Source organism: Strigops habroptila, chromosome 5 (genome assembly GCF_004027225.2).
Source record: "Strigops habroptila isolate Jane chromosome 5, bStrHab1.2.pri, whole genome shotgun sequence".
NCBI classification, from domain to species: domain Eukaryota; kingdom Metazoa; phylum Chordata; class Aves; order Psittaciformes; family Psittacidae; genus Strigops; species Strigops habroptila.
Window position 1 is genome coordinate 57,755,360 of NC_044281.2, and position 125,209 is coordinate 57,880,568.

The 125,209-nt window shown below is 44.1% G+C and overlaps 1 protein-coding gene across 4 annotated transcripts; it reads right to left on the bottom strand.

Moving 5' to 3' along the window:
• Window positions 1-20,795: 20,795 nt before the first annotated feature.
• BIN1 (bridging integrator 1) lies at window positions 20,796-118,721 on the bottom strand. Of its 4 annotated transcripts, XM_030487644.1 has the most exons (18): window positions 118,558-118,721; window positions 77,765-77,845; window positions 71,668-71,722; window positions 71,106-71,200; window positions 69,082-69,177; window positions 64,538-64,645; window positions 61,817-61,909; window positions 56,697-56,782; window positions 54,774-54,849; window positions 52,591-52,673; window positions 44,949-45,099; window positions 40,808-40,936; window positions 37,809-37,916; window positions 35,959-35,982; window positions 31,658-31,750; window positions 30,767-30,877; window positions 29,943-30,044; window positions 20,796-26,492 (listed from the first exon to the last, which is right to left on the bottom strand). In XM_030487644.1, the coding sequence occupies exons 1-18, from the start codon at window positions 118,639-118,641 to the stop codon at window positions 26,385-26,387; spliced, it is 1,683 nt and encodes a 560-aa protein (XP_030343504.1). In that variant the 5' UTR covers window positions 118,642-118,721; the 3' UTR covers window positions 20,796-26,384. The 4 variants fall into 4 exon arrangements, with proteins under 4 accessions (XP_030343504.1, XP_030343505.1, XP_030343506.1 ...); XM_030487645.1 differs by lacking the exon at window positions 61,817-61,909; XM_030487646.1 differs by lacking the exons at window positions 35,959-35,982; window positions 37,809-37,916.
• Window positions 118,722-125,209: the final 6,488 nt, after the last annotated feature.

Consider the following 125,209-nt stretch of genomic DNA (forward strand, 5'->3'; position numbering starts at 1 on the left):
GGGCAATTACCCAACTGCTAATTTTGGTAAACAGAGCAACATCTGATCTGAAACACACTGGAAAGACAAAAGCCACCAACCACTTTTGGCATGCATCATTGGAGCTGTTGTTCCTTTAACTTCAGAGGAGCCATTTTATCTCAGCACCCCAGCAGCAAGCAGGTGGAGGAGCCATGTCAAATGCAAAATAAAAATGAGCAATGCCTACAAAAGAGAGATATCATGAGAATCTGCCACTTGGGAATAACGAAAGGCTCAAGCAGGTTGCGCTGATTGCGCAACCTACCAGAGGCCTGTCAGCTTTGATAACAATAGCAGCCATCAATTCCTGTAAAAAGGGCAACAGCGTGAATTGGAAATTGTGAAGCACCATTTAGGGTCAAAATGAGATTTTCTTCAGAATGCATTTGCCGACGTGTTCCTACTCACTTGAAAAGCTCTGGTCAGACCAGAAAGAACGTGAAGTAGCCCAGGTTGGGAGGTTTATTTTCATTTATTCCTCCTCCTTACAAAGCAGTTTTAAATGCCAAGAGCTTTCACAAAACAACAGCGGTTTAAAATCTGCCAAAGGGCAATTTGAAAGTGAAAGGTATTCTCTTCAAATTACCTTGGAAAATTATACCTGTTATGAAAGAGGTTTACTTTTTGAAGTGTTAAAGAGATACCAAAAATCCAATTTTATTGTCAGATTATGAAGGTAGGCAGGGCGGGATGGGAGGGGGAGACCTGTGTAATATTGCCAGAACTCCTCTTTAGGCTTCACAGGTGTCTACTTGCCTTTCACAACACCTACAATGAGGTATCAAAGAGGACTGAAAGAGACAAAAAGTTGTGATTGTTTGGAAAATCTGTTTTGTTAGATTATTTTTTTTTAAGTCAAAACTTCCATAAATGGCACATATTAATAACAGGGAAAGCACACAGCTTGAGATAATGCTGGTCAAACTTCCTGGAGAGCTGGTAGTTAGAAGAAATTTTTGTATTGGCTAAAGGAATATTCAGTGAGAACAAGAAAATAAGTATGTGACCACCTTGCCAGCTCTAGATTACAGTATTTAGGATGCAGACTTTTTTATATGGTTTTCTCCCTACACCCTTTGGTGCATGGAAAGTTTTTTCTTAATTTTCATTTTTCTAAATACCATGACATCTATTGCTCCCCAAGGGAAAGAGCAAATGAAGTCAGCCCCTCACATGTATGTTTTCTAACTGTAAGAGTGGATGGACGGAAAATAACAGCGCAGGCCTTAGAAAAAAGAATTAACATTGAGTCTGGAATCTGAATAGGATGAACATAATTGCTGTGTTCAGTGCAGAGGAGAAGGTAAACCTCAGGACTGAACTGTCTCCCAAGATGAACAGTGAAATATAAACCAGTGTATGGGTTCAGACCTGATACACAATAGAGTCCTTTTGCTTATTATTTCCAGTCCTATTTTCCCTCTTTTCTGAGTTCTTGAATTGCCGATGTTCTTGAGTCTCTGCTCCTTCAGAGAAAGAATTGGTAGAAAGAGGCCGCTTTTTGAAGAACCTAACCCATTTAGTGTCCAGCCAGTAGACATTTCTTTCTCTGAAATCACAGACATCTTCCTTCTCTTCCAGGCCAGACTGGCCAGGGACAACTTTGTCTCTGTGGCCAGAGATGAAGCTCATCCACTCAAAACTGAATGTGACAGTAGTGGATGATGCCCTCCTCCAGTTTCTAGGAAACAAATTCTAACTCGAGTAAATCAGACCAATTCAATCCAGCTCTCACTGGAGTCAGGTGCTCCACGCACTGTTTTCAGTCTCTCAATGAGCACCAATTAGTCAGACAAGGAGTTAAGACTGGCAACTGGTGACTCTTGAACCCAGAAGCCTTTTCCAATTCCCCATTTCTTGAAAACAGAAAGCAATAAGTTGCCTCCTTTTCTCAGAGAATTCCTTTTCAGGCAGAACCAAATTTGGTGGCCCCTTCCTGGAGAACTGTCCCACTGTATTCTCTGGATCTGGCGTTTTGCCTGGGTGAAGTCATGAGCCCCACTGGGAACTTTTTAAAGCTGAAATCTGTGACTGCATGTAATTTGTTTTAAGATGCACTGGTATTTGCTTTGCATAAAAGGCAAAGAGCCACAATCTTGGTTAGTGCTCACTGAGAGCCCCATGGAACTGAAAAGCGCACTTACATCTAACTTTCCCCTCCACCTGTGACCCCTAAAACTACATCTGCAAAAAGGGAGCAAAGTTGGCTTTCTGATTTCTTTGAGCTCCAAGGCTCATCTTGGAGATAGACTGCAGTGTGAGCCTGTGTGAAACACTGTATTTGTACCACCCAGTATATTGTACATAATCATTACAAATGAAACAAGCTTCAGACAGCAACTCAGTGTATTAGTTTTAATTTGTGCTTTCCTTGCCAACTAAGCTTCTACAAATTCACTGGGACTGACTGGAGGATTTCTTTATGAATCAGAAAAGCCAAAAGAAAAAAGGGGGAGAGAGGAATTGTTTTACAATTCTGTTGTTGCTTGTTTGCTTTGCTATTTGAGTTTTAAAGTTCCTTCATCAAATAGGCTGAAGATCGGTGTTTTCTGAGGTTGAAGTGCACATAGGCACACACACAAAGTATCAGACCACTGCAGCTGTCAACTGCAGCAGGCTCTTTCCTCCTGCAGTTTTTGGAGAAGGCTGGAGGCCATGTTCCTTAGCCTACATTAGAGAAAACAGTGATGCAACTGAGATAGCAGATTCAAACTAAGAGGGATTGGAAACTTTTTTGTGAATTTGTTGCGTTAGAAAGATTTAAGTTTACAAAGCCAAGCACACCAAAATCAGGCATTAAGTCCTTTTTGAAAACAACCCCTAACTTGTTTATAAGTAATATCTGTGCATATATGTATGCACATTAATATCCTTCCATCACCAGAAGCTCTGATGGTACCTGCTCTTTGAAAGCGAAAGTCTGTTGCTTTATACCTGCAAGGGAAGTTTCTAATGAGAAACACAGCTCACTGCAGGAAAATGGCATTCGTGATTCATATTAGTGGCAAAATTTTTTCAGCTTGAGGGGCTGGGAGCATCTAGGGGCTATTTCCTCAGGTGGGATATTAAAAAGCAAGATATTTGGCCATTTGTGGCAAGCACAGTTTGCTAGGGACATTAGCCTGTGAGGGCCTGAGGGCTGGTATTCCTCTGACTGGCCCTTAGCCTCCCTAATTATATGCTGCTCCCCACTGGCCACTGCAACCAAAGCAATTTTTTTCCCTATGTATTTTATCCTCAGATGCTGGCTTTTCAGTCTTTCCACGTGTAGGCAATAGATGCTTCACTTTACAGTGAAGAATGTATTTGGCAGGTAGAGAGAGCAGCTTAGAGAAAAAAGCAGCTCCTCTTCCAACCAGAGCCTTTGGGGAGCATTTGGGGCAGGCTGGAGGTTGGGGTACCTGCCATATGGGAAAGTCTGGAGAGTCTCAAATGGCAAAACTAGATCTTGGTGACACTCAAAAGTGAATGGCATTGGGCCGTCAGCATAGCAGTCATAGCAAGACATTTGCAGGAGCCAGGAACACATCCTCATGCCTTTCTGGTAGTAGCTGCACATTGCAGTCCTCTCCCAACACATGCCTACATGCCCTGGGTGTCCCGAGCCATAATTTCATTGTAGCTTTCAGATCATGGAATTATACAGATGTAGCTCCCTTCCTCTACTAGGGGATTTGTATTCATTTTCATCAGCTCTATAAACCATATTTTGGTGAATCAGAGGCTTAAGCCTCCCTCCTGCCTTTGCTTCCTCATCCATCATCCTCCAGTGGCATGGTAATAATGAATGCATTAGAGACTGGGATACATTCACAAGCTAGCAGGATACAGGAGGAGGCTGGCACAGGCTTATTTCAGCCAGCTGGGAAAGAAAAGCCTTGAGAACAGCTTGGGGCTCGCTGTGTGCTTCCAGACCAGCAAAGGCATGTGCTACACTATTCACTCATCTTTGATATTCTATTTCCATCATCATCACAAAGAAGTAATCGATTAAAAATTAATACCCCAGCTCTGAGGTAACAGTATTATTTCCTAATAAGTTTCTTGCCAGCCACTGCAAGGTAGTAAATCTGATGCGACACAGTCATAAGAGGAAAACTATTAAATTTCTTTTTTTTTTTTTATGTCTATTCAAAATTCACCTCCATGCTTGCAGAAGTTTCCAGGTGTAGGGAACCTTGTCCTTCCTTTTTAAGAAATGTAAGGAGCAGTATTGAAAAACAGCTAATTGTAATATTCGGCTTGATGAAGCCTTTTGCAGTCTGTGGTGACACCCTCATCATTAGAGACCCCTCTTTCCTCTAGGGTGCCTAAGCCTCTTCATCACATCAACATCTACCCACTATGTGACAATTACTTTTGTGTTAACTTCTGGCAGCTTTAGGCAGCTAAATCTGAAGTGAGAAGGTCTCATATCTCAAGTTCCTAGTAGGACCTCCATTCAACCACTTTTAAATTTTAAAAATTCTTGCCCAGAACATTCATAACATGTAACATAGAATTTCATCCCTTTATTTCTCCTCCCTGAGGTCCCATCCTTCACAGAGCAAAAGGATGCTGGGACCTGATACATTCTTGCCCCAAATCCCATTTTTAACAACTAGAGCAGGATGTTTATCTCCTTCTAACCCTGTACCTCCTCAAATGGAGCCCCTGAAGTGCTCAGACTGAGTTACTTACCTGCTGTGGCTCCAGTGACTCAATGCTCAGCATCAGTAGGCCATTTGCTAGGTGGAAGCAGACTCTGTTCAAAGTAGGGCATTTCTAGGCAGAGAGGGGATTTAACAATTGAAGGAGGAAACAGCAGCAGTCAAAAGAAAAGAACTATTGACTTGTCTATTGTGAACTGAAAAGTCTAACAATAACCAATGAAGTCCCTCTACTCCCCAGCCTAAAAATCTCTGCTTTTCAGATTAACTCATAGCTACTCAGGCTCCTTGCCTTTATCCCTTTAATGTTTAACACAAAATATTAAAGCAGAAAACAATGCCCTCGGCTCTTTTTTGGGAAGCACTATGAAGTAAAGTATATCATAATCTGCCTCTATCTTTTCTCCAAGGGAAGCTTTGCTCTCCTTCCCTCATAAAACTTCCTGGTAAACTGGTACTGTTTATTATCTCCTGCTCTCCGCTGGACTGCCTTTGCCATTTGCTTCCATTTAATTCCTTTTTCACCATAGCCTTTTTGCTCTGAGGTTCAGTCCCCAAACTCCCAACAACCAACAAAACAACCGCAGAGAGCTTTGCTTTTGGACTAGGCACAGTCTGTGCAATCTCTTTCTGAAGAGAAGTGCAAGAGACCTTCATTCAGCTCCAACCTCTGCAGAGAGAGTGAAATGAGAGAGGAAGAACCATACGCAGGGAGAGATCTGACTCTTGCACAAGTGTGCGCACATGTGGTGAAGTCCTTCATCCAACAGCAGGGACTCCTCCAGGTTTTGCTGGCCTCTGACAGTGTGTGACAGCCCCAGAAGAAACTGGTTGTTTTACACTCAGAAGTGGCAAAGCTGAAAGCACAGACAACCAAGGGCAGAGCGAGCATGCAGCCTCCCAAGCGACAGCCAGGCTGTGGTACAGTAGCGTGCAGAGCCCAGACCCCCTGTCTCTAAGCCCTCTGCCTAAACCACAAGGCTATTAAGCTAATAGGCATTAGTGTATGATTTTTCCCACAGGAGCATTTATTTCCTTGTGCGGTTAACAGCTCTGTCTTGTATTTCTCACTGCCATTGCTGTGTTGGCATTCTGCAAACCTCCTTGTTTGCTGTTCTTTGCCCTTCTCTCTTGGGTTTCTGTCTGCACTGGGATTGAGGTAGACTGAAGCGTATTTCATCTTGCCTGCTCTAGTAATGATGTTTGCTGTGAGAGAAAGGGTTTGATCAGGAAGGAGGAAAGGGAGGATTTAGAAGGAGAAAAGTAGTGAAAGAAACATGTAGGAAAAGCAACTCAGGTAGAGAGATAGATTGAAAATGTTTATTTGACATCTGATGCTTCAGAAAAATTCTTGGCCCATGTCTACTAAATAGGAGCCTTTGTGCTCCCTTTCTAGCAGTGGCAGGAGCAGCACGGTAGCAGAGACTTGTGCTGCAGACAGTCAACAGAATCTCTCATCCTCCAAAACAGCAACTGCTGTCCCTGCTCTGAGTGATAAAATGCTCTGCCTGGATTCTGTGGCTTTTGCAAATCCTAGAAAGCTATGTTTTTTACATATTGCTACCTCTCCTATTCTTTGTGCTTTACCTTTATTTAGACAAAATTTGCCTTTCTCTAGTTAAAAAAAAAACACAAAACAAAAACAAAAAACCAAACAACCCAAAACAACAAACTTCTACCTTTTTTTGTTCAAGCCAAAGAGTTTCCAAAGCCTTGGCAAAATAACACTGCTGTTTTACGCTTAGGAGAAGTGAAAACAGGAACAGAAAGTAAATCTCACTGATGAAGCCATTTCCCCTTGGGCAACACCAAGTTTGACTCCATATAGCCATAGCGTTGCAGAAAACAGATCTGGAAACAAGAAGAGATAGTCATCCACCACCACAACCTGCTCTGCCTAAACACTGCTGATATTCTGCTTTATAAGCACAACAATTAACTCCCTTATGGCTCAGGGTTATTACTTTACTGCACAAAGAGCAGATCTAAAGCACAGCAAGGGGAAAGGAGCTGGCAAGAGAAGCCTCTAGCTGCACGAGTAGCTGAAGGCATGATTCAAAAGCCAACCAACTGCCCTAGGTATTGCCAAAGGTCAGGGGAAGCCCTGATGCTGCCTAGAACATATGTAAATGCTTTTCTTCCCAAATCAACAACGCTTCAAGGATATTTCAGGCCTAAAATCTGCAACTGCACCAGGATGGGATGTCACCTCTGAGGCTGGAATAATCCTAAATGATGCATTACAGAGAGGAAGCACACAGCTGTACATATGCAGTCACTTATACACTGTGCCATGCAGCAGAATGCCTGAGGCACAACACCTTCCTACCAGGGCTCCTGAAACTCCCCACCTCAAAACTGACAGCAAGCCACTGTAAAAAGAAAGCTGCTTGGATTTATGATTCATATAAAGATATGTAAATGTATTTCTATATCTCTTTATATATCCTGAGGGCTGCCTTATTTCCATCTGGGAGCCCCTGGACTAATATACCTGTGCACCATGTTCTTAAAAGCATATTCCACACAAAAAGCACGGAGCATCCACACAGCAGATCTGCCGTTCAAGGGAAAGGTAACTGTACAGCACAGGTACCTTGAGTCAGGCTACACTGGAAAGTCAAGAAAACTAAGAGAAATTCTTAAAAATCAAGCTGGACAATGATTTTTGGGTGGTTAAAGTGCACATACCACGGAAATAAAGTGATATCCCATTGCCTTCATCTCTACTGATACAACTGTATCTAATTGGGTAGGTAGGTAGATTATATTAAATAAATAGATTTCATAGATAATAAATTGCACAGGAAAATAAATGAAACCTATTTAGCAGGGCAGATTTTGCATCCATATATCAACTGCTCGAAATTTCTCAAACATATGAAACGCCTTCGATTGTCCCCAGGAGACGGGTCAGTGCTGAGAGCACAAATGAAATCGCAAGCAGTGCACCACAAGGCTGTGTCTGTACAAGATACGTGTGCCACTTCTACCTCCCAGCCAGATGAAGCTAGTCGAGACGAAGTGCTGCCCTTCAAAGGCTACACTTTCCTTTGGGACTAGTCAGTGCTAACGATCAATGGTATTTTACATTGCTCCTTTCTGCTGCTTCCTACAGAGGTTATTTTTTTTTTTTCCTACCAGTTGTAGCAGATATGTGTGTTTGGCATATGTAGTCACTCGAAACACAGAAAATAGAAATAACCTTCTCTTCCTGCAGGGCAGTGACTTAATATTGCCAGATGTGAGCTCAAACTCAGTGTTGCCATAAAGCCACTTGAATTCCAACACAGTCTGACTGCACAGAGGTGTTACCAAATAAGGCCTTATTCAGTGTGCCCTTAATTAAACCCAGCATGGTGGGACACAGATTTCTGCAGTTTGCATCTGTATTTTTTTTATATAAAACCCCTGATGTTCACTCTGGGGATAAAACCCCTGCGTGTCAGCAAGATACCAACCCCGGGAACGGTTCAAACCACAAGGCAGCACTGCCACCCTGAGCTGTTCCTGCGGATATGCAGACCAAGAAGACAGAGCAAGGAGTTTAGCTGCATAAGGCAACAGGATCTTTGTGTTGCCTGCCTGTTTAGGCAGCAGCTCTGCAGCCATGAAGAAAGCTCTCAAGCTTCTGGCTTCAGCAAATTTCTTTCCTCTCTGCATTACCTTTGGGTTACACCACAGAAGCCACAGATGGTGTGGGACCCTGGGAATGATGCTCCAGTCCCTGTGTACTTGCAGCAGTGTGGGTATACTCAATGCTCCCAGCTTAGCTATTCACATTTTGTACACTCTTAGCCATCTGAGCCTGCGGACTGGATTGTTCTTGAGACCCGAACAGGGGTGATGCCCCTCTATGTATATTGCGCTCAAAGTCATCCCAACACCAGACATCCAGCACCATGCGTCTGATCTTCTGCCCTCTGACAGTAGATCAGAGGGCAGAATCTACTGATCTGATCAGTAGATCAGATCACTCTGTGTGGGGACTTATATGAGATTTCAGCTTAGTATCAACAAATGTTGGTCTTATAACAGGTGGCTGAACTGCAGTGTAAACTGGTACTCCAGTTTAAAAGTCACCTTTCTCCCACAGAGCTGACGGAAGAACAGACCTATATTGGTTTAGATCTGGATAGATCTGACATGCCTAATTTCTTCTTCAGTCATGTGTCCATAAAGGTAGTATGACTGCTCTCCTGCTCTGTGTGCGTGCATGTACTTTAAGAGTGGAGGTATCATCTGAACAATGAGAACCTTCAATCCTCCTTTAGGCTCATAGGTAAACTCAAACCATTTCTGTCCATACATGGTGCAATTCAGCTCCCCACACCTAACCCAGCCCACCTTGCTAGTCCTACCTATACCTGAACTAGCTGGCTCAATTCCTCTTCAGTCAACAAGGGCAACTTTGGTATATGTTAGGCATCTATGACAATATAAAATGTATTGTGCTTTTCCTCTCCCCTCCTGGGCTTGGACTGGTAGCTTAGCTGTAAACATCTTTTATAATAAGTTACCAAAGTGAAACGGATGTATCTCATTCCTAAAGGCCAAATAATACGTCAACCAGACATTGCACCCATGTCTGTGCTGTATAGAGAAAAGCCTGTCAGGTGTCAGCTGTAACACCAGTCCATCAATCCAGATTCCCTGGTTGTTCTGATAGAAAATGAAATTTGACAAAGCCATTGCTGAACGTCCCAGCCTTCCTCAAGGGGAGAAATTCTGCAGTTCCAAAAAAAGAAGCAATAAAAAGTGTTTAAGGAAAAGAGACTTCGCTTAGCACCATGACATAAAGGTCCTTACCCATACCTGGGCATTTATCTATAAGCTGCAGCTGTGTATCAGCCTTGACTGTAAGACCTCCTTCTCCCTCCCCTCAGCGAGGCATTCCTCTTCTGCCAAGACCAGCCATCATGCAGCCTTCCCTGCTAACAACCTGCCTCCTACTACTTCCCCATGGCTGAGAAACCACACTGCTTCCAGGGGACCTGACCACCTCACAGGGACTGTTTTACTTCCTCACAGGGCTAAGCCATTTCAAAGAAAGACATATGCCCTTGCATAAGCATGTCAGGTGCGCAAGTTCCCTGAAAGGTTCATGAAGACAGCCTGTCTGCAATGTCCTGTGCAACACTCAGCACACTGGCTCTTTAACATTAGGCTGAATTCAGTAGCAAAAAGAATGATATTTTTTATAAATCACAATTCAATACTATAAATCTGTCCTCTTATAAGTGCCTGGTGTGATCGGCTCTTATGCTACCTTTCAGCATGGCTATAACCAGTCCTGTGGCTTTCACTTCACCATGGGGTGTTGAAAACAGACTTCTTTGGTCCAGCAGCCCAGGCACTTTTACACCAGCAAAATTTGTTTTGTCACAGAATCCATTAAGGGGAAACTGTGCTGTGCTGCAAAGCAACTCTTTTGTACCCCCATAAACTCATATAAATCTACCAGTCTCATTGCCAAGAGCGACTGCAAACAGGCTGAGGGAGTTCTGTGGAAAGCCAGGGCTATTAAGTGCCACCAACTGGACTTTAAAACACAGGGCGCTGCCAGCTCTTTTAAACTCCGTGCTAATAACTGTAACACACACTCCCCAGCTCCTCATCCACCTCCTTTTCTTTGGAAAAGGTGCCTTGTCTTATATTTTTTTGCCGAAAAACCTGCCCAGCAGTCATTTTCCTCTGCCTTTCTCCTTCTGACGGCCAGACCACACTCCTGGGTGCAATCCAGCCTCAGACAACAAAGCTTCTATCCTCCAAGGAGCAGGAACATAATGCCCTTCCCCATTGTAAGCAAGCAGAAAAGAAATTACAAAGCTGGCAGCTGTAGGGCTTCATGCTAATTACAGAGCTCTCTTCCCCAGCTGAGATAAGGCCTGTTAGCTTTCCTCCATCCCATGCCATGGACCAGTGACACCTGCAAGACAATTTCCAGTGACAGCGTGAGACTGGATATGGGGAGTGTGTCTCCTGCTGGGGCTCCACAGCCTCGCTCCTGCTCTAATCTTTTCCTCCCAAATGCAGAGCCAGGCTGAGACACTGCAGAGCAGAGATCTACATGAGATGTTTCTGCTGATGGAAGGCAAAACCGCAACATGGTTGCTGCAGCAGAAGCACAGCAAAAGTCCTGAATGCTATAGCAGCAAGTCCTACAAGGCTGTAAAGGAACTGTTTATAAGTAAGGACTCACCCCTGTCAAAGCCCAATTCCCAAGCCAGTCACAACCCTGGCTGTAGCAAGAGAGAAAGATCTGAATGTCATAAGAAAGAATTAAGTCTGAAAGAAACCAGAAGAGGAGGGCATCACATGTTCTCTATGTCTGACAGCTGAAGATAGCCTCCTGCCCTGTAACTCAGATCTGAAGAAGCAAAGTGATATGGTGCTGTCTCTAGTAACACTGATAGACTTTTATCCCTTCTGCAATGGCATTTAGAAGAGACATGTTTCTTGCAGCCTGTCCCAGAAGGAAGATGAACCCCCAGGTGACACACATCAGCCTAGCATGGTACTGGGCTCTTTGTGACAGATTTCCTGCTGAAAAAACACGAACAATATTATTTCTGTAGATAAGAAGCAGCCCATCTTATCCAACAGGAATCCCCTGGCTACTGCCCAACACCAGCCAGCAGAGAGAGAATAACCATCATCCTCAGCCCGAACAGGCACCCACAGCAGAAGATGCCAGCATAGGGAATACCATGTTCACATTGATGCAAAACCTCTGAATGCACTGGTGAGACATGCCACATATTACCAGTGCTGCTTCTTAAAAATAGAGCTTTCCAGAAGCATCTCAGCAGCTCTGCCACCAAATGCCCACAATTTCAGTCACATACAGGCACAGAGACTTCTTAGGCACTGTCGATCCCCACAGGCATTTATCTGAATCTTCCAACACCTAAACATCTTTGAAAATCCAGCCCAAACAATGCACTGTACCTTCCACTAGGATGTCTGAATCATTTCATAATTGGCACAAAACCCCAGCAGCCTCTGTGCAATTTTCCAGCTGACAGCTGCTTCCACTACATCAGTGCTAACATTTATATGAGTGAGTGTCAAAGTGGGACAGCTTTTATACATCAGCACAGGAATATTTGACCAGAAGATGACTAAGCAGCCTATCAAAGCTGATGCATGTAACAACACAGATAACAGAAGATGGTTTCCAAGAACACCACAATGTATTCATTCACCCTTTTTTCCCTGTTTCTCTGCTATTTTTTTCTTTTCTTTGCTAAAGCAACTGCCTAGTGACTATGTCACACCTGAAACCGGGCAAAGCAGAGGTGCTTTAGGACTGCCATTACTGAGAGATACCCATGGCTGTCAGCAGCAGCGGTGGGTCAGAAAGACTTGACCTGGCTATCTGTCCCGCAGAAAAATAGAATCATAGAATGGTTAGGGTTGGAAAGGACCTTAAGATCATCTAGTTCCAACCCCCCTGCCATGGGCAGAGGCACCACGCACTAAACCATGTCGCCCAAGACTTTGTCCAACCTAGCCTTGAACACTGCCAGGGATGGAGCATTCACAACTTCCTTGGGCAATCCATTCCAGTGCTTCACCACCCTCACAGTAAAGAACTTCTTCCTTATATTTAACCTAGACTTCCCCCCTTTAAGCTTGAACCCATTATCCCTTGTCCTGTCGCTACAGTCCCTAATAAAGGGTCCGTCTCCAGCATCTTTGTAGGCCCCCTCCAGATACTGGAAGGCTGCTATGAGGTCTCCACGCAGCCTTCTCTTCTCCAGGCTGAACAGCCCCAACTTTCTCAGCATGCCTTCATACAGGAGGTGCTCCAGCCCTCTTATCATCCTCGTGGCCCTCCTCTGGACTTGCTCCAACAGCTCCATGTCCTTCTTATGTTGAGGACACCAGAACTATACACAGTACTCCAAGTGGGGTCTCACAACAGCAGAGTAGAGGGGCAGGATCACCTCCTTCGACCTGCTGGTCATGCTTCTTTTGATGCAGCCCAGGATACAGCTGGCTTTCTGGGCTGCGAGCGCACGCTGAAGCCGGCTCACGCTCAGTTTCTCATTGACCAGCACCCCCAAGTCCTTTTCCGCAGGGCTTCTCTGAATCTTTGCTCTCTTTGCTACTGTTGTCCCAATGTGTCTCTTTACCTTTAGCCACGGAGAGCATAAGTTTGTTTTTTCAGATTTTTCTGAGACTTTTCTGAGATTCTGCAGCTCAAGATTTTTTCTGCTCAGCAAGTGGGATGTTTGGCATAAGCCCTGACCATAAAACCAAGTTCTAAAAACTAGGCTAAGTCCAGTTCTTCCTCTAAGGCCAGCAATGGCTTGTTGAAGCATCCGCGTCCCTGGTCATACAGACTGTTTGGATGTAAAATAGACAGTACTATGCACAGACCTAGGGAGGGCAAAAGCAGGAATTACTTTAGTGCGGTATGAGCACATTGTGTATTATGCACACAGAGAGGAAGCTTTGCAGTTGCTACAGGCTCCATACAGAATGATGAAGCCGTGATAGCTAATACCTTAGGAGGTTGTGTCCTCTCCAGGCTCAATCCCTTCAGTGACAGCATCATTTTTATACATCCACACATTAACAAAAAGTGGGCGTTGGAAGAACCATTTATCTCCTTGTGCAAGTGATTTGATAGAACCTAAATGAGGCCCTGCAGGAGTTAAACAGCACCAGAACAGCAGAAAGTTCAAGTGGGAATGAAGAAAAGTCATTACAGATTTAACCAACGTGTAAAACCCCCAAAGCTTAGAATTAAAAGCTTTTAAAAAGCCTTGGCTGGGCTCACTGAGTCATCAAAATTTAAAGGCAGAATTATTCCAAAGGAGATGTTAACCAGACCTTTAACTCAATGATGGAGAAAGAAGTGGGACAGGGGAGGATTTTAAAAAGAAAATAGTCCCTTCAAAGCCACTGATAGACTTGGGCTGGTCAAAGTACTGACAGCAGCACTTCTGAGTGGGTGTAAATCCCACGCTTAATCTGCAGTATGCAGTATGAGGCAAATACACAACTGGAAATTGTAGAGGAAGTTGCTGCAAAAGGTGCTGGATCACTCACACAGTCCCCTTCCAAGCAGCTCGTCTCTCAAGGACTTGCATCCACCACGCCTGAGACAGTGGTCCTTTGAAGTCTTTAATCCAAAGACCAAAGGTAGCAGTGGACATTCAAGGTGTGCCTGGGATTCGTATTTTCTATGTTGTATCCACAGCTGCATCCAGGAGTCACAGCAACCAACAGGAGTGGTTCTGATGGTGACTCTGAACATTGGCTTTCACCAATTCCCAACCCTTTCTCCCCCCCGCCCCCTCCCCTTCATACTCTTCAGCTTAGTAAATGCGAGGACTATTGCGTTTCAGAGCTGGGGACATCCTCCTTGGGATTCAGAAACACAGCTTAGAGAGAAACAGAGGTACAGACAGCTCCAATTTTAACACATGAAAAGTCTCCATAAGAAACTGTCTTTTGGGCATCCTGATTCATATTGAAAAGCTAGGGGTCTAGTCCTTTCTTTTTCTAGCTGTTTTAATATGATCACATATAATTGAGCAGAAAATTGCACTTTCTTCCCCTTAGGTTTCTTAATGCACACTAAGCCCTACAGGTTTCCCTTCTGCTGATGGAGGTGAAAACGGTGCAAGCCTGGGGCTCTTCTCCTGAGGACTTCTCCTTTTATAAGTCAAACAAAGCCGGTCAGCACTCCTCCAGCTGTATCACCTTATGTCAAAAAATGTTGATTTAACAGAATCATAAAGTTTTGTAGAGCTTCACTAACTTTGCTGAGAATATTTGTAGTAAAAATGTTATGGTCTAGTGTTTTGGGTTTGACAGTCCAATTTTCACTCCACAATAGCATATGTAATTAAAATCAGGAAACAGATGTTTATAATAAAGTGGAAAAATTGAAACAGGAAAATACAGAAAATAGGAGTTCTGTGTTTGGCAGAATAATATTTTGCATCAGCTCATTGAGACTGAATTTTAACTTTTCGTCTCAATTTGCTTTTAAAGCAAGTTTGGAAGTCCCAGGCTAGTCCACAAGCAGCAAATCAAACTTTTGTGACAACTTCAATCCACATTCATCCATGTCTCACATTCATCATCCAAAATTTATTGGATCATGACAATAATGGCAGAGGAAGACACAATTTTTTACTTTTGCCCAAACTTCCAGCATTAACAGGCAATTACTGTGGATTGAGAAATCTGCCATGCCTGTGAAGGGACTTGGAAAATACCCACAGAGCTCTTCAAATCTGCTGCTGTGGCCTCTTCATATAGTTCAAGTTCTCTGGATTGCAAGTAACCCAGTTGCAGATCCCATGAAAAGCCCATATGAGATAATATTGCTTATAAAGAGTTTAAACATCAAAATTAATCACTATCAAGTAACAGGCCACAGGAAGGGCCTTGAAGGGAGGAAGTCCACAATACAGTCTAGTTTCAGGCAGAGACCACCTTTCTGGCTGTCTCACACACACATGAGGAAACCATTTGTTTATACATTATTATTATTTATGATAAATGAAGTGTGCTGTAAACCCAAGGCCAGAAGAAGCTGTGCAGCTGGAATAAGATGCTCCTCAGATGGCTGCTCTGGGGAGACTGAAATGTTTTGCAGAGCTAATTGCCTCATAAATTGGTTTTATTCTCCTGGCTGAGGCTAATGTCTTCTTTTAAAGTTAATAAAAAGAACTCAATTTGCTGATTGTTCTGGACTGGTACTAGCAAAAAGAGCTGCTCAGGGACTCTGGAGGGGCCCAGACAATTCCTCAAAGCCTTTGCAGCTTGGATGCTAAGTGGTGACAAGCAAGGTGTTCCCTGCCTGGTATTTAATCTACTTTCCAGTGATGCTGTCACATTAGGTGCTTTGGGTATCCCCATAAATGCCTGAGGGGGAGAGATTACAATTGACAGCTTCCTGTAGCAGACCCCAGGGCTTGGGGATTGAGAGAACACAGTACACGTTTATGCCAAAAGAACACGTTATCAGCAGGCATGATATGAGCTACAGTGTCACAATGGCACTCAAAACCCAGCCTAGCCTCACACAGCTTGGTGCATAGTATCATGGCCTCCTTGCACCCACCTATTTCATGGGTTGGTACCACCAGCTAACTAGCACATCAGTTAAAAGTGAATCCCTCTGAAGAGCAAAGCCTAAGCAACTCTGCAAAGGTTTGCAAAGTGAGGCCCACAGAGTTACATATAAAAATTATGTTCATTGACAAAACTCCATGCACAGGTAAGTGTTATGTTCTATTCCACCAGCCCCAGCTCTCCCACACATCCAGAGTCTGGGAGCAAGAGGAAGAGCACAAGCATGCACTTTTTTGCTCTGGTCAGGTACGATACAAGCTATTCCCAGCTGCTGATCCTTACCACGACCTTTTCACTCCAGAGTGAAGGGTGAGCCTCTTAACACAAACTCCTTGCCTTTCTAGAAAGAAAGAAAATCAACCCCTTACCCAACACATACCTGGATGAAAATCCCAGTGAGATGATAACATGATCCACATTTAAAAATCTGTGAACCTCCTTTTGATTTGTTTTCAGCATTTCTTCTTTTCTGGTGAGAAAATATGTCTTCTCTGAAGGGAAAAAAGTGCCAAAACTGTCCAATGTGCTCCAATTACAGCACCAATGTGCTCTGTCACATTGGTGCTCTAAGCAATAGCATGAACTATTCAGGGTTCAAGGTGAGGTCGTCTTCTGAGGGGACAACAGGTCAATCACCAGCACTGTCATGTATTCGCAAAGATTTCACCCAAATGCCAGTGGGAATAGTAAGGAACAGTGGTTAACTTAACTGTTAAGTTAATCTTAATTGGTTAAGATAGTGCATTAACAGCAGGTTAGATTGGTTCAGTGGTGGGACTGGAGAGCAGTCAATAGGCATTAGTCAGACTCCCAGCCCCGCAAACTCTCAGCGCCTTTACCCAGGGATGCCATGCAGAGTCATTTGTATGACACTAAACGTGCCAGTGACCTGTTAGCAGAACATTCTTTGCGCCAGAAACACTTGGGGAAAAGGCAAGAGCAGCAATCCCACCACATCCTCTTGCTGGAGCGGTGGCTGGATGCTCCATACAATCATTGCAGCACTCTTGCACTAACTGCAGCCATCATGCATAGGGGAGCTCTTATCCGAGATAACTGGGAAATGTGTCAAACCCAGAGCTTCTTACATAGACACAAATTTCTCTAGACATGAGCAGGGACTGACTCAAGGAAGAAAACCTTGGCAGATATCCAAAGAGACTGCTTAAAACTTGGGGCCCTAGGCCCCCCCTTGGCATTGAAAGGATCAAGTGTGCTCTGTGCTCAACATTTCCTAATGTTGAGCACAGAGAATTCAGCTTTGAGGCTAAGCTTAATTAAATAGAAATATGAAGTAAGAAAAAAAGGCTAATTAGATAGAAATGCAGAGTTACAGGATGTGAATGCTGATTAACCTAATAATAGACAATAATGCTCTTAAGGGGAGTTAAATGGTTTGTTTAATGGATGGAATGATCTATAGTATATAATATATAAAGTACTTAACATATACTTTATAATATATAAAGTACTTAACAGTAAACATTTAATTACCAACTTCAGCCACATTTTTCTTCACTGTGCAGAGGAAAAGTGTTTCATAAAAGAGTTACTGGATGGGAGTAATTTACACTCCCGCAAAAACATCTGTATCATATGGGAAAGAGCAACAATGCTTCACAGACACAGCAGAAAGCCTGAGACACAGTAAGCAATGCTGGGAGCTGCCAGATAGGGAAGGGAAAAGCAAAGTAAAATACCTGTCCTCCTGATGTGGTACATCACTACCTCTGTGGGGCAGGATGTACAGCCTTCCCTGACATGCCTGCCCATTGGAAAGAGGGCTTGGGAGGCAGAAGATGAGCATGAGACTTCACAAGACAGCTCCAGGAATAACTTGGTCACCTTCCTCACCACCTCAGCATTTGTCACAGAGGAGCAAAGCCAGCCTCTGCCGAGGGTTATGGGGAAAGCTGAACAAAAGAACTAAATGCATCTGTGGCTAACGTGATCCTTTATGTGATCAGCAAGAGCAAAGCCATGGCCTGGCCACTAAAACACCCTGTCTGCTCCCAGCACATATGTCCTCAGTATGAGCTTTCCTCAAATTTCCTTAGAGGGACCAGAAACCCAGCATATGAAGGTGTTCGTCAGACGTTCAGGATGTTTTGTACTGAGATAAGGTACTTGCAGATTTCACGAGTGCCTCCATGTGGCTGGATTGCTGCTGTGGTTAGGTGTGCATCACCTTCAGCAGCAAATACGGCACATTTTGCAAAATCAATAGTCATGTCTCTCCTAGAAGCCTCTAATAGAAATGTACAGTGGTAATCCTGGGCAGTAGAGAGCGGAAGTCACTCCAGGAGACTCTCACAGGTCTCTGAATAGGAGAAATTACAATCTGCAGCACAGGGGATTCCACACATGCTGGACTTCTGCCATAATAGCAAATACTGTGGCAGTCACAGAATGTGCCCTAACGGGGAACATGATCCCCCTTAGGGCACAGGACAGCGGGCTTGCACTGCTCCTCTTACTGGCTCAGCAGCAACCCTGGTCCCATCACATTCACTTCACACCTTTGACTGTGTTGTGCTGACCAAATGACATGAATGCGTGCAATTTAATTGTAATACCTTGCACTCCTGCTAGAGCTCTTCTTTCTCCTGCTGTTTGCAAATGCAAAGCAGCTGGGATTGAGGCAATGACCTGCTCTCAGTGATGCTCAGCCCCCCTGCCAGGGTCATCTGTGGAGCAGATCATTTCACCCCACTTAGAGTTCAAAAAACAGCCCTGCTTGCAGATCCTCATTACTGCATGGCTCTGTCACCCCCCCTGTGCCTGCTACAGCACAGGTGGTACCTGGATTTCTATATATTAATTCATGAGAAAGTGCTGAGGCAAGCAGAATATATGTGAAGAACACACAGCATCAGTAAAAAGGAGTGCTCCCAAATACATGCAAAACATGGGATAATGCCACTGCTAGGAAAAGAAAAGCTGATATTAGACTGGGCCCCTGCAAGAGAGTTGGGTACCTGGCTCTGATAACAAGGAAGTCCCCTCACAGATCTATCCCCCACAGCATTGGAAAAAACGGTCTCACCAAATACCTGCATCAAAACAGCTTGCAAATTCTGCCCATCGCTCCCGGCAGAGGGCTGTGCCTTGCCCAGTGAGAAGTGATGCCTTCTCCGCTAGTTACACCACAGGGTCAAGGAGAGCAGGCTGGCCATTAACTGTCCATGATGAGCTAATTAATCACGGGCACTTGCTGAACTCCTGTTCCCACACTGTTATTAATGGCTCTGTGGATTGGGCCGTGCAGCAGACAGGCAGGAGAGGCTCCTCCACCTGCTGAAGCAGCAATCCAGCTCTGCAAAGGGCACCGGCTTCACCGAGCCAGCAAATAGGAGAAACTGCTGAGGGCTGCCCAAAACTCCCATCTTCTCCTCCACAGGGTTGCAGAGTGACTCCCAGATCCACTCTAGGGCTCAAACTCCCTGCCACAGGGTCTTCCACTGACGGTCAGCCCTCGGACCAACTTGTCCCTTCACGTGGGGATGTCATGGAGCAACTGACACCAGCCAGTGCCAGGCTCCTGCAGCATGTAAAACACCCTTGCCCACTCCTATGCATCCCAGCCTCACCTGGTGCGACATGTGCTTCCTCCATATACAGAGGCTTCCTTCTCCAGCTGTGCTCCCAGAGCAAAACCCAGCTCTTCCCACAGTGTGGTGAGGGGTCTCAGGGTCAGGCCCAAGGGCGCCTGAGCCCGCTCCAAACACATTGCCAGCACCCACATGGCCACAGCCTGCACATGGCCAATGCACGCAAGTGTTGCTTGTTTGGAGCAAGAGAACATCACCAGGAATGAATTATGCAGCTAAGCACAGGCAGCTGACAATAACTTATGCACACTGCTCTCCCTCGGCTGCCTTCTCCCCTCCTGTTTTCTTTATATTTCTGGGTGATGGGAATGAAACTGCTCAAGGGTGGGCAAAGAGAAGACGCGCACAGAACCTCCACGGCTCAGGGGTTTACTCCTGCCCTGCAAGCTCCCAGCCCAGCAGAGCTGGTCTGGCTCAGCCTCACAGGAACCATCATGTCACGGCAAGGCATAGCCCAAGTCAACAACTGCAGCAACAGTTTCAGGGGCACTTACTTTCCTTCATCCACAAGATTTGATTCAGATCCATCCCAGTGCCACACAGGTGAGAGGCTAAAAGACACCAAACCTTCTGGGTCACCTGGAACAAAGGAAGCATGCAAGCACAGTCTGGCCAGCTCCCCATGCTGGCTCCAAGGCTTGCACGCTCGCATGCTAAAGTGGAGGACACTGGCAGTCTATTCATCAAAGTGCTAATTGGCACCGATTTGCATCTGATCACATTCCAACCTTTGGCCAGCACTTGACTATTTACACACCGTGTCCCATGGGCAGCTGTGCTGAGCCTGTCTGGAACGTGGCATCCAAGGGAGTGGACCCAAAATAGCCAGCTATGAACCATGAATCCTTCTAATCCTGTCCCTCATGGGTCCTAAATCACTCTGGTTGAAGGGCAGAAACACCCTCTTTAGAAAGGTGAAGAAAATGACCCATTAAAAACCAGACTTCAAAGCCAGCCTGGAAACTAAGAGCTCACCTAGGCATGCCAACAGGCCAAATGGAGCTGGGAGATGTTTGGCCAGAGGGGGTAGGATGTCCATGCAGTGTCATGCCCCTATAAACAAATTTACCTTAGAGGATGGAGATCACATCACTTTGGGGTTAACAGCTATTAAAAAGCAAAGGTCTCACATCCGTCCATACATTGCATTTTTTTGGTGTCAAGTCCTCACAACAGACTGGAACAGAGACAGGCTGCTAGTTTATTCTGCTGTTGTATTTGTTCAGGGAAGGACCAACATCAGCCTCTCCACCCCACGTGTTTGTAAGAACTCCCAGTCTTAATGGTGCCTGGACAAACCAAGCCTCTTTGAAGCTACTCACCTCTTTGAGGAGAAATAAATCCTGTATTGTTCCAGCTTAATATAAAGGCAGGAAAAAATGAGAGAGAGAGAAAACAACTGACGCAGGACTTAAGATGACACAAATTATATTTCTGAACATCACCAAGAAACAAAATGGGACAAATCGATCTACTACTTGTCACTGGAACTGGGCATCACAGCTCTGAATACAGTGGGAATTGTTCAGCTTCGTTTAAACAAAACAAAATTAAAATAATTAAAAAAACACTCAAAACCCAAATATTTTCAGGTCATTGTGGTTAAACTCAAGAGACTGATTTAACAGAAGGAAAAGAGATTGCCAATACATTGCCAAAGTCGCTGCCATTTGATTCAGTTAAAGAGAAGCAGTAAGCCCAGGACTGCATGGGGCAAGTTTCAAGTAGGGACCATCTACATAAAATGCAGACTAGGGACAGGATTAGCAGAATACACTGTAAAAACAGGTGAAGGAATTATAGCCACAAGATACACCGAAGTACAAGTTCATATAGACCAGTCTTTGCAGCAGTAGCTTCTCCATTCAGTTTCATAAACAAAATTTCCGAAATTACTAATTCCCATGTGCCAGCTACAGACCCCAGGCTCCATAAGGGCTGGTGGCACAATCCAGCTCTAGGCACCACACAGAACACCTTTCAGTCAGGAGAATTTCTGACTCAGAAATGTCTAAAACAGAGCATGCAAGCAGAGATGTGTCCGCACCAGTGCTAGGTGTGATGGTACCTGTGTGACAAGGAGTAGCTTCCCTTTGGCAGCCTAGAGAGGAAAAGCTGTTGCTTGTTTTCCCTATATCAGCATTATCAAGCTGCACTGTGCAGGATTTACCAATGGGCATATTTGTGCTTCTTCTACCGTTGCGCTTTAGGCTGCTTGGAAGCGCCCTATGCCTCCTTCATCCCTAAAGGGCATGGGAAAGGCTGGGAAGCAGGAGGAGCTGAAGAGTGGGTCCAGATGCTGTAAGTCACTGAGGCTACTGAAATCAGAGGCTACTATGTTAGAAGCGCACAGTCTTTGTCTGTGGAAGACAGGAAGCTCTTCTTTGGAAGGGCTGAGAGAGGCACCTCTGTATCCTCCAGCGAAGGACATTCACTGTTTTGGGGTATGGACTGCACAGCATCTAAACATCTACAATGGTGTCAGAGTGCATACAATCTGGCACAGAGCAGGAAAGAGGAAACTGAATTTGGTGTCCTTTGCAGGAGAGACACTTGTTATTGTATTGACCATGCACACTTTGACTGCTCACATTTTGTTCTCGGCACTAAATAAAGAGGTTCCGGAGCTCTCTGGAACCAATAAGTGAGGCAGTCAGCCCATCAACCCAAAATGAAAGAGATAATGTATCATCCCTCCATCCTCCCCCAGCATCTCCTTGGGCCTTTTCCTTTCAAAAGTCTGTTGCTGAGCTGTCATTCCAATTCCAGGCAGAATATGGAGCCCTCACACCAGGTCATTAAAGAGAGACCCCTTTGACTTGAGGGTGTTTGCCTTGGCCACAGTCTTTGGATAGTGAGACAGGAAAGTTTTCTGCAACTCTGAACAAAGCTTCAAGGACTAGCTCTGAGCAGCTGGAATGAAGCCTGCACAATCCCTTTTACTGCATCACCACAGCCAAGAAACATAAAGATGGTAAAAGCAGACAGCTGAGGAATGCCCATGGAAAGTAGAAGAGAGTATGTAGGAGTCTCGCCTGGAACAACGCATTCATCTTTACCCTGGGACCTTTCTCTAATGCTAATAAAGATATATTACTGACATTGCCAAGATAGAAAAAGGGGGACAAAGCAATGCCTTATTTCTTTCTTATCAGTTGGCTAAAGGATAACTGCCACTGCGCAATGGGATTAGGCTCAATTTGGAGTAGCATCATAAACCTATAGTCATAAATCTATGACCAAACGGAGACCGATAGAGCAAGAATGTCTTTCTAAACCAGGCTACAAAACCAGTCAATGGCACGGGGTAAGAGATGCCATTATTGTTCACCCAGTAAAACAATCAAATGGAAGATTATTAGGCAGGGAAACAGCAGCTTTGCTGGGCCAGATACTGGGTAAAATCCCTGAAATGTGTCCAGTGTACCTGTCAGTAGAGACAAACTGGGCAACAGGCTTCTTTGGATTCTCTTCAGTGGGTAATGTATTTACAAAAAAATGCCATTTAGGGTTAACTGAAACCAGTCATCAGATTAAATAAAAAAGGCAAAAGCACTATTAAAACATTTTCTTTCAGCATTTTCAAAAGAGAGGGTTTCACATTTTTGCTTCAAAGCAACTTGTTATAGCCTAAGTCATAATGTTTTTTAAAAAGTAAAAAAGCAACCCTACAAATGAATGCTTCGGTTTGGTTGAAAAGATTTTTTTAATGTTTTGGTTCTTCTCTTTTTTATTCTACCAAGGGAAAAAAAAAAATTGTCTCAGGTCACCCTTACAACTTTTTTCCCTAGATTTTTCAGTTCAGCCTGCAAACTGAAAAAACACCGTGGGCACAGCCTACTTGGGAGTTTACTGTCCCTCTTTCTATTTGAATCAGTCCTAAGACAAAGAAAATGGGAAGTTCATTTCGCCAGGTAATACCAACCACAATCAAGCTATTTAGCACACAAAAATACTGACAATAGGAGGAGTTGTGGCTGTTTGCAATGGGCTGAACATGACCCAGGAGATAGACAAGAGTTCTCCTGGTTTCAAAAAACATTGCCATCTGCAAGCTTCCTGCTATACCACCCTGCTCTCATATAAGGCAATTTATAAACTATGGGTCCCATCCTGTATTTTCAGAATCTGACTGCGATGTCCTGACACCACTTATTTGCAAGCAATGCAAGATCCAGGGAACCCACCCTACCTGCTCTGCAAAGGGTTCGGGGGTTGGGATTTTTGGGCTAGGGGGAAGCAAATGGAGAGACATGCAGCATCCTCCCCACTAGCAATATCTGAGCATCACTCATGTGACCTGAAAACAACATCCCTTTTTTTGCAGAGCGTTACCACTTCTGCAGGGACAATACAGTACTGGATAGGTGCTTTGCAAGCTCAATAAAATGAAAAGGCCTTATAAGGATCTTTGTTGGGACAGTCATGTGGTTCAAACACAGCAGAAGACAACAAAAACAGGAAAAAAAATACCCACAATAAATTAGGTATCAGCACAGCTTTGTAAATGGTCTACAACAATTACTTGCAAGACAAAAAAAAAAAAATAAAAATCACAGCTCTAGTACTTAGAATCTTGTCTTTGTTTTTTAAAAAACAATAATCCACAGGTTTTGCATAAAAATAAACATTTTTAACTGACAGCATTATGTTAATTGGATCAACCTGCTTTTTAATATATATTTTTCTATGTATATTTAAATGTATATTTTTTCTATGAATATTCTTTAAAGGAGTAATGGGAGTCAAATGCATAAAAATAGATATTTTGGGAAAAAAAAAAAAGAGTAATAATAAAGACAATCCCAGTCAAAAAAAAAAAAAAAAATAAAAATCAAACAAGGCAGTATTCTAAAGCAACAACTCACCACACTACTATAACTTGTGGAGTCCAGTCCTTCTGTACTGTGAGCAGCTGCTCCTAAATACTACTGGGTTTTGTAACAGTGATGTAAAATATAAATTCCTGCATGTTGGGCTTTTTTTTAATCAAAAAATAAAAAATAAAAAAAAGGTGGGGAGGATTGGGTATATAGGACAGATCTTGATGCCTGTCACATTGCTGTAAATAACTAACACAGATCATCTCCCCAGGCTGAAAGCAGGAGGAACTCCAACAATTCTTGCATTTATATGAATTTATTTTCTAATCAAAACCTAATCTGTCCCTCTGAACTAAAATTATTAAAAAAATAAAAATAAAATAAAATAAAATAAAATAAAATAAAATAAAACCACACACCAAAACAAAGCCCTCCACTTCTGCCCTACAATGTTTTTCTGTTGTCTTACAAATAATCAAAACAGGTTGGAAAGGTGGGATTTTCAGTAGTATGTGTCAGCATTTCGTGCATCTCTGACAAAAGCCAGTTCCTAACAGTTAGGAAGATTATTTCAGAGAGTGATCCTGTCCCTTTACAGCAGGAAGTAACCTCACTGTTAAAAATCCATTCAAGGCAAAAAGATCGGGGGGGAGAGGGGCACATAAGAAATGGTAATAGCCTGACCTGCTTGCCAGCTGCATCAGTATTCAAGTAAAGTTTAAAGTACCTTTGTGGGACTTTAGAGTCATGGAGGGTCAGACCAGCTTATTTTAACAAGTGTAATATGCACTTTGAAACAGCCTTGTCATCTGTTTGCTTAAACTAAAAAAACGAGACTCAAAAACAAATAGAAGCAAAGGAAAAGTATAGGAAAGGTCTCAGCATCAGTATTAGACTGCAGAGTGTCTTCTCGACACTGACACTCTGATATTCTTGCCTTCCTTTCTAATGCATTAAAATATTATGAAGTCATGCAACCATTTTAAATGAGTACTTCAAGAGTCCAGTTTTCATAGAAGTTAACTTGATCACCAGCACAGCACTGGAGAAAGCCGATCTAACAATATTTCACTTACAGAATTCTTCAAAGGAAAATAAGAAATACAATTCCACAAATAACAATGCCAATTAAAAACACGGAAAGCAAATTGGTTTTGACTCAGTGTTTTTTCTTAGGCATTCTTGCGGGGGGGGGGGGGGGAAGGGAGGGAGGAGGAATCAAGTCTTCCCTTATCTCTTTCTTTAAAAGCAAATTTACTAACCAGTCAGATTTTAGAGCTATCTTTCATCTACGTGAATCTAAGCTTTTCTGAAACTGCCTGCAGGGTTTGGGGGGCAGAGAATCCCTTCTCCTAAATTTCAGAGCCATCTAAATGGCATCTGCTTGTTTTGTCTTGTTTCTTCTCTTGACTTTGCCCGCTTCTCTCAGCATTTCACAGGCCAACACTACTATGAGAATTCAGGTGTCTGCATTTGAAAGACCTAACTGGACTGAGCACAGCTTCACACGTTTCATCTTCTCCACGCACTTTCCATGTAGTTTCTTCTGTCTCTACATGTACAAAATCACAGTTTGTGTAACATTGTTTTTAAAGGAAGAAAATAAAATACACACACGCACACACACACATACATTGTATTGGTGAACACTATACACTAAATATTTTTTTTCAACAGCATAACAGAAATTTTGGCCTACTGTAGGTTGAACACATAGGAAAGGCTGAATTTTTATGGTTGCCATGCAAGCCACCTTCAAGACAAAACAGATGAACCAACCCAAGAGCAAATGCAGCTTCTACTCTCAAGCCATCATACAAATACTGCCTTTCCAGGGATCAGACTGACATCTCACCAATCCAGTCAATGCAGTATTCAGAGAACCACTGAGTTGCTTCTGCATCAGTCCTCAATCCAAATACTCTTAAAACCAAAGGGGGAAGAGGGTATTTGACTTGCCTTATTATTGTTAATACGTATATATTTTGGTAACACTTTGAATTTCAATTTACTTCTGAAACCTTGCCGTTTGAGCAGAACACACCCTTTAAGTTGACTTTTTCCCAGGCTTCTGTTCCTTTAAAATTCTTTCTTCTTTTCATTTCACTGTTCTTTTCAATTATCTACCAGAAAACTTGCTTTCTTCCAGCAAAAATGTGGCTGGTGGGCTTGGGCTTTCACTGCACCCGCTCTGTGAAATTCTCAGGGAAAACCCCTCGGCATTGGTCAAGTTCCTTGCGCTGGATCCAGTCAGACTCCTTCACGCCCATCAGCCATCCTTCGTCCTGGAGGGGAAGATAGATATCAGGTGCTGAGGAATAGATGTGAGCGGGGATTTTTCTTACAGAGTGCAGGCCAAGGTGGTGTCAAGGCATTATGAAAGCCATGCTTGTATTTGGCTTGGAGACAATCCAGGAAGAGAATAGGGGAAAAGGAAAAAATGCTTTCATTCCTTTTAAACAGGGAAAAAGCTACATCCCACCAGAGTTGGTAATAAAACTTCTATCTGTCCCAGACTGTCTAGAGACAGTGAAATTGTAAACAATTAGCAATGTCATAATTTATACCCACTGAAGGAAGAAAGATTCTGCCAAAGAAAGACACTACAGCTACAGGATGGGAATCACCTATCTTACCTTTCACAATCTACACAAGGGGTGTGACATTCTCCATACTCATAAAAGAGATGGGCATCTCCACAGTGCAATCCACCCCTTTCACCTTGGGCACAGGTCTTTGAAAAGGATGAATCATTCCCTGTAGGTGCTCATCCCCTGCTCCAGTCAGGGCTCCTGGGTGGTTAGTGTTTCTGAAGCGGTACAGGCAAAATGAGTCTTATTTGCTATGCTGAAATTCTGGTCTATGAGAATTTGGAGCTGAGGAGCGAAATCTATCTTTCCAAAACCCAGCAGTCTGTTGGGCTTGATGCAAGGTGAGGTTGGCAAAACTCCCAAACTTGAGCTACACATGATGTAAGACCCAAAGTCTCTCACAAGGGTCATCCAAAACAAACCAAACATCTATAAACAGGGCTGAAGAATTTTCAGTGAGGCACATGGAGACCTGCTCGGTAGAACCTGCTCAGGGGAGAACCAGCCTTCCCACCCTCTGCCTGCAGGGTGTCTAGCATTGAGATTTCTGTTCCGTTCAAAGCACGTGAGGGAGACAAGATACTCAAGGTGAGAAGGCTGCACTTCTTCCAGCTCATGTGTGCAACCACCTTACTCCTTGCATGCCTTGGAGCTGCCACCACAAAAGCTTCCCTTCAGCACCCAAATAGACCAACTTGTGAGTCATTTGCAATGGGGTAGCCTATGGGTTAAGACTGCAGCATGAGGCGAGAGCACTGCATGGGGGACTACTGCCTTCAAACTCAGCCAGCTGCTGTGCATCCACTCCCATGGGAAAAGCATGTACCAGGCTCATTTAAAGGTACGTTATCACATTCAACTACATAACTTGCCAGGGCAGAAGAGCTCAGGCAACCAGATGGTCTAAGCTGTGGGGAAATGGGGCATGTATGTGTGTGGCTTACACAGTTTTTCTGGCACTTCTGCTCTCCTGTAACTGATTACTGTAACTGAGTTACCTGGGCATTTACCCTTTGACAAGCAACACCTCCCTTAAAACATGTTTTTAAAAACATACCTGCAAGTGCAGGAGCAATGCAGCCCTCACCAAGGGTGATTCATGGGGCACATATTGCTTTCCGCTGCCATTTTACAGCTTCTGCTCTCTTGTCCTGTTTTCTGCACATTTCATGTGGCAGCAGCTCAGACCAGCCACTGGATCCGAGTTCCCTGCTCCTTGCAGGCTGTACTACATGTCTGCAGGGTCAGTTAGCCCTTGCTCCTACCTTAGATTTGAGCATTCAGGGGATGCCATGGGAATGGCATGAGATGGGAGCCCATCTGCAGCAGCCAGCTGCAGGGGCTGCAGAAGAACTGACACGCCATAAATCAGGAAGACAAACAACTAAGCGGAATACACTGGGCCCAAGTGTCTGGAAGGCAGCTTCCAGCTCACAGCACAGCAAGCACAAAAGCTCATCCATTTACACAAAGCATCTGTGCCATACAGCATGCATCATTCCTACTGCATCCTGCCAGAAGGGTCTCTTCAGCTGTAGGGATTAGACACAAGGACCCAGACTGATCCTTGCCAATTCTAAAACATGTCACATGAAGCGCCAACTTAGAAGCAGTGCTGCCATCAACCCTTTCTTCAGTCAAGAGAGATGAATCCAGGCCTGGCTGATGTACCCACAAACTGACACCTAAGCTGCAAGATGGGGACATGGCTCACAATCTATTATCCTAAGCTTCCTCCACTCACGTGCACAGTTCATGCACAGCCATCATTTTCTGGCTGGGTATGGTTGAGGTTAGGGAAATGAGCTGTAGCACAGGATACACTGTAGGAGGGTTAGAGGGCTTCAGTACAGCTACAGTATCATGTTAGCAACACTCAGAGCTCACCCTCTGCAGCTTGGAGAGTCTCGAGTTCAGGGCTGTTGCACCCGCATCCAGCTAGAGTGCAAACATAGGGCGTTGAAAAACTCTGCTCCACAAATGCCACCTCCTACCACAGAAACTAGGGAGCTGCCACTCATTTCCCATCCAGAAAGCTTTCTGAGAAAGGAATGCTCACGAATGCTTGTGCCGGCAGACCTACTCAGTGAAGAGTTTTGTCTCCAGAAGAAATCACTGCCTCTCCCCCAGAAAACCCTTCCCCCCAGAGCACCTAGCTCTGCAGGAACTGCTGGCACATTATAGCTCCCACTTCACAAGCAGCAGCAAGATCTGCCTTCAAAATTCAAAGCCAATAGCTGAACCACAAGGAGGATCTCGTGGCCAGTAAACTACGTCACTTTACCCTTCGTACGATCTAGATCTTGTCAGGGCTTGGCCAAACAAAGAGCTGGTGACTACTGAATTAATTTGGAGAATTCCCTTCCTTTTCTGAACAAAAACCTAGAGACATGCGCATGAATGTTATAAAAATCACTGCCTCCCTCAGCCAAAGTAGCAAAACTGCTGCAGACTTTATCAGCTGGAAGCCCTCAAACACAGCAAGTGAGAAGGATTTACTCAAAGCGTCTAGAAATAGCTTAAAGAAAAACTTCACCAATTAAATTCAGGCTTGAGATGAACCGTGAGACTGTTCTACGGGGCTAAGCAACCTGCTCCAGCCTTTGATTCTGCTGCCATCTCCTGACCAAACACTCTCTTTCTGAAATAGCCATTGCTATGCTGAAGTATGAGACATCATCCACAGCAAGCTGCTTTCTCAGAGCCCCAGCATTTTTCAGAAGGGAAGAAAATATCATCATAAGCTGTGGGCCACTCCTGCCAATACCACGGTCTGCACTGCAGTAGTCACAGGGAATGCATCAAGTTTAGGAGCAGTGAGGAGGCAAAACATGAGCTCTGTTGGGCTCCCTGATCAAGAAAGCCATTCTATTGGCTCAAATGCCTGACAGGGACAGGAAGCCATGGCTATTTCACATGCTTTATGCAGGATAACGTCTCCACTTTCTAATAACAAGCAGAGTCCTCCCTTCTGTAGCAGGAAGCCAATCTCAAGCTCAAGGACAATCGTCCCTCACGCCAGCTCCCAGCCACAAACCGATGGCTCTGCATCCAGCCAGACGACTGTTAGTGGAGGAAGAAGCAGCTCTGGAAATCCCCTTGGCTCCTTCCGGCCCAGGCTCACAGCCTGTCTTCCCCACTCACCTGTTCCTCAGGGTTCTCAAAAGGAATCACAAGCACCACATCCCCAGCCTTCAGCTGCAGCTCGTCACTGTCGGTGGCCGCGTAATCATGCATGGCCTGGACCTATGAAGAGAGGAGAGAAAACCTTGGGTGAGGGCCAGTCTTCTCTCACCCAGCTCTGTAATGGGAGACAAGGCTTTTCACTTCATTGATTCACAGGATGATTCAGGTTGGAAGGCACCTTTGAAGGCTATCTGATCCAACATGCTGCTCAAGACAGCTCAAGCCTGGATCACAAATGCCACAGCTAGTGGGAATAACCACTTCCTTAACCTCATGGCTACATGCTTATTCATACAGCCTGGCATGCAGCTCACCTTTGCCACAAGGACACCCTGGTGAGTCTCATTCAGCACTTCCCCATCCTTCCTTAGGAGGGTTTAATTCCCATGGTATGGGCCTAAAAACCTCACAGAATAGAAAGCCTGCATTCAGTTGAGCGGTGCCCTGTTTTATTTTTACCAGCTGCACTGCAAGAGTATTATTATAGCCTCCCACGTGTCACAGCAAGCAGGGAGAGGAAACATAGGGAAGAGTATCAGTCTGGATCTTCACCACCAGAGACAGAAGTAACTATGGCAGAGAGAAGGAGAGATTTTGTTATACAGCACAGCTAGATGTTTAGACACCAATGCACTTACTACAGTCCTTTGAAGCATCTCTCCTTCAACTTCCCTTTTCCCTTTTAATGTGGCATAGTCCCTGGCCATGCTGAGTGAAAGCGGTTGATTCATTACAGGAAAAAAAATCGCCAGGAACTCTGTGCCTCACCACCACGCACTCACCTTGAATAGAAATCCTGGGGGCATGTCAGCCCTTTCAGATGAAGTGCCTCCTTCCACAGCGCCATTGACGGTAGCAGGGAAAGTTTCCACAACAACAGCAGGCAGAGAGCTCTGGCAGGCAGCAACACCCAAGGAAGGGGGGAAAAAGCCATTGAGAAAAGAGAATCCATCCAAAACTGCAGCACCAAGTCCACCCTGGCAGATCCACACCCCAAACCCACCCATGGCTTCAGGGGGCTTCCCCAGCACATCAGTCAGTGACAAAACACCCCAAAAGACAGCAGAGGCAGCAGTGAGAAAACAGATGTGAGCATCGTCTTCCTTTGCCTAAGGCTGCAGAAGGGCAGAGCAGATTTAAGTTTTTTCTGGGACCATAGTGCCCAGCAATTCCCATTTGCTGCAGTCACGACACAGTTCTTGTAAAGTCCTCATGGAACAGACAACTCAAATGGGACAGCCAGTAGGAACCAAGTGGCCACGCGATGGGACCTACTTCAGTCCCCTAAAAAAGTGGAAGTCTCAGGGAAAAAAAAGGAACCCTGGATATTCAGGAGACATGGGCAGAGCCCAGAGGACAGGATAGGTAAAGTTAATGGCAAACAAGGAGGAATCCAGCAGACAATGCATGCATAGGACAGCATGGGCTGTGGGCTGGCTTCACAACATGGGTGAAGGGACAGTTCTTTTTGTGGATCTTCCAGCAGAGCATTATACAGATAAAATGCAATGGTTAAGTCAGGTTCTGAATAAGAGCACTGTAACTACTGGGGTGGGAGGGATGTGTTTTTCCAAGAAGCCACACATGTCTCTTCCCAGCCCAGCCTCACGCATCTGCTGTATGACAAAGGGATGTGATGGAGTAAAAGAATTGCTGTCCCTTGAGATGCTTACCGGTCCTGAATCAGCTTCAGTTTTAGATGGTTCAGCTCCAGCGGCTGCTTCTGATCCAGCTGCTTCAGCTCCGGCATGGGCTGCTTCTGCGGGCTGCAATACAAAAGTCACCCAGGTGGAAAGTTACACTCACTACAGCTACGAGTGTGTACAGAAAAGTGTAGCTCTGTCTGTCCAAGTGCTCTATGCTGTTGACTGCTGCCATCTGCTGACAAAAAGGTGAGAAACCTCAGGGTCTTGCTAGGCTTCTGTCTCTCTGTTTCTCTGCCACACAGTGAAATGACAGTAAAGCCTGCATTCCCTCACTTCAGCCATGTAGCAGGCAATACTCAGAAGAAATCAATGAAACACTAAAAATCCTGTGCACATCTTTGTTCTCACGGTCTAAATTGCAGACCTACCTTACACATTAACAGTATCTAGTATTGCCCATTTGTGTGTGAATACAAGTCCACTTGCACACCAAGGGACGAGGCTCTCTCAGTAGCCCACTTCCAAGGATCAACAATCAAGGAATTTTTAAACCTTTGCATACTCTTAGAAACAAAAGAACATGGAAATTTCCAGATACGGAAATGAGTCTGGACCCAGCATGGACATTAGCACTGAATCAAACTGAACTGAAAACTGGTTTTGCCCAATTTTATTTTGGATAAACTCAAAGAGTCATGAATTTGGATTCTGTTGTGAATATTCTGTTACTAAGAATTTGCTGTGAATATTCCACATGGCGTGTGCATGCATTTGTGTTGGTGGGGAGAGGAGTTTCTAATGCACAAAAGCTGCCACCACCAGGGAGAAATATTCAGCATCACCTACAAATCACAGCCTGGCAGAAACTGTTCTAGGAAGCCCAGGGCAGAAGATTCTGTGTACAAAAATCCAGCCAAACACCTCTGATACACTTCCAGTGGTTCAAGTCTTTATTCTCCCTTGCTTGAAGTCAGGCTAACTCTGTTTTAATACAAAGCTAAAGATACTCATTTGCCCCTCCCAGAAACTGCAACAACACAGAAAATAACTTGGATCTGGTAGCATCAATGCTGCAAATCAGCCCCTTGGGAGACTGGGCCAAGAAGCACCTGGGAAGACTCCTGACAAGAATCTCAGGGATCTGATTTGCAGCCCATCATGGCCAGTCTGTATCCATTTGTTCTCTATACCTGATAGCACCCATGCCTCTCTGCAGAATCTAACCAGATACCTACTTTATACTTGCACAATAGATCACTATAGAGAGATTTACCATTTTTAACACATGTGAATAAACCAGCTTTAACATACCATACATTTGGTAAACACATTTACCAAATTGGTTTCAGCTGGGATAAGAGTTAATTTTCTTCGTAGTAGCTGGTATAGTGCTGTGTTTTGGATTTAGGATGAGAGTAATGTTGATGACACACTGGTGTTGCTAAGCAGTGTTTGCACTAGGTCGAGGCGTTTTCTGCCTCTCACGCCACCCTGCCAGCGAACAGGCTGGGGTTGCACAAGAAACTGGGAGGAGACACAGCCGGGACAGCTGATCCCAACTGACCCAAGGGATATTCCATACCATTATATTCCATATAACATATAAATCTCGGGGAAAGCTGGCTGGCAGTCCTACTCAGGAAAAGGCTGGACATCAGTCAGTTGGTGGTAAGCAATAGTTTTTCATTTGCATCACTTGTTTTTCTTGGGTTTTATTTCTCTTTTTGTTATTTTGCTTTTCATTACAATTTTTAAATTATTACTATTATTATCATTATCATTTTAATTATTAAACTGTTCTCTTCTCAACCCAGGAATTTTCTTACTTTTAGCCTTCTAGTTCTCTCCCCCATGCCACCAGGGCAGGGTAAAGGAGCGAGAGAGCAGCTATGTGGCGCTCAGTGGCCGCGGTTAAACCAGAACACACATACCCTTGAATACAACCACGTGCAAAACAAAGCATTGTCCAGATTTCTTAATACTGCAATTCTCATCATTCTAACCCTACAAAAAGCCCAGTGAAAAGCAACAACCATGGTAACCCTTAACTCTTCATCTATCTGACTACTAGCTATGCACTGGCTCAATGCTCGAAGTATTTTCCTAATAACAGCAGTAATAGAGACAAAATAAACTCTTGATTTAACAAAAAGCCATTATTTTACCTTCAGCTGCTCCATTGGTGCCATTTAACACACGCTTTCCTCTCCTATCACATCCTTCCTCATGTCTCCCCATCACTATGCCCACAGGCCTATCTTGCCAGAGAATATTATGAACAGCAGAGCTGTTCCCATCCTGCAGAGGATTCCCACAGCAGCTTTGGTACTGCTAAGGTAAACGTATGCATATGAAATGCTACAAAGGCTTATCCTGTTTAATTAAATTCATTCCCAAGTTGCTTTTTATTTGGATTCAGGAGAACTAGAACTGGGACAGATGCCAGCCCAACTCTATCTGGCCCAACATGGCTTTTGTGTGGACAAGTAAAAAGGCGATCAACATGAGCTTCCTTTTTAAGATCAGCTAATTTGCAAAAACAATACTTAATAACCAGAGGAACTGAACCTAAATTAATCCCCTGGATTGCAATAAAGGGTGTTTTCATGTCAGTTACTTATTTTTCTATTTTGTGCACCTGTGGGCATTCCGAGGCCTACAAAAGCATTCAGTCTTGGAAAGATGCTGCGGGGAGAAGAGGAAGAATTGTTCACTGCTGTTGCCAATTTTGAAAGCTTTGCTTATTCCAACAGCAGCATCATACACACCAAATAAAACTTTCCCAGTCTGCAGAACTAAGCAAGTTCTGCTGCACCCAAGATTCTATGCAGTTATTAACCTCATGGCATATGGGACTATGTAACCATGCAACAAGTCTCCTCTCATCAACAGCTAAGAATAACATCAGAGCAAAACCACTTCAGTAGACTTGAAGAGCAAGAGGATTCCCCAGCTATAGGGAGCTCTGCTCTTTAGCCAGGTATAGTATGCCAAGGTGAGAATTGGCACGGTGAGAATACGTTGTCTAGTACGTTGTCTAGTAACATTCCCCAGTTGATTAAATTGTCGTTTGGGTGAAATCAGTTCCCAGGGTGGGAAAAAAAAATTGCCCAGAACACTTATTATGCCCCAGACTGTAAGCACAGTTTAACCAGCTACAGTCATACCTCACCCCTGCCCATCCACTTGAAAGGCATAAGATCTTTACTTGCAAAAACATAGACTTCTTTTCATTCTTACTAAGACAGACTGACAATGCACACACAGGGGAATGACAGATGTTAAACACTGATGGCTGATAAAACAGACAAAGGAAACCTCTTTCTTGACATGACCTGAGCTCACGTGAAAGAGAGCACACTGGCCACAGAGAGTCTTCAGGCCAGGCCCTCAGCAAGGGTTAACTCATGTCCTCCCAGGTACAGACTCTAGGTGGTGATCTGGCCCTTAAGAATGAAAAAGTTGGCAGGACTTGCTGATTGGCAAGATTCCCCAGCACAAGCCAAGGACAAGTGCCTACATCTACACCATGCTGTTGCCAGCTCAAGTGGCAGGTCTGAATACCCAGATCAAGAGTTTTCTGTCCACACAGCTGGCTGTTTGTCCAGCGGGGCTCAGAAGTTCTGCTTGAAATATCTCCCAATGGGCTAATCTACAGCAATCTGAGACCTTCCCAGGCCCGATATATCTAGAGGGTATAAATGAGGGTTTAGCTTTGGTCTAGATGAAAAGCATACGTAGGGTCTCTCTTGTCAGCAAGCTCCAAAGCTGAGGTTGAGGCAGATGCCAGCTAAGTCTTGGGCCTGCATTTAACTTTCAGTGTAGACATCGGTTGAGCTGATTCACATCAGCCTTTATGGCAATGATGGTCAATAAACAGCAAACACCACAGACAATTCCAAATGTGTATGGATACCCAATGGTACAGGCAGTAAGGATGAGGGGCAGCTGAGGCATTTATGCATTGCACATGAGACCAACGGGTAACACTGGGGAGTGGAGGGTGAAGACGATGCCACGGTGGGATTAAGTTTGAGAACATAACAGCATCATGCGCTAAAGGAAAGATGAGTGAGTTAGCAGGGAAAAGCAATGGGGTTGTGCGCTGGTGAAGATGTAAGTTTCAGAGTGTCAGACCTGACTTGCAAATATGTGGCTGCCCTTGAGGCCTCACGGCACATGCAAAAGTGGGTTCAGCAGCACACAGAGCAACTTCAGTTTGGGGTGTGCAGAAAGGAAAAACAGCAAGGGAAAGGAGACAGGTATAATGTCTGGCACACGGCACATGCACAGTAAATGATGAGGTGAAAGCCATTTGAAGTTCTTACCTCCCATAAATCCCAAGGTAAAGACTAAGCATGTCAAAGAGCAACAAAAATAAGACATGTTTATACATGATTATTTCAGTGAGTACAAACATTACAGATGCTGATCAGACTGAAGCAGACATACACATTCAACAGCACTTATCCCCGAATGTTTTAAAAATATTCGTTTAGTACCTGAATTTATACACCCCTCCCCACTGCATATTCAAATGTAAGTACCAAGGCATTTGAGTAAGGGTGTTTTTCTCCCTCTGGTATGAAATGAGACAGTGAAGCCACATTCAGTTACCAGTGGCATACCACATAGCCAGAAAAGAAACAAACCCAAGCACCTCATGAGTTTGTGGTCCATTAGGGTTAAATATGCTCCCATATACCCACACTCAATAATGTCAGTATGATTTCAGAACCAAGACTTCAACTAGTGTCTTTGGACAATAATGAAATATCTTAACCTCTTTTGCCACAGTACCCACCCTATAGAAAATAAATTTGCTTTCAAGATGAGGTGGCTTTTGCTAGGTTTTGTACTGTGGTTAGCACTAGAAAGTATTGATTTCAGACTCTTTCTTTTAATGGCTTCTGAAGCTAATAATACATACACAAAAACACCAAATACGGTATTGCTGAACAGTTTTGAAGAACCTACTCAATGCCTAATACTTGTTGCTTCCAGGAAGGGTAAGAAATAATTCTATTTTAAGTCAAATTTATACTCATATCCTGCACCATTTTACCCAATTACCAAAAAACCAACAAAAACCAAACAGCCCAATAAATATTAAAAAAAAAAAAAAAAAAAAAAAAAAGCTTATCCTGGCATGCAGCTTGTTCTGTCAGATAAGCAGGCACAAAATACCAATCTGCCCACTTAAAGTTCCAGAAAGTGGTAGCTTGCCATATTGGTGTATATCAAACTATGATACTAACTTGCAGATGCACTATTTCAATTTAGAAGAATCAAATGCCTAATGTTTGATCTCTCTAATAAAAGAGGTCTTATTGCTACAAAAATCTGTGTCATACAGGCCTATCTGACATGATACTGGAGAAATACTGTAAACATCCCAATTATGTTTATTACAAATTTTAATGGCAACCACAGGCAAAAAATTACCATGCAATACATATGAAATGGAAAATCTCGGGGAGGACAACAGCCAAATTCAGGATGCACTTCAAAGCCTCCAGCTGTTTAGACATAAAATGAAGCACAGTCTACCTGCCTCTGCGACTGGACAGGACCAGGTACAGGCAAGACCAGAATTAGGCATCCTCCTTTTTGATACTGCACTGCACAGCACTATGCTCAGGGAAGAAGCTGCTTCTGAACTATGAACAGAGGCTATGTTATATCCAGAAAAAGAAGGGCTTCACATCACTTGAATATCCATCTACAGCTTTATTCACCTTAAGTAACTGCAGATTATCAGTGTCTGCTTATTAAAAATCCCTTTGAGAGCAATTCATAGCAGCAGCACAGAACAGAGGTTGAATTCCCATCCACAGAGTAACAGTTTAAACCCATATAGCATACAGAGAATGTTAATTCAGGGAGGGACATACATTGGTTTGAATGAGTTGTCAATCAGTAGATCATCAGAGCAAAGGACAAGCATCCCACAAACACTTAGTGCCAGACTGTGGCCAGGATGATAGCCACTTGATTCTCACTGGACTTACACATCCAGCAGAGAAGACCAAGGTGCCCATCTACAAGGCACAGGTCTGGGCATCCAGCCCAGCCACCCACAGCTCAGGTCCACATTATCGTTCACAGAGGTGCAGGTCACGCCACCCTTGGCAACAAGTCGGTTATGAAGAGAGAAGGAATGGTGATATGAACCAACCTGGGAGGCGGGTGTGGGGGTCTTCCCCACAGTGGCATCTGGTTTAATGGGATCAAAATCCAGATCCAACAGGCTGGCTCCCTCCTGGAAGGGCCCAGGGGCATCAAACTTGGCAGCAGTGAGGAAGAAAAGCAGTATGAGCATTAGACACACACACACACAGAATAGAGGGAGGGTATGTGATATCCAGGAGCTAAGGCTGCAAGCGCAGAAGACATGGTGGCGATGCAAACACCTGATGTGACTCCTGACTGCTTGGTGCCTATAATCATAGGCAGTTCGCATGGGTGCCACTGTAAACCAAACCTGAGCCTTTTCCACAGGACTCATTCACCTTCTATCTGGCCAAATGAGCTGACATGGTGTAAGCACCTGACCTGCTGTCATCAAAAGGATCACTGCCACTGATGACTCAGAAGGGCTTCTCTTCTATTTTATATCTATTCCCCATAGCTCATCCAGCTGCCTTTGTACTGAAGGCCCAGGACAGACTTCCTCAGCCACATACAGAAGAGCTGCCATCCATATAACTTATCTCAGGAACATGGATCCAGGCAGAAAACCACTCAAACTGCTGGAAAACAAGTCTGAGAGACCTCAGAGATAACTCCCAAAGCTCCTAATTCCCTACAGCCTTCCAAGAGAGAGAGACAGAATATGGCAACTCCTTCAAGCTAAGGGATTTGAATCACTCCCCAATCCAAAAATGTTTTCAATGGTTCCCATTTCTGGACATCCCAGAAACATGCACACAAGTCTTCTAGCAAAGCATAATTTGAGAAGCTTTGCTCATCTCTTCGAAGTCAGCAGAATAACTCTGATTAACACTCTAGCTAAAGATAGCACATTCACTGATTACCATTAATAAAAGAGTCACTAAAAAGACATGAGTCATTAGTATTCAAAACCAAACTATCACTTATGGGTTTTAGATTTAACCTAACCACTACAAGACACTCATTTCTACTCAATGTCAGAGGAAGCTACTCTGTCCAGGAAGTCCAGGAAGATTTGCCCCTGTTTCCACTGACCTCCCAGCTCACTGGCCCTACTGTTTCAGCTACCTTTCCAATAACACACAGAGTGCGGCAGGTTGGTCTCCACAGTTATATCACAGCCCCGCAATGGAAAAAATTCCTAGAAAGCAGCAAGAGACACCACTTAAGAGAAATTCCTGTGAATACAACCCACACCACAATCATTTTCACCTCCTTTGGTTTCTTCTTACTCTCATTCTCTTCTGTATTTTCCCCTCCCTTATGAACACCTCTTTTTGAGATCCACAGGGATGAGGACAGGGAACCAAGCTCTCCCGTCTTGCAATAATAAACCCTAACCAGTATGCAAAAACCAACTGGCATTCTAGTACACTCCTCCAGCACATCCAGGCCACCCATCAGAGAGGCTCCAACCCCAATCTTTAGTTTTGTTTAGTACTGAGACATCAAAGGCTCCAATCATGGAACATTCCTACCTGCCAATCAAGACTTACATGCAAGGGCTAGCACACTTTACCCAGATTTCCAGAGCTCATTGGAGCTAAAACATCCGACAGGAATGACCCTGGGCCACACACTGAACACTAGTGCCTGTTGGGTGCTTCAGTGAATATTGTTCTGGCAACCAGAGTCTTCCCTCAGACCCGCATCTGATTGAAAGTCACAGCAGATCCCATCCTGGGTCATAGCACTGATCAGGTGCAGAACAGTACGTCTGAGAAAAGGCTGGCATTCACATGGAAATACATGATACAAACCATGGGGCAGACAGAGCTGTCTGTTATGATACAGGGTATAAGGAAGCACAGAAAAGATAAAGAGTTGCTCAACTGCCTGTGGTCCCCAACTTCCAACACTGCTGTCAAATCATCTTTCTGCTCTGCAAGCTTTATTTATTGCAATGCAAAATCTGACACAGACTTCCTTCCCTCTCCACTCTACCCTATGCCTGCTCCTCAGCAGCTGGGTGGAAGGTGGCAAACCAAAGGCAATGGAGCAGCATGATGCAAGAAAAAGTTAGAGAACGAGTCACAGATGAGCATTTATACAGACATTACTTGTGCTTTAACAAGCATTTAGGCAAAAAAATTATATATGTGTATTATATATATTAAAAAAAAAAAAAAAAAAAAACAAAAAAAAAAAACCAAAGTAGGTGCAGGTATCTCACGATACAGCCAGAAATCTGGTCAGGCTCCTACATATGCAAGGACTGCCATTTTCATAGATCCAACATAGAATTCCCCACCTGGGCATCCTCTCTTGCAATGATGTAAACCAGAAGGAAGACAAAGAGGAAAATACATCATTTGAAAATGGTTTTCCTTTTTCTGGGCTTCAAAAGGTGCCACAAGACAAGAAAAAAATATTCTGATGGGAACCACTGGCTGGTGAAGAGTGACAGACAGTGTCAGCAGTCTTAAATTCACAGCAGGCAGAGTCCTGCCCATCTAAACTGGAAGCACCTATCGTCTGCAATGAATTTCATGCAATTCATGTTGGCCTTCCCTGTGCAGGTGAAGGCTTTAAACCACAAAGCCCATGTATGAAGGCATAGAGAGCACAAAACTGCCTTCTCTCAGAACTGGCACAGATGCCAGGGTCAGCACTTGGGGATGTAAAAGAGAAGAAAACACATGCTTCATCCACACCCAGGATCAGTGGGTCTGGAGAGAGCATAATGTGGGATATGAGGAGAGCCATTATCCATGTGCATTGCTTCTGAATAAATGCAGCAATTACTTTCTGGCATCTTCATCAGTTTCATTTCTCCTGTTTCTTCAGTGAACAAAAGCTCTCAAAGGGCAACGTGTTAGTCAAAGCTGCCTTCCAGCCACTCTCCCCTCTAAGTTAGCCTCCCTTTGCCTTTGGGGCCCAATGTTGATCATGCCTTCCTCCTTCACCTGACCAGGTTTCATGGCTTGACACCTCCAAAGAGAAGAAAGGTAGAAAGGAAAAGTTCAGAGTCAGAGAAATATAAGGCAGGGCACAGCAGCTAACCTGCGAAGGGGTTGTCACACTTATCTCGGGGACAAAATTGTCATCAAACAGACTGATGATGTTCTCCTGCTTGATCTCCTTGGAGGGGGTGACTTTTGGAGGCGGAGGCACCGGAGGCCCTTTCCTCAACTGCATGCAAGTGAGCACACGGCCACAGCACAGACGGCGACACCCAAAAAAACCAGAGACAGGAACCAAGTTAGCCACAAAAACTGAAGGTGGGGGAAATCACAACCACAGGCACAGAGCAAGGTCCAATCAACTCCATTTGAAGAGAGAGGGAGGGAGGGCGAGGAGCTTAACTGAAACAAAACAAAAAAAAACAAACAACCACACACCTCCAGAGAAGGTTTGGCATCATTAGTTACACTTCAGCCATGGGCTGAAGTTTCCCTCTGCAGAGGAGAAGCGTAACACAATTAATATGCATTGACAGTACATGCATACATAATTAAAGCATGTGCAACCTTCAAAAGAATCACTGGGAAGGGAGCAGATCAATTACTGAGAACACAATTCCATAGACCAGGCCAGCACTGCCTCCCTTTACCATACTTACCATATCTAAGGGAATGAAAGATCAAACTCAATTTGTCCTATTATGTGTAGGTAACCATGAGGACAGACTCTGATCTGCCCAGTACTGGTTCTCTGGTGCACTTGTTATCAGTGTACCATAAGGTCTGAAGGAGCTCTTGATAGCGTCTTACAACTTTTCAGCTTTAGGCAATAACAATTCAGACTCCCGAGAAGCTGTGACTGCTGGAGGCCCAACTCTGCTCTCAGTTTCACCAATGAGCATTGACACTAACGAAGTCAGGTTTCCCAAATGGAGATCCCAGAGAAAGCATAACAAAGTCTGACCCTGCAACTCTAACACATCCTAATACCCACTGAGACTCAACCTGACACTGCATCCACAACCCTATGGGAGGCCATGGTAGACCCTCCCTAGACGAACCCACCCCCATCCTTTTCACATTTTCTTGTGCACAAGCCTGCAGTGATCATTTCTAGATCAAACCAAACTTTGAGAGGCTGCTGCTGTGTTGGAACAAATCAGCCATACAAGTTCCCAGCACCACAGCAATGCTCAGCAATGACAGTGCTTTCCATTTACAGTGATATTTTACAGTTATTTGATCTTCTCATCGTACCTAGGATCCCAAGGCAGCAAGATTCTGCCAGTAGGCACCCAGTACATCAGTGTGAGGCCCAGATCTGAAACACAAGAATCCTCAACTCCTAGTCCTGTGTTCACACCCTTCCAGAATATAACTGAGTTCTACAAGGCATTTATTCAGATTGCTAAGGATATGCCCAGTTTTCTACCGGGTTAATCTACTTTAGAGAGTGTGAGTGAGTATGCAAACACACATTCTCCACTAAATAGATGGCATGGGGAAATAATGAAATTAGCGTTTTCACTACCAACTTCTCACTGTTTACAGAAGGTGGTGTGTCCATATTTCCCAAGAACAACCCCTTCCTGAAAATCTCCTGCTTGGCACTTGCAAGAAGGGACCAGAAATCTCAGGGAAAAGCTATTCTCAGAACAGAGCCACCACCTGCAGAAATGGGAAGCTCCTATTACAAACTCAGCGAAAAGGTCTTGACACTTCAGCTATTTATTTCTCCAAAATAGTCATTCTCCTTCCTTCCAATCTAGCATCTTGAAGACCACCACTTCCACAGCGTCCAGAATTACCTCCAACAGCAGTCTGAAACCACATTTCAAAGACAACAGGATTGCACATTGATGTCGGGTTACACCTGGAAATTCATTAAGCACAAACAAACTTGCCACATAAATTCTTTCTGCTGACTTGGATCCCAGAGAGCTTTACCTTTCTAAACTCAACTTAGTTGCACTGGTTTCAAAGTGTCATTGCAGTGTTTCAGTGATGTAACCGAGAGCAGAAGTCTGGCCTTTGAAATTTCACGGACCCCTGAAGTCTGTGTCATCATCAAATTACTCACTGTGGAGACCTGATAGCAGTCACTTCTTCCAAAAGACAGAAAAAGCTGGTTTTGAGAATTAAAGAACAGCAACAGTAAGAGCGATATGGTTTTGGCATAGGAAACAATTCAAGATATAGTTAGTATTTATTTGATTTCTCTTGTTTTGCTGTCTTTCTCTCCACAGCCTTTGCATTAGTATTTCAGACTGGAGAGGCCAGAGAACTGTATTTGCTTGTTGCTTTTTGCACCATCCTCCCCCAGAGGATGAGGCCCCTAGTCTCTCTAGGAAGATCCTTGAACAAATCACTTACCCATAGGCCAAAAGTAATAACACCTGTGAAGATCTGAGTACTAGTCTGAAGATTTCAGTCACAACTGTTGAGAGAGTAGACACTCGTGTTTTCCAGCTGGCTGGCAAGCTGACACACACTTGGTTTCTAGACTTTATCCAGACAGGTACCAAGCTTAGGTCTGGGTATGAAACCCTTGTCCTTGTCTTCCCTCCCTATAGAGCCAGCTCCATCTCTTAGCACCTAGTACAAATATGGAGTGGAGTTCTTCCTCTTCACTGTAGTGAGGCTCAGAAGAATGAATTAAACACAGGTTGGGAAACAGCTGCCAGGCGGTGGCAGCATTAGCTGCAAATATCGTTTCAGACTTGCCTGTAGCCCATCTATGGTTCCAGCCAAGGCTGCACTGGAATATTCTGCTTGCTCAACATGGGGTGCCTCCAGCCCCATTCCTGTGGGCAGTAAAGCAGCAAGTGAATGAGAAAGCGCTTGTCGGCTGGCAAAAACAAGGCTTATGTTTACTATTTATAGCAAAGGGAAGAAGCCAAACTCGGCAAGACAAGTCCACAGGCAGGGCAAGCGAAGTCTGCAGTGAACAGCGCAATAAAACTGTAGGATTTCTTATTCCAAAGTTCAATCAAGTTATGCCAATCTCTGAAAAAAACAGGAAGGCAATTCTGGAAGCAACATCCTCTCTCCCTCATACACATACCCTACTCCCAGGTCCTAGCCAGAGTGGTGGCAAAGCTGCTTTAGGCTGTGCAATGCTGAGCAGTACAGAGACCCTGGATGCCAGACATCCACACATCTCACAGGGCTGGAAAAGACCTTTGCCAATGTAGAAACATCCCCTTTTTATCTCTAGATAATCCTGAAATTCAAAAATGCAGTGGGGAGAAAAATGTCGTGAGGGGCTATCCAGAAATGTGAGACAGCCTGCATCACAGGCCTGGATTTGGAATCAACTGCTACATATGACAACAGCAAGGAAGTTCTGGGTTGCACCCGCCTCTTTCCAGAAGCAATGGGTTTTCTCTTACCAGTTTGGCCAGAACCCCTCTCGGCTTTAATTCTTCCTGGAAGACTGTTCCCCTGTGTCCCACTTACTGAAATGCAAGGATTGGCACCAGACATAAATTTGGCACAGTTACTACTTTTCCCTGCTAAGCTTTTCCCCCACTCAACAATGGAGGGATGTAGAGGGGTGAGAAGAGGAAGTAAATGTTTTTATATGCTGAGTAGCAGGAGCTACATCTGCTATTTTAAACACACTGCTGGGTATCTCCCATGTAAGGGAAGGACTAACAAAGGCCACATGAAAGGTATCGCTCCATATAATGGACAGTTTTCTTCCTGGTACCCACCTAATCTGTTTGTAGCATAGTATAATTCCTTTATTTTTAGCATAATATTTTATCTTGGGATTAAAGTGAAACATGCAAAGCACAGATGTTCTCCTTATCAATATTAATTTTTTTCTTTGAACGTTCCTCAGTTACGGAAGTTCTTGAGAAGAAACTGGACCATTGAATTCCGCAGGTCAAATCAAATGCAAAGAACAAACTACCTTGCCTAGCTACAACTCTATCCTCCTTGGATCTTCTTGGCCATTCTACCAGACAGCAAAATGTGTTACTAGCCTTTCCCCTGCAGAGGTATTCAAAGACAGATTAGTTCTTCCCTGTATGAATTAGAGATGACCAATAAGCAACTTGTATTCTCAGGAACCTCTCAGGAACCAGTGAAGGAGAACAGCAGTCATTCATATTCTCTGTGCTCAGTAGCAGGAAGAGGTCCAAAAAGGCAACTGATGGATGACTTTGACTCACGGAGCTTGTGCCACCAGCGGTCATACTGCAGAGACATGGTCAATGTCATGGAGACACTACCTGAGATGGAGACTTGGGGATGCTTGCCCCAGGCGCTTCCAAAGTGGACGGTTCCAGATCATGGTTGACAGTCTTGGTCTCAGGGCTGGTGATGGGAGATCCATCTGGTGGAGGCGAGGGGCTTTTATTTGCTTTCGCTGGGGTGCTGTCACTGAAGGAATTGAAGGGAGAAAGGGAGAGAGAGGGAGAGAGAGAGAGAGAGAAGTCTGAGCCAAGCCTAGGAGGAGTTGTGCACAGATCAGCGGCCTCCATTATCTCTTTGCTTCACTGCCCAGACATGTGATGAAGACGTTTGAAGCCTCTACAAGCATCTCTGCTGAGTCACTTGCAGTCCAACACACTGCAGCAGCATTACTAGTAGCAGCAGGCTACTCCCTAAATTCCTACTGCACGGATATACTTTGCCTCAGACACAGAAAACCAAACAAAATAAAAACTAAACAGGCATCCTTAATTCTGCTAGGTTCTAATGTAAGTGCTTGACATTAAGTTATGGTCTTTTAATACTGGGGAAGCAGATGGTGGAAGGAATTCTGTGCAGCTCTTTTAGTTTTAAATTCTACACATAAGATTCTTTCTGCATGGTGGTGTACCCACAGGTGATACCTGCGTGGGTTATGACTAATAGATTTGCAATACCTGAACTAAGGCTGTAATCATAGAATATCACAGTCCTCTACATGGTACAAACTAGCTAAGCTGGAAGATGGGCAGAGTAGCCAGAAGTTTCACAGTTCACTCCAGACTGCAAAGGAAAAGCTACTAATAAAGATTTCTTTATTATGGAAAGTCTCCCCAGCCTTGTTTTCAGTTATGAACCCCTTCTGCCCTCATTTTTCCAATTGGTCCTTATTCCAGGACTGGACTGTGTGTTTCTGACACACAGTCAAGAAGGATTTTTCAGGGAATTAAGATGCAAGGAGCATATGCCAACAGCATTTGTTGGTTCATAACTTAGCCAGATTTGGGCAGAGTTTTCAAAGGAATGGGAAGAGGCACACACCTTTCCCTACGGGCTTGCCCTGGCCAAGTGTCAAGTCTTCGAAGTATGGAATCATGAGAGATTTATAAAAAGCTGGTTACCAGAGAATTTCAACAGGGACAAAGGTAAAGCCATTTCCCAGCCTAATTCTCAGGAGCAGCTGAATCATCATGGCTGAAATTCAGCTCCCCAAAAAGCAACTGATCAATTTGTATCAAGTCATGCAGAAGCACAGACACTGGCACAGGATATTTAGCAGAAGTGGTTACAGTTTGGCAAAGCTATACATAGCTGAAAACAGAATATAACAGAATATTGCAAAAGGGTTGTGCAACCTCATCTATAGTGGGTGATATTGTCTGCCTCCACTTATAAAACTGAAGTTCTTGTGAAGTTAAAGGCCTTGGGAGGAGGCTGAAAGGAACAGATCCTTTCCTACAACTTGAGACAAAGGCTGGCATAGAGCCATGCCTAGAGCAATGTAGGCCTGACTCTGTGGGGACATCAAGTTGATTACTACTTTGCTCTGCCCCAAGCGAGCCCAGAGCTCAAGACATGTACTTCCACTCACACTTGGATGCCCAAGGTGTGGTGGTCATTGGCTAACATGCATGATAGCCTCATTGCTAAACACTCATGAGTAGGGGAACAACAAGAGGAGGAAGGGACAGCAAGGCACTTCAACAAACCTACCCTTCCAAGCAAGCATCCGAAGCAGGGGGAGCTCAGCATTCCAGCTTTCAAGCTCCCCATCCCATTGCCTCTTCATTCGCTTCATCCTCACCCATTTCCCACCTCCCACTTTCTCCCCATATCCACACCCCACACACACATTTCTCCACAAAGCGCCTGTTCTCAGGTCCACATGCAGGTCAGATGTTTCTGGCAACACTGATGCCAGCAGCACACCAACATGATGCAACAAACCCAAACATATTCTCTGCCAGCAGTTCTCAGGGGCACACACACCAAGGGAAAAAGAGGGAAAGGAAGAGGAAAAGGGACTAAAGAACATGTACGCCAACCCCTGCAGCTCTTCAGTTCTACTGGATATGCCTACAGTGTCCTTCCTCAGAAGTCCCCAGAGATCACTTCAAAACAGTGGGTTGTGTGAAGGATTCTGCAAAATTGACAAGGTTGTGTGGCAGATTAAAATAAGTAATGGTTGGAAAGTGAAGGTAAGGAAGTCCTGCTCTAAGTGGGAGTCACCAGAGGACAGCAGAAAATGACTGGAAATGTCCTCTGATGCTAGAGTTGGGGAAAGAAAAGTACATATTACTTTCCCTACAGTTGAAAGCACTTTGGAAAAGATGAAGGACACAGTGATTTACTGCTAGGCTGCCAAGACTCCTCAAATGAGCAGACTACACTGGGAATATTGGGACTACTGGCTATCAGATGGCCTATCAACATAAGGGTAGGTTTTTTGTTCAAGGGACCTGAAGAGACCACTTCTCCCAGTGAGAAAGGAGTTCAGGCTTATTTTCTAAAGGCCATGAAACAGCTTTTCAGTGCCTTATTTCTGGTGCCTGGCAGTAACTTAATTTGGAGATATATTGGTAAAAGGCTCCCACATGAGAGTCCAGTTTCTTCTCATCACCCTACAAGGGCTGAGCAGGCCCCCCAGTAAATCTGTCATTAAGTCACTACTATTTACAGCTTGTTTGATGTGTTGGCTGATCCTCCAAGGAAAATGCCAGTGCTAATTTTGGCTGAGCCTTTCCAGCCCCCCCCCCCCCGAGTGACACCTTCATTCCTGAACTTGTTGCTTTGCACGCATTTAGTTAGAGCAACCAGCATCAAGAGAGCTTGTCACCAGGATCCTCTGTCCTTCACAGGTCCCCAGGGAGCACACACTGCCCAAAGTCCTGGCTCCAAACTGACTGCTTGCTACAGGAAACACAGGAAAAAGCAAAAGTGTAGGGACTGTCCCCACTGACCAAACCTGAGCACCACAGTAAAAGCAAGTCAGAACAGAAAGGTCATTACTCTCTCTTTTTCCTTCCCATGAGCAATTGGGAAGTGATGCCAAATCCAGGAATATCAGGCAGGGAAGGGAAGAGGGTGTCAACTTTCTTCTCCAAATAGAGAGCTGGGAACAGGGTCTAATGCAGTTGATGCAGCTGAAGAGAAAGCCAAAATCCTCTAGCCCCTTTAGAGCTTTTGAGCTCCCAGACTCCTCATGGGGCTGCCTCATCTGTTCTGGAAGAGCAGAGTAACATCTGCTGATGGGGTTCCCATGTGCTTGTAACAATCCTATGTTACAGTATGAATACTTTCCAATACGGTAAAAACAGACCAGTCACCTCCTGCCAAGTTCTGAAGTTAAAAAGTAAAAAACATTGGCATCTCAGCTAAGGCTTAAATAGGGCTTTTTAGCCAAAAGTAGTTTTTTCAGTACCAAAGGAGGCTGGAGAATTATTTAAAAAAGTGGGAGTGCGATAAGGAGAAAAAAGCACCTACATGCCCAAACAGTGCCACAAATGTACATTCTTGGTACAGATCAAAGACTGACTGAGTCCCAGACCCTCCCTCCCTGCACCAGGGGTTGCACATTCCTCTGTGACCAAAGCAGCTGCTCTGACAGCAGAAACCTTTAGCACAGCCACAGTCAGGCACCTTAACTGCTGGGCCATCTGAACATCAGGAGGGCAGAACAGGAGGACATTGTGTCTAGAACTCATCAAGATGAGATTTACTAGCTCTCTCTCTGTTGTAGCATCTGTCCATTTGCAGTGACTGGAAATACTAGACCTCCTACCTGGTGCAGGTATAACTCTGGTCCAACCAAAGACCAGAGACAGACACCCAGAGAAATACTCCTGCAAATCATCATTTTCCTACAGTAGAAAATGTCAGAAAAGTAACATAAGACATTCCTTCACTCATTTGAGGATATTAAAATCAATATTTGCCCATCAGCTTTCCCTGTGAAATTGCAATTCTTCACCCACTTTACAAAGGATGCACAGCAGAGACAAAGAGAAGGGCTGTATGACTTGCCCTAGTCAGTGGGAAGCCAGGATCAGAAAAGGTAAGATTCCAACCCACCAGCACTTGATTTTATTGGTGGCACAACATTATCTTGAGAATCATAACCTTTTTTCTTCTTATAAGGATCCCATGGAGGAAATACCAACACAAAGACTAACAGAAATAAGAATTAGAGGACATTTCCATGCCATTATGTGGCAATTCCCACTTTGCTCCAGAGCATGTTCTTGGTTATAGTAACTCTAGGCATCATAGCAATCCAGTTATTCAATGCCATCACTGCCTTGAAAGGAAAGATGCTGACATTAGTCTTTATACCAGACAACAGGCTTCCTTTTCCTTCAGCCCTGCACAAAATTTTCAATGGATGAAGCAAGACAGTGAGGATCCTCAAGAACAGAGCAAGTAAGGAGCAAAGCCAGAAGTGTCCTTCTCCCACCTCATCATCCTCCCAACGGGTAGATAGGACTGGACTTCTGAAAGACCTGCTTTGTTGTCCTCCCTGGCCAGACATGGAATGAGAATGCAGCATTTCAGATCTGTTCAAAAGGGCAAGCCCCACTAGGCAAAACTAGAAGTTGTTAATCACCAAAATTGCCCATATTTCCCATGAAAAACCCAGCACCACGCTTTTAGTCACACAAGAGCAACTGAACAGACAATGCCTGAGCTTTCACACTGCCGCCTTAGACAGGAAAAGAAGCAAGGGTTCAAACCAGGCACACAAGCAGTTAATGGGATTATCCAGACACAGATTGATCTCACAGGACCCAGCAGGCCACCAACATACCATATCATGCAAAGGACCCCACTCCCATCACAGGGTTAACACGTGCCAGGCTGTTAAGAGTCCAGCAACAGCCTTTCCAGTTTTAGGAACTAAATCAAACACATATCGAAATGCTGCTCTCCATACCAGTACCTGCTCATCTTTTTCCTCAGCCTGGCGAACAGTTTAGTTTTCTTTCTGTTGAGGATGGCACGCAAATCATTTCCGTTACAGAGTGGCACAGTCAAACCAGGGAGGAAAAGTTAAGCTTTCAAGCACACATTCACTTGGTGCCACAAATCCCACTGCAATCAAGATGACAAGATCTCCTCCCTTTCTCTCACACACAGGAACACACACACACACAGAAACATGTACACACTTCCTTTGGTTCATAGAAAGTTATGGAGAGGGCTTTCTGTGCCTTTCAAAGATCTACATATATGTGAGCAAACTAGTGTTTTCCCTGCTCTTTGGAATATGGGGCCAGAGTGCACATGGAGAAGAAGAAAAATGAAAGTGTATAGACCAGTAGACAAATGTAAATGTCCTTTTTTCACAGGTAATCACAGCTCCACAATCTCCCCTGTAAACATTGTTACACAAGAAACAAGCTCCCCATTCTCCTTTACTTATGCGATCTGTGCCCAGCCTTATATGTGGAACCTAATCAGCAGCTTTTCTTATGTCTTTTTTTTCAGTCTGTACAATCATACTAGGATAATACTAGAGATCTCCTAGGTCTTCCAGGCATCTGAGCCCTGAATGTTCAAACTCCTTCAGAAACAAATCCCAAACATATGTCTGAGGTTTCCGCTAATTCATCAGCTGCTCTGTGCTACTGTGCTACACAGCCAGCATAAGATTCATCAGCCACAGTAATGTTTCTGTAGGGTTTTGCATGAATGCCATAATGATGTGCATAGATAATTGCCTCTTCTCTTACACCTCCTCATTCATTTCCTGCCATTGTATCAATCTTCAATCCCCTTCCCAGTAGAAAAGGGCTAGGGAAGCATCTGCTCTTACCGCAGACCACAATAAGCAATCGAATCAGTGAGGGCTATTTCCTTCTGCGCACTTTTGCTCCAGCCCTGCACCACAATGAGAGGCCAGATGTGCAGGAGAGACAGAAATGCCTCATAGAATTTCCTGGTCACTGCAAAACATATTTACTATGCTGGCAAACCTACATCCTCCTACAACAACCTGCTCTACTGTGCTCATGAGGAAGAGAATTGCTCTGGGGCAGGTCTGGCATGTCAGCCAAGATGCAGGGTGTAAGTTATGAAGCAGCAGCACTCAGATTGCTACCCACACAGGGATCTCTGTGAGTGCACTCATTTTCTGGTTTTAGGGCCATGTGGTCTCATAGACAGCCAAAGAGCATAGAACTGCAGCTGAGATACCTATTACAGCCCCACATGAACTAGCAGTTTGTGGGGGCAGGAATCATTAGGACAGGTAATTTATTCATTGGAAACATTTTCAGGCCAGAAACTTCATGCTACAACAACAATGAAAATGCCTGGGACAGGCTGCCACTACACCCTACAATCACTTCCTGGAGGAAGAGAGGAAAGAGCTGGACAAAACAATGGCTACAGACTTCATCTGTCCTGTTACCTCATCCTCTTCCAAAAGACCCTGGAGGATGCTGCTATCAGAGACAATGTACATGGCAGCAAGAGGATGGGCATCATTGCCTCCTCACAAGGCTTCAGTCTTGTTGGGTTGTCATGATCAGAGACCACAAGCTAACTTGGGAAAAAGATATTATTTTCACAAGAAGCATTTCTACTAGCATCTTGAAAATTTGGATTAGCAATCCAAAATTCAGGGGCCAAATTCAACTCAAATATTCCCTTCCTTTAGAGCTGGCAAACACCACACACACTGCTGGAACAAGACACGTAAGTCATCTATGCACAAATGCAATAGGAAGTTCAACTGGGAGGAGAGACAAGGGACCACAGAGATCTTAACAGCTGATCTAGCCCTTCCAAATCAATGCACTCAGACCACAGCCTACCCTTACTTCATGCTGACTTCACCTCCTCCCTCTGTCAATACACCAATCGAGGACTTGGGCTGTGCTCCTGCTCACCCGGCATGTGGGATTAGCAGCAGCTGGAAGCCAGAGCCCGACACTGTTTCATCACTCACGCATCCTGGATGGAAGCCAGACAGCCTCATCCAGAGACTGACCTCTCCCTCCCCTCTCAGTGCTAGAGAATGTGCAGACTTGCACTTAACCATACAGGAATGGACCCAGCTGAGGAAAGAAAACTTAAGGCCTGGAGCACACTCACTCCTTGCATACCTGCAGATTGGAAGTGCTCTGAGATCAGGAGGCCTCATGTTAGTGAGGCTGCAACTAATTCCACAACACACACGGAGGAAATGCACCTCAGCTGGGTACACGTGAGGGGCTTGGCATAAAGGTAGTTCCAAGTTTGGAGGGCCAAAGAGGAGGCTAGGGAAATAAATGGGCTCTTGGTGCTCAAGCTCACAAGCTGCAGGTACATGGAAGCTTTTGAGGGACAGGTGCTGGGCAACTGGACCCAGAAGGAAGAGCAGCTCAGTATTACATGTCAGTGCACAGAATTCAACTTTAAAAAAGCAGAGCCGAGTGTTATTTGTCTAAATATCAGCACCTAGGGAAAGTTGAGGCCTCCAGATGCTATTCTAGAAAAGCAAGAGGTATTGCATTGTCACTCAGCCCCAATTGCAATCTTGGACATGCTCTAGGGAGTCTTAGGAGGGCACTGGCTGGCTATGTGCAGGTAACCAAATCATTCCACAACTGACAACATGGAGGTTTCAATACCCCTGCAGAGAAATCCCTGTCCCTCCACCCCTGATGAAGGAAAAATACTACTCCCACAGTTACTGACCTGGGCTGTGCTTTAACAGGGAAGGCATTGCCCGAGTACTGCTTGTCTAGACCCAACAGGACATCATGGAGGTTTTGGTTCAACTGCAAAATACAAAAACAAAAGAAAAAAAACAATGAGAAAAGAGCCCAAGTGCCAAAAGAGAGTCCAGGCTGGCCTGCACAGGCTGACCAAACACAGGCTTGTGCCTGTACATGCGCACATACTCAGCTATCCCAAGAGAGGACAGCCCTACATCTGTTTCCACTGCTCCCAATGGGGCACGAAACACTAGAGCACTCAAACTGTTGAGGAGCTGCTGGCAACTTGTGAGAATGCTTTATCTCCCTTATACATCATTCTTTTTGCTTCTCCATCACCTGCTCCCACCAGTGTGCTGCTAGACACCATTGCAGAACCAGGCAGAGTGTTTACCTATGGGTCTACGTGCTAGAACTGAAGTTTCACTCTGGAGTTGTGGCCAAAGCTGTTCCTCAGACCTGCATACCAAAGCTTGGGATATGGTCATTTCAACTTTGGAGCCAAAGGCAGCTGGACTTCCAGTCAACAACAAGCCTTGACTTCACAGGCTGCCTGGGCCATTTAGGTTTGGGCAGGACCTGGGTATCTTTGCAGAAGGTTAAACTCTCTCTGGCACCAAAGGCTGCAATATTCCCTCCAGACACTCCTATTCTGAAACAGCCAATTCACAAACAAGATGAGACGCCAGATTTATCATTGGTAGGAGGGATCCAATGCAATCAATGTCGGACACATCATGCCGACACCACCAGCAGTTAATTGGATGCTATAGGAGTAATAAGAAACAGATGGTTCTTATGGAACAAAGCAAAAGCCTTGCTCTCATGTAAAACTCCTCAGGAAAAAAAATAATAAATCCAAGACATGATACAAGAGGAGAATTCCTGTCTAACAAGTATCTTTCCCATGTTTTGCTGAATGTAAGTCAACAGCAACAAACTGACAATTATAACTATCCTCCCTATTCTTAATCAGTTCATCCCTAAGTGGAGAAGAGCAGGCTATTTATTGGAAAGCTCCCCCTGAAACGTCAGCAGGCCTCAAAACTAATGCATTACACCAAGGCAAAGGGCCCCTGGCTGCTGGAAATTGAGGGACTACAACATTGCTTGTTGCTTAGCGGCTGTCTTGTTGGCAGGATGACACTGGGGAGTGGACGGAATATAAGAGATTTCCAGCTGGGCTCTCAGTCACTCATCAAGATCAGTGCAACATTTACAGAGAGCATGCAACTCTTCGGAGCAGTGTACAGACCTAAGGAATTCAAGACTTCTCTAGCTTTTAAGTGAAGGAGCAAGAACATATTTGTAAATGAAAGTGGCAGTGGGGGGCTTTCCCACAGACTGTTCCTGAGGTCTCAGCTGGGTGCTTGCACACAGCACCAGGACCCAGCCTGCCACCACCAAGGTAGAACACTGCTTACTGCTGTGATTCTCAACTCATGGCCAACTGGTAGCCCATGCAAGGGTCATGCTAAGCACTCAAATGTCTTCTTTTGGGTCAAAGGGCAGGAAAGAAGCCAAAGCACAAAGGCACTGCTGTGAAGTGCCTTCTTGAGGGACCACAGTGAGGCAGGTCTCAGTCTTCAGCCGACTTGCAGATTGGCAGATTTCCTGCTGGTTTCATCCCCAGAGCTAGATGAGGATTCGCAGCAACTTGCTGCCAGGCAGCTGAGGAGGTAGTAAATAGATACCAGGCTGAGAATGCCCAGGTTATATGTTACAAATCCATAATGTAGATGAACTACAAAAAGGGCGCAAGGAATAAGCTAGAAAGTTGCTTCCCTTCCCTCTGTGGATCTGCAAATGAGCCCTGCCAAGTGACACAAACCCCCCCACTGCTGCATGGCCCTGTGGTCTCTTTCCTGTGCTCCATCCCTTTTCATTACTATCTCAGACAGCCTTTCTCCCAAGTGGCTCAGAAAAAAGTAAGGGTTAATATTTTCCTCTGACATAGGGGCAAATACTCTGTTTTTTCCAGAGTATTTGGAGAAATAATACTCTTTTTTTCCCAGGTATGTTTAGGGTATTTCTTTTGGTTGTGAATTTTTTTGTTGTTATTTTTTGGTTTGTTTGTTTGTTTGTTTTGGGGGGTGTTTGGGGGTTTTAAATAATAGTGAAGAGAGGGTGTATTAGTAGGATAAGCTGTTAGTTGTGCCTTACCTTGCTCATTTCTTTATGGAAGTTCTCTTCTAGGCCTGCTATACTCTGGAATGTGTTGACGTAGAAACCAACACGGCTGCCAAATGAAAAATGAGACAAAAGAACTTAATGGACACAATGCTCTCCCCAAAATTTTCAATTCTGCCTCTTCTGTTACCTCCCACCCACCACTCCCATTCAAACTCAACTCTGTTCAGGTCTGGTACCTGCTGGAAGAGAAGGGCAGCAGAGAAGCATGAAGGGGGTGATGGAGCAAAGGCCAGATATGGGGCAAACACGTCCAGGGTGAGGAAGAGGCCAGCTGGGACAGGATTTTGATTTGTGCTCACTGCAGGGGGGGAAACGAGGAGGGAGTGGGAAGAGAGAGGCAGTGGTAAGGTGATGTAAAGGAAAAGGATAGAGGCTGTGACTCAGATGGAGTGTGGGGAGAGCTGGGGGAATTGGCAGGAGGACTGGTATTAATTCACTCTGAAGTCCCTCAGCACCAGAGGAAGAAAAAACCATGAACTGTTTGCTTCAGGGGCAGAAGAGTAAGAAAGCACAGGATATGCACAGAGAGCAACAGGAAAGCAGAAGGATCAGCTGCCTAGCAGGAGCCTGTGTACAGCCTGTGGCACCTTAAAATCTGAGCAGCTGCCTGCCACCCTCCTTCTTCTAGCCATCCCGCCAGCTGTCAACAGTGCCATACCAGCGCACAGCTAGAGAAGCAACAGCACGAGGCAGATGCTTTCTAAGGCCAGAGGTACCACTGTTCTGCACATGGAACAGGTGCCTGTATCCCTCCCAGGTTCCTGTATCCCTCCCAGCTCCCTCCTCAGTCAGGCCTGCACGCTGCTTTGAGCAGAGAGTCCTGACCCAGGCTGGGACGAAGGAGGAGTGAAGGCAGACATCTGCGCTTTGCTTTCCTGTCCTGCTGCCACCCTCTCTCTCCATTCCCCACAGACCAGCACTGCCAACCCGGACATTATCACTGCATTTAAAAATAAGAAACCAGGACAGTCCTAGGAGGATTTTGCCTGCTTTCTAACATGCCCTTCCCATCAGCTTCTGCTGCCCTTCACTTCATCCTCCAGGCTGAATGTTGGTCTGTTTCCTTTTCCTCCCTTTACATCACCATAATCACTGGTATGGCAAATCCATAGTCTCTCAAGTCTTTCTATTCTCTTAGTCCATTTTCCTCTGTCCAAGCTATGTTTTGTTGAAGAGAGCACAACAGGACAGTTATAACCACTATCTCCTCACTGGGTCCTGTGTCACATAGCCAGGAGCACATTTAGCAGCAACAGAAGGTAGCCACACCAGGATCATTCCCTCACCTTTGTTTGCCCAACTGCCCAAACCTGAAAGTGGCGTCCAACACAGAACAACCTGCCCTGCCATCCTCCTTCTTGTGTTAAACCTGCTGCTTCACTGGGTGCTCATAAGCTTGCATGGTGAGACACAGCGACCAATGTATCACCTCTTGGCTCTCTCCAAATCCAGTTATTGTATAAATCCCTCTGAGATCTTATCTTCCCTTAATCAGTCAGCTGACATACATACCCAACTCAGCTGCAGATGTACCTTCCAACCAGCCAGGTTCACCCCAAAAATCTTAGTGACCCAGCCTGCTCTGCCTGCTGTCCACAGCAGAAGCTGAGCCACTGCCCAGGAAAGTCGGACAGAGTTGACGGGGCAAAGGGATGAATCAGACAAAGCAGTGAAACACAGTTTCATCTTGTGGTAAAGTTGAGTTTTTCATGAGGATCATGAGGCACAGAAAGCCCAGCATGAATCTGGCTGCAGGGAATCCTAGGAAAGACTCCCCAAGATGATCAAGAAAACAAGAGCAGACACTCAGCCCAAGCTAAGGAGGACAGTAATACAAGAGCTTGGATCTTCGCTTCATTCCGACCAGCCCTTAGGAAAACTTTCAGCACTCACCTATTCCATAGTGAAGGCAGCTCCTCCTGCAGATCAACATTCATCTCTTCAAATACCTTCTGAGCCTTTACTAACTCTTCTTCAGCCTTGATAACAGAGAAGGGAGATTGTTAGCTCCAGCGCAGACAAGTAGCCTGGAGGGCTGGGACAACTGTGGCTCTCTTGACTTCTTTAGGAGACCAGGCAAAATTCTGGCATGAGGTAATCCCCATCCCAAATTAATCTCCCAGGAGCCAGGGTTGCAGCACAGATGATTTGATGCCCCTTCAGCCTGCATGTGTTAACTCTCAGGCTTTCTCTCAACAGATTTCCCTGTTTGGACACTCAGAAAGTAATTCAAACATCCACTAATGTGTTTTAAGTTCTATAAATTTCCCTGGCTTCAAAAATTGAATGGAGCTGGTCAGGCATTTCAGCTTCCAGCTTGGTTACAGATGAAGATAATAGTGGCCCCTGCCCCTTGCCAGGTCTCTGAAAGAGTTGAAATCCATCCCAAATGGCATTGAAGAAGAAGCCTCCCTCAGGGGAATGCTCTCTGTTCAGGTAAGGTCATGCCAAAGCCCCACCTCTTCTGAGGAAGGGAGGAGGTTGCATCCTTGGCTGATACAGATCTCTCAAAAAGCTGACTGGAGAAGCAAGGAAGGGTATGCAAAGCATGAGTTGTGCCAGCAGGAGGCCAGGCTGGTGTGCTTGAGCAACAGGTCTTGGTTTCAGTGGTCTTGCACAAGAGCCATCCCTGGCTGGCTGTTGGCCACCAGCACCGAAGGAAATATGCCTTATACAGGACCTCTTCCCCCATTTGACAGTTTAAATTTGATCTGTTCATTTCACCTAAATAATGAGAGACCCCAATGTTGATGCCTGAATTCTGTTGGGTTTCAGTGACAAACAAGGATGATCCTGGTTTCTGTTGCTGGCAGCAGAAACCAGCAACAAGCACATTCCCCTTCCCATATTCATCCTAGGTGACCTCTTCCTCTTTTTAGTGCCCTGACTTACAACTCAAAGCTTGCTAATTAAAATGTTTATATTCTGTAATTTGCAACAGCACAGGATTCTCCCATAACCCTGTGCAGTGGGATGCAGGATGGAAAATCCTTGCATGAGCAACTTGATGACATATCTTTACAGGAAGGTCAGCACAAGGGCCTTCTTCTATGTGTGACAACAGCAGGAGTGCCACAGGGCTCTGCAAAGAGCCCACAAGCCTCTGGGGAACTGCATCTCTCTGCAAGACTGCAGTCTGATTCCTACCCCTTCTATGAAATAAAGTCTTACCTTCTTTGTGCCATCTTAATTAAAGAAATCCAGCTTACAGCTCCTTAGTGACAGGCATATGCAAAGGTAGGATTGATAAGAGAAACGACTTAAAACTATTTTGCAGTTCAAAGTCCCGTTTCTCAGTGTTGCATATGATCCTTACACTCCCCATTTATCTCCCGGTTTATGAGCAAGCTGCAGAAGCTCCTACTCTCCAGCTAGCTCCGCTTTTCAGAGGGTTGCTCATTGCTGACAAAGGCAAGGCTAAGATTCTGTACTCAAGATCAGAAGAGAATGTTTCCCACAGAAAGAGACACAACTGGGAAGTATTCGAAAGTTAAGCTGATCCTGGGAGGAACAGGCAGGGAGAGAAGGGGCCATGATGCTTCCACACAGAAAAACCCTGTATTTCAGTGCTACACTCACTGAAAAACCCAACATTTCAAGAGAGTTTGCACAAAACAAAACCCCCATTTAAACTAAGACACCATTTATGCTGGATCAGAGACAATGATCACAAAGACTCGATTCTGTCTTAAAATCCCTCTACGAATGAATGTTTCTAATGTAACCATTTAAAGTGAGAAAAAACATCACAGTCCATCCTTTGGCTTTATCTTATTCTAATTTCCAACCTAGCAGGGAGATGAGGCACCATTAACTACTGTTAGTTTTTCAGATACAGTGAATATTAATAACAGCCTTTCCCTCTCTCGTTTACCTGTTCAGAAGGTCAAAGAACCTAGAAAGGAACATGTGAATATTGTGACATCCTGAGGCAACAGCGAAATCAGCAACAGGCAACGTTCACTCTAGAGTAGTAGTAGGAATCAGGTTTCATCTAGTACTCCCATTCCTAGGTACAGCACTGAATTAATTCTTCACTCCTTTGTCAGCCCAGGGATCTTCTCATCAGTGGAATTTATTTCGCTTGGAAGCAGGGGTCCTGATACTGGATAACCCTGACTGCTTCCAGCTGGAGCTGGAAGACAGACATCAATTCGGCCATAAGCCCTGCTAGAGGAAAAGCCAGCTCACGCAGTAAGGCAGGGAAAGGGGAAAAGATAAAGGTTTCAGGGCAGAGCCCATTGCTACCATATATGCACACTTTCCATTTCAGCTCTCATCTTTGCCAGCCTGAGACAGAAGAACATAATGCCCAGGTCCATGAAACGTGATCTCAGAAAATTCTTCCTCTCCTCTCCCTGTCTGAAAGGGGGAAAGTTTGAGCAGGAGCTGGACAACAAAAATGCTTTCCTGACCTTCCATCTAGCCAAGGCTCAGAGTGCCAAGCACAACCAGTTCAGTTGTGATAGGGGAGGGGGCAATTATTCCACATTGTGTTTCCTACCATCGTGCATTCCAGCACTCATGAGTGTCTGGCAATCTCCAGCCTGGTGCTTTCAGGCAATCTAGTGAATATTTCTCTTCACATACTATGCTGTGAACTGTGGTAATTATGCACTGCTCAGCAAATACTTCAGTATCTATGAGGCAGGGGTAAGGAGGAGAGGTGGGTGCCTCACACCCCAGGCCCAAGCCCCCACCAGTCCCTGCCAAACATGCCTTTCAGAAGGTTGTCACGGCCCAGGACTCAACTTGCTGAGTTTTTCTTACAGAGATATTGTTCTATTATCACTGCAGCACCAAAGATGTTGTTTTTTAGTCTGCATTCAGCATTTCAGGGAAGCTTAGCAAAAAGGCAAGAATTTGATGCTCTAAGCCATTTTCCCCTTTGTTTTGAAAAACATAGTCACTAAAATTTGTAATGGAGAGCATGCAACAGCAACCCCCCCCCCCAGGAGACTTTATAGAAAACTCCCACTGTATTGTTTTTGTTAGTATCTGCTAAAGGCCTAAAAAGCCAGTGGTTTGCACACTGGAGGGAGGGACTTAGCTTTATAGTAGAAAATAATAGGTCTTATTGACCACATTTTTGCTTGGAGGTTGTAAAATTAGCAGGCAAGAAGAGACAGCAACACAGCTGCTCGTAAAAGGAAGGACTGGTTCTTGTAGGCTTAACATTCTGAAACTCCTGGATAAATGTAGTGTCATCAGCTCTCCAGCTTAATGAGATTTAGGGTTGTCATTAACACCTGCAGTCTTGAAGTCATGCAAATATAAAACCTGAAGCCTTTTTTTTTCCTGCCTGCTCACATTTGTGAAGAAAAGCTGGAAAACCTACAGCTTCAGAAATCAAACTAATCTTCTTTAGTGAGATTTTTTTTTTGTTACCAACCAAAATAAAGATAATTAAAAAAAAAAAATACATTAAGAAAAAAGACCCATACAATTAGAAACTAATAATTAACAATGGCAGTAGTACTATTTAGTTCAAGAATGAAGGAGGAAAAGCTTAAAGGAGGACTTAACTTGATTTGAAAATACCTGGGGTGACTGAAGATATTAATGCCATGCAGCAGGAGGTTAGCACCCCGGCAACACAGCGGGTGGAAAGATTACACACCCCCTTGCGCTAGGGGTCGAAGTCAGCCAGTACAGTGAAATTATCAAATAACTTTCTATAGCCTGTCAAAGATCAGAGCACAATGGATGTGGGAGCACTCAGGGGTACTGTTTCTCCAGGCAATCTGAGAGTGCTGGTATTATTCCCAGCCACCCCAACCAGTTTGAGAAGAGGAAAAATGCCCCTATTTACTTATTTGTGGCTTGAGAAACTTCCCATGCCTGGTTTCTAGTCCTCCAGAAATACCACCAGGCAAACAGAGCAGTCAAGAACCACAGCCACGCCGATCGTTCCCAACACCCCGGCTGAGGCATAGGGAAACCCCACGGCAGCCTGCCAAATATCTTTCTCCTTTCAATCAAGAACGAATACATATTTCCTCCCTTTGCTATGCATCTTATGCAGGACTGCTAACAGCTGTTCTTTCCCCAGGCTTTATTGATGTGGTAATCTAGTCTTTTCCCTGATCTGTAGTCATAAACTGACTGTGACAAATCCAGGTGCTTTACCAGGTGAGAGCGATTTAGTGTTTCTAAACCACAATGCATTCACTGACAAGAAACATGTAAACGTAGGAGCATTTGAATAAGAACAGATGAGCACACCAGGAACTTGTGAGCAGGTAACTGGCACTCTCCCAGTCTGGGTAATGATTTACTCTCCCTTGGCCATTGAAAGCATTTTCTTTCTGACTGTCATATGTCAGCTCCCTCTTATCCCTTAAGGAGCTCCAAGGTAAATACAAAGGGAGATTTCATCAGGAAGCTTCTCCTGTGCAAGCAGGCCTGAAATTCTTAGTCCCTGCAGTTTCTCTGAGCTGCTCTCATGTCCCTCAAGATGCTATAATCTAAACATTCAGCCAAGTTCTGCCACTTCTCCTATGCAGATTGAAATTATTCTGTATGTCTAGAAATGGCTCTTTTACACCATGAGAGCCAGGATAGTGCCCATTTTGGAAACTTTGATTTTACAACAGGAGAAAGTTGCAATACAGTCAGCATAATATTCAGCAGCCACAGAAATCGCTTTGAAGCAATGGACTGGTTTTTTTTCCGGCTTTACTCAACAGCACAAATGCAGAAGCAAATTTTTGGAGGAACTACACTATATCACCCTCTGCCTTGGCATTATGCCATAGCCTTTCCTCATCCACATTTTGTTTTAGCAGGAGAAAAAAAACAGTTCAGGATTAACACACCTGATTAGAAATCAATAGGGCAGGCACAAATTCACTCACTGGTCAGCAACTTCCACATGTCCACTGTGGCTCAGGAGTATTAAGGACACACTCAGAGAAGACTAGAGTGAACGTTGCCTAGAGATTAGTTGCATGGTACAGTCTAGAGCCCAAAATAGCGCATGCAGGGTTAGAGCCAGGTAGATCAGCAGTCACCTGATTTCGGAGCAGATTAGTTTGCGCAACGAGGTGAGCTTGTAGCTTCCCTTGACACCACTGAGGCGCAGCTTTCTCAAGCAGCGAAACAGGCTGGGGGAGGGAGCATGTTTGAGTGAAAAGAGAAAAAATAAACAGAGAACAAGAGAGACACAAACATGTATCTTTTAGGATAAAAAAAATTAAAATCACAACAGAGAGTGTATTTAGAGGCTGGGCCAAACCAGTATCACCAAGGCAAGAACAAACATCCCAGGACCGATTGGTTATGAATCCTTTGAAGCATGCCAAGTTTAGCAGTAATTAATGCTCCAGTGTGGGCTGGGATACGGAAGGCCAGCCAGGCAGCTGCAAAGAGCAACAGATACAGTTGTTAGTGTCCTAGCACACAGACAACCCTACTCCAAGTCATGGCTGTGAAGTGGGAGCTCCTTGAAGAGAGGTCAGGATTAATTAACCATTGCAATTATTTGCATGCAACAGCTGAAAGTCCACAGTGCTTTATTTTAATGGCAGGTTGTGAGTTTAGCAATAATTGGCAGGAGTCCTGGGTGGGAAAAGAACATCCATATATTAGAGAAGAAAAAAAAAAGACCATATAGCTCCAAAAGGTATTGGCATTGCTGTTCCTGTTACTATACCATGAAACATTAATCAAGTCAGTTCCCGTTTGTATGCTGTGTCATAAACATGATTTCTCTTTCCCACAAGCCTGTCATCATATTCCAAAGTACCTTACACTAGAACAACTCTACTTCAAAGGTCACGAAAGCAAAATCACAGTCACAGAACAGAGAGATAAGCTTCCCTACAAGTGTGGGGTCACAGGCTGGGCTGTGAAACCTGGGAAGAGCATACATACTTAATTTTCACACACTCACTGCTCCCATCTTTACAGGATCAGGACAGCACAATGTGTCACATAGTATTCCATACATGAGCTTATAGCCTAAAGCACAGAGGGTGGAAAGATCTGATCCAGTGCACATTTTGGCTAACGAGAAGAGTCCAGTCAAGTACTAAGACTGAATGAGGAATGGAGGACCAACTCTCAAATCTCAACATTTCACTCTTCAAACTGCACTGTTCTTCATACTTTGACAAAAGAGCAACAAACAATGCCTTGTTAATAACATCTTATGTGAGCATTTGGGGCAATGTGAGTGAATGCGGCAATTACAAAGGTGGCCAGCCTCTTGCAGTGCAGATCACCAGGTACCAACTTGAGTAGTTTAATTCCTACAAAAAACATTTCCACTGCAGCAAAGATCCCACAGGTACACACCAATAACAATACCACACCCCAGGGAATTCTGCTCTTATCCCCAAACACAGCGAAGTGCTTTGAACAGAAGGCACAACCAGCTGGGCCTCATGCCTTGCATACAGAATCAAGACTTGCTTTGCCACATAAATGATGCAATGACACCTGAGCCATCAATCTCTCTCCCCTTTGTCTGTCAAGATTTATCACAGAGCATGCACTGGGTGAGTGGATGACTGGTAAGTTGCAGCTTAAAAATAAAAGTACTGTGGCCATTACATGTATATCTTTTGCCCAGGGGAGAGATCCACCTTTACTTCTTCCATGCAGGAGAAGCACTAGTGTCTCTTACACAGCACATATTTCTTCCTACCAGAAATAACTCTAAGCAAAAAGTTGGCAGTTTTTCTCAGCCTGTTCAGAAGATACAGATCCAGGCTCTTTCTTTCTTGCATTAGTTCTAGCTTGAACAATCTTGATGTGCCATGGCCCACATCCAAGAGAATTAAAGACGTCTCTCTAACCCTGAACTGTTCCGTTGTGTCAAGACCTGTCCAGTGGAATAGAGCACAGTGGGTTCAAATCCATGCAGGACATATGAATAATCCACAGCTGATTTTCTGGGCAGGTATTCGAAACGTGCACCTCCTCTAGAACAAAGTTAACACTATCACCTTTACTCAGCAACAGTTAAAATAAAAATATAGATTTTTAATGAATTTATTTTAATTAAAAATAGAATACTTCACTTGCATGTTGGGCATGCTCTGTGGTTAACTGTGGATCAAGCTGTTCAAAGACATGAAAGAAATCACACCCTGACAAGAGAAAACTTTCATTTTTTCTGCTTTTAGACATATTTATTATCCAGTAATTGTGACCAATAGACAAAAGAATACAGTCATCAAGCGTGCATAGGGTGCATTTCCACCAATAAACTTGTAACTTGCACTCCTAAGGGTCTCTGCCCTAGTATATCAGAAGACTTCACAAACACAACCAACCTCAAGCAACACTCAAACACTCTCACCACTGCCCTTAGATGAGGAGACAGATCCCCAAGAAGCAGACAAACTGGAAAATTTTTCAGGGGCATTGCAAGGTTTTTCTTCCCCCGGAGGCACACAGGGTTTCCTGACAGAGGCTACTGGTCCTGCAGCATCTCAGGAAATGCATGCCTCGGCCTTGGCCACCTAGAGGTGCAGACTGATGGTGGTGGGTCTGAACCAACACAACAGAGACCGTCCTGCCTTCTAGTAGAACTAAACAGACGAGAAGGAAATACCTAGCAAAATGTCACCAATTCATGACACTTCAGTGATCTTTGAAGTCCTTTCCAACCTAAATGATTCTATGACAACAGCCAAGAGGTACAGGTGCACTTAAAACCTGCTCAGTAGGCAAATTCAGACCTCCCAAGGTGAAAGTATGGTTGCACATCCTTCTGCTTGCTTTACCTTTGCGATTTTGGTTTCATCCTTCTTCTTTGCAGTTTGCAGGGCTTCAAAGTGGTGTCTGGCACTGTCATAATCCACAAGCTTCCGCCCTCGCTTCGCTATACGAGACTAAAAAGGATAGAGAAAAGAGTTGTGACAATCTTCCCCAGCAGCCAAAACTGCAAAGCTTCTCAGGAAAACACCCTTCCCCCTTCATCCAACTTCCAGAGCACCCCATGCTCTTGACCATGAAAGGATACTCGCTGGATGCTGCACACAGGCTGCACAGAGAGGCGGCCCTGGAAGCCACTGTGGCAGCCACCATCCTAGAGGAAGCTCCTCAGGAGGAGAGCAGATCCAGCCACAAAAAGCAAAAGGATCCAACCAACAGCAGGCCCCACTTCGGGGTGACACTGATGTTTTCAGAACTGTAGCTCCGCTGCTTCCTGAGCCTCCCCACGTGCCTGCATCCTTCAGGCACCTGCTTCATCATTTTCAGGGCCTCCTGAGGACTGCAGACAGACTCTAATTAACCAACTCACAGCCCTGGTTCGCATGGGCGCTCAAAATATTAAGTTGAACAAAAGAAAGCATTTCTTCTGCCAGCAGAGCAAAGGCACTCATCCACGTGCTCAGGATACACCCAGGACAACATTTTGGATCCTGCAACAGGAGGTCCAGACATAAGTGACAGCAGCCATGGGCAGTGGTCCATTGTAATTAGCTATTAAGCAAGAGAAGTGCAAGGGGAAATCTGTGGCACTGTATCGCTAATAGGCAAGGCACACTGAAGCCTTAACAAACACAAGGAGGGAGCCAGCTGTGTACCAGACTTGTGCTCAGGAATGGCATTCTGACAAGTCCATGGGTGAGAATCCAGTCAGGCCTGTGGCCAGATCCTCCATTAAGTAAGCTTCTTCATCTGAGGTGCCTCAGGCTCTCTCCCCCAGCAGAGTTTCACCTTGGTGAGGCTCAGGCCCATTGGGCTGCCCTGTTTTAAGATCTACCCATTCCTGTTAGGCCCTTGCCTCCCACACTCCCTACAAACATCCCTGACTATGTGAGTTGGAGCACAAGTCTTCCCAGCCTGAGCCTAGCACCCCCAGTTCAGAGAGCCTGGCCCAGCATCAGTGATCAGCAGTCTAGAGACAGGCTGGAGAACTGGAGTGACAAGGTATGGCAAGGAGCCAGAAGGGGTTTTAATTAACCACAGCACCCAGGGAAATTGAAAGTGCAAGATGAAGAATCAGCATTGGGATTTACTTGTAAAAGCAAAATCCTCTCTCCCTCGACTGCACTTGGCAGGGAGATGTGGTTCCTCTCCCTAGGCTCCTGCAGATAAGCTGCAAAACCACACTCAGGGCTGATCTCTGCCAGACCAGCTGGGACCAGTTCGCACGTCTCCCACACATGCTCCTCTGCACTTACAGCAAGCTCTGGTGCAGCTCTGTGTGAGTCACAGCAGATCTGCAGGATCTCAGCCACATGCACACCCAAACTGACTTCAAAGCACTCAGCTCACTCCGAGAGAGGAATCACGAAGAAGCTGAGCCACCCCGCAATCAAAGTCCCTAGAATACACCTCCCGGACATCATGCTTCCAGCCTGGCACTGAGACAGGATGTTGGAGGGGAACAATCTCCGAGATGCTAGTTAGTGCATCTTACATGCACATTAGATAAAACACATGGCCAGATCTGGGGCTTAAGAGATGGGATTTTCTCCTTAGGTCAGACTGCTAGAGACAGCTGGAGTTTTGCCCACCTCTGACATGGCAAACAGCCAGTTTCAGGTTTTCCTGCCACCCCACCAGGGAGTTTGATTTAATGTCAGCCATCTCTCAAACAAGGTCACTCCTGCCCTTTTTCGCAGCTCCTAGTCTTCTACCCCTCACCTTCATATTCCTACTAGAGTATGTGGAAATGCTGTGTGCAAGTCCTCCTGGAGTAACTAATCACACTGCCTGTGATGGCAGGAATAGGACAGCCCAGTCCGGGGGGGCTGCAGGGTAGTTTCCATGTATGACTCTAGGACAGCTGCAGCTACCTACCACTATCTGACGGTAAAAGCTGAAGAACAGAGTCTACTGCTTTGCAACAAATCCATCTTAACTTGAGCTCCCTTTAAACAAACAAACCAGCCAACCAACCACTCACCCACCACAAAGCACTTCTCCACCCTCCCTCAACTGATATTTAAACCTAGTAGAAACAGGGTGCCAGTTTCATGGCAAAACAGAAAATTGCCCATCCACAGCTATTCAGAACTTAGGTTATGGTTTATCTTCTTTGGGCTCACTATAGAGAGCTGTATTCTTACTGTGTACTCTGCAACCTCAACCAAAAACCTACTCAAAAGTATTACAGATGATGCAACAGTCCTGCTCTGAGAAGTTATAGATAATGACTTGCAAAGAAAGGATAAAATACTATTTGCATTTCCATTTCTCAATAGAAGATAGTCTTTGTTCACCCCTCCTCACCCAACATTTAAAAATTATTTCCTTTAACTTATAAAAATTCCTTACTAAAAGAATGCTATGTTTTCACATTCCTGCTGTGGATCCCATTGCAATTCCAAAAAATTCAAAGAAATTTTTCCAGACACTCAAGTGAAGAAGAATTCAGAATATGTTAGAATTTAACAAAAAATACACACATGATCTAATTCATCACAGATTTGAATTACTCAGCCATTAACGAAAACTAGGCATTCACAGAACTAAATTAAAATCATCTTCTCTCCATAAATCTTCTTTCAGTATCACAGAAATACAGCAAAAGCAGAAAATTTGCTTCTGTGGAGAAAAACAAGCAAATAAACAACAAACTATTACCACAACAACAGAAGAACTCTTCAAATATTCTGTAAATCATATGAGAATGGGGTTTCCAACCTCAAGAACTCTAATTCCTTATGTGATGCCAAACTACACTTTTATACAACTATGGCAACCTTCAACAACACTTGAAAACCAATTGAAGAAAATCTAAGCCACTTCTTGAGTCGAGTACTTCTTACTGCTCTGGGGTAAGGAGGATGATGGATAGAGCTGAATTAGCAATAAAAACATACTGAACTTTTTAAAGTCCTACCACTGAAAGTCCATTTTAAACAAATAGGAAACTCTTGTGAAATATACCCATATCTTATTGTAGGAACCAACAGAAAGACAAATTCTCACTCATTTTAGGAAGTGAAGCAGAGGTGAGTAGTGTTCTCTTTAAAACATTATTTAAATTCTGTATAAAATTGCTTTAACTTCCCATTTTCTAGAGCATCATCTGAAGACTAAGAACATTAGTAATAACACTTTAGTGGCCCATTCAGAAGTCAGAAAAGATCATGGAAGCTCAGTGCCTAACACCTGAAGTTTTGGTGGAATTTGGGTTGTCCCAGCCTTGCACTCCTTTTAAAATCCCACCATAAAACCTCAGTGAGACTCAAGCAGAAATCCTAAAGATACTCAGCATGGAAAAAAGTGACACTCTGAGGTGACCCAGTGCACAGCTGACAAGGCTGGCAAAATGTGATATGGACTGAAGCAGTGCAGAAGTCTGAGTTTACAGCAAGCCTAAAAAGTGCATGAGCCTCTGCACTGCTAATTGAGGAACATGGCATCACACTACAGGGAGTGATCAGCTCTACAGCCTTGAGTAGGTGGAAAGCAACAGCAAGCCTCTTTGCCCTTTCCCACTCCAGACTTCCAGGGGCAGAAGAGGCTGAAAAAGTTGAAGCATGAATAAGGAGCCCCAGGAGGCAAGGACATTGCTGTTCAGGGCTCATTTTACAAGCCTGTGACCTGCCCTGCTTTGACACAGCACAGTCCTCCTGAAGCAACAAATATTGACAAATGTTTTAAGAGACATGTGGTGGGGAAAGGGTTGTTTTCACTGGGATGTAGCCAAGCTGATACTTCCCATATGGTGATATCATTACGAGTGTTTCCATATGGTGAAGACATTTCCTGCATAACCTTCTCAAAATGAATGAAGAGAAGATATTTGTGGGTGAAGGGGAAGCTCACAGGACATCACTCAAACCCAGGTCAAAAAGATGCCTTTCCAGCATTCCCCCTTCCCTGTAAAAAGCTAGTTATATGCACAGCAAGACTTCAGGGAACATAAAGAAATCCGCCTTCCACACCAGCCTCTACTTACAAAGCTCACTTGCCACTAATTGCTTACTCGATGCTTTGTGCTTACAAGGAAACTAAAAAAAACCAAAGGATAGAAAAGAGAGACTGAGAGCTTTTGAGTTATTGCTGAGAGTGCCCTCCTGCACTCTGATACAATAGGGAATTTTACGAATCCTCGTGTTTAGCACTTCTGTTTCCTTTTCAGCACCCTTCCCCTGGATTCTTCACACTCATTTTATGCCCAAAATGAGAACATAACATGTTCATTCACATGACCCAGAGCCATGGAGATCTTGACTGTTCTAAAAGGAGCGCTTGCATCAGCACAGCACAAACATCCACCTAAAGAAGATGGGGACGCAAGAAATTCTTATGAGGTTTCACCTGCTGTGACTCTCTAGATCAAAACATTTAAAGATAAACTTACTTTAATATCTGGAAATTGGCCAAGGTACGTATCCATGGTCAGGAGCGCCTGATCCACCAGCTTCTGATGGAAATCTGTCCAGAGGAGATCATTGTTCTGAAAAACAAAAGTAATAAGATAGTTACTAAGAATACAACATTTCTATTTTTCTTCACGAGTGCTACAGTCAACAATTCCACTTCCCCAGAGCTTTTAAGAAATAGCCATTTGAAAAAACTAAGGAGAGGAGAAGTTAGTTGAAAACAGAGATCATGTCAGAAATGTAAAAACAGAGAAGAAAGCCCAATGATGCTAATTCAGGAGACCTTTCCGAGGACACAGCGTCCTCCACGAACCTTCCTTTGAAGGCATGTCTTTTCACCCCCCAGTGCTAGCTCAAGTCCATACAATGGAAGGGAAGATGAATGTCAGGCTGGCTTTACTTCCTTCTCGCAGCAGCCACAAAAATGGGACACACAATACCACTAGGCACCATTTTCTACTTTTCAATACAACACAGCTTTCTGGAGGATAATGAACAGTAACAGAAAGCTAATCTAGCAGTCTTCAGCCCTCACACCACTTCCTCCACAGCCCAGTGGATGTCACATCCAAGGCTTGCACTCTAAACTGTGCAGCTTCATCCTTCATTTTAATCTCAGGTACATAACTTCCCATCAACACCTTGTATTAGCTGGAAATTTCTCCCCTCTTCTGTTTTTCCACTTGAACAAAGGTTTGTGGCTAAACCACTCAGGAAAAATCCCCTTCTTATACAGGATTTTTGGTTGTTCATTTTCGGTTGGGTTTTTTTGGTTGGTTGGGTTGTTTGGGTTTTTTTGTCAGAATAACACTTTTCTCCTGCCTTTCTTTATGTGAAAGAGAGAAAAACAACCAGGGTGTGTCTGGGATGCAGGGGGTGTGAGGGATGCAGACCCTCAGAGTAGGTACAGTTCATTCTCAAGACTCGTGCTCCCTTTGACCTCTCTGGCTGAAATTCTCTGAAGGGACAGTGTCCCAGGAGGCAACGCAGTAGCTCAGGAAGAAACAAGGCCAACAGAGAACGTGAAGCCAAACCAGCTGAATTACGACTCCATTATTTATTGTAACAGCACTTCCTAATGGAAAGTTTCCATGTTAATGCAAGAATTGACCTGGAAACATTCAGGTTTTGTTTGATTTATCTGCTTTGAAGTCAGTATTTCCTGGTCAAGATGCAGATGTTATTTCAGGTGATATTTTCTGCAGGGTAAAGCAGGGGAACGACAGAATCTTTCTCCTGCTCTCCTCTCTATTCCTTCCCCGCTGCTCCAACGCCATAGACAGCTGCAGATGAGCCCAGTCCTGCAGCCTCATGGCAGATGGACCCACAGAGCTGAACTGCCACAGCTGCTGCTCAGCACAACAGCTGAGCAAGAGAGCAGGGGGTGCCTGCCTCCAGATGGACCCACCACACACACGCCAAAGGGGATCCAAGCTGTCACATGACAGGCTGTCCCCTAAGCGCCACAGAAAATACCCAGGCAAGTTGGACAGACATCACCTCACCAAGGGATAAGAACAGCAGGTTGGGGTGACACATGGCTCAGCCAAACAAGGTGGCAACTAAAATATGGCAGTTGATGGTACTGCTGTGAGAGGGAGGTTCTTGCAGCTACACAATGGCTGTTCTGACCATGCTTTGGCCATAGATTTAGCTTTCCTTTTCTCTTGCACAGAGCATAAACAATACATCCAGTTGACTCTACTGACTTTCTTTTGGCATCCTGTATCCCTGTTCAGCCACTCTTAAAGAGAATGAATTGCTCATGGGTGTAAGCATACAGCTCTGTGTAGCATTCAAGCATCTGGGAACAGTGTCTTACACAGAGAAAAATACAGCCCACATCCCTTCAGCTTTCCCTTCTTCCCAATGCTGAGTTTATCTTTTCAATTCTTCTCAAAGTCATATGCCTGAAGAAATGGAGTGCACAGACACATCTTCCAAAACTCATCTCCACTGACAGACCAAGCCTGGTGATTCCACATCCTGGACACAGTCTTACCTCTGCTATTTTATTCGTGTCATCTCTCCCTGGCCAATCTGGTTCATAAACTTCCTGCAGACACTCTGTCAGCTTCTTGGAGGCCTCATGCATAGCTAGGGAAAAAGAGGGAACTGCTTCAGAAAGAAGGAAATAATGTGTTCCATAGTGTATTTAACCATCTCGCTGAGGAATTGGGACACAAGAGCATTATAACAAATACTAAGCTCTTCCTTACAGAGTGTCTGACCCTTGGTAACACAGAGGTGGAAGGTAACCAGAGAGAGAAACGAACCAAGGATGCAGTCACATCAAACCCTTTGTGTTCATCCTCCCCTAGCAGAAGAGATATGAGAGTCCATCTGGTAAGACAGCACCACATGTCTGCCAGCAAAGCACAACCCCGTTCCACCCATTCTATCCCAGGAGGCCCTGAAGGATTCTGAAAGATCACCCACCCTGACAAGTCTAACCTTTCCTACAACTTACACCCAAGGAAACACCAGGAAGGGGACAGCTGCAGAAACCTCACTGCATAGGTAAGCACTAGAGGGGAAACAATCCTCTGCTACACCGACCTTACCTTTCACGGAAGCCAAGTAAGTTCGGAGGTCCTTCTGCAGCCTCGTGCCTTCAGACTGTGAATATAAGGAGAAGACCATTAGCTATTCTCTCATACAAAGACAGTGTAAGAAGAAGTCAAGCATTAATAAATAAAGTGGTCTTGCAGATGGGCTACACATGAGCCCTATGATCACATGAAACATAAATGTTAACAGGGAGACCCACACAGCCCTCTGACTTGGCAAGCCTACAGCGAGTGACCTGCAGGCCTGTTTGACCAACAATAAAGCTGTGATTTGCTCTTCCCAGCAGAGCCACCTTTAGTGCTTTGACTTCATGCAAGCAACTAGAGAGGGTCCAAAGGACAAAACTTAGTTTATAAGCCAAGGGCTAGTGGGTCTGCACAACAAATGTAACCAAAAGGAGTCTGTAAGATATAGAAAATAGATACAATTGATTTATTTTGTACTGGTTTGGAGCAGTTTAGCTCACCACTATTTCCTATCAGACTGCAATCCAAAATCCCAGTGCAAAGTGGGTACAAAGGACCTGTGACCTGCCCAAACATCCTGTCTAAACTGTCCTGTGCGGCAAGGCTGGCAAATACAGAGTTAATCATCTTTTTCTTTAGCTTTACCGTGGAGGTGGCCTGCCAGCAGCAGATCTCACTCACTAATAAACAAAGGATTAAAACCAGAAGCTGGACTGAGTTTTGCCAGTTTGAGCCTTCAGATGACACAGCTGAATACAGTATAAGAACCCAGATTACTAAGGGTGGTGGAAATTTACACAGCAAAGTTGGTTCAGACATGCACATGTACCTGCACTCCCCACATGATTCCTCTCCTACACTAGGACAAGCATTCTCAGGCTCACCTCCCCTCTACCTTGCCATATGTCATTGAGAGTGCTGCAAAGCAGACAGGGAAATACTCCCAAATCCAGACAGTGACATCATACAAACAGAAATGAAAGGAAGAGAAAAGCAAGGCTTCAGAAGTTGACCAACACTATCACAGAGCATGTCAAGGCAAGGGAAGGAGCAAACATTGAGGACATCTCTGCAAACAACCTCTGGAGTATGCAAGAAGTACAGAAAAAAGTTTGAGAGAAAAAGACCTCTTATAAGAGGTTTTTCTAACCCTGTGGGATCTTACTGGATCCTCACTATCCCCCAAATTAGCTGTAAAAACAAGAATGCAGGAAAACGACAACTACACCTCACACCTTCCTCAGAGCCTGCTGCCATTCCTCCTCCTCTTTCCCAGTTTGTGTCCCATTGGGAAGGGGGAAGGGGGCAGCATAATGAATTTTGACAGCTGAAGACAACTCCAGAGACAGAGAGCTCACAGGACGTCTCTGACAGCTGCCCCAGAGTTACTAGCTTCAAAAGCAGATGTTTCCCATCAGCCCTCCCCACCACTCACGCACCTCTTGCCTCAACTGAGCTCATGCTGTGATCCCTTGTGCTCGCAGTGCAGCTGCGCTCTCTAAGCAGAGGCTAAATCTGACAAGCTGTTGAAGTGGCAGTGCTAGCATAGCTTTGTGGAGAAATCCATCTGCTTCCAACGCTATGGTCCAATTTGTTTTCCTTGCCTCGAAAGTTCTGGATGAGTTCACATTTGGTATTTTCCTATTGCCCTCAACAAAGGAAAACAAGGGATGGGAAAGAGCTGGCCATTTTTGTGGAAAAAAAAACAAAACAAAAAAATAAAAAAACCAAACTCCTAGTCTGGAGGAGCATTGAGAACTGACCCAAAGAGAGTACAAGAGGAAAGGAACAATGACCACATCTGCTGCAAAAGACCTAGGAGTTCTTAAAACACAGAGCAAACAAATGTAAAGCTTTTTGCTGGCTTAACGTGAATGTGGAAACCTGAGCAGATGAGACTTTTCTAACAGTGCAGTCAGAAACCACCAGGGAAGACACGCCAGAGTAATCAAAGAGCACACACAGGGGACCATCAGGGAGGCTGAGCTTACAAGCAGCAGTTCAATCAAGCTGTAATATGTGTTTGCTTGTGCCCAATGCAGGAAGTAAGAAAATCTTAGAAGAAAGCAGTGCTGGGTGCCTAGAATTGGTCCATGGTAGAAACCAGAGACTAGAACTGGCAAGAAATGTCAGAACACAACAGAAAAGGGCACCTGCTTTCTTCGAGCAGGCTATAGCGAGCTGTCAAGTACAGCCACAATTCTGCATAACCACCTCTCACAGTGCAGTTAGATTCAGCCAAATACTGCATAGTAGAACAGCTTTCAACACCCTTGAATCCACATTTAAGAGATGGTTCCAAAACTCAAAGGTAAAAAGTAGAAAAGAAAGTTAAATTGGAATCTGGATAATTAATCCACTTCCCAGTTATTGAAGAGTTTAAGAGTGTGCAGGAGGAAGTTATAGAGGCATGGTTGAGTGTAAAGATCTAATAGCATAGGAACTTTTAAACTGCAAGAACATAAAGAAGAAATCATGGGCGAGGGCAGGGTGGTGGGTATAAAAGTAACAAAACTCCACAAAAAGAAAGTAAAACTAGGACAAAAAAGGAAGATCAGTGCTGATTCTGAACTCCATATTAATTTCTCATTCCTGCACTAACAAACTGACTTAAAATATTCACACAGGGACAATCATACTGTGTCTTGGTGTAGAAATAACCACAATAAGTTGTTCTACTTAAACACACACATGTAATCTTGTTTGAGCAGATATTGCTATACTTGCAATCGTAGTGTAATTCAACCCTGTGAGCCTGTAACACAACCAGGTATAATATGAAGGTCAGTATGTACATGAAGATGCATATTTAAAAATAGAAGTGCTACGCTTGGGAGGCTGGAAGAGGTCTCTCTAAAGACCTAATAAACCAGCTATTACTTATAGCTCTATGAAAGAAAAACACAAAAGTGGTTTGGTATCTTTTTGTGCTTTCTTGTTTTGTTTGGGGTTGTTGTTTACAATACCTTTCACCGAGCCCTGGCTAAGTATATGATTTTGCTGTAGAGCTGTTTCTTGGTAGTAGGCAGGTTTCCTAAAACCCTTTTTCCTCCTGATCTCCAAAAGAAATTCTTTCATTCTAATATTAGACTGCAACCCCTTCTTTACACAACCTCCCTGGTTTTGTAGTTCCAACGGGAAGGATTTTTATTATCAGGAGGGATGTTTTACACCCAAAAGGGGCAGAAACAGATAAGCCTCCACTCAGCAAAATGTCAGAGTTGTTAAGACACAAAGCGTGAACAACTGGTGAGAAGTTCCCATCCTGGGGTACCAGGCAAACTGTTAAACTTGTTTTGCTGTATAGGGCTGAAATGGAAACTGCTGGGGGTAAAGGGTTCTTGTCTAGAAAGAAAGTCTCTCTCTGAGTTACTGACTGTAACCGTCCATGGCCAAACCTACACTGCAAGAGCAAAGAGTAAGTCCACACTACCTGCCCTGCAGGCTGAGGCTGTGCTGAACACTGTGGGGTAGAGGCAGAGATGGCTCCAGCCCATGCCAGCAGCAGCTTGCCCCTCATGCATCTGGTGTGAAACACTGTAAACCAACCCAGAATTTCCACACATGAGCATGACAGCTCATGAACGGTATCAGAACCCAGCTGCTCTGCCAGGCTGAAACACAACACAGTGCCAGGTGTAAGGGCTGCCACCAGCCTCCCACTCCCTGTCTCTCCAGTGAGTATTTCAAATGCAGGGGAAAAGAAGCCAAAGCCTAGCACACCTCGTGCAAGGGGCTGTGTCCCAGCTGTGCAGCAGGCCTCTTGCTCCCAGGTCTACAAGGACAATTTTCAGGAAAGGTCCTTGTGCCAATGCCTGAGCACAAGTGACACTGGGAAAGGGAAGGAGGGGGGAAGCCTTCGCATGAACTTTTTGGGAGGTTAATTGTGAAAGAGAATCTGTCATGAGGGAGTAATATCGGGCCCAGTTGTGCTGCTTGTCAAGCCTTCAAGAGACATAGGTGAGCCCTATAGCCCTGTAGAAGCATGGTTATGCCCAGCTCATTTGTCATGCAAGAAATTCATCTGTCTGAGCTAAAAAGCTCCTATCATTCAGAGCCATCAGAGTGGGCTCTTATATGAACCTCAATGGACAGAGGTGGGAAGTGCAATGCTTTCCCTTACGTCAACTCAACCACCATTGAGGAGAACCATAAGGTGTCTTGTTTGAAAATGAGTAAGTGATTTTTGGGCCTGCTCTCCATTCACCGACAGCCCACACACGGGAACATGTATCAAAGTGGTCCAACATAGCCATTAGTCAGAGAAGCCTCTAATCAAGCAGCAAACAAGGCCACTGCCTGGTCACACCACATCCAGTTCCACAGGAGAGCTGTTCTGTTTCAAGGCTGCAGCAAAAGATCAGCTTTCCTCCAGACTTACATTTCCCACAGGAGCAGACTTTACAAGGAAAGGCCATAGAAATTTCACACATAGCTATACTACACACACACACAAATAAAAACAAGTCTGTCTATATGGACATATAGCTGATTTTTTATTTCCCTAGTCTGCTCGGCATCATAAATCCTCAGTCCTGGATACCGCAACAATCCAGCTAACTCACATTTATGATTTGCCCTGTAGAATGGGTATTGTTCACATTTATTTTAGGAATAGGGAAACTGAGGGCCAGAGCAAAACCAACAGACCCCGAGCAGCAAATACAGAGCAGCCTCCACCTCCTTTGATAAATTATTTGGAGAATTTAGGTCATGGCCTGCCCCTGCAAGATGGGTGAAGAAATTAAGCTGCAAGGAGTACAGAGGCAGTGCTTCTTTTACAGGCTTCTCAGTGCACTACTAGAACTCGTGGCTTTAGAAATTGAAAAGCCATCCCAGACAGCCAGATCAAGAAGTTTGGATTTGCGTTTTTCAGTGTTTCTCTTTTATAAAGGTCATTTCCTTATTGTCAATACTTAAAAATTATATGGAAAAGTCACATCTGGTAATGTCATGTCATCAGAAAGAAGACAAATTGTATTTCTCTGTGTACAAGAGAATATCACTGGTGGACGTGCTATAGAGATGTTGCATGAACTTCTGGAGCAACAGCTATTATTGCTGCCAGGAGAATGAGCACTAGTCTCCAGGAATCTGCAGTCAGCTCTGGTTAGACGTAAGTCAGACTGAAAAATTTTCATTATATTCAGCTGTGGCAAATCCCTTCTCAGTTGGTTTTGTGACACATAACCACACCTGCTGAGTCTTAACAGACATGATGCAGCTGCTGCTAACAGCTCCAGAAAGAGGTCCTACATATGTCAGGGCACAAAGGAGCTAAAAGACTTCTTCAGCACCAACAGAGCTTTGGTGTGGCACACATTTCCTGCCATAAAACAGAAGCAACACTTCCCCTAACACCAAGTACAAAGGTGCAAATCCCCTGGGGTAACTGATGTTCCCCCGTCTCTGGATGTCTGAAAGCTCCAGATTAAAAATAAGCAAATAACTAAAAACCAACAAAACACACCCAGTTCAAGATACAAACCTACTGCTGTTTCAGTAGGAGGGTGGGGGGAAGTTGCTACACTGTTAAAATATTTTTGTATGCTAAATACAGGGTCAAACCAGACATGCCAAAGAATAATGATTCAGGCCTGACACAGTGATTGTGCAAGGATGGGGGGGGAAGTCAGATTTAGATCTTAGCCATGGAAGGATGTCCCTTTTCACTGTTTGCTTACTTTGCCTCTTTTACCCTCCATTGCACGTAGGAAACCAAAACTGCCTTGTTCCATTTTAATTTTTATTTCTAATCTGTTTCCCATCCTATCCATCTTTCAGAGACAGTGTTGCTCTTATATCTCACCTCCAGCCCAGCAGAAAAAATTACATTACAAAGCATCTGCTAACTGAAGGAAGTGTTCTGGTTGAGCTATTTCTTTTCCTAAACTTGAGTCTAGAACAAGTATTATTTTTCAGCATACAGTCTCACTGACTCCATAACAGGAACACTGGAAGACACAGTGTAACTTCTCGTAAGTGAAAAACTATGAGATGTGGGTCACTTCAACAGGCCTAAGCCATCGTTTAATTTAATGGGCTTTAACTGCATTATTGCAGCAGATGACTGGAAGCTAATATTGAAGCCCAGGGTGCAATTACATATAGCTAATTATCTTACCAGCTGTTTATTGAAGTTCTGCACGCACTGTTCAAACTGCTCATCTTTTGTTTCATCTGCTTTCCCAAGCTTCTGAAGGACCTGCAGAAAAGAGGAGGAAGGAGACTTCAAACACATATCTAGCAAAGCAGAGACAAAAACACATTTGCAAGTTTTTGCACACCAGGCTGGAAGAAGTTAAAAAGTATCCCTTATTCCTGCACTCAGAATTTCTGAAGTATTTCTCCACACAGTCATAGTGGGGAAAAGCACTTACAGACGAATCTGGATGAACTCAGAACTCTGCTACCTTGCTGTACCAAAGAGCACGACTGAGCTTTGTCCTTCACTCGTCTAATAGTTTTTGCAGACAATACAATAGCAACCCAGTTGTTCATCTCCTGGACCAACAAGAAACAAACCACATCACTACGCCTTTTGTTGTGTGGTTACACTTATCCTGATTTAACACTAGTTTCTGGTCCAGACAGGGTGGGGTTTTTTGCTCCCAAAACAACTGGACTGCCCTCAAAACCAGAAAGCCATGCAGAGACCTCCTTAGATAAAGAAGGTGTCTGGAGCAGTGCAAGCCCAGCCTTCTTTTCACCTTTTCTCACTGTGCACATGCTTGGCAGGAGCTCGCTGTTCAGAGCGACAAAGGACCTTACACCATGAATCTACATGACAGAGTCTAAGTGTCATGTCTGAGAGTGTCAGCAGCCAGTCCTGTTTCTCTCACCACCTCCCTGCACAGCACAGCTCCCCAGAGACTGCAAAAAAATCCTTATCAGACTACTTCCCTTATCGCCCTCCTCTCTTAATGACCTCTCCATGCAGCTAAGTGGATTGCTCCCAGGCTTTGAACAAAGAAGCATTTCATTTTCTGGGTAGGAAAATTAAATTTGTCCGTCACAAGAAGGCTGGGTAACTGCAGCTGTGGAGGGGGGCTGCAGTTATTTGTCATGTCCTAAGCAACTCCAGCAGCAGGGAGACATGGATCTAAATCATAGCTGGTTAAGCTCGATTACAAAATCTTTGTTAATCAAAAATAAAACCAGACAACACCAAATTTAAAAAAATAATAATTGGAACTATACCGATCATCTAGTCCAACTGCCAGTGCATCTACTGGTCCACTCTCACCTTTTTACACTGCCGAGGTGGAGGACATTCATGTTATGTCTCTTTGGCTAATCTCGGTTCCCTTCTCCACCATTAAGCAGAGATATTCCCAGCTCACCCATGACCACAATAACTGACTCTAGTGCTAGACACTATAAATCAGTACAGTCATTCAGCACCCAACTCATAAGTCCCCTTATTTAGGCTGGGATTTAATGCCTAGGAGGAAATCACTGTTCTTCATTCCCCTTCTGTTAAACAGCCTCTCTTCATGCCCAGGAATCACTGAAGTATTCAAAATGTTAGCAAAAGCAAGGGAAAGGATACTGCGCTTTGCCACCAAGGGCTGAACCAAAAACCTCCAGAGTTAGAAGCACAATTTTCTACAGCTCAAGTGACAGCAACAAACACTGCAGCTACAAGCATCTAACTTGATTGTCTACAAAGCAAGGGCATAGACAGCATGAATATTCCCTTCTTCCTCTCAAACCCTTGCCACATAAGGGCTTGTTGGAGAGCAGAAGAAGCAACACTGCTTGGACAGGCAGAGTCCTGTACACCAGCCATTGGTGCCTCCTTTGCTCATCTGCTCCAGTGAAGGGGAATGCGTGCCACAGCAACAGTGCTGTTGAGGCTGCACGTTCCTCTGCTATGCCAGCAGGAGAGAAGCATTCAGTATGGCCTCATCTTTCTCATCTGATGGTGAACCCCTTCCAGAAAGGACACTGCTAAAAGGCCCTGTGTTCAGTTGTACTCCCCTAAGCTAACAGATCTATGGAGCATGGATTTCGCACCTGCTGGGTGACTTCCTAGATGTCCAAAGAGCCATCACACCAGTAGCACCCATCACTGACAACAGTAAAGTATGCAAGCTGCAAATTCCAAAGCAGAGTCATGTTCCCACTGTGCAGATCAATATAATTATTAGGGATATAAAGGAGCTTTTTATGGGGCAATGCATCTGTCCGTCTAGTCAAAAGACTGATGCTTTCAGGCCTGGAGGGGAGGGAAGGAGACCATTTAACTGGGAGTAATCTGGAGTATGTCTCTGAGGTCAAAGGTTTAGAACAGCCTCAGTGCTTCCTGGTATAAAACACTGAGCAGCACCCACAAACTATTCCTTGTGGCAGCCACATGCCTGCTTTCCAAATGTCCAAGAAGTTAATCTGCAGTTCCACTGCTCACTGGGGGTGGGAGGCATGCACACTGAGTCTGGGGTCACCCAGCCAGCTGGGAAGATCTTGTTCCACTATGCCGAGGTGCTACAACACAGCAGAGAGACAACAGCCCTAGTCTGCAGCAGGGCAGGGGTCATCTCATACCGCTGCCCCTCAAAACCAGATCTGTCCCATACAAACAGCCCAGAGGTCAAACCCTAAGTCATTTGAGCAGCATAAAACAATGGGTCCACAAGACTGGCCCTCAAGCCTTCCCTCAGCTGTCCCATCAAAGAGCCATCAGGCAAACTGTACTAACAAATCCCTCTGGACCCCCTAAACCAGCCAGGGTTGGAGCAGATGGCCCTGGGTGTGCTCCTGACTGCAGACATGTCTGTGGTCACTGCTAATAACCCGTGAGCTCACAGGACAACTCCCCTCCCCAGGCTGGTACGTGCCGTCATAGGTCAGGCTATTCCGGGTGAGCCACGGCTGCTCCCTCCCTCCCCCTGTGACAGCCTTTAATCCTCCAACTCACTGCAAAGCCAGATCAAGTTCAGATGGAAACTTCAGGCTCTTTGATAGCTATTAATGGAGCAGATTTAGCAGGGTAGGAGTCAGGACCCAGCCACAGCTCCCAAATCTCAGGGCAGATCAGAGATGGTGTGATCTGTCAGCTGCTGCCTGGACACAAACCACACCAGGCAGCAGACACGGATCTGGCATTTAAAAGATTAAGAAGCAACCATGGCTAGGCTCCTTGGTCTGCCCTTGACCTGAGAAGTCCTGGCCCTGCATAAGGATAGGGACCATTTCAAGACGGTGCAAGCTAGGATGAAGGAGGGAATACTTTGCATGAATACCACAAAACATCCTGTGGGATGGATTGCTGTTGGTTCCAGTCTTGGCTCACTACAGATTCACTATGATAGGATGGGGTTATCACCCCAACCAATGTTTTTGGCCTCAGGCACTGGACACCATTTTCCAGTGTTGCTCAGAAACCAGATCACTTCCAACAGTTAGCTGGATCTGCAGGTGCTCCACATTTCTCATAAACCAGAGCTATAGGCAACTGACCAGCTACTGCTACATCTCCAAACACAGCCAAATTCCACCCATGGAGCCTCAGTTTTCCCTGCATTTGAATAAAAGCAAGGAGTTTCAGGTTTGACTGAAGTTTTAAAAGCACTTTAAAGATCCTAGGAGGCAAGATGCTATTAACAAGTAAATTATCACATTCTTCTCATATCACTGATGTATTTGTAATCTGCTGTGGCAGGCAGAACTATTTGCAGTAAACTTTGAGTTACTGTACTTGGAGAATTGAGATAACACAGAAGAGACAAGGAAATCTGGAAATCTTCTATATTGGAGATCGGGCATTCTACTAGCAATGGTCAGAGAAGTAAAGTCATGCAATAGCGTTTAAAACCAGCAACTTTTCCTAGTAGTATGGAAAGTTTGCTTAGGGAAATCCAAGTGGCAGTTTTTTCTCGAAGGCAAGACCATAACATTCATAGGATGACTGAGCATTACTTAAATATCACAGCTTCATAGGACTCAAAAGGGAGATTCTTATCTGGCTGCAGTTTATCTGCATCTGGAAGCACCTTATCTGGCTCTTTTTTCCAGGTGTACAGGAGGAAGCATTCCCAAAGGGCAAATCCCTGCACTGCTAACATAGGGTTTCTGGTGCTCTGCTTTAAACACTAGCCATGAAGGAAACCGAGGTCTGAATACCAGCCTTGTGACCACCAAACCCCTGATGCAGAGCAGCAGTCACCATGAAGGACAAACACTAGCAGTGCAGCAGCAGCTAGCACCAAGAAGCAGTATCAGACTACTACGAATGCAGTTCTGCTTTGCTTTAAAAAGCAACTGTAACAGATTCACATTTCTACTTTCTAACAGAGAAATATACACCAGCTACTTAATGCATCCATAGTTCTTACGCAGCACTTTCTTTCACGGTCTTCTAAAATATCAGTGCCACAACAGAAGCCCTGAAAACCCAAATATTCTCAGCACACCCCATGCAGACCCATTATGTGAACCAGTAACCTAATAAAACTCTGCTTTTCATGGCATATGGGTCCCCCAGGCCAAAGATGAGTTTAGAGAATGCAAGTGATGAGTAGGAAGGCAAAAATAAATGTAGCTTGAGGATCCCAAACAGAACTAAATCTGCATCTGAAACATCTGAATTTAGGGTGGTCCAGCCCCGATGAAGAAACAGTCATTAAGCCCATAGCCAGAGAACTTGAGCCCTACAGGTCCACATCTTACTCCCCACTGTATCAAAGAAGGAGCTGCAGTCACATCTTACCCAAAGCTCTTAAATCACTTCATCTCCTGACATCTCCACCCGTCATAAATGACGCCTCTGACTTTTGCTGTATCTGCCAACTCCAGCGCATAATCTCCAACTACCAACTGGGCACAGAGCCAGTAACTGCTGTGACTAATTTTGAATTGCAACAAATTGGCATGTGCCAATGGGTCAATTAGCAACAGAACAAATAAACCTTTAATCTCAGGCTGCTGCCTATTCTTCCATGGAAGACATTGTACTTGGAAGAGGGGGAGAAGAAAATAGTGTCCAAGTCAGACAGAAAGCACAAAGCCACGTAACTTAATAAGGTACAAACAAAGGAAGTTTCATAAGCTGTTTTAAGCCCTGTTACTTCTCTGCCCAAATGAGATGTGATTTGCTCAATGAAGTAGATTTGTGCTCATGAAATAATTTGGGTCTTGCACTCAGAATCAGGAAGAAAAGCAAGAGCAGCAGTGGGAGTCCTGTTCCCCTTTTGACCCTCCCTGGCAGCAGGGCATGTCCTCCTGCCCTCCATGCCTGCCTCTAGGCTGGCTTTGGGTACAGCCTGGCTTTCCTCATGCAAGCCTGGCACAATTAAGTCTTTCTTTGAAACAAATGGACAAAGAAGGATGGGGGTGGAGAGGAAGAAACTCCAAACATATTAACACTTCATTGTAAATTGAGAAAGTTCTTCCCATGGCAGAGCAATCAGCAAGACCCTCGGATCACTGGAAGATGGGAAAGGGCAATGCCACTCTTGGCACAGACAGAGCCATTCTTGTTTGCGTCTTACTTGCTAACAAGGTTCAATAGATCCTGCAAAGACAGGATGTTGCCTCTGTCACTGGGCTGAGTTGGGAAATCAGGGTTCAATGCAGCATCTTGTTAGGGACTTCCTGAATGACCTGGAAAAGCCATGTCCAATGTCACATCCACCCAGCTGTAAAGAGGAGAGTTTGTTCAGCATGTCACAGAGTCACCAAATTTATCCCTGGCATCTTCAGCTGGCAAATGGGAAAGAGAAGTACAGAGAGATGAGATGACCAGTTTTGAGTGCTCAGCTCAAGACACACTGAGTTTGATTTTTACAGATGTCCCTCTAATTAAAGTATGTGAGAATTTGCAAGCTTAGCCATATTCTAAAACCCAACCTTGACCAGGGAAAACAAACAAACAAACAAACAACTAAATATAATTTTCTGGTCACATTGTGGTGTTGGAAGTCTCAGAACATTCCCAAAAAATACGCTAACAGTGCAGGATTTAAATCACTAGAATAGATTGCATGGAGATTCTCTGCTAATGAAAGACTTCAAGACAAGAATCGCAAGCGTGATTTAAGCCTTACTGACCCCACTCCACATAGGGGATGGACCTTGTAAGGCCCTTGCAAAGCTAGTCTTCCCAGATCCTGAAGATGACAGCAACAGAATGTCAATCACTTTTTCTCCAAACAAAGATCCTCTGCAAAAGGAACTCACTTCTTCCTCGATATCACAGTGGGAAGTGCAACATATATCTAGATAATAATGGCATGTATAGCCTAATGTCAAAGATACAAAGGTAACTGCCACCTTCCCTAAACAGCACTATATTGAGAAATTTCTGTAAGAGCAAGAGTCACGCTGCATTGCCTCGAAGGCTTGACTCAAATATCTGCCTCTGACAACTACTAAAGAGCAGCCTCACTGTGACCTGCACCTTCAAGACACACCTCTCAAGTTTAATGTGACTCAGTGTGGTCACACTGGATTGCCTTACAAGGCTCATCCTTCTCCCTCACTGCAGTCAAGATGGCGGGGGAAAGGAGCTCCACTTTCTCATTCTAAATTATTTCCTGGAGAAACCTGCTTCCTCATAATGGGGCTCAAAGAGTTCATGGCAACAAACATTTCACCAGGCTGAAGTCAGCATCTTAAGAATATATCTGTTTCTGATCATGCCATGAGTAAGACAAGATGTCAGAAATAAGCACAGCCAGTGCAGGACTTCTTTCAAATCTGGTGGCTTGGAATGATGGTCACCTTATCCTTAAGGCCAAGTCATAAGTAACGAGTAATATCGCAGAGAAAGGGGTACACAGAGGACCTGTCCCACTTTTGAAGCTGTATGCACCATGCTCATCTAAGAACGCCTACTTTATTTCAGCATTTTCCTTTCAATACACTGCTGAAGACTCCTCTTTTTCTACAAAAAGAGGATTGTTTGGCCGCAGCAGATTCTTCTGCAGCAGTTGCCATCCTCATTCCAAACTTAGAGGTCTTCCTTGAAGGAACTACAGGGTACAAGCATGCAGTGATGGCCCTATGGGGACAAGCTATTCCTAACCACACCATGTGCTTCACCCAAAACTTCAAACAAATGAAAGTAACTGTGCTCAGTTTCTCCCCACAGAGCGAGGCAGATAGTATCCACCACAAATGCGAAGACTCAGCTAGGTGCATTGAAACATCTCAAAAACAAAAACATGTAGAAACATGTTAACCAATACTACTACAGGGAAGATACCAGTTTTGCATTTGCATTCTCTGTTCTGCAGAGGTACTTTGTATTGCTTCATAGTATTCACTATGAAAACTACCTGATGTGAGCTTATGAAATCTTTTGCTCTTAAGATGCTTCCTCTTGTGCTTGGGTCCCTTTGGGGACACTTTTCTCAAGCTACAGGCTATCAAACAAGGGAGTCACATCACTCATATTACTGGTTATCAAACATTTCCTCATTATACATAGTACATCATTATCAAGTGTCCTAAGACAATAGGCAAACACAACGAGAAGAACTGGGCCTAACTCTCAGACTTATTCAGCCCAGGACAGCCAGCGAAGGGAAAGAAAAGGCTCTGGGTACTTTAGCTTTGCACATTGGTTGGTCTCCTGTGCCCACCCCACAGCCTAAAGATAAGGAACGGTCTTGTGACACAACACAGGGGCAGCAGAATTGCAAAGAGTGCCCAGGGTCCAGAGGATCACATACCTCCCGCACTACCTCCATAAGCCTATCAGATCTCAGGCTGTTCCTGTGCTTGGAGCTCAAGAAGTTGGCTCCCATGGTGTTGCTGAAGAACTGCTATCTTGTTTTGCAAGTCAGAATGACTATGCCCATGGGTAAACCCTTTGCCTAAGATAAAGAGCCCTCTTGGACATGGGACCAGAATCCCAGTTAATCTCCTGCACTAGGAAAAAGGCCAGGACGATTTTCATTACCCTGGTTACCTCTTCCTCTGTTTCTACTGCTCTCAGCATCTGCAGTAATACCCGCTGACCCCACGCCATCTCTCAGCAAGTCCAATATCTGAGGACCAGCACAAAGAGCCTCTGCAGCAGATTTCCCCCAGCCCATTCCCACCCTAGTGACACTACTCGGTTCTTTCTGAGAGAGATACTAAGCACTTTGCTTTCAATTTCCACTCTGTGATCAAATCACTTTCCTAAGTTGGGCTTTGACATTTCCCTGCCTTAAATGTCACTCATTCTGGGAAACCTTCATTACCAAGATATGCTAACACTGTCCTTAGCTATAGTATATTGTCAACAAGTAAACTAAAGAAAGAAAAAAAAGAAAGGAAACAGATGGAGCAGCTCAAGAGGAGACGCTAGAAGCTCCATACCTTAAAAGTCAATACTGGAGAAAAGACAATACAGAGACCTGTAGTAACTCACTCATGTACATACTATCATACAAATTTAGTCTGTACACAGACTGTACCAGCTGCACTGAAGGCTAGTCACCATTTATTAACATTGATGAACCCATGGAAGGCAAAGCCATAATATTCCAGCACGTTATACAAAACAATACCAACAACATCCAAAGTGTTTCTGTTTTATGCAGCCAGCCTTCTGAACTTATCCTGCCAGGTTTCAGAAAGACAAATTCTCCAAAAGAAGGCAGAACCAGGCAAATAGTCATAATGCAGAAAAAAGCAATCATATCTTGAAAACAGTAAATTAAAAACCCACTGAGAACGCTGCAATCTCCCATCTCCAAGTGTCTTCATTTTTTTTCTTTCCTCCTCTCTTTACATGTAACTTTGGACTACTTCTTATGGGAAGCATGGGAGCCCACCCGCCTTCAGGTCTAAGCACTAGGAAACAACTGTCCAAGGCTTATGCATTTGAAAATGAAAACAAGACACGGCTGCAACTTGCATTTTAGCTAAACAAACTAGGGGTTTGTCAGGAATGAGGGTGGTTCTGAAATAGCTGTTTGCTGGCTGGTTTTCATGATCTTCTTCTCTCCTAGATGTAGTCTTGAATACTCCATTGCTTCTTCAATCTATCAAGCTACCTGGAGTGCTCCATGAGCAACAAGCTAATAGGGTCCATCTCAACTTTCTCCAACAACTTCATCCTTACAGCAGGAGTATCTCTCAGACTACTACAAGTGAGTCCTATTTATCCTCCCATTTCTGACCATACAAGTACCTCATATCCAATGCTATTTGGCAAGCATTAGACAAGCAGGCAGGAAACCAAGGTTAAAACTATCACCTACCCATCCTGCCTCCAGTGGCCAACTACTCCCTGCAACATCCCTGTAGCTTCCTGCTGCTACTTTATGAACAGTTTTGCATTATACATTAGAAGCATTTAATTTGTGAAAACACGCACAATGCAGAGACTTCTGAAATTTGCCTTTATTCCAATAAATATGGGTTAAAGGAGCAGTGTAGTGTTTGGTATTTCAGGGGTAATTTTTTTTACTTTAAGGCAGAAAAGCCATTTACTGATCTAGTCCTCTTCAGTATTTTCTCCAAGTTCCCAAGATATAATCAGGAACTAATAGAAGAGTTTATTCTATACCTCTTGTATAGGATTCACAGCATGGTGGCATCCAGATAGTTTAATGAGTGCAGTACGGATACCCAGGAAGTACAGAGATGCTTTAAAAAATATTTGTAGTCTGTTACTTTATTTCAAAGGCTCACTGCTACTTCCCACACAACTGGCTTACAATACCTAAACCTCAGCAAGTTTGGTGGGTTGATTCTTGGCTTTCCACAAAACAACAGTGGTACTTGTTCTGCAAATCAGAGTTCTGAAACCAAAAGGCACAGGAAGTACCATGCAGCTAATCTGTGCTAATTTCAGCCTCATACACACTCATTAAGGAAAGAGATAAAGATGACATTCAAGTGCACACAAAGCCCAGGGGCTCAGTCAGTTTTTTGTAGCATCAGATTTGACCAAAAGCCTATAAATAACAAGATCTTTGATGAAACAGGCAATCTCTATATGCGTTCCCTTGCTTTTACTTCAAATAGCACTTTCAGTGAAAAAATTTGTTCATAGTACTTTTGAATAGATCTGAGCTGGGTTTCAAAGAGGGGGGGGGGAAAAAAAAATCAAACTAACTGAAAAACAATACAAAAACCAAAACTCCAAAATCAGATCTTCCCAATATCCATGGGATATATTCAAAAACAACACCACACGCACATTGTTCCACCTAACTTCGCAAGCTAAACTAAGTGACTTGAATTTAAACTGCATGGAATTAACTGTTATAAGTGTGCACACTGGGGCTTAGGAATTGAACCTGATCCAAGAGAAGGAGACTTTCTTCCTTGCTTTCAGATAGTTCTGTAGCAAGCTGGTCATCTGGTCTCTGTGCAGAGATAACTGTTAAGAGAGCACAAGAGGTTTGCTTCCTTGTTTGCTTTCTGGACAGTTTGTGTTCAGAATTACATGAAGTAATAAAGAAAAAGGAAAGAAAAGAGTCACAAATAGAATTGCTCCCCTAACAGTAGTCCAATATTTTTTATTTTTTTATCAGCAGTCCTAGGAAAAGCCCACAATATGATTGAAAGTACTGCTGAAACTGGCAATGTGGAGGCCTTCTTTTATGAGAGACCCTACAGTAACACCCTCTCAGCGGTCAACAGTGAAAAGACATTTTTGAACAAGTCAGCAGGTTTTTTAAGCTGTATGACCAGTTGCCAAATTTTCTTCAGAGTTTAAGAACAGGTTGCCAAGCATAAACCCTCTCCCTCCAAAAACAACTATTGTGAATACACCTACATGAGGTAGGTTTGCTCTATTAGCTACCAGCAAGATGGACAGTAAACCTGGAGATCTTCAGAGAGAAGATACTATGCGAAGACTAAGCCAGGACTATCTGGTTGGTCTGGCAGGAAGTGCTTCCGCCAGATTCAGAATCCTTCACTCTCTTCTCTCAAAATCACAAATCAAAGGTGAAGTGCACAAGGTCACCAGACATGCCTGTATCAGGTACACTACTAATGACACACTGCTTGATATCACCATTTGAGGAGAACAAGGCCCTTCTACACTTCACCATCCTGCCTATATGAGGCACAGATTTACTGGCCATGTGAAAGGGGATGCTATCCCCATGTTACCAGTCACATACAGACTTCTCAAGTGTCTTTTTCTTTTCTTATGTGGCAGAAGATGTAAAGGCCAGCCAAGAGACCCCAGCTCAGCTGACATTACCACAGGGCAGAAAGGGTGCTGTGCTGTGCATGCTTGCACCAGCAACAGGGATTGCTGGGCGTTTGTATCAGAGTTTGGCATATGAAGCCAGAGAATGGAAAAGGCACCTCAGGGTGCTTTTCTTTATTTTTAAAAGGCACGGGGAACAGAAGAGAGAGGGCTTCTTCATCTGCTAAAGCAGCAGGATTGCTTGCTAAAGCCTTAAACAGGATACAGGGCACAGCAATTCAAGGAAAATAGGTTTTTATGCTCATCCTCTCCTCTCAAACTTTCACATCAAGATCTTCCAGCCGAGGCAAAGCATTAAGTGCTGCTAATTAGCAACTCAGTCGCTTCTGTCCTTCATCAGTTTTGAGTCCTCAGATAACCAGATCTGATTCAAGCTCAGCAGCTTTTATTTTTGACAGCAGTCTTAGAGCTCAATTACCAGCTTTGGACAAGATGGCTCTCTGCTCAGCACCAGGCTGGAAGGGTGTCGACAGATGCTGAATATATTATAAACAAGTGGACATGAGCTATCACTCCCAAAGGAGAAGGAAAAGGCACACTGGGAAGACTTTGTCACTACAGATTAATTGGAAAGGGGGTCTGTTAAAAGATCTTTAGGCTGCTTTCATTCCTGCTATGCACCATATATTCATGAGCATTAAAAACAGGTCCATGAAACAATACAGGGGTGATCGTTTAAAACTGCTGCAAAAGATTTCAAAGAGAGCATTAGGGAGGCAACCAGGATTGCTGGTTACAGCACCAGCACAGCTGCAAGCTGAGTCCACTTTCCATCATCACTCATTGTATGCAACCTCAAGCCAAGAGGCCTTTCTTCTTCTGGATTTGTTTGATTACAGTGGGATCCCAACCCTGGGGTTTTACCCTTCAGAACTGCTGCAGTACTAATGCGTTATCACACTAACAAGAATGAATCTGGACCACGTGTCTGGCTTAGCAAAGGGCAGAAGGGTTGCAAACCACATGGAACTGAAAATCCCCAAGTCTCCTGCAGACAAAAGATGCAGCTCACTAGACAAATAACAAGTGACAGTGCAAAATACTGCTAGCACTGCTTACATAAGTGTACTTTTGCAAACTTGAAAAAGTAGGGAGAGAGGGAAATGGAAACAGAGAGGAAAAAGAATTGTAAAAGAAAACCCTTTCCAACAAATCTTTTCCCACCCCATCACAGGTAGCCAATTTTTCACTCAGAAGTGAGGTGAAGGTAGATGCAAAGACATGTAGACTGCTGACATGACAGAGCAGTTCTGAAGAGGTTGATGCAATCAAATCCCTCTGCCCTGATCATACATTTGCACCTTCATTTTAGGTAAAAAAGGAGCCAAATATTGAATGGGTGAAACCACTTTTCTAACCACTAGCGTTGTTCTGACATGGGTTCATCTGGTTTACACAGGCAGTATCTCTGGACACTACTCTGGCAGAAAGGCCTGATGGCAAGTAACTCTTAGCACTGTCCTAAGTCACAAGTGAACCCTCCAAAAACACGTGGCCAGTAAGTCACTCATGATGTTCACAAAGGGTTGAGTTCCACCAGCTTTCATAGCCTATTTCTCACCGTAATGCCAGGGGAACACAGGTGCAAGCCCTTCATGCGTCTAGTCAAGCATGCTGAATGTCTACCGCTCAGGGCCAACCCAAAAATTTCTATTTGGGTTATATGACCTACTGCCAGATTGGGCCTTGGAGAAGACAGTATCAGTAGAAAGTCATGTTCCTGAAAGAATGAAGGCTTATCAAAGGTCTGCAATGGGAAACAAAACCATTTCCCTTTAGGTCAATAACCTGAAATAGGCTTTTAAGATATAGTGACCAAAAACTGTTCCCACTCAACCACCATTTAACAGCATAAAGTTATGCATAAGCTCAGGGCACCTCTGGCTGGACATTGATCTGCTCTCTCACTCGCATTGAGGATCAAGTGGGACAAGCTTCCCTGACAGTGCTCATCCTTCAAGACAGGGCTGAGGAGTACGTTGCCAGCTCTATTCTCCTTGGCTTATCTGCTGTGGGAGAGAGAAGGTTCTTTCTCTTGCAAGGAAGTCCATTAATAGGAGAAGCTTTTGAAAGAGAAACATGGATACATGGCAAGAAATCTTAGCAGTCAGCTAAGATCATATGCTATTTCCAGACGGCTTATGGACATACACCCATAACACGTCATTAGCTGTGCACAGGTGGGGCTAAGGCTACCAGTCAATTCCATGAACAGCTTGCCCCCAAAAAACAAATACACCCTGTCAAACAGAGAGCCCCATAGTTATTAATATTTACCATGTATTTCAGGAGAACAAACCAAAAATGCCAAAGTAGGTAACAACCCTTCAACACTCTTGAACAAGGATCCACAGCAACCAGTCCATGAAAATCCATGCAGGTTTAATCCTTCCTCTTTCACATTCAGCCATGGTTTGAAATTCCCATTCCATTTTTATTTGCAGAAGCCCTCACCTGCTTTTTTTTCTTATTAAGCACACGCATGCAGACAAACACAAAATCACCATCTAAACTTAGACTGGAGAAGTTAGCTCCGCTGTAAATGTCACTAGGTTTAAGCCATGGCTGGGAGGAGGGCAACTGACTGTTATTGTCAGTCAAAAGTCAGGCAGAGACAGATTGCTGTATCAAACACCATTGTCAGCTGTCTCCTCTAAAACAAACACAAAGTCTGTTCTTGGAACCTGCAAGCCCTTGCTGTGGCCATTAATAACCAGGGGCACTGTCAGCAACCTGCAGCTCTCCCAAGGCCCTGCTCCACATGCCACCACTTCATGTTACAGCCTCACTAGGAAGGGCTTGAAATTGTAAGTGAACTCACATCACTTGTGGAAAACAAAAATGTTTTATCTATGAATTGATGTGCCTGCCTCTAGCCTTCAGAACAGTATACACAAGCTGACCAAGCTGAGCCTGTGCTCAGCTTGCCTGCATCATCACTCAGGTGTGTGCCACAAAGAACCAGCATTTACTTTTCACCATCCCATCCCCCCAGTCATATCCACGTATGGAGTAAGAGGAAGGCAGCCTTGCACCTGCAGTTTTTCATGTCTCCAAAGGGGTCTCTAAGAACATAAGATTCTTTGGGAAACAAGTGGATTCCCTTGCCTATCACATTACTAATCATCTTTCTGTTTATCCAGTATATGAACCTCTTCCACTAAAAAGCATCTGCATGCCTACAGACGTCATAGTTATTCCTTCAGTCCTTCCCTGTCATCATAAGACTGATACAAATATCAGCCAGACTTATAAAGGTTTCTAAGACACCCACGTGCTCAAGTGGTGCCACCCAGCTACTCTTTCCTGGCCTCCCTCTTGCTCTGTGAACTTCTGTTCACAATCCTCACACGCTTTCATTAAACATCTTATACAGAGAAGTAATGTCACACTTATAAGTGGTCCCAGCTCCTGCAAAAAGAATCAAACACACAGCTCTCACCCTTCCTGCACAGCTGACTTCACCCTTAGCACATTTCAGAAGTGGTTCCAGGGGCCTCTTGGAAATTCAGGTATCAGACTCTGGCTGTCTCTGTTCCCTCCTGCAGAAGTTGTGCAAATCAAAGTCCTTTTTAAACCTCTTGAGCTGTTACAATACAGAACCATAAACTTATCATGGCCAGATAATAAACAAGAGGGGACAGATGTAAAATTACAAGGAGTATAAGTTACCTTGCCAGAAATTATTAACTCCAGTCACATTTTCATTAACAAGTCAAGATCTCCACTTTTAAAATAGACCCCCCTTTCCCATCCCATTAAGCTCCTTGATAAGCTAAACCACATGGTATTTACACAGGTTAATGTTTCTTTTAAAAAGTGGGATTAGCTTCACTTCAACATAAGGAAAACTCCAGAACATTTTCAAGATGACATATAAACCTATCTTTACAGGGTGGCTCTGATTTTCTTCTTTTGACTGTGCCAGTTGTGTTGTTTACAGAAAGCTTGAAATGAAGATAAAACAAAGCTATTCTAGTCTGAACCTTAGCCCACTCCTACAAGGGGATCAAACTCTGCGTCCCTGAGTACTTGTGGCATGAAGGCCAGCCATGATCACAGAATCAGCTAAGAGAAAGGGGAGTGTCTGTGTTGCAAGACACACTCTTTATGTAGTATAGATTTCATTTATCATGGAGATTCAGCTCCTTATTAGTATTATAAACACTAAGTTCTCATGCTGGAGCAATCCTTAGCAGCTTGCAACCTGCAAGTACAAAACTGAAAGCAGTCCAGGAGTCAGAAAGGAACTTGCCCTCCAGAAGAAAGTCTGGTATAACTTGTAGCTTCAGCTGTGAAGGAAGTTCAGGACAACCTCTGGGTTCACCACAGAACTAAGAAGAAAGATTTGCTTTCTCTTCCACCAAAAACTTCAACAACAAAATCCTTTTCATGGGTTCTCTGTGGGAATTTTCAGCGCTTCTTTAAAAACAAACAAAAAACCAACCAAACAAAAAAACACCACCAGCCTTTCAATGTTTAGTTTTAGTTAAAGTTGAGAGTTCCTACAGAAAGCACTTGTCACTGAAGACCTGATTTTGTTAAAGTTTTCAGCCACATTCTGTCATTATAAGGAAAATGCCTTCATACAAACCAAGTTACAGAAGATTAAAGACCACCTGACTTATTCCGTGAGTCATTTGGTGCTAATCTTGTTATACAGGCGGACAATAAAATTAGATGTCCGTCCAGAGCCCACAGGCCTTGCTGACCTTCTGTGGTTAAAGCAAGCTTATTCTAAAGCTAGCAGTACTCATGGCAACAGGAAGGCCAGAACTGCATCTAGTCGCTTTTATCTCCTCTTGCACAAGAGCTTGTTTGCAAAAGGTTATCAGGAGGCAGCCAAGAGCAAGTCCAGGTAAAATTCAAGCTAAGTCTCTGGATCACAGCAAGACTCTCTAACGATATCACTGCTGTTTAGTAGAGGTAATGCCCATTTGCTGTTGCCCACCCTTGGTATTATCACCATCTGCACAGCTGTGTGAAGTCCCCTCTGTTACTCAACAGAGGCTGTGAAAGCACCACCAGCAAGATATCTTTATCTTCAGTGACTAAACGTGTCTTTGACACCAAGATCATGATACATGATCTGGCCCAGTGGCTGCTACAAAGCTGTCTCACTGCAGTTGAACTGACATCACACTACCTGAGAGCTGGTGTATGAGCATGCTTCCTGCCTAGGACATAGACCACAGGAGCTGCCAGCCCTAAGACATGGAATCATAGAATCAACTATGTTGGAAAAAACCTTTAAGATCACCAAGTCCAACCATTACCCCAGGACTGCCAAGACCACAACTAAACCATATCACTGAGGGCGTCATCTACATGTTTTTTGAACCCTTTCAGAGACAGTGATTACACCACTTCCCTGGGCAGCCTGTTCCAATGCCTGATCACCCTTTTTGTGAAGAAATATTTCCTAATATCCAACCTAAATCTCCCCTGGTGCAGCTTGAGGCCATTACCTCTTGTCCTATCGCTTTTTACCTGGGAGAAGAGACCGACTCCCCACCTCACTACAACCTTCTTCCAGGTAGTTATACAGAGTGATAAGGTCCCCCCTGAGCCTTCTACAGACTAAAGAACCTCAGTTCCCTCAGCCATTCCTCATAAGACTTGTGCTCGAGACCATTCACCAGCTTTGTTGCCCTTCTTTGGGCATGCTCCAGGACCTCAATGTCTCTCTTGTAGTGAGGAGGCCAGAACCAAACACAGTGTTCAAGGTGCAGCCTCACCAGTTCCGAGTGCATGGGGATGATCACTGCCCTGGCCCTGCTGGCTGCACTATTTCTCATACAGGCCAGGACGCTGTTGACTGCCTTGGTCACCTGGGCACAAGCTGGCTCATGTTGAGTGACGATCAATCAGCACCCCCAGGTCCTTTTCCACTAAGCAGCCTTCCAGCCACTCTCCCCCAAGTGTTGCATGGGGTTGTTGTGACGCAAATGCAGGACCTGGCACTTTGCCTTGTTGAACTTCATACCATCACTCAAAACTCTCAAGCACAGAAAGAGTACTTGAATCAGAGAAGCCCTCCCCATATTCAAGAGCATTCACAACCTCTTAGGTTTAAAACTGAAATTGAATAAACACCTTGCACTACACTGGATGACATAGTATGTAATGCATCTATGCAATCTACTTCAGAAGTCAGATCAAGGAACCTGCTAATACATCCCTAATCCCAGACTCTTTCTGCATCAATATGGACACTCATGTCCCAGCCACCCACAGAGCCTTGCAGTGAGTTAGCCCTAAGAGGAAGATGGCCAGACTCCTCTTCTGTTCAATGCTTGCTATAGAGTGCTGCTGCAAGATATGATGGCAATGTAGGGAAAACACAAAGACCCGACTGCATGCCTTGAAACAAGAGCAAACTTAGCACAGTATACTTTCTATCTCATATGGTACGTTACAACCATGCTCACTAAGCAGCCAGGATGTGCTCAGAGACCAGCTCATCTTCTGTACTACAAAAGAAAAGCCAGTTCACCACCACAGTGACAAAAGCACCAAACTGTGACCTTGAGGTAGATTCACCAGCAAAGTACTTAAATGCCAGCACTCCATTCAACTCACTCTGCTGCACAGTCATGATCACAAAGTTTAACACGAAAGCCAAATGGAAAAAAAGGAACAGACAGGCTTTTGTGCTTTTACCCAACAGGATGCATTTAAATGCTTTCTTACAACTAACAGGGCAAGTTATCTACTTTAAAACTTGCCTCATTTAAACATTAACTGTCTCCAGACAGCCATGTACAACTTTGGGTAATAATCAGTCTCCCAGACAGCTTTTTGAAAAGCTTCTGACTCTTGAAAAGAGAGTACCAGGTTTGAATCTCTACTATAAAGTCAACATTTTAAGCATTTTTATTCCAGATTATTATGTGCAAGTCAGTTTGTCATCCATTGTCCCACACACGAAATACAGCAAAGACCTCTTCCACTTTCCCAATTCCTTGCAGTGAATTTGCTCCATTGCTAACTTGAGACCCTCCAGAATTTTCCTGTACATAGAAATGTGAAAAGCATAGAAAAGCAAGTTCACCTCAGTGACACACAACATCACTGTGAGCTTTATGCCTTGACCAAGGAGGCCATGCCAAATGGCAGAGTTTGAGAAGGAGGCCAAGAGCAGAGCTGTTCTCCCATGCATCATTCTCATGCCTGCTCTATGTCTGCCTTCGCCCTGATCCCTGGCCAGCTCAACCCATCAGGATAGCATCTCTGAGGCACCTTTGTCCATGGATCAGGCTATTCTGCAGGGCTATTGCTGCCAAGAGTTCAAACTGTCCCCGGCTCCATATTCCAAAACCTCCTGCCAGTGAGAAGACAGCAAAGCCAACACGTCCATTGTTCTCTCCTTCTTTTTTAGCTGAACCAGGAGAGAAGAATTTAGGGGAAAGGAGGGGAGAAATATCTTGGAGAAAAAAAAATACTATCAGTGGAAGCAGGAATGGAAAGAAAGGCTGCCCGAGATCCTCCTGCACACTAAGTAACCAGATACCAATGTGCTACAGAAGCCTTGAGTGCTGCCGCTCCCAGCCTGGTAACATTCCAAGAGTTGCCTGTAACATTAACAAAAGGGAGGTAAATTACTGCTTCCACTGCGTCACTGAGTGACAGGCCACCCAGAACAAACGGAGATGAGAGAGGACAGGGTGAAGGGAAGGAAAAGTTCGTACCTACCAGCCAACCTGTGTGAATTAGAACAGTTTTGTGCACAGAAGGTGATCTCAAGATCCAGGCTTGAAGTAGAGTGAGAAGAGAGCTTAAGTGGAGACACACAGAATCAGCACCAGACAGACAGACTTCAGCTTTTAAATTAAATTCCATTTCAAAAGGGGGAAGTTGAAAACTCTTTGCTCAGAGAAGCAGGTTGAGGATAACTGAAACACACACAGGTGCCTGCCTGCGCACTACCATTTGCTTAGAATCTCAAAGTGTAAACAGCACAGGGAGTTAGACAGCAAGGCCAGAAGATACTCAGTTGAATTTACAGATCTGGTTATAAACATGAGAGAACATTGCGTGATTTTCAGCATGTGGTCTGCAGACTTCAAGGCTCTCGAAGAACAACTGAGGAAAGCAAGCTGTATATTTAGCCTTTACAGAGAATGACAAACCCCTGTAAAAGAAAATCAAGGCCCCCGGGTTCAAGAAAAGGTTTGAAGCCCTGCTCTAGTTGCTCACAGTCGCAAGCAAGTGAAGACGTACCTTCCTCCCTGGTACAGAAGGTGTCAGCGTGACACGTGCTAACCCACACAGATGTCTTTCCAGTACAGTCGCATCAGCCTCCAGTGCAGCAACTACATACTAATTTTGGCTTGGCGTGAGTTTAATAAAAATGAGTCATGACAGCAACCAGCAAGCGTTCCATGGCTGCTGCTATCCACACTAATAGCTCAGGAAAATGAACATGGCACATGCACACCATTCTGTGCCTTTATTCCCATGAGGCAAGTACCATCATACCTAAACACTTCTATCACCTGTGAGAATGGGGTGTAGGCATAGACGCTGCCATCAACAGTTGCTGCAGCAGCTTCCTAATTCCCCATCAGGCTGGATGATGCTGCAGATAGCTGGTGGGCATGGAAGACAGGGTTTCAAAGATTAAGCATGAGCTTTTGAGATCTCATTGGCAGGAGACACGTTCTGCCCTCCCCGTCAGTCATGGAAACATAATAATAGCTCCCTGCTGGATCCTATCTTTCCACAGATTTTGTTTCCCCCTCCTTAAACAGCTCTGTGACCATAGCCAAGCAAAGACAGGAACTGGAGCGCTTCCACCATGGGAACAGAAAGCTGACAAGGGAGGAGAACTTCTTGTACCAGGTGGGTGTCCCCATCCCAACCTGCTCTTCCAAATCCCACCCCCTGTAACCACTGCACTTAAGTATTAGTGATGTGCAGCTTACAGACCTTCGAAAGTATTAAATGCTAGTACTGCCTGAACAATGACAGGTTTTAGGAAACAAAAAGCAAACAAACAAAAATACAAACCACATAACTGAGATTTACATGCATAAGGTATTTTCAAGAGTGAAGATAGAAGAGAACAGGGAACAAAGTCTAGTTGTCCCTATTGATTCACTGTTTGTTATCTGCACCTGGTTATAAAGGGTCATGTTCATCCAATATTTAGCTTCCTCTTGTGCAAATCTCAACTACCACTTCATTCACGCCTTTTTTCTCCTCCCTCTCCCAGAATATGACAATAGGAAATGCTCCCCAGCCCGTGCAGCAGCGCCAAGCTGAGGGACACACATCCCAGGAGGCAGCAAAATCACTGGTTGATACCCCAGGAAGAGGCAAGTGCTGAGCAGCACGTCCATGCGCCTGGCTGCAGCTCCCAACAAAAGGAGCCTTTGTCCCCAGGTGGCTTTCAGCACGGCTGCACCAGAATCAACAAGGATCCATTCCAGCAGTGCTAGGAAACAGGATGGGGCAGGAAAGAATAGGCTGGGCTGCTCCTACCTTCTGAGCACCTCTGGCTTGCACTGAGGGGGGCTGCATGTCAAAGGGACATGGGTTCTGAAGAAGGGTACCATCCTAAAAACTATCAGGCACTAGCTAGGAGATGTAGAAGCCATCTTCTGTAGACAGCTTACATATACAAAGCATTTAAAGTACTGCCACCTAATCACTTCCAGGTGAGAGACCCGATTGTCAGTTTCCAGGGTGAAAGTTCTGCTTTAATTCATCTCCTGCGAAACAATAGGACCTTCCTTCAAAGTACATTCTCCAGCACAAGTGGATAGAGCATTTCCTCCACCTTCATTTCCAGAACAGAACTATCCTGCTTGGGGATGAAAAGAGAATTTGCCCTGGACTGGTGAATTCCCTAAAGCACAGAGCAGTCTTCAGAGAGGCCACAGTTTCATGAATACTGAAAAGCTTTCCCACCAAGGCCACTGAAAGAGTCTCATTTTCCACTCTCTCTCCTGCGCTAACATCACTGCCTGCCCATGTGCGAACTCAAGACCTTGAGTGGCCATATACTGATCAGGATTGAGAAATGAACCTCAATTAAAAATAGCAACACAGATCGGGTTAAAAGTAACCAATGGTTTCTGACGTCCCAGCCTGGCTCACAAGGGGTGGACCTGATTTTCTCAGCAGCAATGCCTACTTATGCCCTCTTACAAAGGATTGGGCCATTGTTTTCACTAAGTCACAGGACCTACCGTGAGGGTGGATCTTTGGCTAAAGGACTAGATTCAGTGGCTGGGCAGGTTTGAACAGAATGTATCCTGCCTCTATCTGTGAAGTCCCTGGAAAACACCAAGGTTTAGACTTGCCAAACTTGTATTTCAACAGAACTAAAAATTCACTCCCATTTCTAAAGAGGGAGAATCACAGCCAAGCCTTTTTCTATTTCGAGATAAGCTGGTAGATTCCGGTCTTGGCATTTCAATTTTTTTTTTTTTTTAAACTCGTCATTATACAAAGGAGATGCAGATAAACCAGCCACATTTTCACACAAACTCATTCAAATTCAACGCATTTTAGGAACTAGTTTGTTTACTAAAAACTTTGGCTTCACTCACCAGGAGTCATTTCCAAACCTCAGGTTTTGCATACTTTCTATAACACTTCAAGGTTTCACTGAGATTCTGAGGTTTCATACGTACCATGAACTCAGTGACATATCTACCACATGCCTTTCATTTAGGTATAGTACCAAGAGTAACAGGTTTTACTGAGCAGGAAATGTCCTCCTGACTATCCAGGGTCCCTAATTTTACGCAACCACTCCAGAGCCAGATACTAATGTACCCGTACACCCAGACACCCAAATAGATGCGAGAAGAGCCAGTGCACCTTGCTATGTATTTCCTCAGTAACAACCACTGCCCTACTATTAAATGCATGCTAGGATCAAAGAGTCAACTTCATTTGGATTCCGGCTGGATTGCACAGCTGCGATGGGCAAAGGTTAAAGACGATGGGAAGAGAAAGAAAAATTACAGCAAGAAGGATCTAGAACAACTGAAGAGATTGCTGTGGAACAATATGGATCCTGAGAAAGAACCCTTAGCTTGGAAGAGGAAGAGTTGCCTATGTTTTGGCTTGTCTGGAATTAGAGGACAGAAAATCTGAAGAGCGAGTTGTTTCATGTGACAGCCTAAGTTTTTCCAGGAGCAGAAAAATACAGTTAAAGCAGGGGCAGCTTCTCCTACCACAAAACAGAGCTGAGAGCACAGTGACATGACCAGGCTCCTAGGGCTTCCCCTGGATCTCACTGGGGAAAGCCCTTCTTGGTATCTGTCTGATGAGGGTATCCAGGCCATTAAGCATTTGGTTCTTGGCTTCCTGCCACCTACAGTGATGGCTGGCAATTACCATGTGGGATTGAAAGGAAAATGTGATTGAAAGCGGAACTTCAATAATGCACAGTTGACGCTATCAAGAAGTTAGGTGCTTTGATAAGCATGAGAGAAACGTATGCAGAATCGGAGCTGATCACCAGTATCTTGTAAAGCACAAATATCCAGCTGCAGTTATTTTCCACATGCAGAAGCCAGTGTGCATGAAATGCGAGGATGTCTTCTGAAAGAAACACAGAACCTTCTTCTGCATCAAAAGGAACAAGTGCACCACACAAAAGCACTGGTACTGCCCTAGTGCCCTGCAAGCACAAGACAAAACATTTTCTTTCTCATCTCAGACTCCAGAGCAGGGACATAAATAAGCCAAAGATGCTTGCTGAAAGCAGGCAGTCTGTCTCTGCCAATCTTCACCACCACAGACAACACAAGCCTACTAAATTTCTGCTACAGAGAACAGGGCAGTCTTATCCTCATTATAACAGCACTGCCAGGAGGAGACCAGGGCATGCGTTATGGCTTGTTGCACGTATGCGTGTATTCAAAGATTTTTTTCACTTCAACACAGAATCACTTCCTCTTTCTCGTTTGCAGATGTCAGAATGAGCTCTTTAGAAAAGAAGTAACTTGCCTATGGCTATACAAGGAGCCTGCAGCAGTGGTATGAAGCAGCCCTAAATTACATGCTAATACAAAACATTAACCTTTACTACAGAAGGAACAGAAAAACTGTCACAGTTCACTTCAAAACCAGGGAACGCTGCACTGAAAACTTGCCTTTGTCACAGAAGCTCTGTTTGGTTTTGTACAAGTCATTATGCCTTTCTATATCATTACCTTTCCTTTGCACCACAGTGGGGCTAGTATTCTCACATAGCCCCTAAGGAGGCATGATAAAATCAAGTGCATGATTTCACAACTCCTGAATATTGTTCTTTACCACTGCAGAAACCATTCTGTTATCAGTACGCACATGCAAGATAAGATTTCTGACACATAGGCAAGCCCAGCTATTGCTGGAGGAGACAAAGGTGTTGATTGTGTTCCTGGCTCTCTTTCAGCCTTCCAGGTTTCAACTGGGTGATAGTAAAGGCAGGATGAAAAACTGTTTTCTTTTGCAATCCTTAGTCAGTTTTGCATAGGCTTAATCTCAGCCACACAGGGTCTTTTCCTTCTGAAAAGCAAGGACACTAACTGCACAGTGAAAGCCACTCTAAAGGGTTACAAAAAAACATTCCCACATGGTAATTCTTGGACAAAGTGAGATTTACTGCTTGAAATGGGAGTGAAGCATTCAGGATGCATAGATATTAGTCCCAAGATATACTAACACAGGTAAATACACAACAGTTTCTCCAAGCTTCTCTTTTTTTGTCATCCATGTATTACTAGCTGACTGTATTACTACAGACAACTAGTCCTGAAGCCCAAAGAAATTTGTTGCATCGGTCCAGCATGCCTCATGGACAAAACAAGGACAGGGGAACTGACTGAACTCACATCATCTCCTTCTCCTCTTCTCCCCCCTTGCAAGACTCCCCAGAGCAGCCACAGCTGACTTCAGCAGAGGATATCCCAACTTGCACCATTTTTTCCTTACACAAATGGCAAAAATCAATCCAAGCTATGCCTTACTGACAGCTAGAAGAAAACCTACAGAGACTGACAGCAACAAACAGAAGCAGATCAACAGATTTTAGTAAGAAAGCATTAGAGCCAGACAGCAAAAATACCAGAAAGCATTATACATGAATTTTCATTTCTCTGTCTGTCACCATGAAAACAGATTCTGTTTTCATATATCTTCAAGTTTCCAGCCACCTGTTTAACATCCCTGCTTATCCTGGCCACCGCTTCAGAATAACACGCTAAAAATCTACCCAGGTTGGTATATGTGCATGGGGCTAGTAGAAGAGCTACCATTACCACTGGGGACAATATTTTATGATTAAAAATATTGTCAGAAGGTTACTATAGTCAGAAAATTAAGGAAGGTGACAGCAGGGGGAAAAAATGAAGGAAGAATTTGTTCTCTTGCCACACACACCTTTTTCCAATTTTTAATCTTCATCATGCAGAGACTCCTTGTGGGTGAGCGCTTAAACATGGCACACAAGTGTACACATTTTCAGACCCCAGGTTTCCCCTCCCCATATCCTCCTTGGCTGCTTCACCACAGAAAAGATCTTATCTGGAGGGACAGGGTGGGAACAGGAAGGGCTCAGATAAATACTCTCCGTCCAGCTCTGATAAGCGACCCTACAATAACAAACCAGAGCAACTGAACAATGCACTCAGCCTGAACAGGGTTTCCCCAAACACACTCCAACATTTTTTTCTTTTTTTTTTTTTTTTTTTTTTAAATAAGAGAAAGGGACATAAGTCAAGTCTTAGGTTTTACAATGTGTGAGGGAGCTGAGGTTTACAGGAAAAGAGTCATGTCTTAGTGCTACAGATCCACTAACAGCTTGGGGCGGGGGGGAACAGAGAAGGAAAGTGAAGGCAGCAGATTTCGAGCATGACAAATTCACCTCCAAAAAACACGTGTTTGTTTCATCTGATGGGGTGAGGAAGGGAGGGATCAGAAGAAAAATTAAAAAAAAAAAAAAAAAATTAAAAAAAAAAAAAAAAAAAGCTTTGCTTTCTGTTCTGCACTCCATGAAACAAGGAATTAGTCATCCCTTGAAAAGGACACCTGGTTCCTCATCATCAGGAGTCTAAAAACACAAGAATGGGTAATTTTTTTCTGGCCCCTTCAACCTTGCTCCTACTTATTCTGACTAAAAATATCCATTGATGCTTTTAATGCCCTTTCACATCTACAGCATGACTGGCTTCAGACTCATGCCATCCCAGGCTTGAAGAACATGCTGCAGAGTGCCTCCCTCAACAGAACCGTCAGCTGTCCCTCTGCCTCCCACTGCCTGTCACCAGAGGTTGGCAGGCAGGTACCGTACGCTTTCAAGAAGGGCTTTATTTCCAAAGCTTTCCACTCCACTGTCCCATCCTGGTTTTCATTCACAGCCTCCATTCATGATGGTGAAACCTTAACTCACCCAGGAAACCAACTTGTGTTACTATTACTTTGCTGGAGCAACGGGCACCCATATCTGTGTCTCCTGGGCTTTGAGGACAGACATCGTTAGCACTGCACATGCAGCCCTGCCAAGGTCCGCAGTAGTGATAAGAAGCCTATTCAAGGGCAGGACTCAGTCCATAAGAAACACAGGCTCCAAAAAGACTAGGCAGACCATCACTCTCTAGGGACTTCTTTGGCAACTCCTTTCTTCCTTATTCTTCTAAACTAGCACTTTAGTGAAGAACTGGCACCAGTGTCACTTCCCTTGCAGAAAGGCTCATTTCCTCCTCTGGAAGCCCCACTCCAGCCCTTGCTTCTGTTCAAGCTCCCTAAAACACATTTGTTCCTTCTACATGATCAGATCTTCTCCTGCAACTAGGAGAACATTTCCATTGAATTCCTCATCAAACAGCTCCCAACACAGTGCTGTTCTCAGCCACTGAACATCAAAAGGTTTCTGATGGCCAGATCATTCCTTCATTCCCTTCCACCACACGGCCTCCTCTGTTCACCACAGAGAGATATGCAACTTTTCACCAAGCAGTCCACTCGTGGCTGGTACACAGATCAGGCTGCTGTGCAACATCTAACTGCCTCCCATTTGTGATCCCCGTGTCCCAGTGGGTAGAACTCTGCTCCTTTTACACGATGGGAGAGGGACAGACCTAGAAAGCACAGAGGTTTTAGAGCAATTCCAATGTAGCTGCCAAGATCTGGAGGGACAAAAGGATCTTTTATTTTTTCCACATTTAATTCTATAAGACTTTACCGAGTACCTCAAACACCACCACAACTCACCAGTGACAATTCTAGTCACCAAACTTTCCATGCAAGCACCTTGCTATTTGCCTCCTCAAGCCCTTCAAAGCAGGACAGTTCCTCCAGACCTGTTTCTCTGGCTTACTTTTTCACAAGCAGACTGCACTGTTCTGCATAACAAGTCTGCCAACTCAAATTCACCTCCTGAGCATCTCTCCCTTCCTCCAGCTATCCATCAACTCCCATTAATCTGCCCTCCTGGATAATCAGAGTAATGCTCTTAAGCATGTAACTACGACAGGGCAAAGCCACTCTGGCTGCAAGCTGCAATAGAGGACACAGTGACCCTGCAGGTAATGTAATTGGGAATATTACGCTCCAAAGCCTCCAAATAGTCCATTTATGGAGTCAGCTCCCCAGAACAGGACATGAGCACTGCAGAAAGGGCACTTTTACTGTAAGAGCTTCCTGGCATACCCAGGGATACCTGGCTGGATAACAACCGCAGTCCTGAATCAAAGTGCTCCCTCCCCCAGCCACACTGGGCATCATCTCACCTAATTTAAGAGTGACCTTGGATGAATCATTTATCCCTGCAAGGAAGAAGATCATCTTGAGAAGTGCTAGCAGCATCATTTTCTCCTCCTTCACTGGTAAGTTGCTCAAGTCATTGGCATCTATACTGTACTGCAGTTGTCAAAGTCAATGCATTGGGATACTGAAGGAGAAGCCATTCAGATTCTACCATCACAACAGACAGCTTTTCTGAACATTAACCACTCCCTGATAGCGCACACCCTCAAGCAGGAACTAGAAAAGAGGCTTTGGCACCCATTGCAGGAGAAACCACACTGGTGCAACATGTGAACCAGCAGAAAATGAAAGCTGCTGTTAGCACCTATCAAATACCATGACATTGAGGTGGCAAGAAACTGCAATATCAATTTGCTTTCTCGTCTGTCCCAGAAAGAGAACCAGTTAGATTTCATTAATCTGTGCAGCTGTAGCCTCACTCCTCATTTCCCTTTACGTGCAGTAAGTCACAGTTAGTTTACCATGTGTGTGAACGGGCTGGGAGGGAGGCAGATTGCCAGCCCTTTGCCTTGCCATGCCTGCCAGCCCGAGCTCCAAGATTTACTGTGAATTCCACCAGGAGTCTGGCAGTCAAGAACAAATACAAATATTTTTCATTTGACAGTAGCAATTAATTTTTGCTGCCATTTATGTTAAAAACAAAAACTAAATGTAATGCAGATGATGGGAGAGCCTGACCTTTTACATCAGGGCACTAACATTAAGGATGTGGTTACATAAATACAGATAAAAATCCCTCAAGTTACTTTCAGAAGTGACCAAGATGTAGCACGAACTTCTCTGAAACTCCTCTCACAACAACAAAAAGGCCAGTACAAGACTGGCCCAACACCACAGCAACAAAAAGCCAGCTGTGAATAGGTGAGTATTAGTAGTTTGATCTAAACTGAAATTTCAGTAGAAGCAAAGATCGAGCTTAAAAATCTGTAGTCACTGTTACAAGAGAAAAATCAATGCACCTTCTGTGTTCTAATATCAGCCTTTAGAAGGACTGCTGGACTTTTCCACAAGTAAACAGCCATACTGGAAGTTTAGGAAAACACACAGTACATCTCCATGATGCAAGAGCTATTTTCCTCAAAGCACTTCTGCAGTATGCTTACAAAAACACACAAATAAATCCTCAGTTCTCCAGATGTTGTGCAAGCATTATCTCCCACTACTTTTGCACGTGGCAAATCAGTCAAGCGGAAAGGTTCTCTTACAAATATAGCCAGGGGCTCAAACCAATCACTTCCTCTCCCACAGAAGGCTCTTAGAAGAGGAACAAGTCTTGAGCTGGTGAACTGGCTAGAGCCCCCAGAGTGCATACAGTACTGACCCAAATCCTGACATTCCAGGACTTTTTTATATTAAGACTTTTGCCCCCTAACTGTTTTCAACATTTTAGGTTGTTTCTCCCTCCCTCTTCACCCACAGTTTAGCTCCTAGCATCATATAAGTCTAAATTAAGTCATGATACAGCAGGAGTAGTGCTGTGACAGTATGGAAAAGCAATTTCCCTTCTTGCTGACCTGATGTCATAGCTTGGTCTCTGCAGTCACATCTTGCTATGCTCACACCCTTGCATGCATCAGTGTCTGTCTATCCCTTGACCATCCAAGCACCTTCGAAACCAGCTACATTAGCTGATTTAGTCTTGTTACATTACTTTTATCTCTCTCATTTATTTCAGTAATTTCACATCATGACTGACTTGTACAATAGGTACAAGCCATGCACTAAGCTTGTATCTTAGCATAAATTGAAGGGCTGGTTCTCAGCTATAACTAACAGGGTACAAGAAACTGAAACAATAATTATTTCTTGCTTTTTTCTTCCTTAAATATATATCTGTGTTGCATCCACTCACTGACCCACAAACATCTGACTGGTACATCATCTTCTCTCCAGGTCAAACTCACTGTGGTTCTTTCCCCCCTTCTACAAATGCATGAGCATGCCTTGCTTTATGAAAGATTACTAGGAAAACATATTGGGTTTTATTTATTTATCTTTTCCTTTGTTTCAAAAATTTTAGCAGTCAAAAAGAAAGCACAGATATCTCCTTCTCCTACCCTTTACTCTTCAGTCCCTTATTTATCTTTAAGAACATAGAAATGTCCTGCTTTTTCACCACCCAAGCTTCTGAGAATAAAAATAAACTCTGGCAAATGTTATTCAGACTTCAGTTTCAGTTTTTTCCTATTTTTCTATTTTATAACCTTCAGTCAGGGGTTTCAGAGAGTCAGAATAGAAGGGAAATTGAATGTAAAATTAAGAAGTCAGATGCTAGCTATGGTCTAGTCAAACTGAGCTAGGAAAGAGGCCTATCACAGAATGCTTAGGATTGGAAGGGACCTTTGGAGATCATCTAGTACAACCCCCCTGCCATGGCAGGGCCACCTGGAACAGGTTACACAGGAATGTGTCCAGGTGGATTTTGAATGTCTCCAGAGAAGGAGACTCCAATGCCCCAGCTCAGGCATCACCCCACTGCCCCATGGCTCTGCTGACTCAGCCATATTTGCGTCAGGTCAAAGAAAGGAAGAAAACTTAAGCAGCTGGAATGACACATCTCAGTGGTAGATGTGGTTTAAGTGTGATGTGAAATTGCTGCCCCAGTAGGAGTAGCTGGGTCAGTTCAAACTGCTGGTGTGACAAAGACAAGATTTTATCTACAGCTGAGCGGATGGAGACTTGCACAAATTGTTCCGGCAGCAGGTGCACAGGGCAGGAAACAGGGCAGTGGGATAGCCATTCGGAAGTGGTGACTTCTTTCACCAGAATAAACCCAAAGCCAGAAGCAGGCACCTACCTCAAGAAGTGTGGGAGATTAAGAATCTTAAGAGCTTAAGCCAGATTTTTTAGACTTTCAATGATTCAACCTTGACACCTTAAGCAGGTGGCCAGATACCAGAGGTGCTGAAAACTCACAGCTTCACCAGAAGACACATGCATTGAATAAGGGTCATCTTCACCATTCAGCCTTGGTTTGTCGAGTCTGAGGCACACGAGCTGCACATGTCTACCACTCTACCACATAACTGCCCAAGAAACAGACCACGGAATGCATACTTGTTAGGTGAGCTTGTGCAACCAAGCCATCCTGGCCATATGCACTTGTATGCCTAATTCATCACTTTCTGGGCATTATTTTTTTTTTTTTTTTTCTATTTGATTTGCTCTTACTCAAAGCAGGCAGGTAAAAACACTGAGCTCCCCAGAGTTCCTGCTTTTCAGCAAATCAGAGACTGGAGAAAATACATATCTATCAATACCCTGAAAACAAAGAAGCAGGAAATGTCAAAGAGGCTGCAAGAAAGCAGGTAAGTTTCCAGATACCAAAACAGAGACCAAAGAAAGTGGGCACAAGTGTGGAGCTGGATAGTAAGCTACATCGTAGCTCTGCAGTTAATAAGGCCAAATGGCATCACTTCATTCAGCTGGCATCAATGTGACATTCCAGGCAACAGGACTTCAGCAACATCAATGTCTATTACTTGGGTAGGCATTTAACATAGATTAATTAAACCCTATCTATAGCCAACAGTAACACTAGTAAGAGGAATAGATAGCACAAATAGTGCTGTTTGCACAAATCCCCCTTCTCAAGTCCTCTGCCACCTCCTCCTCTGCAACACTCATTTTAAATGCTGATACATTTGCAAGAAGTATGTTTATTTTTATGCAACCCCTAATGCAAAATGAAGCAACCCAATCAGGACAAAACATAAATGGCATTTGGGGTCATGCCTGAGCTGGAGAAAGAGATAGAGGAGCAGGTGTGTGCTAGGAGGGAGAGGGGCAGAGGAGTTCTTATAAGGCAGAATGATGTGAAAGAGAGACTCCAGAAGGGACAGGCTGGATGCAGAGCCCTTAAGAGGCTAGGAAAGCTCCTGTAGAGGTTCACAACCACCTTGCTGAACAAGGATGGGAGTTTCTCAAATGCAGGACAGATCTGGAACCCAGAATGGAAAGGGAAAAAACAGGGACATTTGGATGAGTGGTTGGGAATCCCTGAGCCGGAGGTTGATAGCTGCAAGGGATCAAACATGGGGGAAAGATTTGAGAACGGTGTCCTCCATCGCCAGATTGGGTTACACAGTGCAACTTGTCTCACTGAAGACATATGGAGCAACACAGATGATCAGCTCCTGTTGGTTCTTCCCATCTTCCCAAACAGCTTTTGAACAGCTCTTCTTCCTTTCCACTGCTTCTGCTTCAGAAGAGCTGAAGGATGAGTAACAGCAAATTTGAGAGCTGGGCTTCACAGGCCAAGTTCTCATGCTGTGAATGAGCCCACCGTCGTCTTTGCCAGAGCACTTGCTAGGAATCTGGGCCACATTGTCTTTGGAGAGGAAAAGCACCACAGTGTGCTTCCCAAAGAGCCTTCTCAAAAAGCAAGGCCTCAACTGGAGACTTGGGACTGACAGCTTAGAAGAAAACCACCCAGCTCAAAGTTATTCACTTCATCCAGCATGACAACACAGCTCTTTTCACCTACTATACCCACAACCGCATGGTAAGGGCATCCAGCCCTGATAACACACACTTCCTTCCAGAATTATTTATGTTCACCAAGGGTCAGGGAATAAGGAGAGCAAAACCCTCCAGCTTGGCAAAAAGTTCCAGTCTAGCAACTGACTCTGATATCCATCCACAGAAAAGTCCCAGACCACGAGCAATTGGATGTAGCTTACCACTACAGGGCTCTACAATCAACTGATCACGTCATCCCTCTGACTTTCCCTGACCTCACCACCACCACAGTCAGTCTCCAAACTCTTCCAGCTCCACACATGTAACTGTTCTTCCACTCCAAAGGAATCCAATCTGGTTTTCCACCTTCTTCAGCTTATGCATTTTCATAAAAGTTTTGCTGTTCAAAAACAGCCCTGCACCCTTGTGTACAAAACCACCCTTACCGAACCTCTGCTAAAACATCCGAAAACCCTTTCAAATCTTCTGGAATACAGAATCTTACTGAAACAAACCAGAAGTATCTTGGTTAACTGAGACTGTCCAATATTGACATTGGAATTGTTTCAGGATAGGGAATGACCTTTTTTGGTAATATACAATAAAATCAGACTGCAGATACTAACCAATAACCATCCATACTGTCTGTATGCATGTCGAGGGAAACGTTATCAGAATGGGTACATTCTGTCCATGGCTCAAGTTTATTAACAGACAGCTAGGCTTGGCATTTCACAATGGCTGTTCAGTCTGAACAGACAGGAAAGAGAGAAACCCGTAGTATTCTCCTACTGTAGAAGTCGGTCAAATACACAGAAGAACTGTCATTTCACTCCTCAGCTGATGAACCTATACCTTAAGGAGTGTTTCAATGCAGAAGCCAAGCATATTTCTCTATCTGAACACATTTAAACTCTTCCTGAGCACTGTTTCTCTCATAGAGCCTGCCATCCTTCTCACCAGAATTTTTCCCAAGTATATTTTCAAACTAACCTTTGAAACATGCTGTCCTGTGCCACAATAAGTCAATCCCCTTTTTGGTCTCTTGTTTCAGAATCAAGATTTAGACCAGAGGGGTCATGTACCCACAGGGAGGGAAGTATTTCCCCAAGACACTACTTGACTGCTTGAAAACTCAAAATTCCCTGCATTTTTTTAAATATATTATTTGCCCACTCCCCCACCAATGGATGAGGAAGCAGGAATGGAAATAAGGTTGGTCCTTCCACACTCGGACTCCCAAAGCTGGTAGGACTAAAAGATGTGCTATAACTTATAGGAATGGGTAAACATTACCTACAAGGGTACTAAGAGAGCTACAGGACCAGCATTTCTGTTAAGAAAAAGGATGCAGAGATCTTCATTTTCTTCAAATGTCAGTCTTTATTCCTTATTTGGTATATGTTCACATCTGTCACTGGCACCACTCCAAATATCTCCAATGGGACAGAATTGCTAATTCACTTTGCAAATGCCTTCAAACTCAGCTCGGAGTTGGTCAATTCATTATTATTTCTGGCCTGATAAAACGTGCAACCAAGCCTTTATGCAAGTAGCATAAAGGGAACAAAAAAAAAAAAAAAAAAGTGTAAACACTTTTAGCTGTGTTTTCAAACACGGTAGTTCCTGCACCACTGAAGTTCCCTTTCTGTCCCTGCTGGCAAACAAGCATTGCAGTTCTGTCTAATGCACTTTCAAAGCAGAGTGTTAGCAATTGCACGGTGAAAAATATTTCTACTTCAGCTATATCAACCTTAATCTCCCTCCTGAAAAGGTAACTTTGAAGAGAACCGAGAAAATAGTGTGGCCAGTTTAACAAAAAGTTCTAAAGCTACTTAAAATAAACAAACCAAACATGATCAATGAAGAACTACAAAAAAATAAATCATTTCAGAACAGGTTACCAGCCTTCTGAATTTGCATGTCAAATCCTTGCAAAGAGGGCAGTACTTCAGGCTTTGATATCTGTGTATCATCAAAAGATTAAATGTGGCCCTCGGTTTTCACAGAGGGATTAGTTGTTTCAACTACTGCTTTCCTCTGTTTTGGTAAAGTTTGCACTCTCCATCCTGCCTGGCAGCCTATATTAAGAACAAACTGCCACCCAGACTTCTCCTTTCTTCTAAAGAAAGAGACAAGAAGAAAGGAGACACTGTCTGGCTTCTATGACTCTCCTAACTGCACTCCTCTAGAAACGGTGACTCAAAAACTTCAACCTGCCAGCCACAGATCTGAGCAAAGTTTATTCCAGCACAGCCTAAATAATAGGGAAAAAAAAATTAAATCTATTATACACGTGTACTTGCAGAGGTCTGAGCAAACACAGTACCCATTCCTCAACTCATAAACCTTCTTCATAGTGATTCTGAGAGACCTCTTTAAGTCTGTATAGTGCAAAGCTCTGGCTTCTAAGTCTTCCTCAAAATATAACTAGCATCCAAACTCTTGCTGAATGCAAGCTCTCAACATAACCAACGAGAAACGTAGGAAAAGGCAGCAGGGGGGAATTCATTAAGCAACTGTCCAATCAATTTCCTGGGGCTGCTCCTTTAAACCACAGAACTACAAATCTAAAGAGTGGTGCTTTCTGAGTAGCAGCTAAGACACAAAACAATGCAAGCAAGTTTGCATAATGAAAATGTAACCTAAACCAAGAAAAGATGCATTAATCCTATTTTCTGCTAACAACTATATTTCTATTTTTTCTCCAGGAATGTGGGATGCAACCTACCCTGCAGTACTTGCCAGCTTTATGAAGATCAAGAAGCTTCAGAGGCTAGCAGAGCCAGGAGATGTTCCAAGGGAAATCTGAACTGTCTGAGGTCCATCAGTCACTTGCACCTGCTGAAAAAACACTTGCCAATATTTATTCATTCCCTGCACCACTGCTAACAGTTCAGGTGACTCTGCAGAGGTATCTCAACTCCTGTCCTGACAGTATTGGTCAACCAATACCATATTTAAAATTTATTTTAACTAGCAAGATAATGTAAATTACTTTCTTCCAACCCCTTCCTGTGAGAAATGCCCCCTTTTAGCTCAGCAGTCACGCATTCAGTATTGCAGTTGTTGGAGAAAAGCAAATAAACCGTCCTTCAAGAGAACACTAAAATACAGGCTGATGTCAAAATAGACCTTGATGCACTATTCCACCTGCCAGCAGCACTCTTAAGGAGGCTTTATTTGTATTTTAATATTTGTTCCCATTTCATTGCTGTGGGTTGGAGAATGCAGAGTCTTCTGGTCAACATTAACATAGTCTTATCCCATAACAGAAGCATCTGGTCTGCACACCCTGAATTAGCCAAGCCCACTTACAGGGCTGAGCAAGGCCAGCTAAACAAAACAGGGCTATAGGTCTGTTCTGCTAGGGCAAATTGAGTCTATCTTCATGCCAACGTCAAGTTGCCAGTATAGCACTTCTGGGAAGACAGTCTGATCCCTGCATATACAGGTAGACAGCCAGGACTGTAAGATGATCCTTGCAAAGCTGCAGAACTCGCACAGTGGGCAGCTCAGGTGTCTGGTCACCATCACAGCAGTGCAAAAAACCAGCTGCTGTAATACCTGCCAACCTAAGCTGCCTCTTATCACTCCAGTAGTTTTTAGAACCAGAGCTTTATGACACATTTGGTCCCAAGCAACAGGGTCTTATCTCTCTGTCCCAAGAGTCAGGAACAAAGGAAAACTTGCATTATTGCCAAAGACGCCAGTCCAGCTAGATGCTGAACACCTCAGGCTGCATGCAGCTTTCCTCAATAGCTTGGCTAGCCACATCGTTTGCTAGTCATGTGCCAAAAGCATTTGCACCATTGTGCAAAAAAACATTTGTGTCTGGAAACACAAAATCTTGCTTAACATTCAGCATGCATGATGGAGGGAGAAGACAGACAACTCTGATAGCATCCCCCAACAGACAACCTCTGTAACACTAATTCTATCCTGCCTAGAGCCTCATCGAAAGTCTTCACTGAGATCTTCCAGATCCTACTTTATGAACCTTCTCTTCCCAAGAACTGCACTGAAAAGGGCTAGCTGTAAGACTAGATCTTAGAGTGAAGATAAAGCGACTAGGAATAGGACTGGGCCTTTTCCAATCAGAAAATTCATCCATCCAAGAGATCTTGCTCCTAAGAAGAAATCTGTTGTCAACACCCAGACATAGGGGCACCTTCACTAGGGCACTGTAAGCACCCTGCCAATCAAACCATTCCATGGGCAAGGAAACATGTGGAACACAGTTTCCTATTTCACCTCCCCCCTACCCCATGCAGATTATCTATTACCCAGTAATACAGTCTGAGTTCATACCGGTATCATCTGTACATTAGAGGCATTAATTCAGATCTCTCTCCTCTATACAGTGTCTGTTTTCCAGCAACTTTTAGGCACAAAGTACCTTTGAGACTCTACCTGTCACCTAAGCCCTGCATTCCTAAGCAAGCAAGCTAACAGATATAAAGTAAAAAGCCCTTTCCTTGTCACCTAGGGAGTCCCCCAGTAAAAACCAAAACAAACAAAAAAAAAAAAGAAGAAAGTTTCATGACAGATCAGCAAGAGAACAACTAACTTCTGTAACTCTTCAGGCTATTTGTACTTCACTGGCACAAGGCAGATTGCCACCAAATAATCCTACCCTATGCAAAGCCAAGCAAAATCCATAGAAGCTTAGCAGAAACAGTAGGAAAACCAGTAAGGAACTTCTCCCAAGTAGGTTGATGTGATACTTACTTCTCAATAAAAGAGCCTTCTCCACCTACCATTTTTATGCAAAGCCTACCTCCCCATCTGCAGAAGTTCTACAGATCAGGCAGCCTCTGACAGCTGAATCCTGAAGACACCTATATTTAAAATTGGTTTAAGGTTCCTGGGTTCTGCTCATTGGTATATACTCCCACCTGCTTCAACAGGGCTGAGATTTCATTCTAGGTGTTCCTACCTGCCATGCTCCACCTATTGGAGTCTGTCTTACAAGGGGGGAAAAAAAAGAAAAGGTCTTATCAGGGCAAACACAAAACGCAAGCCATGCCTTCTGCAAACCCTACTCCACCCAAATCACAATCTCCTCAAGTCCAGCAAGAGATTACAAGGGGAAAGAAACAAATGTTCTGGGAAAGGAAAAGATCCTTTCTGGACAGCAGTCAGCCTGTGCAACTATGATTGTTACATGAGACAAATTAATTGGAAAAAGCATTAGGAGATCAGGCTGCAGTGGCCTGCCAAAAGCAGTCCTCCACTTTCCTTTTCAGGGCCAGTATCCTTGGTTATTTCTTCTTGCTGGGCTGCAAATTCTTTAGCAAAGCCTTTGGTTTACTTGCATATAAGGCTTGGGGTTTATGGGGTTTTTGGACTGTAGCAGGCAGGAAATAAGCATCAGAAATCCTGGCTACGAATAACTACGGTCAGGCTCGTCCTTTGAGACCAAGGCTACAGCCCAGCCTCCTTGGCATGTGCGGCCAGAGCAGAGCAGAACTTTGCTCTGATAGAAGGTTTAATCAGGGAAACTTTGCAAACATAGATGTGGATAAACATTGGTGGGATAAACCAAGTAAGCCAGGAAATAAAGCAGAGGTGATATCTCATGGAAACACGGGAAGTCAGTGGCAAAATCTATGACCTAAATGATACTCCCTAATGCAAGGGAATTTAGATGTCCAAGCTAAACTCTTCCAGATCCTGGCACTCTGGAACAAAGCATTCCCCTCTAGTTGTAGACAGAGAGGAGGAAACGGGGATGCCTTGATTTGTTAGTACATCAGATTAAAAAAACATGAAAAAAATATGACAGCCTATACCTGTCACTGAACACAGACTTCTCATTTTGCCCAGCTTCGTAACGGGAAAAAAGAGCAGGAGACCACCACTCCTATAGGATAGGAACTTCCCACACTTAAAGTCTAGAAAAGGGAAAATCACAGAATCACAGAACAGTTTGGGTTGGAAGGGACCTTAAAGATCATCTAGTTCCAACTCCCTGCCACAGACAGGGACACCTTCCACTAGACCAGGTTGCTCAAAGCCCCATCCAACCTGGCCTACTTCAAAGTAAAACTCGCCATACCATGTATTAAGATATGTAAGCCCCCTCCAAAAAACAAAAATCTCCCAAGGAAAAACCTCTCTTTCCAATGTCAACTTTACAATTCACCTTCTCAGATGTGCCTATTAATCTGTATGCTATTTAAATTGTTAGTCAGTGCCTACACAACCAATACCATCTTTCCACCCTGAATCTCTGCCTAACGTGCTGGTGGAAAGCAAAGATCTTGATCCTGTAATGAGGATGCTCACCGCCAGCCAAGCAACAAAACCCCAATCCATTTGCTCCCCAAGCTCAACCCTCTCCTGGAACCTCACAGAGGAGTCACCCTTGCACCAGGAATGCATCAAGTCACAAAGATGCCGTTTTAACTTGTTCAAAGCAGAAATGTTTGTGCAGACTGACACATCCAGAAACAGGACACTCTTCAAGAAAAAAAATGAGAACTGTGGAAATTGGGGAGATCTTTGAAAATTTAAAAATATAAGATAAAAATTGATCACATAGAAGAAACATAAACTTTAACCATGATGATGGATTATAGACATAAAGGAAAAAAAACCTCAAATCCTTAGTGGCAAAGTTTAAAAGACCTTGCAAACACTAGGCTCTCTCCAAGACACTGAGATACTGGAGCCATTACAAGTTTACTCCATTTTGGGAAGTTTAGAATTAAGGTTCAGAGCTCAACATCTCAGTCTGAAAATCCTTCAGCTAATTACAGGACGAACAAAGCATGACTTCCAGCCTCATCTCCCAATTGTGAATTGCAAAGGATGATAGATGAGTTCTAAACAGTTGCATAGGTCCTTTCTGCTAGGTGGGCTCCTCTGGACAGAGGCATCAACTTACTTGATACATTTCACTGGACAATGGGCAAATTATTGCCAAATATTCTACTTGAGGCTACCTTTGAGTAGAGACGTTAAAGGATGTCAGCCCAATTGCAAACAGCATACTCAACCCTTCTGCCCCATATTTCCTGTGGAACTGAGAAAATGTCTTCCAAAAATAGCCAATAGTTTTGCTGAAAGACTCAAAACAAACAGTACTTCTGAAGGAATATCTTACATACTTTACATAATAGCCATCTCAGTAGGGAAAAAAAGGATGTATACAGTGTTTCAGTGTGAATTCTGCATTGAACAAAAAGACATCATTCTTTGCTTAACACAAGGCTTAAATTCACTATGAAGGAAACTGCTGAAGTCAAAGCCTTAGGGTTCAAGTTGGGAGGAAGATATCACTCTGAAGGGAAGAAATTTACCCTAGATTCGACCTGAAAGAAGATACGTAAAAAGGAACACTGTCAGCTTTTTTAAGCCTCAAAAAGGAAAGTTCAACCCCAGTCAGCATCCCGTCATGAAAACCTAATATATTTTTAAGCGCTGTTGTGTACCCAGATCTACCTCCGTACACTTGTGCTTACCTTTTTTTTTAAATTATTTGAACACCTGATCCTTACCTTCAGACACATGGTTTAACCTTCCTTCTAAACACAGTATCACAGGCTAAATACCGCAAGACTAAGACGAGCATAGTGCCATAATCCCTGACGCCTTCCCTGTTACTTCGCATTCAGCTGTATCTTTCCTCACAAGCTGGAAATTAACATTCATATGTTTGACTTAGTGAAAGCCTGTCCGTGAGAGACAAGGATAAAACACCTAACACTGCACTAAAGAGGAATTGTTACAGATGAAGCTGTAGGCGTATGAAGGAGCAAGTCAGACCATGAAGCAAGCAATGCCAATTTTATTTTTTTTTTTGAGAGCCCAAAGTCGTTTTGTTTGCATTAGTATAACAATAGCAGAAGGACTTAGAATGTGTGTTAACTTCATAAGCAAGTGCTTTGGGTTTCTTTTTCTTTTCTCCTTTGATGGAAATGAAGTGTGCTTTTTCGGCATAAAGAAACAAAGAGCCAATTTCAGATCATGCAAATCACCTGCAATACACAGCTAAACTCTTGATTATGATTGTTGTGGCTCCCACTTCCCCAGTCACCACCAGGGAATAAGCAAGGAAGTAAACTGGATCTCTAGTTGAGAGGAATTTGTGGAAAATTATCCCTATGACAAGAACCTGCGTGCAGTGAGATGATAAGGCAGAGAAGGGCTTGGTAGGCCACATTTGGCTCCAACTTGCGCTGATAAATACAATAACTTCGTCAGCAAGCCAAGGAGCTCAGCCTTTACCACCGACCTTAATATTAACTAAAAATATGGTTGCCATCTGGTGGCTAATACCAAATTAATCACCTATGACAAGTTCAGGGTGGACCAGATACCAGGAGACAAATTTCCCATCCTGTGCCCTCTTGGAACCTCAGTAAGGGGAAAAACCACAGACGTGGCCATGCTCACTCCAGTGTTCAGAGCAAAGCCAGGACCTTGTTGCTGCAGTCAGTTCCTTACCGGATCTGCTGCTCACTTGGGGTTTTTACCAAGCAGTCAGGCAAGCTCAAATCACACTCCTAGTTTCAGTAAATGAGCTTAAACTAGTGGAAGCAGCATATGCAAGGCCTGGCAAGTTTGGGTTGCCATTCTGACCCAGCAGCATTTTATAAGTGCATGGCACAAGGGGTACAAGGCTCATGCCAGCACTGTATCCAATCTCAAACCTCCTAGATTAAATCTAGCTGCTAAAGATAATTCCCAGGGAACAAGAGCAGCAGTGGGGCAGATCTGTTTACCCTCCCTCCCTCAAAGATGCACCAGTCCTTATTCAGTTAATGTCATCTCACAGCAAATCACTGAAAGCCAAGATGAGCGTGCCAGAGATAAAAGCAGCTGATCAATGTCCCTACGTAAAATGTCCAATAATCCCTACACAGAGCTGGCATCTGGCATCAGACGCAGCATGCCAGAGAGATGAACATGAAAAGTATCCATTGCATATTCCTGGCACCTTTTGCTGGCACAGAGGTGGGCGGAGAGCAGCAAAAGGGCTCCTGGGATTCAAAAAACACCCCTCCCTTAGCAGACATCAGCAGAGTCTTTAAAGACCGTATGGCTTTTGCTTTACCACCATTCCAAAAGCTAGAACTCAAGGTCAGTAAAGCAAGTAGCGGCTATTATGCTATGTTGCTAGAAGACAAGGACGCGAGCGCCCATCTCCTCTTCCTCGCCGTCTTTTAGCGCTATTGCAAAATACAGCTTGATACTGCCGCATAAAGCACAACCTACATACGGTGGAAAGGTCTCCTCCTGCTGAAACAATAAGCATCTACATGTTCAAAACAAGCGTGCGGCACTCCGTCCTCCCTCCCTTCTCCCAGCTGCACTCGATGCCATGTTCCTGCAGACGGATGGCAACCCCCTACAGCTCCAACAGCAGTATCCTGCATTCTCAGGATGCAAAGGGGCCCTAAATCCGCAGGAAAAGCAGCTGCCAGCTCTCGGGGGGGAGGTGTCATCCCCGGTACCCGCATCGCTCCCCGCATCCCGGGGAGCCGGCGGTACCCCCCTTCTCCCTTTACCTTCTCCTGCGCCCGGGTCAGCTTCTTCTGAACGTTGATGGCGATTTTCCCGGCGGTGACCCCTTTGCTGCCCAGCTCGGCCATCTTGCCTCCTCTTTTTAACAGGCGGCTAACGAACGGCAGGGCCGGCAGGAAGGGGGGGAAAACCCGGCGGGCAGAACGATGGCCCCGGCCGCCGCCACCGCCGCCTCCCGCCCGCCTCCTTTTAAAGGGACAGTGAGCCCCGCGCCGCCTTAAAGGGGCCGTGCGTCGCCCCGGGAGAGGGCAGCAGCAGCACAGCTGGGGACCAGAGGTGCGAGGCTGCTGCTGGCAGGGGGGAGAAGAAGTTCAAGCAGGTCTTTGAAAGATTTCCCCCACCCTGGCTACTGCTGCTGCGGGATCTCCCGCCGCAGCCTGTCCCAGAGGCAGCAGGCAGGGTGGGAAAAGCTGGGAAAGCATCGCAAGGAAGGAGGAGGAATGGAGGGAAGGATGCTGAGGGACCTGCCACAGCAGGATCTTTACAAAGTGAGAAATTTGGGTTCCTGGGGGGACAGTATCTGTAAATGAATCGAACCCCTGATTTTAAAAAGTAAGCTGAATTTTCAGACAATTCCATCTTTTAATGTACCAGCCTATTATAGGATCCAGGTAAATGCCTGTATCAGCAATAGCGTAGCCAGCAGGGCCAAGGAAGCGATCATCCCCCTGTGCTCAGCACCTAGAATACTGTGTTCAGTTCAGTTCTGCCCCTCCCTACAAGAAAGACATTGAGGTGCTGGAGTGGGTCCAGAAAAGGGCAACAAAGCTGGTGAAGGGTCCGGAGCACAAGTCTTATGAGGAATGGCTGAGGGAACTGGGGTTCTTTAGTCTGGAGAAGAGAAGGGTCAGGAGGGACCTTATCACTTTGTACAACTACCTGAAAGGAGGTTGTAGTGAGGCGGGGGTCAGTCCCTTCTCCCAAGTAACAAGTGATAGGACAAGAGGTAATGGCCTCAAGCTGTGCCAGAGGAGATTTAGACTGGATATTAGGAAATATTTCTTCACAGAGAGGGTGATCACGTATTGGAACAGGCTGCCCAGGGAAGTGGTGGAATCACCGTCCCTGGAAGGGTTCAAAAACCGTGTAGATGAAGTCCTCACTGATATGCTTTAGTGGTGGTCTTTGGCAGTACTGGGATAATGGTTAGACTTGATCTTTTCCAACATAGTTGATTCTATGATTCTGTGATTCACCTCAGCCCTGTCTCTTTGAAAACTGGAATAATCAATTGACCAGCTTGTCTCACAGGAACATTAGGATGGCTGATTAGTTACTGTTTGTACAGAACCTTCAATGTGCTATGCTAGCAACTTTTTATGTGTTTTTGGATTTGCACAAGAATTTGGATTCAGCATGGCTGCACGATGGCTGTTCCAGTTAGGGAGCAATGGTGACAAGCGAAGTGAGGTGCTTTATTTCTGTGGATGCTCTGCAGAAGACATCATTGCAGTAACAAGGGCATTTACCAGAAGAAAACCAACCATGATTGCACAGAGCGCTTGATACGCCTAACTTCCCCTGAATTCCTGCTGCCTCAGTCTATATGGTATTACCATATAGAGCTGTGACTCAACTGCTTTTCAGTGTTGTTGCTCCTGGTCCAAATATGCCACCTGCCCCTTGCTTGTCCCATCCCCTTTCAGTGAGCCTGGACTTTCTGACTATGTACACTGCAGTTATGCCACCGCTTTCATCCCCACAGAGCTTCAGCCATGCTTTGCTAGACCTGCTGTGGAAATACCTTTTGTGAAACTCTATTCCTTTACAAGATAGGACGAAGTTCTGTTTCCTGGCATACAGGAAGCCACCTCAGCACTGTTATTCACATTCTAATACTCAGCCCCAAAGCTTCCGTCAGTTTCACACAGTGGAGCACAGTTGTCGTGGTTTGAGCCCAGCCGGTAACTCAGAACCACACAGCCGCTCGCTCACTCCCCCCCCCCCCCTTCTTCCTCCCCTCGCTCCCGGAGGGATGGGGAGGAGAATGGGAAGAATGCAACTCCCACAGGTTGAGATAAGAGCAGTCCCGCAACTAAGGTATAACACAAAACCACTACTGCTACCACCAATGATAATAACGATTAGTGAAATAACAAGGGGAGAGGATACAATTGCTCACCACCCGCCGACCGATACCCAGCCCGACCCGAGCAGTGATCTGGGCCTTCCGGGTAACTCCCCCCGGTTTATATACTGGGCATGACGTGCTGTGGTATGGAATACCCCTTTGGCTAGTTTGGGTCAGGTGTCCTGTCTCTGCTTCCTCCCGGCTTCCCCTCCTCCCTGGCAAAGCATGAGACTGAGAAAGTCCTTGGTTAGAATAAACATTACTTAGCAACAACTAAAAACATCGGTGTTATCAGCGTTGTTCCCAGGCTGAAAGTTAAAAAACACAGCACTGCACCAGCTACTAAGCAGGAGAAAAATGACTGCTATAGCTGAACCCAGGACAACAGTCAAGTGGTGGGAAAGCTTCCTTCCTAGCCTGCTTCTGCACACTCATCTTACTTCTCTGTGTACATGCAGTACGGTAACAAGAAGACCAGTGCTCTGCAGACAATTTAGGTATTTGAGGAACTTGCATTTGCTTTTGTTTAAGATGAAGACTTGCACCTCTTACACCTATTTTAATGGAAAGATGGTACCAAAACCTACCTGTGTTCCCAGATGATTTCACACCGTCTTCATTTTGCCAGACAAAGATGCTATCTCCAGAGTTTCACACACACAGCTAGTAGTGTAGCACTACTGCGATCTCAGGCAACAGAAAAATGTTGAAGAGGATTACTTGGGAGAGCTACGCCAGATTTTTCATCATATATTTCATACGTTGTTTCCCATTTCTGCTTCAGTACTATTTCTGTTCATTCAGAACTTGGAATAAAAAACAATTGTCCTGCCAGACCCCTTAGAAACTGTGGGCAGAGAACCTGTCAACACCTCTTTGTGCAGCTTAGTGAGATAGCGCTCTGTATTTCTTGCCTGTTATGACAATGGCTTTTTTTCCATTTTAAATGACAAAAGCCCTCATTCAGAAATCGGTTTAAATCTATGCTATACTTCAATTATGTTAGTAGACATACTACTCCTATTTAATAAAACATTTAGGCATGTGCTTCAGTCGTATATGAGAAAAGTGCAGTGATGTAAGACATTCAGGCTCAAGCGCGTGCATACCTGTTATGCCACATTGCATTGCGAACTGCAATTTTATTCAATTCCTTTCTGGCTTTACATTTAGTATTCATATTTCTGGGTATTTTTCTGTGGGTACACAACTGTGTATTTGTCCCATATGCATCTCATTTTGCCTGTAGTTTCAGCCTTATTAGGTATTTTCATATTACTTTTCTTGTCCAGTATCATCTATAATTTTGCAGCATCTCATTGTTCTGTATGATCTGGAAACATAATTAATATCCCATTTTCTTTGTTTCTTACTCCCCATCTGCTCCTCCTTAGTTGAGCTTTTACAAGTGAAAGATGTACATGTGGTTAAACATTTGTAACATCACCTTTAAAAGAGCAGACGTTTCAGGGTCAGAACACATTCCTCTCCATCTTACCTCATACATTTGCTTCTTCTGCTTAGGTCTCTTCTTCAGTGAAATTGGTTTTGAAGGGATTTTTGTATGATTATGTCCTTTCAAATGAAAAGTGAATGACTGCAGCAGTAGCTGAAGAGTCCATGGCAAATACCAGACCATTGTGAAACAAAAGTAGCCAGACACACACATTTGCCACAATGAAAAATGATGACAAACTGTGTACATTTTAAAAGCTGGGATTAACAGCAAGCATGAGTAATTTCCCCAGTTATTTCTGTGCTTGATTGGATCAGCAAAAAGCTGCAAAGCATTTGCAGGGCTCCAGGTGCATTGCAAAAGGTATTCCCTTAGCATGACCCAGTGAACACCACACGAGAGTGACTGTGCATTTGGATGAACATATAAGCTATTTTAGCAAGGTGATAAATGCTGAAAGCTGTTGCTTTGTGGACAGGAGAGGTTTCAGTCTCACATGTACCCACCATTATTCTGATCTCAAGCTTACAGTTTTTTACAATCTTATAAATGTAAATAATTATGTATGCCAACAGGACTGCACATACTAACAAACATACGGGCTAGAAACCTAATGCTTATATTCCTTTGTACTTTGTGTCATTGTGAGGCAGAGCTGTCTAACCTTTTAAGAGCTGTTGGCAACAGATTCTGCACAACTGAAGTTAAAAGAAATATAACTTGATGCTTATATCGATCTCCTGCAATGAGATTCATTAAGTTCAGTATGCACATAGTTGTCTCATTTATTCTAACAACAGACCCTAGGACATTTCATTGCACCTGACTGTAACCAGCTATATTTATTTAGTTTAATTTAAGCTGAGTCACTTAGGCTCCTTTTATTGTCAAGAGATAAATCAGTACCTCCAAAGGATGATAAGAGGTAAAACAGAAATGTCTCCCTTCCCCCTTAGCTACAGAGGGAGATCAGATGAATAGCTTAAATAGCTAAAGTTTAGGCTGCCAAGTGGGTTATGAAACCTACCTGTAGTCCATCTCCCTGGTGACAGTATGATCCACTTACACAGTTCATAGGAAAGAAACAAATCTGTCAAACACAATAGCACAAACACACATATTTAAAATGTACTTACCTACCATCACTTTATTATTGCTTTCTTAATTGATTAGTACTCTAGCCAATAATATCTATCTTGGGCCTCAGCCCCATAAGTGCATTTCACTTCTCAGTTGTCTCCTTAGAGATGAACTGCTCACCTGTTTACAATTAAGCACATGTTTAAGTGCTTGCTGGGTTGGAGTCTAATATTTTGTAGTTTGGGTATAATTTATTCTTTTCATTGCACAAACTGTTGTTGCATCTATTTTTTATTTTGTTTTATTATTATTCCTGTTTTGCCAAGTTTGTGCATCTGGGAGCAGGATGTTTTCCTCATGATTCCTAATTTAAATTGGTATAAAAATTTATTTTTTAAAGAGTGATTTCAGCAATTCAGTCAATCTTTATTTTCTGACTTGAATGTTTTAATTGTAGCTTGTGTGTTTAGAGCTACAAGTTGTGATAATCAAAATGTATCTGCTTCCCTGCTACCAGTGGAAAAATCTTTCATGTGTAATCCAATTCATTTAAATAAAATAATTTTAAAATTACAATAGTAGTGGTCTCTACCATTCGTGGAACTAGCAGTATATATTCTCTGTTCAGATTACAGAGAAAACTAAAACTCAGCAAAATTGATTTTTGTTTCTTTTCAGCAAGGAGTTCTGATCTGAAGTTTTTATAATTATGGTGGTTTTAAAACATTTACTAGAGTTTAGTTAGAGATGTTTATGTTCGATATATTATTATTGAATTGTTCAATTTTTTCTATTTATATTAAATAATATTATTTGCTATAAATTATCCCAAGAACTGTAAAACCCTTCTCCCTGACTACTAATATAATGCACACCAAAAGCAAAGAGTTGGATCATTTTGAAAATTGAACAAATCTAATGTGATAGTGAACTTACAGTAAATAAAGGTGAGATAGCTGTTGCAAATAATTTGTCAATTGAGTCTTGGGTCTATTGGGTCTATTTCAATCACAATTTCTTGTTTGTATTAAAAGCTGAGGTTCACCCTTTAAACAACTCCAGAGTCTCTTGTTTGGATCCATAGTCTTGTTCTGAATCTTGACTCTAGCCCTAATACCACAAGTCAGTTGGCCTCACTCATTACCAGCACCACTCCCTTGTTCCAGTAATGTCAGTTAAAAGATTAATTTAAGACAGTAAATCCAACATACTGAAAACAATAAATTACACAAAATCTATTATCCAATAGTTCTGATTCCAACCTTGCTTGCCTTAAACAGCTTGCTTAGTTTTTATTTCTATTGCAGATGATGCATTCTTCTGGGGTAACATTCAGGAAGAACTTGCAAAGGTGACTGCTATCTTTCCTTTTAACCTGATAACATTATCAAGGGTAATTCAGACATCAGTTTCACCATTACCTAGTTTGCCTTAGCATTCCTGTCTGACTGACTGTATTCTCATGCAAACTCTCCCTTTGTTCTCCCACAGAAAGGTGCTGGGAAGATTTGGAAGTTTCTGCCATAAAAATAATAGATAAAACTTTGCTGATTATATGTTCTGTTCCTTAAAACAAGCAAGATGAAACAACTTTGATTTTAAAAAAGTGTCCAGAAGGTATTCTCTCCCACGTCTATCAAATCCACAACTTCTGTTGAATTTCTTCACTACCTTGTTACGAGAAACAGACAATGACACCTAAGTGACTCTTCTTGTGTCCCAAACACCAAAAAAATACCAATACAATAGCACAGGGAAGGCTCCAAATCTGAAAGCTTTGCTAGTCTAGTTCATAAAGACTCATTCACTCAGAAGGGGGAAGAGGCAAGAAACAAAATTACATTAAAACTTTGTCTCCTACCTCACGGAGGACTGTCCCTTAACTGCAAGCTTGCTTGAATTCCTGAGAATTGTGTCATGTTCATGATGCATCTTACTGGGATTTCAAAACTTTGGCAGACTTTTCACTGAATCTCAAAATTCAGACCAAATTTCTTTTCCATTCCCATACCATTTTGGATGCTTGCTT

Bases quoted from the DNA above. Each gene is read 5' to 3' on its own strand.
- BIN1 (XM_030487644.1), bottom strand. From the start codon at position 118,641: ATGGCCGAGCTGGGCAGCAAAGGGGTCACCGCCGGGAAAATCGCCATC. The intron at 69,178-71,105 runs GTAAGACTGTGT...TTTGTTTTTCAG, and splicing joins ACACGAATAAAATAGCAGAG to AACAATGATCTCCTCTGGAC. The intron at 61,910-64,537 runs GTAAAGCAAGCA...TCCCTCCCCCAG, and splicing joins ATGAAACCAAAATCGCAAAG to CCTGTTTCGCTGCTTGAGAA.